Here is a 144,179-nt window from a genome sequence, read left to right as displayed (position 1 = left end):
AAGTTTATTTTACCTGATATTTATACAACCTGCTGCTACTTTTGGTTACTATTTACTTGGATAATTTTTCCTATCCTTTCACTTTCAATCTATTTGTGTTTTTGGATATAAAGTGAGTCTCTTGTAGACAGTATGTAGTTAGACCCTGTTTTTTAACCACTTCATCAGTCTTGCCTTTTTATTAGTTTAATTCACTTAACATTTTAAAAAAATTACTGATAAGTAAGGACTTACTTTACCCTTCTGCTGTTTTTTTTGTGTGTGTGTGTGTGTTCTTTTTTTGTCCCTAATTTTTTCCTGAATTACTGCCTACTTTTATGTTTAGTTTTTTCCCAAGAAGGAACCATTTTTAGTGTCTTCTCTTTTCCTTATGGGTATATTCTTTAGATTGTTTTGTGGTTACCATATGGATTATGTTTAATATATTAAATTTATAACAATAAAGTTTAATTATTACAAACTTAACTTCAATAGCATACAAAGACTCTTCTACTATACAGCTCAGTCCCTTTGTGCTATTGTTTTCAGAAATTACAACTTTATATGTTGTGTGCCCAATAACATAGATTTATAATTACTTTCATGCACACGTTTTGAAAATAATGTATAAAATAAAAACTGGAGTTAAAAAACAAAAATACATTAATATTGGCTTGTATGTTTACCCATCTATGGATCTTTCTTAGAGATCTTTATTTCTTCACATGGTTTCTATTTACTGTCCTTTCATTTCAGCCTAAAAGACTTGCTTTAGCATTTCTTGTGAGGCAGGCCTAGTGTTAACAAATTACCTCAGCTATTGTTTATCTGGGAATGCTTCAATTTCTCCCTTATTTTTGAAGAAGAGTTTTGCTGTATACAGAATTCTTGGTTAACAGTTTTCTTCTTTCAGCACTTTCTTCTGGCTTCAGTGGTTTCTGATGACAAATTGGCTGTTAATCTTCTTCTGAATCCCTTGTATGAGATGAATCACTTTTCTCTCTTGCTGTTTTCAAGATTCTTTGTCCTTTGACACTTTGATCATGTGTCTCTGTGTGGATATCTCTGAATTTACTCTAGTTGGAATTTGTTGAGGTTCTTGAATTTGTAAATTCACATCTTTTATTAGATTTGAGAAGTTTCTGATCATTATTTCTTCCAATATTCTGCCTTCTCCCTTGTCTCTCTTTTCTCCCTCTGAGGTTCCCATAATGTCTATGTTTGTCAACTTGATGATTTACCTCAGTTCCCTTAGGATCTGTTCACTTTACATTATCCTTTGTTCCTTCTGCTTCTTACACTTGATAATTTCAATTGGCCTATCTTCAAGTTCACTGATTCTTATTTCTCTCTGATTAAATGTGTTGTTAAATCCCTGTTGATTTTTTTTTCAGTTATACTTTTTACCTCTAGAATTTCCATTTGGTTTTTTTAAATAAATTCTCTCTTTATTGATAATTTAAAACTTTTTGATACATATTCTTTCTGATTTTCTTTAGTTTTTCCCTCCATGTTTTCCTTCAGCACTTTAGGCATAGTTACTATAGTTGTTTTGAAGTCATTTCCTAGTAAGTCTCATGTTTGAACTTCATCAGGGATAGTTCGTCTCCATTAATTTTATTCCTTTGAATGAGCCATGCTTTACCATTTCTTTGTATATCTTGTGATTTTTTTGTTGCTGTTGAAAACGGATGTCTGAATATTATAATGTGGTAACTCTGGGAATCAGATTCTCCTCCTTCCCCATGGTTTTCTGTTTTTTTAATTGTTGAACACTGGTGTAGTCTGTATGTTTAGTGAGTATTCCAAACTATTTTTGCAGAGAATGTATTCCTTACCATGAATGGCCTCTGAAGTCTCTATTTCTTTAGCTGATGTTTGGCTAGTGTTTGGACAGAGATTTCCTTGAATGCCAGGAGCTAAGAAATGAAAACAAACAACAACAATAAAAGAAAAGCATCTGCCCCCACAAACCACCCAACACATCTCCCAGCCTTTGAAGACTGGCTCTGTGCTAGGGCAATCCAACATTTAGTCAGGCTTGCCCTGAGCCTGAGGTACAAGTTAGTGTGGTCTGAGTTCTAAGTTAGGCATGATAGGGACAAGCACCTTGCATAAGTTTTTCAGGTATACCTCAGAGAACTTAAAACAGACATACACAATACTTTGCAAATAAGGTCTTCTCTTTTCCCTCTGGGACCAGGGATCAAGGTCCCACACGGGAAACATGGGATTTTACCACTTTAAGACTGCTACAATACCCAGGAAGAGGTGGAGCAAGGGCATGTAAATGCACTACAAAGCTCTCCTACTATTTCCAATTGCCTTCTTTCTTGATTTAGTGTCAACTTGATGCTGGAAACGTTTGACTGCTTTGCAGAGTTCTGAAAACGTTGGTTCTGACAGTTTCTGTTTGCTTTTTGATCATTCTGTGGAGGGATGAGAGCTTGGAATTGCCTACTCTGCCATTTTTCTACATGATCTATCATTTTAAAAACAATAGCTTTATAGAGATATAATTCACATACTATAAACTTCACCCTTTTAAAGTATACAATTCAGTGGGTTTTAGTATATCACAGAGCTTTGCAAACATCACAATTATCTTAATTTTGAACACTTTCATCACCGTAAGCAGAAACCCTGTACACTTTATCAGTTACTTCCCATTTGCCCCCGCCCTAGCCCTAGGCAACCACTAGTTTAATTTCTGTCTCTATGGATTTGTCTTTTCTGAATATTTCATATGAATAGAACCATGGATTATGTGGTCTCTTGTTACTGAGTTCTTTCACTTGTATAATTTTTACATGGTTCATCCATGTCATAACATGTATCAGGACTTTATTCCTTTTTATTTTAAATGAGGTCTTAATTTGAGATAACGGTAGATTCACATGCAGTTGTAGGAAATAAGACAGGGCGGATCCTCGGCAATTTTTCCCAGTTACCTATAGCTATAGAACAATATCACAGAGTATTGACATTGCTATGGTCAAAATACAGAACATTTCCATTACTACAAGGATCCTTCATGTTCTATTATAGCCACACTCACCACTATCCCACCTCCACTCCTTCTTAATCTGTGGTAACCTATAATCTGTTTTCCATATATATAATTTTGTCATTTCAAGAGTGTTATGTGAATGTAATTTTACAACATGTAGCTTTGACGATTGACTTTTTTCACTCAGCATAATTCTTTTGAGATCCATACAAAAATTGTTGTGTGTCTTAATGATTTATTCCCTTTTATTGCTGACTGGCAGTCCATGGTATGGATGCACTAGAGTTTGTTTAACCATTCACCCACTGAAAGACATTTGGGTAGTTTCCAATTTTTTGGCTAGTATGAATAAAGCTGTTATGAACATTCATGTACAGGTTTTTGTGTGAACAGAAATTTTCACTTATCTGGGATAAATGCCCAAGAGTGCAATTGCTGGGTCATCTGGTAGTTGCGTTTATTAGTTTTATAAGAAACTGTCAAACTGTCTTTCAGAGGTATGTCATTTTGCCATTCCCACCAGCAATATATGAGTGATTCAGTTTCTTCATATCATTAGCATTTGGTGTTGTCACTTTTTTTTTTAACTTTAGACATTCTGATGGGCATATAGTGATATCTCATTGTATGACCTGAGCTATTTCATAGTATCTACCTCAATGGGGTTCATGTTTGTAAAGTGTCTGGCATAGATAGATACATGTTAACTATAATTATTATTACAAAGATGTCAAGGATGTAGTCCCCACCCTCAAAATAGTCATTATCTTATGGAGGACAAAGACACGGAAACAAATAATGCTAATCCAGATTGGTAAGTGGAGGAGGTCTGAACCAGAAATTATGGGATCCCAGAATGGAGATGGAGGATGATCAGGGAAGATTTCATAGGAAAGGTGATTTTTAGTTAAGCTTTGAAGAATAAGTTAGTTTAGCTAAGCAAAGGGAGGAGAGGCAAGGATGCATTTCAAGCAGAGAGTACATATAGGGTATGGTGGCCAGAAGTTTAATATGGCTGTAAGTCAGGGAGAGGGGTGGAGAAGAGCCAGAGATGAGGCTGGGGAAGGATGATGATGAGATTGAGTGATGATGAGGCTGAGAAGGGATGATGAAATGAGGCTGAGTGAAGGATCAAGCAGAGACTACAAAAAAGAATTTAGAATTAACCTCATAAGTACTGGGGAGCTGTGGAATCTTTAGGAATGACACTTGGCCAGCTTGGAGACTTTCATGGAGCACCTCATCTCCTGGGGCCTCCTGCCCAGTTTCCTGCTGTCAAGGAGTTGACTACTACCTGGGTCTCCAGTGGGCTGGCCATGCTCCCTTTTCAAGGGTTTATGTTATAAAAAAACTCTTTAAATACTAGACATATTTATAATTCCTCCCTAACCCATCACTAAACAAAGGCCAAACATGGCCATAAACAATTAATCACATCTCAGTTCTTATTAAGACATTAAACTCAGATTTCCATTTTTTAACACTCTTCTCCAGTTTCCCCTGTTTTTCCCCAGGCCTCTTTCAGGTTTCTTGCTTTCTCCTCCTATTCCTGCCCTAGAGAAATTCAGAAAGCTTTGATTGCCTCATATGTACCAGGAGGTGTGTTTGCCTTAATGATCTGACATTCCCTAAAGCTATTTATAATAATTGGAACTCTTCTCACACTTCTAGTTTCTAATAGCTTATTCTTCTGTAAACCTTGTGAAAACTCTGACATGATGGGTTCTATTTTATTAAGAAGGAGGCTGAATTTCAGAAGGATGATGTCATATGCCCAGAGTCACATAGTATTTCTGAGGCAGAATTGAGCCATAAACCTGTGTGGTCCAATGTCTTACTAGTAGACCAGATATTCCTTCTTTACCTTATCAGTTAAATCTGTTTGATTTCTCCCCACTGGTCCCCACAAACCCCCCTCCAAAGGACAGGTTTCAGTTTGAAAGTTTCTATTTCTTTTCCAGGGACCCTGACAAAGATGACTGAGGAGGGGAAGTCAGAGAGGCATGCAAACAGATCCAGAAAAGAAACATGTCCTTCCATCACTCTACACTAATACCTAGAACCATGGTGGCACAGCAGGTGAAAACTTTTAAAGGCCCAAAATGATGATCAGATTGTGGTGCCCCTGCCAATATGTAATTCAAAGTAAAAACAGTAATATAGCACAGGGAACTATATTCAATTTCTCGTAATAACATATAATGGAAAAGAATCTGAAAAGAAAATATATACATATGTACATATATGTATAACTGAATCACTTTGCTGTACACCTGAAACTAACATTGTAAGTCAACTACACTTCAATAAAAAAAAAGCTTATTAAAAAAAACAAATTAAAAACAGTAAGCCATTGAAATCAGTGTGAAGAAGTTCATTAATATTCCCAATATCTCTTATATGATGACTAATTTGAAGTGTTTTTAAATACCAAATAGAAAAGTGTTCTCATTTTAGAGGTCAGTTTTTTTTGTGCACTGGCTTTGAAGGTGACTATTTATCGGCCCATCTGCAGTACATGGTGGGTGTGAGTAAATGATGACAGACTTGTGTGACTCTGTGGGCTGATTACCACACTGGCCTTGGTCTCCCTGTCTGTCATGGCCTCTTGGGGGCCCTGTCAGCTTCCACCGCTGAGAAGTTGCATTCTGTAAGGATTACCTCTCAGGCCTCAGTTCAGGCCTCTAGCCACAAGTTGTTGGCTTGATGCAGGAGTTGGCTTGAGATAGGACAAGGAACTGAAGCTCCTTCTTTTCTCTGGCTTCCACTCTCCCTTTTCTTCTGCCTGTCTCTGACTCTATATATCTTGTTCCCTCTTTCTCTTTGCTTTTTTCTTGCCCTCTCTATTCATTTTTATCTCTGAGTCTTTCTCCTCCTTTGTTCCAGTCTCTCACTCTGTTTCTCCTTTTATCTTCTGATTTCTGTTTCTCTCCTTGTCATTCTGTCTTTCTTTCTCTATTTTCTTCATATCCCAGTGCTTCTTCCTTTGCTTCTTGACCTCTATGGATGTGTGTCTTGGTCTCAACAGCTCCCTGTCTTTGTCTTATTTTCTTTCCCATCCCAGAGCCTACAGGGACTTTCAGAGAGGATAAGTTGCAATATCTTAGGCTTTCTCTCCAGAGAAGTTAAGGATGGAGACTTAGGGCTAAATTTGAACTTTTAAGGCTTGGGTGGGGCCTTTCAAGGAGAAAACTAAAGAAGGAGGGAAAATTGGCTTATTCAGTAATAGGATGGAGGCTGGGGTGGGAACTTGGCAAAGACTGTGAGTTCCAATGTTCAGTCAGTGTCCTGGCCCTGAGCTCTCTGACTGAGGCCTTGAGGCTATTTTTGGAAGCTTTCAAAATATCCCAGAAGGCTCCCACCCCCTCCATTCAGCCTGGGTTTTCAGCAGATTCAATGAAGATAGAAGAACTAAGGCCTGCTCTCTATTCTTCCTCAACTCTCACCAGCCCTGAGGAAATGATAATAGCATTGTCCCAGAGTAGGGCATCATGGAGGGGGAGGAGAGTAGTGGCAATACAAAATGAGATAACCAGAGAGCACGATGAAGTTGAATAAAGCACCTCAAATCTCAAGACTCCAAAGTGTCCCATCTGGAAGGGGTCAGCTGGTCTTTCTCCTTCAATATGTATATATGAGGAAGACTGGAATACTAGAGAGGGCACTATTAATATTTCCCAAAAAGAAAGGGAGAAAAATCTCTTAGATCCATCTCCTTCACTTCTGCCCTAGTTTACTATCTCTGTCATGGATTGTTGCAATAGCTTGGGTTTTCTGCTTCTAGACTCTCTCTGGGCAATCTAACCCCCATACTTGCCAGAGAAACCTATCATATTTTGGGGTTGGCGTATAGGAGTGTGTCACACCTGCTTAAAATCTTTACTAGCTCCCTAGTACCTATTGGATAAAATTCAAAAACCCTCAACTTGACATACAAGCCTAAGCCTGTTTATTAGCCCCCACTTACCTTTCTAAATTCTTTTCTTTTGGGGGGTGGAGGAGATTTAGTTAGTTAGTTAGTTAGTTAGTTAGTTTGTTTGTTTGTTTGTTTGTTTGTTTATTTATTTATTTATTTATTTATTTATTTATTTATTTATTTATTTAATGGAGGTACCCAAGATTGAACCCAGAACCTCGTGCATGTTACGCATGTGCTTTACCACTGAGCTATACTCTCTCTTTAATTTTTTTTTTTTTTGAAACATTTCCCTTTGGAACTTTCAAAACTCCCTGCCACTCTCCACATTCTCCTAACCTGATATTCTCTTTTCCTTCCTCTAAAACCCTCCCTCAAAAAAAAAAAAGTTAACACATGCCCACAGGTAGAAATTCAAACAGCTTACTGAGCACCTACTATCTGTCAGGTGCTGTACTGGATGCTGGGAGTGCATCAGTGAAGGAGACCAGGGGGAGAGGACACAGATGGCCAACAGGTGATAAACATAAAGGACACATGGTAGTCTTCTCATTTTATGGATGAGGAAATTGGATCTCAACGAGGGAATATGAATTGGCTACAACACACAGCTAGTGCTGAGATCCCCAATAAAGATTTGTTTAACTTTAAGCCTGGTACTATTTCCACTGTTTCCATTCCTACCTCCCTGAACCTGCTGCCTCCAAATCATTTCTTTCACCTACCTGTCTTAGCTCTCCAAATTACTCCATTAGAAAAGTAGTCCTAGCTTTCCAGGGATAGCAATTACTTCCAAGAATTCCCTATCAATATGTCAGGACAGCATACCTGGGAACCTGAGAACATATAGGCAGCTATTAGCATATCTCAGTTAATGAATTTTAATCTAGCAGTCACCTAGCAGGAAGCAGAAGAAAGTGGGTGTCAGTTGCGGATTTCTGATGGGAGGCAGAGGAGGAAATAGGAAATGTACAGTATCCAGAATGAGGGCCTAAAAGTATTAAAAGTAAATATGGATTAATATTATAACCTTGGCAGAACAAGTCAGAAATAACAAAACAAATATTGATAAGGTTAACAACAGAAAAATTTAAAAAATTGTGTTGAGAAAGTTAAAGTCAAAAGACAAAGGACAAACTGGTGATATATTTGCAAGATATTTGACATACAGAAGTCTAATGTCCTTAAAATATAAAGAAAATTTCTAAATCAATAATAAAAAGAGAACACCTCAGGAAAAATTGAGCATAGGATATGAATCAGTTTATAAAAGAAGAAATATAAATGACTAACTTAACATGAAAAGATGCTCAACCTCACTAGTAATTATATAAATGAAATAAAGACAAAGGGAATTTTTTTTGTCTAGCAATTGGCAAAGATTAAAATGACTGATACCCAGTACTGGTGGGCGTGTGAAGATAAAAGTGCTTGCATGCACTGCTTATGGAAATGGAAATGAGAACAATCTCTTTGAAGATTGGTGACATGTATCAAAATTTTAAATTTGCTTACCCTTTGACTCACTGAATAATAAATGTGGACCAGTGAGTAGAGATACATGCATAAGGTTATTCATTACAATGTTTGATAGTACAAAATTTAAAACAACCTAAGTGTTCTTTGATAGCAGAATGCTTAAATAAACTATGGTTTATTTACAACGATGCAATGAAACACTATGCAGCCTCTTAAAATGGTGAAATAGACTTATATTAGTTGACATACAAAGATGCTCACAAAATACTTTTGTGTGAAAAAAGCAGATTATAAATCAGCACGTAGAGAGTGTAAATTATGATTGATATGTGTGGGGTGGGGTGTATATGAGGGGGAGAGAAAGAGAGAGACAGAGGGAGAAATCTTGGACTATATTAGTGAAAATGTCATTTCTAGAAGAAGTTCATCTATACATTGGGCAGAGTCTTCCAGGGTTCAGCTTTGGACATGGTGTGTTAACAGGCACAAAGACAAATGACAAATTGGGGTCTGTCCAGAGGAGAGGGAAGTAAGTAGGCAAAAAAGGAGTGGACCCAACTCAGGGAAAGAGGTAAATGTGCTGGAGCCAAGGAAGATTAAAAAAAAAATTCCAGGGAAGAAATGGGAAGTGAACTTCTCACCACTGAAGGTACATAAAAAGAGGGTCAGGGAGTCAGATAGCCTCCAAGTCAGTCCCTTCTAGGTTTTGAGAGTCTCAGACTCCACAAATGTTGTGGACCAGCTCTGCCTGCCTGGGGTTGATGGGAAAGGCAAGGGCAGGAGCCCCTGGGTATAAAGCCTGGTGGGACCACAGTCAGCCTGGCTTCCTACTGCCAGCCCCTCCGAGAGATCTCTCCTTACATCTCTTGGTCTCTCTACCCCACCAGCCCCTCCCTCTCCCATAGCCTCTGACCTGTGGGAACTGCAGCACTTCCAGCAAGGAGATTGGAACTCCCACAGCTCCCCCCTCCTTCTGGGTCAGAGAGTTTAAATTGGCTGCATTGTTAGGCTGAATAGGTAGGTGGTTACCTAGGTGGGTGTGATTCCAAGGGCAGTAGACCAATCCCCTTGTTTTAAGAGACCTCCCCAATGTCTGATTTTTCACCATTAGTGATTTGTCCTCTGAATCTTGAATGCATTCCAAAGTTCCTTTGCAAAAATGCCAATAACTCCGGGAAGGGGATCACCTTAAGCTGCCAGGAAAAGGGGAGGGGTGGGGAAGGGCTTCTGCATCTGCAGAGGGCCTCTTCTGAGTGTCTAGAGAAGTTATGTGTTCTGGGAAGCTAGGCAAGGCAGAGAGGGGAGGAGGTCTCTGGGGAGGAATTTTTCTATCCAGGGGCTCAATCTACTGTGTGGTTAAAGCTTAGAACAGCTAAACTCAGTAGTTCCTAGGCCTGGCTACACATTTGAATTACCTAGAGAGCTTTTAAAAAAACTGATGCTAGACTTCACTCAAGCCAGAAGATTCTGACTTAATTGGTCTAGGGTGGGGTCCAGACATAGTTATTTTTGCAAATCTTCCCAAATGATTCTAATGTGCAATCAGGGCTGTGAACCACCAACTTAAGAGAAGCCCAGTCATATATAATCCAGTTTGGGAGAGAACAAACAGGGCTAAATCAGCTTCCTCATTCTCAGTAGCACAGAACCATGGGGAAGGGATGGTACCATCCCTCTATCTCCAGCTACAACCCCTTACCTCAAGGCTGATTAGGGGCAGGAGGGCTAGTTACTTGTGTAGATGACCAAACTTTCTGGTTTTCCTGGGACTTTTCTAGTTTTAAAACTGTAAGTCCCACGTCCCCAGCAAACTGGAAAGTTTGGTCACCCGGCACAGGATGACTCCCAGTATTTAAACCTTAAGTCATTTATTGGAGCACAGATTGGGACAAACACTTCTTTTTCTCCCTCAGTTTTCTCTTCTGTAAAGCAGGGATAGCCTTTCAATGCTTGTTCTGCCTCTCCCACTGGCCACTGTAAAATGGAATAATATTAGTGAAAGGGCTCAGTGATCTGTAAAGCATTGCACACACTACTGGATGAAATGTTATAAATAATAAGCAGTACCTGCCAGGCTGTAAAGGTCACAGGATTCTTGCCAGTTAAATCTGCAATGTCCATTGTGGTGGTGGGCTGGCTCTCATTTATCCTTTTCTTCTCTCCCCTGGATTCCTTTACCTCTTCCTCTAACATTTAAAAAATCCCAGGATATCAGAGCTAGAAAGGACTACTGACACCTTTCAGTCTTATCCCACCATTGAACAGATGGAGAGAAATAGGTCTAGGGGGTAAAATAACTGATCCAAGGTCATACAGCTCATTAATGCCATAGCCTGGACTCAAACTCAACATACCTTGATGCCCAGCCCTTTTGTTCCAGAGTTATATAACATTGCTCAACCACCTCCCTGACTACTGTCAACCCATATGTCCTTTTTGAGGACACTATATTTAATTTCTCCCATAAACATTGTCTGAGAACAAAGAGAAAAGGAAACTCAAAGGACTGTGGGAGTTCAGGGCAGGGTAACCGAATTCAGCTTGGGAAAGTGGCTATGGTCCGGAAGGACCTTGCAGATGAGATAAGCTGAGACTGAATGAAAAGTAATAGTTCTTCAGGTAAACAGGAGTGTTAAGGGGGACACCAGCAGGGGAAGGGCATTTTAGGCAATGGGAACAGCATGCCCAATGGCCCAGAGGAGCCAGAAAACATGGTTCTTTAGCCTAGTCCAGTGATAGGTACGACTGGAGAGCAGGTAGATGGACATATGAGGCTGGTTATATGTACCCTGGTAAGGAGTTTGAACTTTAGCCTATAGATGTCAGAACACCACTGAAGGGTTTTAAACTTAGGTCAGATAGATACCTAACCTCTTTAACCACTTTTAACTCCAGGGCAAATAGAGAGGGATTAACAAAAACAATGAGAAAGTTAGAGTTATCCTCAAGTTATCCTCAGAACAAGACACTCACTTGCCTGGCTCAAGCTGCTGAGTAATGGAGCTGATGCTTAGCTCTGACTCATACCTGGGATACTGGGTTGGGTGGAGGCCCAACTCCTGTGTAAAGGTTCAGCTCCACCCTCCCCTGTCTGGGCCAAGTCTAGGCTGAGCCAGGTAGACTCTGGGCTCAGGATGGCTGGCCTTCAGGCTCTCCCTCAAAGAGTGTGTTCCCAGGTTGATCTGGGGCTAGGGATCCAGGGACCCTGAGCCCCTCTAACCCCAGCAGGTACTGCCCCCTGGCAATGAGTCCTTCAAGATCTCTGCTCTGGTTCTTGTTCCCATCTGCATTGGGGGAATGCTCCCCATCCATCTTTAAGGATTCATTACCTTTCAACTCTCAGGTCCCCAGAGTTCTCTTTCTTTCTCTCCCATGGAGTTTCTCTGAAGCATGCTCATCCACTGAGTCAGATGAGGAAGGCAATTATAGAACAGTAAGAGAGTTGGGTGTCCAAAGCATAGTGAAGGAAGGGATATTTTTTTTGGTGGGGAGCAGCTTCCTAGAGAAAGTGACATTTGGTTTGGAATGTGAAGCTGGGTAGGGATTGGTTAGGGGGAGAAGGATTATAAAACTGAAGGAACAATAGGCTCAAAGAAACAGATTTTTGACCCTACCTGGGGATGATTAGATGTGGTTCCCACATAGAGGAAATGCATGGTAGGGTGAAGTCAGGCAGGGAATGGAGGAGTGAATGTTGAGATGAGACTGATCAACTGCCTCCTGGGCCTCTCCACCTGGATGGTTCATGGGTATCTCAAATTTACCATGTCCCCAAACTTCGTCATTCTCTTGCACCACAAACTGGTCCTCTTCTATGGCTTCTAATCACTGAGTTCTAGCAATTCTACCTCTTTAGTCTCTCTGTAATTTATCCTCTTCTTTCATTCCTAATACTACCATCCTCATCCAGTACTGAAGAATGAGTATGCCTTTTCCTTTTTTACAAAGAGAACTGTGTGACTGATCATGTGTCCCTTTTCATATGGACTACAGGATGATCAGAGCCAAATTCATAGCTCAACTATGTGAGCCTTCGTGGCCTCTATATCTGTCCTCTATTCTTACCAATTTAACCTCCTGTCTCACCATCATCAACAGGGTTCCTCAGTTTTGATTTCCTGATTCTAATGTCTGTCATCTTGATTTACAAATTGTATTTATTTATTTTTATAACTTTATTGCATTTCTGTGGTGAGTTACCTCAGATCATTTATGGAATGAGTTGAAAACTGAATGACTTGAGAGATGGTTGGCCCACAGGAGATAAAGTAATTCAGATCTTCATTATTTTCACCTGAACTATTACAATGGCTTCCAAAGTGAGTTCTATATCCCACACCCTATCTCATCCCTTCTAATCTGGCCTGCAACATTATTCTTTATAAAAGCAAATCCTGATCAAGTCATTCCTCTGCTTTAAAATTATTAGCAGTTCTTCATTGCCCTGAGGATAATATTAAAGACTCATTGTGTGACGTGCAACTCCATTTGGGAACTTACCACCTCTCATTTATTTGTACTTATTGAATACCAACTATATTATATGCTAAATACTGTGCTAGGCACTGGCATTCAATAGTGATAAAAAATATGCACTGCTCCTGCCCTCACAGAACTTACAGTCTACTTGGGGAGACAAACATTAATCAACTAAAGACTCAAATAAATGTATACTTACAAGCTGTGGTAAGTTTTCTGGAAGAAGGGTGGTTAGTTCTCTGAGGACATAATGGCAGGGGGCCTGACTAAGTTTTAGAAAGTTCCACAAGAAGTGGTATTTGACTTAAAAGAAGTAACGTGTTGGGGTTAACTAGGTAAATTGTAGGAGTGGAGAAGTATGTGCCCCCTGCAGAATAAATAGTATGCAAAGACCTTTGTAGAGGTTGGATTGGAGGAAGCATGATCCATTTTAGGAACAGAAAGAACGCCAGTGTGACTGGGATACATATAGCAACAGAGAGTTGTTTGAGAGGTTGGAGAGGTAGGCAGGAACCAGACCATAAAGGGCTTTTAAGGCCCATGACAAAGATTGTGTTCTCCATCATAAGAGCTAAGCGGAGTAGCCACTGACGCCTTTTAAACTGGAGAGTGACAGGATCAGTTTTAGATGTTGAAAAGATTCCTCTGGCTGTTTAGTGGGGAATAGATTGGAGGACAGCCAGAAAGGATGTGGGGAGATCAGTTTAGAACCTGCTGCAGTTGTCCATTTGACTCAGCTGGGACCAGGGTAGTAACAGTGGAAATGGGAAAAAGTGGGTAGATTTGGTAGCTATTTATGAGGCCCATTGACAGGACTTGGCAATGGACTAAAGTGGTAGGGGTGAGAAAGAAGGAGATGTTAAAAATGAATCTTAGGTTTCTGGAGGAGGACATGTTTGAGAGGGAAGATCAGAAGGGATCCAACTTTGGGAACTGTTGAGTTAGAGGCATCTGTGAGGTGGAACCTCTTTGCCACATGGCCTAATGTTCCAGCCTCATCAATCTGCTGGCAGATCTCTAAATTTCTGTGATTTCTCTTGCTTCCTTGACTTTATAGATCCTGTTCCTTCTGTCTGGTGCACCACTTTCTTTACTCCCTAGCCCTTACCCCATCTTTCCAGAAGGAAAGAGTAGCTAGAAGAAAGTCTCTAAGGTGTGAATGTGCAGGATGTGTGTGTGTGTGTGTGTGTGTGTGTGTGAATATAGAAAAACACAGTGAGTGTAATAGTTAAAAGCATAGGTCTTGTGTCAGTGCATCTGGGCTCATATTCTGTCATCTTCCAGCACCAGTGACCTTAAACAAGTTACTTAATCTCTCTCAGCTTCAGCTTCCACATCTACAGCACAAAGATAATAATACCTATGATATGAGGTTGTTATGAGGATTAAATAAGATAATAATGCATATCTAGTACTGAGCAAAATGTCTGATACATAATAAACATTCAATAAATATTGACTGTAGTTATTTTTGTTGGACATGTGTGTGTGTGTGTGTGTGTGGTAGGGGATTGGAGTGGACATGGACAAAGGAGACACTAGCTTGACTAGAGAAATTCAGCTGCATTTGAAAGGGAGAGATGAGTCTGGAAATGAAAGGTAGGGCCTGGCTGTGGACTGGGAGAGAGTGCCAAAGATCACACTGTTAATGTGTCCCCAAGTGAGCACTCAAACCTAGGCCAGGATGCCATATCCTAAGACCTTTCTACTCAACTTACTGTTTTCTTTCACTAGAAGGAAAATGAAGAAAAAGGGGTTGCTAAAAGGTAGGGTGTATCACTTCAGGAGGGAGATGATAGAATGTTTAGGATGTGGTCTAAGGGAGAAAATAATATAGGTCCAGTGTATGGAATATTGTATACAAGGGAATAGTGGAGGTAGGTGGTAGTTAAAAAATAAAATTATTACTAGGTTTGGTGTCTGGTAAGCTGGATTCTAATTTCAGCTCTTATACTAACTGGCTGTGTGGTTTTGGGCAGGGCTCATACCTTCTCTAAGCTCTTTCATAGTAGGGCTGGGAATCTTTACCTTGTCAAAACCAGGAGTAAAAGAGATAATAAGATCAACATGTGGGAAAACAGAACATCACCACCACCATGTACAAATAATATATGAGCAAGTTCTTAACAATGCACATGGCACATAGCAGTTGCTCCAGAAAAGGTTCTTGTATGAAAATCAGCATTTGTATATATGAAAGTGTAAAACAGAACAGCTGTACATTCCTGTGTGGACAGACAGGTGGCTGATATAGAGTCCACAGGCCTCCTTTTCTGAGAAATAAAAAATATAAATGTTCCCAGGCTTCTAGTTTCTTTCTCCTACCAAGTACTGGCTGGGGATGTATTGGCCTCCTTTGGACTCAGCTCCTTGGGTGGAAGGCCACCCCACTTGGAGGGAAGGTGTATAAGGCATGCCCAGGCTCCATTCATTAATCTAAACCAACCAATATTAACTGAGATCCTACTATGTTCCAGACACTTTACTGCACGCTGGGGTTATGATGATAAGCAGAGCATAGTTCCTGCCGTCATCAAAATTATACTCTAATGGGGAGTATAATAGTTTTCTAAGGCTACTATAACAAATTAGTACAAGATTAGTGGCTTAAAGCAACATTAATTTATTGTCTTACAGGCTGGAGGTCAGAAGTCTAAAATGGCTCAGCAGGACTACATTCCTTCTGGAGGCTCTAGGGCAGAATCCATTTCTTTGCCTTTTCCAGTTTTTGAGACTGCCTTCATTCCTTGGCTTGTGATCCCTTCCTCCATCTTCAAAGCCAGTAATGGCAGGTTGAATCCTCATCACATCACTCTGACCTCCTCTCATGCCTTCCTCTTCCACTCTTCCACTTATAAGTACCCTTGTGATGACACTAGGCTCAGTTGAATAGTCAAGGTAATCTCCCCATCTCAATATCAGCAGAGTAGCAACCTTAATTCTATCTGCAACATTTATTCCTCTTTCTCATGAAATATATTCATAGGTTCTAGTGATTAGAATGTGAACATCTTTGAGGGGGTCATTATTTTGTTATTCTGCCTACTGCAGGGAGGTGTATGTTAAACAAGTAAATACATAGATAAAATACATTATTACAAACTATAGTAAGTGCTGAGAAAGAAACAAACCTCTGAGATTGAGAATAAAAGGGTTTTTGTTGGGGATGGGGGTGGGGGTGGGGGGCTTCGTATTTTAGAAAGAATGGGCAAGGAAAAGAATTATATTTAAGCTGAGACCTAAAGGAAGGGAAGGAGTCAGCTATGTAAATAGAGGAAGAGTGTTCCAGGAACAGTGTATCAGGCAGAAGGAACAGCATCTGGAAAGCCCTAAAGTGGGAAAATGTATCTGGAAGGAGCCCAAGTCCAGCCTTGCCTAGAAAGTGGGAAAGCTGAAGTAGGAGCAGAATACCTTGTGGGAGTAAATGAGATGATATATGCATAAATGCTAGGAAATGATGGAGTTTCATTACCTTTAACTCCATTACCCATGTAGTCTATGAAGTTAGAGCCTTAGGGATGAGAAGCAGCATACCCTCCCCCCCAGATCAGCAGGCAACCCGATGAACCCTGGGGTATACTGTGCTGATTCAGCTCCCTCGAAGATGGGGACACTCAGAATGTGGAGCACCAAAGGGTTGGTGGACTTCCAGCTTAAGGACACAGTCAGCCAGTGGGTAGATCCAGACAGAGGCCTTTGCCCAGGAACCCAGAATGATCTCATCTCTATGGCAAACATCATCAATCAGGAGGCTTGGAGCTGGGCAAGTTTCTGTGAGGTGAGGAGAGAATAAAAGCCACAATCCTTGACTTCAGGAGCTTTGGCTGGAGATCTGGGAATCATGTCATAGGAGGAATAAGACCTACCCAATTTCCAGATCAGCGAGTGGACAAGAGAAGCCCACATTTTCCCTGGGTCTCAGATACTGCCCTGAGCCATGGTAGGTACTTTGTTTAGGCTTGCTTTCAGAAGAGAGACTCACCAGTTAGCTTCTGTACTTCATTCTCCACCCTAAGAACCACTAAGGTCTTATTTCCAGATGTCCCCAAAGCAACAGAGCTATAGGACCATTCCTCCTTTTTTTTTTAACTAACTTGTTTGATACCTATTGCCCTTGATTCTAGAGACCCAGAAGCCTGGGAGTCAGGAGAGGTAGGTTTTTCCCTGAGCAAGTTCATTTGCTTCTCTTGGCCTTCATTTCCTCACATATAAAATAGGGACATGTAGCCAAAATGATGTTAGAAGTCTGATATTTCAGGATTCTGATTTCTGTCTTCATCCTTTCACAAGAATATGAGAGGGGAGGGATTAGGCAGTGGTGAAGGACCAGGCCAGCTCTAAGACACAGGGCTCTCTATCTTCTCCCAAACATTCTGACACTCAGAATAATTGTCTGAATGTCTTGGGACCCAGTCATCTGGTAGCATATTTGAAACTTTGTTGATCTGAGGAAAGTAGAGCCAGACTTCTCGGGCCCCGAATCCCAAAGCATTGGAGAAGGGGAGGCTGAAGGGGTTGGAGAGTGGTATGTACTTGAGGGGAAGTGGAGAACAGCTGCTCTCTTTCCCTTGAGGCATTACACCCACCAGCACACTTCTTCTGGAGCCACTGGGGAGGTCTGGGAACACATGATGTGGCTGGTCCTGAGAGGCACATCCAACCCAGTGGAGGACCCTGCATTTTCCCCACTGAGAGATATTTACATGTGGGCTCTCATCTGCATGTACACACATGGCTGGGTTGAACATAAGCAAAGCGCCAGGGGAGGGGGATGGCGGTGGGAAGAAAGGGAAGAAGGCCTCAAAATATAGTTAGAAGCTGTGGTATATTTATACAATGGAATACTACTCAGCCATAAAAATAATTTAAAAATACCATTTGTAGCAACATGGATAGACCTGAAGATTGTCATTCTAAGTGAAGTAAGCCAGAAAGGGAAAGAAAAATACCATATGATATCACTTATATGTGGAATCTAAAAAAAAGACACAAATGAAGTTATTTACAAAACAGAAACAGACTCACAGACATAGAAAACAAATTTATGATTACCACGTGCGGGGGAAGGGATAATTTGGGAGTTCAAGATTTGCAGACACTAACTACTATATATGTATACATACATACATATATATATATATATATACACATACACATACATATATACATATATATAATATATAACAGAAAAACAAGTTTATACTGTATAGCACAGGGAACTATATTCAATATCTTGTAGTAACTTATTGTGAAAAAAATGAAAACAAATATATGTATGTTCATGCATGACTGACACATTGTAAACTGACTATACTTCAATTATATATATATATGTATATATATTTTATATATATATATATACACACACACATAACTATGACCATCCTTTTCCCACATGCAAGCACCTTATGGTTTGCAAAAACACTTCTCATGTTCGGCTTTATATATCTTTCTGACAACAATCTTGGGAAGTATCAATTATTACTACCTCCATTTTTACAGATAAGGAAACTGAGGCTTGGGGTTATTCAATTGATGTGCCTAAATTTATCGAACTAATAAATGGCAAAACTGAGACTAAAACCAGGTCTTCTGGTTCCAGACTCAGTGCTGTTTATACTATCTCATGCTGCATTCCAAGTGGCACTTCCTTTCTCTCCCATACACATAGAAAAAATCATGCTGCTGTCTTGCTGCATATACGTACATTTTTATATGCTGTATATGTGTGCTCACATTTTCTGAATGAATGAAATGAATGGATGGATGAATAATAAAGTCAATGTCTATACACACAACACACACACACACACACACACACACATATATATAAATACATGAAACATATACATCTCTAGTCACCAGCAGAAGGTATTGAGCAGCACTCTTAAGGAGGCCTCAGTAATGGGGAGAAGAGACTGCTCAAACCCCTGGGTCGTCCTCCCTTCTGTTCCTTCTCCATTCGCCTATGAGCTTCTTTTTCAGAACATGAGTGCTTTCTATGCCAGGTCAATGATTTCAATTGGCCCTGTTGAGATGAATCCTTTGATCCCCTTCCCTCAAACCTAGGATGTGGGGAGTAGTAGAAAGAACACATGATTTCCATGATATGTTTCTTGTCTGTCTCTCCCATCAGACAATGAGCTCTGTGAGAGTAGGGACTTCCATCTTTTCATGTCTATAAACCTGGGGCCTAGTACAGTGCCTTGTGTATAGTAAGCACACACACATACACACACACACACATTTTCTGAATGAATAAAATGAATAGATGGGTGAATAATAAAGTCAAATGGCTTAATTTCAAGTTCTTACTTGTAGTGTGATTATGGCCAAGTAACATAACTTCTTTGAACCTCAGTTACCTTATCTGTCAAATAAGGATTAATACCTACTCTGTCTACCTAAGTTTTTCTTAGGAGTGAATGAGATAATGATTTCAAAGTAGCCCTGTTTTCACTTGAGTGTTTTTAACATACTGGTTTCATAGACTCTCAGAGTTTGGGAATCTCATCCTCAACCCCACAGAGTATGGGATCATCTATCCTTTGCTCATACACCTCCAATTATGACTTCAGTACTCATTGAGTGAATCTCTCCAGTTTTAGACATATATGCCTATAAGAACCTTCCTCCTTACATCCTATTATAGCTTTCTCCCAGCTCTGCCCTTTGGGGACATATAGAGCCTATCTGTTCCCTCTTTCTTAAGGTGATCATTTAGCAGTCCAAAGACCCGGAGAACAAGCCCCTGAATTTTCCTAAGGTCTGACAACCTCAGATCCTTCAACTATTCTTCATGTGTTCTGAGTTCCAGCTCCTTCCCCAGCTAGCTCACACTCCTATAGATACACATTCCCCAGTGTGTGTGTCTCCCCCTTAAAGAGGGAGGCACAGCAGGATATGGATATAGTCCTTCAAATGGGGTCTGACCAGGGAAGCAAAAGGCAGGACTGTCCCCTTCCTCCTAGACATTAATTAGCCTTCTGAGTTTGAATTAACTCTCCTGGCAGCCACAGCTCACTGCCAACATTTATGTAGTTTATTAACAAGAAAACCTCAGAGGTCTTTTTAACCATACCGCTGCTAAGTCTCATCTTTTCCGTCTTTTCCTCAGGAAGTTGACATTTGGACCCAAGCACAATCTTTACATCTGTTCTCCTTTTAAGCTTCCCATCACTGAGGCTTGTTATAAACTTTTTGAACCCTGACTCTGTTGCTCAACCTACCTACATTCTCTCCCAGATATTCTTTTCCTTTTCTTCTTCCTCCTATTCATCTTTTTTTTAAAAAAATCATTTTAAATAATTACAAAGCAATTCAGGCTCATTGAAAAAAATCAAATAATATAGAAATATATACATTAAGAAGTAAAAATTCTCCCTTTACTCTCCTCTCTAATCCCAGTCCTCTCTCCAGAGGCAACAACTGGTATTAGTTCGCTGTACAAATTTTCCCCTTTTCTAGGGACTTACAAACATATTTATAAACACATAGATGTTTTAATTCATAAAAGGTATCATACTATTCATATTGTTCTGTGATTTCATAGAAGATTTTTATAAAAACCTCCTTTCATGGTAGTTCATGCTTTTAAAAGGTTGAATAATATCCTGTTGTACTAATATACCAAGCATGTAATCAGTCCCCTAGTGATGGCCATTTAGTTTCCCTTAATTATTACAGTATTGCAGTAAATGTCCTTGTAAATGTCTCTTTGTGCACAACAGAGTGTTTCCCTAAGTGTTTTCACACACACACACAGAGTTGTGAATGGGGGGGGGAGAAGTAATGAGAAGAATAGGAGGCTCTGTTCCATTAGTTTTGTCTCCTAATGGGAGAACATGAAGCATGTAAGGGGGAACTTGGGCCTTTAGACAATCTAGACACAATACAAATTGATAGGCCTGCAGGGCTGGACATAAGAATAGTGGATCCCGCTCTTTAGCTGAGCAATCTGTTCTGAGCTCCAAAGATATGCCTGGAAATGTGCTGTGCTCCTTCTGCATGGAACACAAAGTGGGATCCCTTTCTGGGAGCAACTACAGCCCAGCCTGGAATGGAGGAAAAGAAAAAAAAAGCAGCAGTTGACAAGACAAAGCAGGATGTGGGACAGAGGCCAGATGAGCACTGCAGACCTGGGCACCACAGGAGCTTGGGGAGGCAGAGAGCACAAGGAGGGCAGGAGAGATCAAGGGAGGGCTTCGTGCAGAACCCAGAGTGAGCACACCGTGCTGTGTGCATGCGGTGACAGGAGCCTGGCTCGAGGGGAAGGGCTGTGCTCAGGAGCTGTGGGAGAATGAGAAGCCTGCAAAGGTTAAGTGTGTGTGTTGGGTGGATGGGGGTCACCTGACGTCTCTGAGCACAGGTGAAGGCTGCATTTCTGAAGATCACTGTGGGGCCCACGTGGAGGATGGCCTGGATGGGGCAGCCTGGAGCATGGGTGACCAGGGAGAGTCAGTGAGGGCTGACCTAGGGCACTGGCAGTGGAGATGGGAGGGGGAGAAGCTGTGAAGGACGGACAGACAGACAAAGGCAGGGCTTCGTGACCAGATGGTAGGGGTCAGGGAGAGAAGTTAAAGATGACAACATCATGCACACAAAGGGCGGCATTAACAACAAAACCACCAACAGATACAGAGCCGTGGGGAAGGAGAGATCCTGGGGAGGAAGAGGGTGAGCTCTCCATGCAGAGCCTCATGTAGAACTGGGCACCTAGCAGGCACCTAGTCACTGCTGGAGGCCTATAGGGAGGACAGATAGATAGTTCCTTTCTAGGTGTATTGAGTTTGAGCTGCGGGCTCTCCATGGAAGGGCCATACTGTTTCCAGCAGGCTGTTTTCTCTCTAGGCCCCAGAGGCAGTCTGGCCACAAATGGGTGGTCGCTGGTCACTGGCTGCTGAGGACAGGGCTAGGAGCTAGAGATGCCACTCGGACACTGGGAGACCCTCTCTGCAAGGCTAATTTCATATTCCAAGAGGGCACTGGCTCAAATTGAATTGATATTGGTTGGCTGGGAGAAGCTCTCAAAAAGCTTCCAGCCTTATTAATAAGAGGAAAAGCCAGAGAGAAACTCTTCCCTCTCACCGTGGTCCATTAGTATGATTAATAATAAATATTCCCAGGCACTCGATATTGGCAAGATGCCACGTTACCACTGTTTATTCTTACCCATTGGCTATCACGAGCTGTCTAGTCTGACAACTGAGGTGCAGGAGTGATAAGAATCTTAAAAGCCACCTACTTTCTCAGGTTTGTCTGGTCCCAGCTTGGGACTGAGAAGGTCACGGGTCAGGCTAGTGGTAAGAAGGTGGACTCACAAGACCCGGGCCCAAATTCCTGTCCCACCATCAACAAATAGACTTTCAGATAACTTTTTAGAGACTCATTTCTTTTTTAAAAATTTTTTTATTTAGTTTTTATTAAAGTATAGTCAATTTATAATCTTGTGTCAATTTCTGATATACAATATAATGTTTCAGGCATACATACACATACATATATTCATTTTCATACTTTTTCCTTTTTATTTTTGTTTTTTGTTTTTGTTTTCTTTTCTTATATTCTTTTTTATTATAGGTTACTACAAGATATTGAATATAGTTCCCTGTGCTATAAGTAGGTCCTTGTTGTTTATCTATTTTATTTTATTATTTTTTAAATATATTTTTATTGAAGTACAGTCAGTTTACAATGTTGTGTCAGTTTCTGGTGCATAGCAGAATACTTCAGTCGCATAGGAACATACATACATTCGTTCTCATATTCTTCTTCACCATAGGTTACTACAAGATATTGAATATGGTTCCCTGTGCCATACAGTAGAAATTTGTTTATCTATTTTATATATAATTGTTAGTATTTGCAAATCTCGAACTCCCAATTTATCCCTTCCCGTCCACTGGTAACCATATGTTTGTTTTCTATGTCTGTGAGTCTGTTTCTGTTTTGTAAATAATTTCCTCATTTCTACCCCTGAAGTTTCTTTTTATATATTGAAATGGCCTCCCTACTGCTCAGCATATGATAAGTTTCTCATTAATGTTATCTTCTCACATTTTACCCAAACTCTAACTTTTGTTTCCCAAAAGTGGATGGAAGATTGAGGATGGTTAAAAGCAAGATTTCTTTACTGCTGCAGTTTGTGCTCTTAGCCATATTATACCAAGAGGACTTCTTCCTTTTGGAGAGACAACAATATATTCTTCTGATTATTCTCTTGTTTGTATAAAGGGAACAGCTAGATTAGTGCTTGAGCTACTGACCCAGGGAAAGGAAAAGAGAGAGAGAAAGACTATGAGTGTGTAGCCTTACACTTATGTTTGTACTCCTCTCTCTGCCACATTTCTTTTCTGTGAATGGAGAAGAGCAAATCTGAGGCTTAGGTAATTCCTTACCCAAGCATCAGCCAAGAGCAATTGTGTTGAGTGAAGCAGAAGAGATTTAATTTAGATGTAAAGAAGGATTTTCCAACACTGATAAAAATGAAAAGCAGCCCTCAGAAAGTTCTCAGTGGTGGGGAACTTTCAAATGCCAACATCCAATGGATTGGGGAGGAGTGCTTCTTTATTCAAAGTATTCCTGGGATTCAGGACTGCTCCCTACCCAGTTCCCCTCTGATATTGCCTCTCCTGTACTCTTGTGTCCTCTGAAAGAGGAATGCCATTTAGAATGCAGAAGCTTCTTTACTACAGTGAGCTTATATCTTAAGTGGGAGGTGATTACAAGTCCAGTCTCATTTCTCTCTTGAGTTTGGCATAGGCTTTCACATAAATCAGCCTTATGCAGTTCCTGCTTGGCATTTCCTTGATTCTGAGATCCAGGCTTGCTGCAGCTCTGAAACAGTCCCAGCCCCCTCTAGGAATCCTGAGCCTTTCCACTAAGACCCCATGGCTGGTCCTAAAGCTCAGGTCAAATCTTTTCCTTTTGTATCTCCTACCATCTAATTCAGATCCCCCCAGCTTCCTTGGACTCCAGCTCCAGAATGTCCTTATGTCACCCTGTTTTCATACTGGCCCTCACCTACCTTTCATGCTTGAAAAAAAAAAAAAACTTGCCTGTTCCTCCCTTCAGTTCTTCTAAAAACCCAAGTGTCTTCATACTTCTTACTTCCTTTACCTAGGGTAGCCAAAATACATAAGGATGTTTAGCCCTTATTCCCATGTCTTCCCTCCACAAACACTGATATAAACTTCATCAGATCTAAACCTAATTGTCAGGATTAATCTGATCCCAAGAAGACTGAGGTAACTCAATTCACAGGAGATCAAGGTAGGGTTTGGGGTGGGTGAGGGAGATCTGAAGTTCTGGCCATATAGGCATGAAGTATTTCACAAAGAGGTAAGAAACAAAGGTGTGTTTCCCTGGCCATTTTGAAGAACAAGACAGCACCTTAGCTTCCTCCACTCTGCTTTGGAGACAGGGAGATACCAAATATGGGTTCCTCCTAGCCAGAGGGTTTCAAGTATAACCTTCAAGCCATGTCCAGCTGCTTGACCATAATCACCATAACCAGCTTCTGTCTGGCAAAGTGGGGGTGGGGGCGGCCTTACCCTCCTGATTCTAGCCTTCAGAAATTCTTGCTTGTGTTATGGCAACAGCTTAATTGAGCTCTTTGTCTTTTCTGTTACCCCTGAATCCATCCTCCACACTTGGGTAGGTTCTTTCCTCTTTCAGATCCTCAGTTCCTTTGGCCTGAATGTGGGCTAGACTAAACAGTCTCTGAGTATGCTTTCCATTCATTTCCCACCCTTCTCCTTCCGAGGGAGCCAACCACTTCCTTCTCTCTCAGTCCCTCTTTCCATCAACCTTCTTAGCTTCCCTACCCTTTGACCTTCCTTCCCACACTCAGACTCCTGTGTCTCCTTTCCCTTTTAATACTGTATTCAAATGCTTGACACTCCCTAACCAGCTTTCTTGTGTGTGTGTGTTTGGTGGGGAGGGGGGATGTTGGCATGGGATGTGGGGAAAGACACACAGGGGATTTCCATTTTCCAGGATGGATAACAAAAATTGGCATTTCCAATCAACTTCCCCTCCCCCTTTAGGCACCTAGCCTAGTTCCAGGCCCCTGTGGGCTCTAGGAGAATATGAATGAGGGAATTAGTGAGTTCCTTGAACTTCTGGGAGAAAAGGGCCATGGCAATGTCAAGGAATGTGATTGGATGCCATTGCTACCCATGCTGCTGGGGCTTTATGGGGAATTCTTCTCTTCCTCGGGTCAATGGTCAGCTCAGGAAGATAGTGGGCAGGGAACTTTGTCTACCCTAGCGTACATCGATGAATCTCAGCAGCAGTGAGAGAAACTGAGGCACATTGGCACACAGACACTGTTGAGCTGGGAAAGCAGAGGAGTAGAGAATAGGACTGCTGATTCCTGAGAGCAAATGCGAGGCCAGTCTTTATGGAATCCTGATAGACTCATCTATTGTCCTAGGGAGTCTACTTCCATTCTTATTCTTTTTTAATGTTATAGTGGGAAAGGACCTTGGAAGCCCAGGAGTCCAGCCCTTTCTTGTTACAGAAGGGGAAACTCAAGCCCAGAAAAGGGAAAAGGGACTTACCCAAGGCTATGTAGTGGTCACAGAGTGAGTTAATAGCAAAGCTATGACTAAAAGCCAGGTGTCCTGACCATTTCTCTCAAATATCCTTTTCACTGCCCCAGGCTGGCTCATCATCCCTGAGGTATGTGTTGCCCTGCTGCACAGAGGATACTCAGACCATGCCTCTGCATAATTGCCAGTGGATAGGAGAGAAAAAAAAGGACTATGGCTGATCACTTTCAAACTAAAACTCAACCACATAATTGCTACAGTCTAGAACACCTCTGTCTTGGGATTCTGTGACCTTGACAAGAAATAGAAAGGAGGTTGGCAGACACATCACAAAGGAGTGGACTGGGGGTGCAACCAACCTGAAGGAATTATAGCCTAATCAGAAAGTGAATCTGGTAGATCTGTGAATGTGGTGGAGGAGGGGTCTAAAGGATCAGGGCGTTGATTTGAAGAAGGTAGAGACCGGGATTTGAAGGAAGGAAAATGAATAGAGAACAGATATGGGGGAAGTGAGTCCAATTCTGACAAAAACGAGACTTGAGCAAGGATGGGGACAAAATATGGTGGGGAAAGGGATGTAGTGTCCTACGGAAGAGAACTGATGAAGTGTTGGAGGAGCTGAGGCAGTTTAGCCAAGAGAAGTTTCACGGGGATATGGGATCTTCAAATCTCTGAGGAGTTGTTAGGGAGAGCAGGGGATTCGCGTGACCTCAAGGAGCAGAACTTAGATCCACAGGCGAAACCACAGAGAAGTGGAGTTCAAATACACACGGGAAGAACTTTCTGAGAGTCAGAGCCATCTTGAGAGGGAATGGGTAGTTTTTATAGGTAGTGAGCTCCCCATTAGTGGAAAGTTGCAGTCAAGGGCTGTAAGCTTCTTTGCAGGGTGCGGCCTAGGGCCCGGCCCTACTTGGGGGTGGGGCCGGGTGGCGCGGATGCGGAGGGCCAGGGGCTGTGAAGGGGGTGGGAGGGGGTCATGGTGGGCCGGGGTGAGGGGATGACCCCCCTATTGGGGTCCCCAAGCCCAGCCTGGACCCCAAGTTGCTGGTGTGGCCCGGCTGGACAGGGCTGGGCTGGGCGGGGCAAGGCCGGCGGCCGGCAAGAAGGCGGGCGCGAGGGCGGGGAGCGGCGCGGAAGCCCCGCCACATAAAGGAGCGGGCGGCGCGACGGGGGCGGCTCTTTCCTGGGTGGGGTTTGTGAAGTCGTGGCCCGTTAGCAGGAAGCGCAGCAGTCGCCCCAGCGCTAGCGAGAGACCCAATCCGAGCCCCCAGTCCCTGGAGTTCGAGCCGTGTGTACTGCTTGCTCAGCGCTGCCCGACAGCTTCCAGCCAAACTTCGCCAACTCCGCCGCCACCATGCCCAAGACCGTGAGTGCAGGGGGTGGGCGCTGCGGGCCCCAGGGGCTCTAGTGGACCCTCGTAGCCCCTTACTGATGGCTGGGGGCTTGGCCAGCCACCCGCCCGCTCGCAGTGCCGCGCCCTCTGCTGAGGCCTGGCGTGGAGAGGGGTGGGGGTGGAGTCCGGGTCTCGCGCGCCCTCGCGGGTTGAGGGGGTCCGGGGGGTAAAAGTGTGGCCCGGGCGGGGGCAGCCTCATTCTCAGATTCCAGTTCCTTGTGGCTGGAATGCGACAGTAGGGAAGGCTTCCTGGGGGCCCAAGGTCTCTTGGCCCAGACGGGCCATCGGCGCTGGGGAGAGGACTCTGGTCCAGAGGAGAACACTTAGCCCAGTCCAGGAGTTGGCGCCTTTATGGGGCAATGCTGCCACTGTCCAGGAGGGGCCATGGGACTCGAGAAGCAAGGGGGAGGGTGGGAGCTGCTCAGGGCGGATCCCGCACCCCCGCTTACCTTTCCCACAGCCACCCCAGGTGCCTTCAGCTGTTTCCCTCTAGGAGGGAAGGAGAGAGTTGTGGAGGGAACTCATCGAGGCTGCTTGTTTTTACCCGGAGTGGCTAACACTTCGCTAGGCACCAGTCTAAAGAAAGAGACCGTCTGCCCTACCTCCCAGGGGAGAAGACTGGTTTCTTCCTCCTCTCCACTCCCTGCTTTTCCCATTACTTACTGAGGTTGGCTCTCTATTTCCTCTTAGCCCCTCTGGACTGTTCTGTGAGATGTGGATTCTCTCCTTGTGGGGCCACACCTTTCTAGAGTGGTGGTAGCTTCTAGGATCTGGTCTCTCTACCCCACTGGCTGTTATGAGAAGTACAGAAGCCTCCCGGGAGCGGGGCCTAGGGGGCCGGATGCCCAGGAGGGAGGGGGGAGGGGTGTGTCTGAATAATGAGCCCTGCTTGCTTTTGTGCAAGTCATGCCAAATGGCTGCTGAGGCCCTTCCCTTGCTCAGGAAGGCCGGGTGACCACCCTGGCTTGAGTCCCTTAGGCCAAGCAGCTTGTTGCACTGGCCTAGGCTGTGCATTTCTCCTGGACTCTTCTCCCTAGGCCTGCCTGAGCTTTGTAGATCTGAGATAGTGAGGAGGGCTGAGGGTTTCTGAAAGAGAGGAGTGGGGAGCCCAGTTCTTTGGGTGTGTGCTGAGCTTTGGTTGCCACGTTGCTGTGTTCCTGCCTTACTGCTAAGTCATTCTTGCCTTTCCAGAACCCTGTCCTTCAGAAACACCAAGTTTTCAACAAGTATATACTTCTACCATCTCTCTCTTTACAACTGCTCATGGTTTTATGACATAGAGCTTTTCCACACTCCCTCCACCCCACATACACACAAACTGAAAGAATGGTTTTGAAAAGAGAGGGCAAAAAACCCACTATTTCTGCCTTCACAGAGGATTATAAAGATACTTCTAGGAGCCTCTCTTTGGGTTTATATCTCTGTGATTGACTCCTTGACTCCGTTTCAGATGTGGCTTTGCATAATTAAGTGGCTAGATCTCTGGGAATAAACTGTGCCCCACAACCTCTCTTCTCTAGTGGCATCTCTTATCCTTGATTCTGAAATAGCTCTCATTTAAACATAACTTGATGGTCCTGGAAATCGTCTCAAAGTCATTTTAACCATCCCACTTCAGTTGGAAGTAGTACAAAAGATAGCATGGTGATCTTTGCGGGCTATGTAGAGAGACTGGAGTATGACCTGTTTGAGATCAGGCCTAGGGTACTGAAAGTACCTAAATATTTACTGGAAGTATTTTTATGCAGATTGACTGAAAACTGAATCAAGTTGGAAAGAGAGGGCTGAATTTTCATAGCCTGGAAGCTTTGGAGGGTTTTCCATGATGTTTAGCTCAAGGACTGATCAATTTTTAGGGAAAACAACTATAACATGCCTATTAAGACTATTGAATCTTAACTTGAAAGGGACCTCAGACACTATCTATCTAGTACATTTCTCTGTCTCTCAACTAATGAGAATATTTAGGCCTATAGGATAGGACCTATTACCTAAGGGCGGATGGTGACAGAACCAAGATGGGGGGGGTCTATGCTTTTTGATGTTCATTGACCCATTTACCCTCTATGCTGAATCAGTGAAGGACTCTTGAAGTTGAGTCCCCTCTCTTGCTCAAAGCAAATTGCCTCCTATTCTCAGGACTTTCTGGTCCTCAGATAAAAGGAAGTGGATGATTTGGGCAAAGTAACCAATGTTGGAATTTGTGTGGTCTTCCTGGTGAGAGCTGGAAGTGTCACAAGGTGCCTCCTGTTACTTTTCTCATTTCTTATTCCAATGCTGAGGTGTTCAGGGGCACACTCTAGTTCACTGCATACCAGCTAGTACCTTTAATGAAGGAAGGCAATTCCTTATTCTCCATTCTTTCTTCACAAGTGTGCTTTAGGTTATTTTTGGAGTATGACAGACAGGGAAGGGTAGTGGAAAAATCAAATTCATTCATTCATATGAAACATGTCTACAGTATCTCCAGTGTTGTTTCACTCTTACAGCCAATTGTCTCCCTTAGTTACTCAGTTCCCTTTAAATACATTAAAACATGCCCCTCTGCACTACAATTCTTGGATTCTACTTCAAGTTCCCAGTTTTCTGAGTCTCTTTTAGTAGCTAGAATGAAGAAACTTATTAACTGACATCTATACTTTCTGGTGATAAGACAGTTGTGTTAAAAAAAAAAAAAGGTTTCTTCCTTTCTCCTCTCAACCCTCTTTTTTCTTTTTAAGATCACAAAGTCTTTGGGACTTTTCTTGGATTCCCTAAAAAGTGATTGTTTTGAATTTTCAAGGTGTTCTTGAGTTTTTGGTTTATTAGAATTGAAAAGGCTCTTCACAACTGTCAAGTCCAGTTGTTCTCATTGTATAGATGAGGAAACTGAGACCCACATATAGAGAGAGACTGACCTAGATGATGCAGCAAGTCAGTAGCAAAGCTAGGATTTTAATCTGGGCCTTAGTTAAATGATCAGTCTTGGTAAAACCTCTTTAATTTGCTGGGTTATTAGCCCTAGCTCAACAGGTTGGGGGAAGGGTGATCAAATGGTCATTGATGGGGCCAAACTTATGAGCAGATGGAAGGAGCCCAGCTCCTTAAACTCTCTGAAGGCTTCTGGGTCTGTATCCAGCTAAATTTTAACAGGGGCTGTGTGGACTGTTTATTCTCCTGCCATTCCTAGCATTGCTTGAGCCACTCGAGTGGCACTAAAGTTATACTTGGTGAATAGGAGGCAGAATCTAAAGTGATACTTGGTGAATAGGAGACAGAATCTCAGTCTTTTAACCCTTGAATCAGCTCTGCCTGCAGACTTCAAGGGTGGACAAAGGAGCAGGAATGGAGGTTATGTAAGAGGGATTGACTCTTTAGATCCTGCATCTGTCCACTTCTTTGGTTCTCCAGTTCACTTCGCCCTTTTAAAAGTTTAGATGATAGAGCAGGAACCATCTTGGAGATTTCCTTTAGGCTTCTCTTTGAATAGTTCTCTGAGCAGAGAGGGTTTAGTGGCGCAGGAGAGCCTTTGTGGGACCCTTGAAGGTACTAACTAATCTATACTCTATTATATTAGACTTGGAGAAGGAAAAGTTGCTCTGTGTGGGTGACAGAGATGGTATTGATCACTAGTCTACTAACTCTTCATTATTATCCAGCTGCCTATAACAATAACTTGTTTTAAAGTTCTTCTTACTTTTCTCTTTCTTCTTCCTCTCAGGAGATTGCTTAACTGAATGGTGGAGCTGGAAGGGACATTTAGAGGTCATCTGGTTTATTTTCTGACTCTAATTCCAATTTTCTCTGGATAAGATGAGATGTCAGCTACATTTATTCTGAATTCTGTTCTAGTAGTGTTACTTGGCAACAGTATATCTAGGTTCATTTGTATCTTCCTGGGAGTCCCCTTTACTGAAATTTCAAGACTCAAGGTCCTCAGAGGGGAGGCTATCTGGCTATCATTACTACTAGGACTGGGCCTTTCACAGCTAGAGTTGCTGAAAATTGGCATCATTACAGGTTTGATACAGTCTGTTTCTGATCTTTCAAAGATAGAACTGAGTTTATCATGTGTATCTTTCCTAAGACATAATATTTTCTCCCTGCTGTCCCATTTCATTCTTTTACACCCCCAAAAAAGCCATTACAAAGGTGGTCTCCTTTGGGGCAGTCTATTGGCCAAATGAAGGAGGTGATCTTGTCATGATTGACTAGTTTTGCTGTTCTTCCCTCCTCCTATTTCATCCTTGATAGAGCTGAAAAGCTTTTCAGTTCCAGGTTCTGATTTGTGGTACAGTAGCAATCAGTTGTAGGGTTAGCTCAGGACTCCATTGATTTGGAAGGTGGATGTTGGAAAATGACAGGTAACACTGACCTGATAATTTTTCTTCTTTTCTTTCCATGTAAGAAGAACATCTTCCTTGTACTCAGTAAAATGATCCAAATGAAGTGGACCTTTAGGCAAGTTCTTTCTTCAGGCCCTCAGTCTTTCCTGCTTGTCATGAATGGACTATACTAGCAATGGATACACTCTAGGGACCCTTCCAGTACTGATGTTCTTGAAAGCCTTGATGGTACAGCCTCAAGCCTCCCATTTGTATTTCTATCCCTTCAGATATTTTTTCCTTTAAATTTGAATGCCTTCTGTGTACCAGTGTGCTAGGCTCTGCTGGGAATACAAAGCTGAACAGCACTTGCTAAAGTGTCTTCTTATCCCATATACCTCTGGAGTGCTGTTTCTTCCTGGGTACTAAGATCAGAATAGAGAGTTTCTAGCTTGGGAGTCAGTTTGTCTCACTAGTAGTTCTGAAAAGAACACTGGCATGAGTATTCTTGGCCGTTTCTTCTTAAGTCTATGGAGGAGAAAGGGCTACATCTTTCCTTACTGTGGAATAAGAAGAAAGCCAGCTGAGACTATATTGTGAAGGCTGTAGTTTGACTGAAGAGCTGAAGAGCCTCAGTCAAACATTGAAGACCTCATGCCCCCCATTCTTCTCACTGCTTGCCTGTAGCATAACCCCCTTCTCCCTGAGTTGTGCTTCAAATAACCTCTTGAGTGTGGTAGTTAGATACAGTGGTAGACAGTGAGGAGCTGGTAGGCATAAACCAACCTCTTAAGGTATTTACCACCAGTGAGCTGAGGGTTAGCTGTTGTGGGATGCAACATTTCAAACGCATCTGCATTTATGAAGACCCAGAGGTTCCTCAGCCTTAAGCTTCCCATTTAGCTGATTGTTCTGGATGGTCTAGGTTTCTCACAGGAGTGTTTTGAATCACAGAGCAACTGAGCTGGCCTTAAACTTTTTAGTTCATTTAGTTTATGTTTTAGATTAGGGATACCAAAGCCCAGGAAAGAGAAATGATTTGAATGAACTGGTGATAAGGCTGGGAGTAAAATCCAGCTTGCCTGGTCCCCAGATTAGGGGAAGAATTTTGAATGTCTGCCTTTTTAAATGGCATTCACTGCAGGGTGCTCAGTGTTTTTATTCCCTCTGTACTGTGGGTGACTTAACCATAGTGTTAATATGGTCCTGGGAAGAGCAAGTCCTGAGTATGTAGAGCTGATCTCAGAGATTACTTTTTATGGAGATAATGGAGATGGTTTCGACTTACTGTTGGGATTCTTTATAGCACCTCCCAGGAGTTAAGTATTTTGCTTTGGCTTTGAAGGGTGGTAGAAAGCAGATGCGTGCACTGAGTAGGTAAGGAGAGGAGACTAGCCATGTTTCCTGCTTGAGGCCTCGTTGTCATAAGAATTTTTATGAAGTTCTTTCTTTTCCATATTCATACTTAGAAAGGTTAGCTACCTTGTTCAGGATTACAGAAAGTTAGTAATAGTATTGAAAGGAGAACTTTGCTTTCCCGATTCCCAAGTTAGTGGCCTCTCACTGGACTTGCCTGCCTTGGAAGGATGACTCTTTTCACCCAGGGGACGTAGACTTCCAGAGAACTGGCCCTGTGGTGATTACATTAAGAATATAGCCACAGTGGAGTTCCCCTAAATAGGTTCTGCTATAGCAGGTTTCAGTCAGTGGGTGACTCAGTTCTTCTGGGGCCTCAGAATGACTTTTTTCTCTTCCTGCCTGCCCCTTACCTAAATTCCCCGCTTTCTCTTTGCCATTTACAGTTTTGAGCTCTGACTTCTTTGTATTCTGACTCAGTGCCCCAGCTTGACCTGCTCCTTGAGTTAGAAGGACATTATGGTACTTTATTCCCCTGTAGTGACCATATTTGCTGCTGTTGCAACCATTTGGATCCAGGCTAGAGTCACCTGGTCTTAACTCTCACTATTCACCTGTAGGTTTTGTAGGCCAAGCCCAGTGAAGGTAGCTAGCCAAAAAGGACTTTTCAGGTCTTTACAGAAAGGGAGCATACAGTATTGGTGAAAAGCACAGACTCTGAAACTGCTTGGATTCAAATCCCAGCTCTATGACCAACTAGTTTTGTAGCATTGGGCAAGTTACTTAACTTCTGTCCGTCATTTTCTTCAACTGCAAAGTGAAGATAATAGTAGTGCCTATCTCGTTGGGTTGTTGTAAGGATTAAATGAAGCAGTTATTATAAAGTGCTTAGAACTGTGCCTCACATCCAATAAGTGCTATGCAAATGTTAGTTATTATTAGTTATTTAGGGAACTACTATATGCCCAACCACGTGCTGGGTAGGAGGGGGTGAGAAAGAAGGCAGGCAGCTGCATTCTCACCATTTATTGAGTGGTTGCTATTTACTATGACTGGGACACAAATAAATTAATGGAGGATACAATTGCTGCCTTCATAGAATTCATATTTAGCTGGAGATTTAGGGCTAACTCACTTAAAAACAGTTTGAGAAAAATATATACTTTAGGCGGAATTTTCTGTAGATTTTTAGAAGAAGAGAGTTTATTGGGACATGAAACGGGTCTTGAAGGATGTGTACACTTGGGGGCAGTGGCTATTCTGGGTGAAGCAGTGATGTGGTTTTGGTGCGTGGTTGTAAACCAGGTGGCCCTAGGCCAGCGCTCTCTTGAAAGTTGAGTTTGTCTGAAATGAAGGAAGGCTTGATGTGCCGATTGTTTAAAGGGGAGCCACAGACTACATGCGAGCATAGACCAAGTTGCTCTTTCTAGGGTCATTTGGAGCCAACAGTCCTGTCTTAATTGGCAAACCCCTTCTGAAGGGGTGTGTTAGGGTAGACTGTACCTTGGGTTTTCCAGAAATGGATGAATTAACTAAAACAAATTTTTTTGTGTCTCTGTTGCCCAAGTGTGTATCTGAGAGGCTCTTTCCTTCGTGTTTCCATGTGAACTAAACCAAGGAGTAGAGCTTAGTGCATACTCTCTTTAGGCCAGCAACCTAAAAACAGCTTTCAGTTCTCTCGGTGGCTTTGCTATGAGATAGGTCTTTGAGAAAGGATGGAAATAAGGGGAGGATTTCTTTAGCGTGTGATTGTGATAGGTTGAGGAGTGTGGCATTTTCCGGCCAGGACCCAGCTGCAGTATCTGGGCCTTAAACTCAGAGAAAGGGCCTTTTGGGTGACTTTAAAAGCACAGCTCTTTGTCTGTGCCTGATGATAGAACTAGATTTGATGCTCCTTTCAGTGGGCTTGTTGTGATATAAGGTAAGGGTTAACACAGCTCCTAGGCCATTGGTATGGTGACCTACCCCTGTGTTTGTTTAGTAGTAAGGTTTTGCCAGGTAGCTCCTGTGATGGGTGACTTCGAAGGTTGAAATATCTTCCTGTCTCTGGTGACTCTTCCACTTTGTGAGAGTTTGATAGCTATTTTATGTGGCCAGGGTATCAATCAGGGCCTAATGAGAGAAAAGTTTAGATGTGGGCATTTGGTCATACATAATAAAGTATAATTTTGAAAAATCCTTTCCTGAATATATATCTGGGAGGTGATGGGGCCAGGGCCTAGGAGGGGGAATAAGGCTTACCTGTCAAGCTTGGTCAGCATTTCCTTCCCTCTCTTTAGTCCTGGCCTCCCTTAAATACCTGGGAAAGATCAAGGTTTGCTTTTCTCCAGTGAAGTACGTTTAGATAAGGCTCCTGATCTTACTGTCTTGGTCTAATCTGTGCATCTCCCCTCCCACCCCTCTGTGTTTTTCAGAAAGCCTGTAGGTTAGATGAAGTATACCAAGAGGCCCTTACCTATTGTAATCTTTAACTGGGGTTGACAGTTATGTGGTATAGAGTTGGAAGGTGGAGGTCAAGATAATTGGCAATTTAGGTGTCATTAATTAAGTTGTACAAATCTTTGCTATCTCCAAGTGTTTTAAGTGAGCTAAAACTTCTCTCCAAACATCCTTGCAGATATTCCTGGGAGCTTGACTAACCCACAGGAATTCCCTTGTTGAGAACAAAAGTCACTTACCATTTTTGTCTTTGAATTTTTTTCTTTTAACTTGAAAATATCAACAATACCAGAAATATGTAACTGGAGTAGAGTAAAGCCCCTTTTCCCAGGTTCCTTACTCTTCTTGGCACCTGGGCCATGGTGGATCTAGCAAATGTGTGGTGAGAACATCTGCTGCTTTGCTTCAGGGTTATACCACACCTCTTTGCTGGTACTTGGAGAGGTGCTCCAGTGGGACCTGAAGAGGGCCTGGGGAAAATTTAGCCTTAGTTTCCTTTCTGTCTGCCACAGCTTGGGCATTTTCCTAAGGTTAGGAGTTTGCCTCCTGGCCTTAGGCCAGTTGCCAGAGGAAACCAGTGACTAAAGGCTTCCTCCCCACGACGTCAGCTTCTGGAACCTTTCCTGATGATTCCTTACCAGTCAAGTATGCCTTATTTGGCTATTTTCTCCCCCCTCAAATGCCTTTGCTACCTCAACTTGTTCTCCTTTGGTACAGGGGATACCTTTCTCAAGTTTATATAGTGCCACCTGCAGGCTTTTCTTTCTGCTTGTTTAGGGCTTGTTTAGAGCAGGAGGTGAAGCTCTTTGATGAGGTGAAGGGGGCAATGAGAAAAGGGAGAGGAAGATGGGAGAGCTCTGGAATGACTGTGATTTCTCCACCCTGCTTTCTTATCTCCCCTTGCCCTCTTCACCCTGCCTGGTCACCTCTCTCTAGCTTCTTACCTAGATCTCTGATAGCCTAAGAGTAGTATTACTTTGCCTGAAAAGGCTCAGAGTGTTGGGGTAGGGTGGGGTGGGTGGGGCTCTCAGCATTTGAAACTATTCCTTTGGAGTAGGTTAAAGCCTTCCAGTAGGTAAGTTCTTTATGTGCACCTTTTGTACACCTAGGCTTCTCACTTGGCCTTCCTGAGTGGGCTGGTCCAGTGTCCCTCTGCCTCTTATCCCTAGTCCTGAGCCCTAGCTTAGAAGAGCTGAGCTTTTGAAACTTACAGCTTGAAGTACCTGTCTGGATTTTTTAAAAAATGCTTTTGAGTAGAAATGGTCTAGTGAAAAGACTAACAGATTGAACCAGGATATCTTGTTTTCAGTCTCTGCCCGTGCGACTTTGGGCAAGGCATTTTTATGGACTTTAGTTTTCATATCTGTAAAATGAGGGCACTAGCTTTTCTGACATTCTGATTATTTATGCCTAGTCTTTAAGAAGATAGTAAGAGGTTCTTGGAAAGAGTATAACAGAACAGAGAATAGTAACTGTTTGCAGAAGTTGTCCTTTCTTCTTTAGAATGTCATTAGGAGTGTCATCCCCCACCTCCCAGCTATCACTATGTAAGTAGCCCTCTCTATTTCAGTGAGTTCTGCTTAGACCTATTGGGTCCACCTACCACAGAGCTTGCGATGGGTATCCTGGCTTGGAGAGACAACTGTTGACTGAGTTCCTTGGGTATATGGCCTTGGAGTTCAGCCTGCAAAGAATACTTGTTGGCTGTTGGGTCATTGGTGACTCCAGGAAGAATAGAAGACCCTTGAATTGGTCATTGTTCCAGTGGGGAAGGGGAAGACCAAGAAACAAACCAAAACTGAACTGCAAATGAGATTTAACTTCCTCTACTCCCTTCCCCCACAACATCCCTCTCCTTAGGGTTATGAAATTGCTTTTGGCTGAGTCTTAAATTGCTAAGCTCCCCTTCCCCTTCTTCCGTCTGAGTCACTGATGGTCTGTGTTGCCTTTGGATGGGAGAGCTAGGTGATGTGGTCTTGGGTGGAGTGAAGGGGAGGAATTTCTAGTGAGGGAGATTGCCACAAGCCTTGTGTTCAGACTTCAACTGGTCCTGCATTTTGTGAATATGGCTTCCTTTGGTGTTAGACCTGTAGATCAAAGAGGAAGGATTTCTGAATTTCCTGTGAGGGCCTGATGGGTTATGGGGCATAAGCAAGTTCCTGGAGATGGTGTGCCCTTGGCTGGATTGTTTTTCACCCTTCTTCCTCCTTCCTGACATTTTGTACAGTCCTTGCTTGTGAATCAAGGATCCCAGGCTGTATCTCAGCCACCTGGGAGTTGGCCATCAACTTGAACTTCACCTGCACTGAGCCTCCTGGAGTAAGGGCAAGATAGAAGTCTTCTTGGCATCTGTCTTCTTTCCTGTGGGGACAAGTTCCTAGGGCAGTTTAATCAGAGAAGTCTTAGTTAGTAAAGCTGGACGATGCTTTTGGGTGGAAGATTCTTCTCTAGCATCGAGCTGGAATGGCCTCTGGACCATGTAGGAGCCTTCTGCTGGGAGCAGCCACCTTGCTGGCAGCCTTTCCTTTCTAGGGGCCTTGTTGTTAAGGATTCCAGTCACAGGTGGTAGATTAGAAAGACTGTTGGTGAGGGAAAGTAGGGAAGCAGCGGGAGGAAGGAGAAGGGGAGAAGGAAAAAGGAGTCAAATGTAAGAAGAGTGATTCTTTATTTTTGTAGTTCCCCTTTTTATAAAACTTGACATGGCATATGACAAAGTTTAGCAAATAGAGGGAGACATCTTCCATAAAGCCACCATTTTAACATAGCAATTATTATTTATGTGTATTTCTTATCATATCTCATTTAGGTTCCTTAGTTTTCTGTGGTGTAATCGCATGATACATACAAAATCTTACTTTTCTATCCCTATTTAACATATCACTACAAACTTAAGTAAATGCTATTTACTTTTGAAAAATAAACAGTTTGATGGCTTTACAAAATTCTGTCAATGACTATGTGATCATTTACTAATCATTCCCCCTTTGGGGGGGCATTTAGACTAGTCCCAGAATTTGCCACCATTTATAACACTGCAGTGAATATGAACAAGAAAAATCTAAACCCCTTAGCATGGTGTATATGGAGAGACCTTGGATACCTGGCTCCATCCTAGCCCTCTTTCCACACTTAGCTTCCACTTGTCCCCACCTGTATGCTATGTTATAGCTTTGTGGGGTCAAGTTTCCCCAAGTAAGCCATACCTCTTATATCTTTCAACTTGAGCCTATGTTTTTTTCTTTCAACTTGAAATGTCGAGTGTCTCCTCTTCACCTTCCCCCCATGTCACCTCCTCTGGAAGCTTTCTTTAATGCACCCAGTATTAGTTGCACTATCTTTTGTGGGCCCACTTGTACTATGTAAGAATTTCTGTCATTATCCTTACCACATGGTACTGCAGCCATCTGGGCTCCCATGCTTTCTCCTTTAGTGTACTTGTCATTGTGAAAGTTTCTAACTCCTTCCATCTCAAGAAGGGGCTGTTGTCTGGGTGGAGATGGTTGGGGATGGGCAAGCCTTTGAAGAGCTTATAGTCAGTGACATATGTGGAAAGGAGAAGCAGCTGTAATGTAGGTCAAGGCTCTAACAGTGTTGGATGAGCACCTGGTAGGATGTACTAGGCACCAGTAACAGAGAAAATACACCTTGGAGAAGGGAAGGGTGCATTGGAACCTATAAGGAGGAGAGGCCTGAGAGAGAGTCTTGCTGGCCTTGACCCACCAGTGCAAACTTCTCAAACCATTCCAGCTCTCAGTTTCCTATCTATACAATGGAAAGAGTAATAGCACCCTTCTTCTCAGGTTTATGGTGATGATTCAGTCAATGCATCTGCCTCTGGAAGTACTCTGTGAGGTGTGGGGCACAAGGTGGGGTAGGCTCAGGATACCCCAGAATTTGTGTTCCAGTTGGCCTCTTAAAGTTCTGTTCCTATGTGTGTTGCCCATCAAGCTTCTGAGACCAAGATGTCAGATGCTATGGTTTCCCTGAGCAAGCATTCCCACAGGTGCCCACCTACCTGATGCTTTTAGTGCGAGGTATGCAGGGGAGTCCCATCTCCCCCACTTACCTGAGCAGCATGGCTTCAACAGCCCCAGCACAGCCCTACTCAAGAATGGCCACAAGTGGCTGGGAAGGAAGGTACCGTACCACCTTCTCCCCAGTTCTTCAGCAGCACATGAGTGGTACTAGAGTAGAGGGTTTTCTAATATCCCTTCAGCTGGAGGTGGAAGTATTTACAGACACTGCAGTCAAACTGGGTACCTTCTAGGCCTTCAGGCTGCAAGCCAGCCATGTATTGTTAGAAGGACAGGACTCTGTGTCTGTCACTGACTATGTGCTCTTCAAAGGCCTGCCCATCCCACCTGTCTTGGGCAAACAGCTCATGGGGAACCATCCAAGCCTGATTCAATGTCTTTTGATAGAGATTCTCCTCCATCTAGTGTGATTTTTGTTTTCTCCACATACTACTCATGGCTTATTGCTGCTTTCCTGGCCCTTTGAAAACCCCTAATCCCACAGGATTTTATGTTTTATAAAGGAAGCAAATTACCTGAATCTATGGAAGATCTGTAGGTCAGCTATAAAACACAAGGGGAGGAGACCTGCTCAAGGTCTTGTAGTGGGAGTCAGGAGCAAAAGCAAGTCTTTAAGCCAAGACTCTCAGGAGTGTGTTCTTTTCATTCTATCAGCCTAGCCCACTAAGAATGTAAAGTTTATGAGAACAGGGACAGTTTCCCACTACCCACTGCATCTCCAGTACCTAGCATAGTGCCTGGCATAGAGGAGATACTCAGCAAATATTTGTTGAACAGATACATTAATAGCTACTGTTGTCAAGCTGGAATTGTCTTGCACAGATTCCTTTGGCTAGGTCTACTAGAAAGCCAAAGAACAATTTCAGTGGCTCACTGGAAATTACCTAACGTGGACCCACCTGGGCCCTGGCAGAATGGAGCTGAGTATTGCCAAGCAATGGGGAAGAGTTGTCCCTCTTGTACACCTTGAAAAGCCTGTTTACCTGTGAGTGACCAGCTTGTTCATAGCCAATTTCCATTCCCTTTTCCCAAGTCTTCACACAATACAGTAGTGTTCACGCCAAGGGAGAATATTCAAATCAAAGGTTTTAATGGATTCTAACAGGTAGCCATGCAAGCATTTCTATCTGCCTTTGTGAAGCAACCCAGAGTTTGGCCCTACAGTGCATATTTGAAGCATTACCTAGTTTTTGAAAATGTTTAAATTTTTGTACGTGGCATGGCCAGCAGGCAGGACTGCATTGTGTAATCTAAACCTGAGAGGTTTGTGCTCCCGCGGTTTAAGGATTGAGTTGGTTTCTTTGCTCAGAGATGGGTAGGGCCAGACACAGATCAGGGAGGACAGCAGGGAGATCCCGTAGATCATCATGTTGGGGCACCCAGCAGCCGTGTTCTGCTGTTGATGCTGTTGTCACCACCACCTCCACCACCAGGCTGTCTCAGGACCCAGAGCTGCATATCTTTGCAGATTTGGGCATGTTTTAATCAAGGTAGGCTAATTTGGGGAGCAATGGAGGTATTCTTCCTCCCACCCACTCCTGAGAAGGATGTGGCCAGCATTTGGGAGGTACAGGTTTAGGCCTACTAGATAGGGTTGGGGGCCCTAAAATAGCAAGAGCCTCTGAAGGTCATCTTGTCTTTAAAGGACTTTTTCCATCTGTTCTTACAGTGCTGAACTAGACACCATAAAAAGAATGTTGACAGACACAGTCTTTGCTTTTTGGTAGGGCAGACTTAAATACAACCAGACTTTATTTTTTTGTATTTTTTATTTCTTCCTTTTATTGACATAAAGTCAGTTTACAATGTTGTTAGCTTCTGGTGTACAGCATAGTGGTTCAGTTATTATTTTACAATTTTTGATTTGTGATTTTTCATTATGAAACTAATACATATTTGTAAGAAATAAAACAGCACTGAAAAATATAAAATCCCCTGTCTTCTGCCCCAGCGCTGTTCTCCAGAGAGAACCAACATTAACCAGTTAGTTATGTGAGCTTAGACTCTTTTTAAAATGCATTTATACACTTATAACTTTAAATATACACATAACACAAATCTATACTGTTTTGCAACTTGTTTTTTTTAACTTACTATGTAGTGGCTATCTTTTTATGTTAAATCATATTTTTAACATCTTTATGGGCTCATCAATAAGCAAATGATCAAACAAGTGGAACTGTTAAAATCTACACAAATGAAAAGGGCCCATATTCTTCGTTGAGTGGAAAATAAAGAGACCATTGTAAGGGCTTGCCTATTTGAGAGAGAAAGCTTTCTGGAGAAGGTGGGAGTTGTGGACCCTTCCGTTGGGATGAAGGATAGGATGATGAAAGCTGTCCCCATTTCCAAGCTCAGTAGACCCCACTTGTAGAGATTTCTGTGACTTCACCTGTGCCTAAGTGATCTTAGTGAAGTGATTGGTGGTAGGGTAAACCACTTTCCTGTGCTTAATGTGGCCCACTCCCTTTTCTGTGGTTTTGCCAGTTTAGGGTAGTTTGATTTTAAACAGTACCTGGCTGAGAACCATATTCCTCAGAAGACTTCTGGCTGCTGTAGCTATCTGAGGTTAAGGAAAGAAGCTTTGTGTGTATGTGTGTTGGTGGTGTGCACCTGCCTTTCCATTCTTCCCCAAAGAAGAGCAGTGAAGCTGGATTTGAATCCCCTCACCCCATACTTACCAGGGATCTTGTCCAGGTGGCAGGAAGGTGGGATTTTGCAGAGCACTCAGTCATAGGAGCCATCCAGTTGAAGAGTTGAGGAAGATAGTGATTTGTGAAATGCAAATAAATACAATTGACCCTTGAACAACATGAAAGTGAGGGGCGTGAACCCCTGTGTAGTCAAAAATCTGCATACAACTTTACAGTTGACCCTCCATATCCCTGGTTCTATATCCTTGGATTCAGTCAACCACTGATTCAGCCAACTGCACATTTTGTAGTACTGTAGTAGGTATTTATTGAAAAAAATCTGCATATAAGTAGACCAGTGCAGTTCAAACCCATGTTGTTCAAGAGTCAACTGTATGCGGTTTATTTAGGAAAAAAAAGCTAGCCAAGTGATCACTGCTGATCTTAGAAACTTGCTAGCTTGAGGTTATTGAGCATGTTGGAGGAACCAGGCCAGACAAGGAGAAGCAGGATTACCAGAAATGCAGGCTGTCTTCTGCCCACTCATGGCATGTCCTGCCCTTCTCTTGTCTTCCTGGTTCCCAGACTTTCACAGTGGGTGGAGCTGAGCTTCTGCTTGCCCAGCCTTTAATCCTGGAGCCTCTGCCACCAGAGGTTGACCTTGACTCGGCCAGGCCTACAGGCCACTGCACGCATTATTGCCTTCCCCTTTAGACAAACAGGAAGCTGCCTGCAGATTCTGAGTGACTGGAGCTTTCTGAACCCTTGTGGTGCAGGGAGAGCAAGGCTCTGAGGTCAGACTCTAAAAAGGGAAAATGAATGACATTATAAAGAATTTCTTGGGCTACTTGAGAAGGCTTGGATCTGAAGTATCCTCAGGCATTTATTATAGGCCAGGCTTGTAGGAATATCTGTGTTTCAGCATTTATTGGCTATGTGACCCTTTGGAAGTCCCTTAACCTCTCTGAGCCTCCCGTTCTTCATTGGTACAGTTGGGGATGATCATCCACAGGGTTGATGTGAAACTTCAATAACATTAGAAAGCCGTTGATTGTTGTTTCTGTAGAAAATCAGGCATATAGGATTCAGGTGCTCAGAGAAGCTTAAATCATGTTTTAACAGCCACTGTTGACAAAGGCAGTAAAGTGTGTCAGTGGATTAAAGACTTTCACCTCACCATTAACAATGGTTGTTACCCTTAAAACGGTAAGCCTCAGTTATCAGGATAACTTCACTTATGTGGAGGATCATTTATAGACCATTTGGGACCGGTGATGCATTGCCATATAATCAGCTCTCAAATATCCATAACAAAACATTCTTTTTCTAGCTATGTGTGGACTTGCTGTCCTAAGCCATGTGAGCCCAGGAAATGCAAACTCCCTTGGCTCTTCTGATAGTCCAAACAACACATAATTAGGTAAATATTTCCAAAAAATTGTTGAAGTAAAGTGGTTAGATGGCTACTACTGAATTATCCACAGGATATTATTCTTGTGGTAATGTGAATAACTGACCTTAACTGAAAGGAAAATGGTGAACTTTGGCATCTGGGCAAGGAAAGTGATGGGCTTCTACTTCCCAGGTCATTTCTGCCCTCTATGAACATCCCTCCAGGCTGTGAACTCAGGTAGGGTTGACAAATTTATAAACCTGGGATTAATCGGCAGAGAGGCACCCATTCAAAAAATGGAGCTAGGAAAGACCCATGTGTGAGATTACCCTATAGGGACTGTTATTCTAATGAGGATTTGAACAGTTCTCCCTTCCTCCCATTCTGCTGGGATTTAGCCTTTGTCAGGAAGAGGCAAGACTGAAGAAATTTTGAAAGAACTACTAGAGACCTCTCTGGGCAAGCTCCTGGAATCTCTACCTGTTGAGCAGCCCAGAGAAGGGAATACTAGGGTTAGGAAGCAGGGAGGGAGTTGTAGGTTTAGGGAGTAGCTAGCTGTCTTTCAAGTAGTTCCCTGTTTTTTAAAACAGCCCTGTCAGATGTGAATTGAAGGAGTTCCTTTATAGGTTGGCTGGCATTACCCTCCAATTATTTTCCAGTGTTCCTAGCTTTTCTCACCCCATGTCTGGACCAAAAAAAAAAAGTCCCCAACAGAATACTGATAATTCTTTACATTTGTGATATGCATTGTGGTTATCAAAATCCTCCTTATCACTATTATTATTTCATTTGATATTTATTAACTCTCTCCATTTGGCAGTTTAGGAATTATTAACCCCACTTTTTCATACGGGGAAACTGAGGCTCAAAGAGGTTAAGTGACTCTGTAGAAATTACTCAGCTAATGAATAAGGGAGCCTGGACTTGGGTGGAAAACAGAAGACTTTGGTTTTAGACTCTGCATTGGGGTGGGGTGTGGAAATGGGAGACAAGAGTTGTTTCCTAAAGGCCTGGACTGAAGCTCTAGACATGGTTAGGCCAGAGTTCTGACGCTAGAAGTTTCAGCTTTTAAACATCAGGCCCGTCCCCTGTTCTAATAGTTGCTCAACCTCCCTTTAGTCTCTTCTCAAATATCATGAGTGAAGAATAAATTTTAGAGAGAATTCTAGTAGTTGGAGTCTGTGTATGGATGTCCACCTGTCATATTGTTTGTGTCCTGCCTGCTTGGGGCCTGGCCTGACTCTTGGTTTGCAGCTGATTTCCTATGTCACCCTTCTTGCTTATGTCAGACCACTGCCTTCAAGGCTAGTTGAACTTTCCACCTGGTTGGGCCAGTAACTTACTTGGCTTTGCCTTGTTCTGGACACATAGATGTTGCTTGTTAAGAAGTGAGAATTGTTTGGAGACTGCTCAGACCTAGCTAATGTAGGGTCTTGTTTTTACTTTGGTGGGAACATGAACATTGGTCCAACTTGTCATCGAGTGGAAGGGGTATCAGGGAATTGTGGAAAGAGTGTTTTTCTGGAGTTGAAGAGCTGTAGTTTATAGTCTGAGCTCTGCTGCTAGCTTCCCAAGGCAATATTGGTCAGGCCGCTGCTCCTTTTGGGGTCATAGTCTGTTCTACAAGGATTTGATTTGGCTAATCTCCGAGGCCCATTCCTGCTCTGAAAGTCTATGATTTATTCAGAGATATTATATTGTGCCAACAATGGAGGCTGGTCTGCCCCACTTTGGGTAGGGGGATGGTGGCAAACATCTCAGAAATATTCCCATTCTGTGGGAAACTGGGCCAAGACAACTCTATCAACTCTGAGAGGTTGGGGTTGGTCAGCTACATCTGGCTTTTAAAGGAAGAACCTTCATAAAAGGGCCTTGGAAATGTTGTGGGGCATAAGTGGGTGGAGGGGTAGGCAGGCAAGGGTGGCAATAGTCAGACCTTGCCTGATCTAGGTGAGGAGGGAAGAGGTGTCTGGAAAGGCAGTTCCTGGGGAACCCACCAGAAACAGGAAATAGGATGACATCATGAGGTAGATACTTTAGTGTAGTCCCTGGCCAGATAGTCCCTGGTCACAAGTAGTTGGTAAGCACTCAGGAATATGACGCTGTCACTAGGGAATGTGACACAAGAGCATTCAAAGGTTATGGAAGCAGGAAGAACAGCTCTTCCTTGTCACCATCCCTTTGTGTAGAGTGTGAGGTCCTTAAAGTTGGGCCATGGAGACCAATGCGGCAAATGGAAAAACCCAGTTCAATAATGGCAGATAGACCTCGTCCTTTAGAGGAAGGAAAAGTCATAATGCTTGCTTGATGTCAAAGCATGTGAGGTTGAATTTACTAGTGCTGATACATTTTAACATTTATCCTTGTGGATTTGAAGCAAAGTTGGGTAAAGGGGGACTTTTTTTAACACCTTTATTGTGGTATGGTTCCTGTCCAGTAAACTACACATATTTCAGATGTACAATTTGATGAATTTTGGTATATGTATACACCCATAAAACCACCACCACAATCAAGATAGCTAACATTTCCATCACTCCCCAAGAGGTGCAACTTTCAAATTCCCAATTTATGAAAGGGGGACATTTGAACTCATGACCCTACTGGCCCTGAGGGCTAGAATGAAGGTGGAGTTTAACTGTTAGAGCTGCCCTTCTTATAGTCAGGTGTTGAGTTCTGCATGGGACCAGCTAGGCTCCTTGACTTTTATTCACTGGGGAAGTCCAGCTTGCCTGTACAGTTGGTCTTGGCCAGCTTGGGGAAGCATGTTGTAGACTCTGATTAATGTATTGGCTTAGGGCTTTGAGCATCAGTATTTTTTAAGAGTTCCCCTAGGATATTCTAATTTGGGGCCAGCGTTGATAACTACATCCCTAACTGAAGCCTCTTCATATTACATCCAAGAAAACAGAGCCTGAGCAAAGGAGGCCTATGCTGCTCATGCCCACACAGCATGTATACAACTGAGCTGAGCCAACACTTTGTCTAGGGCTCTTTCCATTCCACTTGTAGCTTGATGGTAAAGGTAGCTGTGACAGCCCAATTGGCCTCTAAACTTGGTTATTGGGTCTGGATGAGGTGGGAGTTATACACTGCCCTCTCCAAGTGCTAGAAGAAAGGGTGAGGTTCAGAGTAACTAACTGGATCCCAGAGAGGTAAGCAGCTCTCTTTAGAGCACGAGTTCACTGTCTGGGCATGTGCATGCCAGTAGTGGTGGGGGAGAAAGAATAGGAAAGGATGGAAAGTGAGTAATGCTGTGGGCACCATGGCATTCAGTTAGTGGGAACGTCACAGGGAGTTGGTGAGTTAAGAGTCCAAGGACTTGGTGGTGACTTATTCCTCAGCTGCATATAGAAGTGCTGGACTGGGACCCTGCCCTGTGTCCAAGGCAAGGTGTTTTGGAACCAAAGGCTGCTGATTCTCCACTTCCTGCTTCAGCTGGATGGCCTTTACACCTGACTAGGCTCCTGCCACTGTTGCCCCTATACTTTCTGAGTGCACCATTCTCTGACATAAGCCCTGGCACCATGTCACAGTATGGTCTTTGATTCTTCCACTGTTTTGTATGTGGCACCACAATTAGAGAGTAAGTTCCTTTCATGATAGGAAAGAGGACTTTGTTCCCAGTCCTCCCAGGAGCACGAAAAGGTGCTTAATGTGGAGAACTGGGCAGCACCAGGAAGACATCTTGTTTTCTTTTCTCCCACCAGACTCCAAGGGAACTTTTTATTTGGAGAGAAAGGTGACTAGGTACTGTAGGGTGGATATAGCACACACTGCATTCCGTGGGATCCAGTAATTACATCTTTTCACTACTAGGTGGGAAACACCTTGACGTAAGGATTTGTCATAATCTCTGTATTCTTGGTGCCCAGTACCCTGCCCTGTACTTTGCAGGTGCTCAATAGCTGCTGATAGCTTTTGAAGGCATTTCTTCTTTTGTTCCCTCCCTTGAACCAGGCTAGATTCCCTAGCAGCCCATCTCCTGGGGGAAGAGTCTGGAGGATAAGGAGGAGGAAAGGGCTGCATCTGAGCATTGGCTATTGGTGACATTCCTTGTATCCAGAAGCCTACAGTTTTTAGGAGTAGTTGACTTTTAGGGTACACATGCTTTACACATATATGTTTTTCTTTCCTTTCCTTTCCTTTCCTTTCCTTTCCTTTCCTTTCCTTTCCTTTCCTTTCCTTTCCTTTCCTTTCCTCTTTCTTTCCTCTTTCTTTCTTTCTTTCTTTCTTTCTTTCTTTCTTTCTTTCTTTCTTTCTTTCTTTCTTTCTTTCTTTCTTTCTTTCTTTCTTTCTTTCTTTCTTTCTTTCTCTCTCTCTCTTTCTCTCTTTCTCTCTTTCTCTCTTTCTTTCTCTCTCTCTCTCTTTTTTTTTTCCTACAGGAGGGGAAAGTGTGAGGAGCCAAGGCATGGAGTGGGAGGTTGGAAGGTGGCCATTCCTTAATGCTTGTTTCTACTCACCACTTCCTGGTGAGAGAAGTGCTAACTGGACCCTGAAGATCCTTGACCTAGTCCAGAGGGGAAAGGCTTGTGTGCAGTGTTGGCTACTAAGGGAGGTTATAGCCTTGGAGCTTTGAGGTTGGTGTTAGCTTTATTCTTAGCTCTCCCTCCCACTGAGTTTGGCGTCTCCAACTTGATGTCCTTTTATTCTCCAAATGTTTTCTAAGAGGATAGGGAGGGAAGCAAGCCACATATGTCCCTTTGTTTCTTGAGCCCTTAATAGGCTGGCTGGGAAGGTCCCCTTCTTCTTTCTTCTCCATGCATGCCTCTTTCTCTTCAAGGCCAGAAGTTTGAGCTAGAGGCCTAGGGGCCAGGCACTCCATGACTCAGCACCTGGTCTGGGGCCTGCTCTTGAGGGGGATTAGCGTGGCCCAGGGCCTTTCTAGTATATGAATGAGCCTTTGGGGAAGATGGTTAGTGGTCTAAGCTTATTACCTTTTTCTTCCCCAGTGCCTTTACTTAAGAAGGGAGTAGGCTACTGTATATGATTGTCTGGTCCAGTTTTCTTTGGTTAACTTTCAGATAGATTCTTGTTGCCCATCTTCTATGGACAGAATGTGAAGAGAGCTGTTAGTACAGGTTTGAGGCCTTGCAAATAGTGAGAGGAGTTACTAGCCAGCCAACATTTGGTCTAGTTTAGCAATTAGCAAACTTGCCCATGAGTACTGATTTTGTATGTATTGTAAGAATAAGTTTCACATTTTAAAAAGGATTGTTAAAAAGAAAAAAGAGGAATGTGCAACAGAGACCATACATGGCCCACAGAAACAGTTTGTCAACCCCTGGTAGTCTATGGTTTGCACTACCAATTTATTATACACCAGTTTCTTACAAACTCATGATTCCTTAATAGTCACTTCTTTCCTGAGCCAAGCACATGGTAGGCCTTTGAATCCTAGTTTATGATTGGGCTGCTTATAGCCAGTCCCTTCCCTGTTGGTTACTAAATAATCAAACTACTCTGTCTCCTTCTGGTATACGCCTGGGGTCACAGTCACTGGGAGAGTTAGAATTGTATCCTTGGAGTGAAACGAACCCAGTAGATGATGCTTTCCTCCAGCTCACTGTTACTGTGTAAGACTTAGCTTTTCATCCCAGATGGACCGCAATCTGATAAGTAAATAGCTCCTGTTGATGGTAATTAAGGAGATTTGAAAACAAAAATACAGAAGTCCAAAGCAGAGGATTCTGGAGCTGGGGTTAACTCTTCCTGCTCTTCTTCTCACACTTTATCCCTGGCTTTGCTGAGCCTCCTGCAGTCAAGCCTGGCTTTTTGAGAAGGTACTTCCTTTGTGTTCTTTTGATAGCATGCCTGGACAGAAGGAATCATGGGACTTTTGGAGTAAGACACTGAGATCATTTGTTGTGGAGGGTGATATTAGAGTGTAGCTCATACCTAGACATGGAGGCCTTCCCAGCTCCATCTGTAGCCCTTATACCCAGTGTTCTGGGGGTTTGCACTTTGTTAGCTGTTTTGTGTTTATGTGGGGACACACATATTTGTGCACCCATGCCCATTCTTGCCAAGGCTCTGGGAATCCTGGAATGGATAGAGTATGTTGCCAAGGCTGAGTCATTTTGGAAAAGCCAGGGTTCTAAGAGGAGTTGCACTGGATCTTCTCTGGAATGCCTTCTCTTCTCTCCTCAGCTGTGCCTACCCTTCCCCAGCACACCTAGGATGGCAGTTGTCCACCCAACTCTAGGCTACTAGGCCTGGGAAACTCAACTACTGAGCTTCCTGACCAGGGGTAACCAGGGCACAAGGGAGTGGACAACACTCACCAGGGCTGGTCCTCCTGTTCCCTTCCCTACTGCCCCCAAAGCCCTACATCTCTACCCACAACAGCATAGAAGACCTATGGAATGTGCAAAGATGTTTCTGACCCTTAGGGACTGAAGCATATATGTGGATAGTGAGTGAGTGAGGGTAGTTTTTATGGTTTTAAGGTGACAGTTAATGGTGAGCATTCCAAGTAGAGTTGCCTCAGGTTTTCTTGTGACTTCTTTGGGCGGGTGTCTGGTCAGCATTGTTCAGGTGACTTTAGAGAAAGGAGGATGGTAGCCATAAGATAAGTGAAGTGGCCCAATTATGTAGAATTATTTTCAACCATTATTTATAGCTGCATGACCTTGGGCAAGGTATTTAACCTTTCTGAAACTTAGTTTTCCATCTTTTAAATGGAGATAAAAATGATACCCACTTCCTTGGGATTTATGAGAGAGAAAAGAGCTCATAAGGGTGAAGGTACACCTAGAAGGGTGCCTGGCATATTGAAGGTGCTTGATAAATGCCCTATTTCTCGTAATTTCTTTCATTGTATTGTTCCCTCTTTAAGTAGTTGAGATCAAAGAATTTTAGGATCCTAGTTAAGCTTTGCCTCTAATTTGTGAATGTGCTCCCTGTACTGCACTATCTTCCATTGCAGCCTGTTGGCGGAAAATAGTCTGAGGATTAGTAGGGGAAGGGTATAGTTCAAGTAGTAGAGGGCCTGCTTAGTATGCACAAGGTCCTGGGTTCAATCCACACTACCTCCATTAAAAGTAAATGAATAAATAAATAAACCTAATTACCTCTTCCTCCACAAAAGTCTGAGGATTTGTGTGGGTGTGTCTGTTGCTTTGTGAAGAGGAACCCCAGCTCTGGGGAGCCTCAAAAGTCCCAGGGAGTGAGGTAAAGGAGAAGAGATATCATGAGATATCCAGGTTAGACAGGAGGGTTATGGGATGGGAAGAATAGAGAATGTGCAGAAGAGAAAATGGTTAGAGGAACCCTTACTCAAGAGGGCAAAACAGTTTGTGAAATCAGTGGGTCCCCGCCCCTTTGCAAAAGCCAGGCAGCTGAGGCTCACCCCAGGCTCTTGCTGTGCTGGTAGCTTTCACTTCCTCTTTGTGTGTGTGTGTGTGTGTGTGTGTGTGTGTGTGTGTGTGTGTGTCTGTGTGTCTGTGTGTGTGTGTCTGTGTGTGTGTGTGTGTGGTAGGGTGCAGCGGGGATCTTTGGTCCCTCAAGATCTGGACCTCAAGATCTGTAGAGTGGTTCCCCTGAAGTTTGTGGGAGCTAGGGTAAGGAATGCTCATCAATCTAAGCTGGTACCTTGGTGGGGCTATGCGGAACAGAGCCAGCTTCCTAACCGTATCTTGTATATTAGGCTACCTTGTCTGGCTTTGTCATCAGGGACTTCTGTCTCTGCCTGTGGCACACTTCTCCCCCAGATCTGATGAGCTGATGTTTAATCCTGTGGTGGTGGAAAGATCTCTAATGTATTCTCTTCTGACAGTTTCTGGGAAGACGGTCAGGGAGCTGGGAAAGGAGGCCTTGATCCTTAACTTCATACTTTTGGGAGCGTTTTCACATATTGTGTATTTTCCTGTGGCATTTGGAGGGTATACACTGTGTTTCTTTCCTCTGTGTCCTTAAACAAGCTATTTGTCTACCTGGAATACCATGATCATCCCTTTTACTTTAACATCTTTTTTCTGCAAAAATAATATTTATCATTCAGGACAGGTCTGCTTTTTCTCTAGAAACCTGCCCTCCTGTCTTCTCCATTATGGTTTGGGTGGCCCTCTAGGTTTCCACAATTCTAATTCCCTCTACCGCTGCCCTCACTGTACAACATGGTAATTCCCCATTTACTTGCATCCCCTCTCCAACAAAAAAATACTCTCACACCCTTGCTCACTCGCTTTCACACATACACATGTGCAAACATTAGAATCGTCTCAAGGCCTGATCCATATTGGGTGTCTAACTTGGTGGTATATGGAACCAGCATGTGTGTATATGTTACTGTGTCAGGGGTGGAGGTCATTTTCTAAAACCCCTGAGGTAGGTAAAAGGTGGCCATACTTACTTTTCTAGGTCTTAGACTGTATGTAAAATTTTAGGGCTCATTTTTGGATTATGGAACAATGCCTATTGCCTGGACCATTAGAAAGGCTGCTGCCTAATTTCTGTAGAGATTCTGGTGGGCCTCTTTCCTGCTGCCATCTAAAGAAACTGGACCAGAGTTAGGGTAGGGGTGCTTCTTGTTCTACCCTAAGAACTCTGATGTGTGTATGTGTTGGGGGTGAGTGGTTTCATGCATGTTCACCTTAGCATTAGGGGTACAAAGATTGTATGTTTCTGGTGGTAGGGGTGCTAAAAACCCTGGCATTGTTGGTTGGATAGGTTAAACAGTTTTTACTAGTCTCAGTAAAATAGTAGCTGAGCTTGTGGTTTGGATGGCAAGATGTGGCTTTACAAAGCGTTTTTAGAGAAGTTAGGTCAATCTACATAGGGACCAAAAGTAATAAACTGGATATCATGTCCCTGTTTTAGTGACCACCTCCCTCGCTGCGCCCCAGGACTTTTCCAAAATAATCACAGATCTACAGAGCTCCAGGGCATTATCTGGGCTCTCTAAACCTCTTCTCCCAGGAAGGTAATCATGACAAAAATGAAGACTGTGAGCTAGTGGCTACAAACAGTGATACCTAGGGCAGGTGTGACACCTCTCTTCAGCCTTCAGCACGTCCACTGGAAGCAGGTGCTGAGAGTCAGTATTTTCTTAAGGCCTATGTGATAAGCCTTGATGGGAGCAAGAGTTAGATTGGGCTGCAAGATTAGGTGTGGGAGAACAGCAGGCTGGGTGGGACTGGGGACATCTTGTTCAGTTGGCCAAGGTCTCCTATACAAGCCTAGCCCAGGATTATGCTGCACTAAAGGTCTGCAATTAGTGAGGCAGTGCTGTGGAATGGCATCTGCCTTCTGATTTCTCACCCTGGATAAATGAGGAGGCTCTCCCTGAATGTTCACATGGAATGTTCAGCCACATTCTTTGCTACTTATAGTCTGGGAAAGAAAGACAAGGGTGAGCCAGGGAGTCAGCTGGTCAAAGAGGAGTGAAGGGAAATTGAACAATGAGTGGGTTCAGACTGTGGTACCCCATTGCCACCCATTCCTCTGAGCTTTTTTGGGAGCTGTTCCTTTTGGTCTGAAGTTGTTTTCTTTTACCCAGTAGCCAAAGCTACTCTAGGCCCACTAAGCCTGTGTGCAAATCATGTTGCTTTAGTGGAAATGCTGATACTGACATCTAAAATCTATGTGTAGTGAGACTTAGTGATGTTTGGGAGCCTTTATAAAAATGTGTTTATTGGGTTTTTGCATCTCCTGCTTCATTAATCAAGGAAGGAAGAGCACTGGCATGTTGTCTTTCAGTTTCCAAATGTTGGAGTAGTTGTCAGTTTGTGTTTTCCCAGAAAATTCATTTTTCTAGAAGGATTTTGGACCATTACCATCATTCTCTAGGCATGAATCCTCCAAGTGTGGAAGGTGCTCCCATTGGTAGCTGGTCACCCTTCTTGTCTCTGCCTGTGAAACTAGGAGATTACTGCAGATTTTTCGGCTTGATCAAGCAGAGAACTCCAACTCCTTCCCCACTCAACCAACGCCTCCTCCAGAGAGGGGAAGTGTGGTAATGACATTATCTTTCCCCAGGCAACCACGTGTTCTCTGAGAACAGGATGTGGGGAGGGCTGGGCCCCAGTCACAGGGTATGGGGGTGGGCACGGGAAAGTAGGCTGGTAGTATGGCCATGAGGGTTGATGCCTGCCTCCTTGCTTTGACAGGCATAAAAAGCCCCTCTATTCTTGAGTGTTAACTCCTGTGTGCACCCACTCACCCACGGCATGTCTGTGCTTTTACTCTAAGAAAGAACTGTAAACACCTGTGAATGAGGCCAGCTCTTCAGGCTGGAGAAACTCAGTGGCAAGAAGTGGGTTGGCTCACTGTACCAGCCCATTCCTTGTGACTCTTGTAGCCATAGTCCATTTTGCCAAGGCTCTGTTAGGGCAGCTGGGCCCAGGTAGAGACTAGGGTTGCTCTGTTGCTCGTTCCCAGGCCCTAGTTACTCCCCTCCCCACAGATGGCTCCCTAGCACACTGAGGTGATTTGCATGTTCAGTTTCCTTTCAGGCCCCATCCTCTTCTTTTCCCTGCCCCCACTACTGCTGGGGACCTTTGGAGATGTGCTGCCTGGGGTGGGGAAAAGAGGATGTAGCTAGCTTCCTGTGCAAGGGAGGGTGGGGCCCCGCCTTCCTGCCTGTCTGCCCACCCGCCCAGCTGCCGTTTACCCAGTGCTTGAAGAACTGCCTGAAGAGTTGAGTTCAGAGTACCTAGAGACTGAGGGGCTCTGTGGGGCATAGGGATGAGGCTTTGCTCTTGTTGGTCTCTCTTCACACTTCCCTACCATAAGGATTGTCAGGCTCCCTTTTCCTAGAATCACAATGCAAAAAAGGGTCATTAGAGGCCAGCTGGTCCAACCACCTCATAGTGTAGATGGGGAAACTGAGGCCTAGAGAGTCTTTGAGTCCTATGAGGAATTAGTGGCAGAGTTAAGAGGAGTCGAATTTTACAAGGTTAGAACTGCTGCTCTCTCCCTTGCCCCAAGCTGCTAGTCCACTGGTTTGCAAACTGTGTTTGGCTGAGCTGCCTGGGGAACTGTAGCTCTCCTTCAACCAGAACAGTTCTACTTTTAGATACTTTATATCTCGGAAGTTTCATGTGATTTTCTGTTTGGGAGAGTGAAGAGGCAGAAAGCTGCTAAAAAAAAAAAATAATAAAATTGAAAACCACTGAGCAAGACCTACCCAGTACAGTTGGGGACACTCAGATCTAGAGGTAGAAGGGACTATCTCAAGGTTACTGGCCCACTATTCCTGGCTGGTTGCTCCCAGCTAAAGGTGTGGCTCCCTCCATGACAAGAAAGACTGTTCCCACCCCATGCTGCCTTGATATTCTCCCATTCCAAGGAGAGCCCCTCTTGTAGCATCCTGAGACAGAGCTAGAGGCCAGAGGCCACTAGATTTCTTGGATGAAATAAATAATAAGTAAGCCTTTGGAAAGACCTTTTTGCAACCTTAAATATGAGAAACTTGGAAGGGCAAAGAACAGTGTCCTAATAGTAGTTGGGGAGACCTAGGTTCTAGTACTGTCTCCTTCACATTTGAGCAAATTACTGTTCACCTCACTGAGCCTCTGTTTTTCCCATCTATAAAATGGTGCTTGTCTCTGCCCTCCCTGCCTTTCCTAGAGTTGAATTCAGTAAGAGGGTGCATCTAGACAAGTGTCTTACATTGTAAAGCACTGTGCACATGGGGTTCGGATTATTATTGTATAAGGGTGAGCCAGAGGTCCTGGATTGGATAATGAGGTTGCAGGAGAAAGGAACTAAAATGTATCAAACATCTAATACTTGCTAGGTGCCAAGCCAGGTCCTTTCCTGTAAGTAAAGGAGATAATGTCCTTATGACATTCCTGTGAGGTAGACATTATTTCTCCCATTTTACTTCTAGGGAAACTGATGCTTCAAGATGCCTAGGGCTGCCCTCCAGAGCCCACACGCTGTCATATATTTGTGAAGAGACCTTAAGAAATTGCTGTGGTTTCCATTGGGGCTTTCCAACCCATTCTCTGCCCTACTCTAGTCTCTTTCCTCTGGTGGGAATGAGACTATCTTTTGTTGCCTTCATGACTCAGTCTTGGGCTCTTTACCCCTTGCTTTCCTTGGTGGTACACTGGACACATTTAGGTGCCCTTGTTTGGCCATTAGTTGATAGAAGAGTCCTTTGAGTCAGCTACCTTTTTGTTGATGAGGGGCTTCCTACTCCCCTAGGGTGCTGGTAGGGAGAGCCAGGGATTTGTTGCTAGTTAGACAGACCTGGCTGTTGGCCAGGGTCATGCAACTAAAAAATGGCAGTTGCTTCTCTTCACTGAGTCTCAGTTTCCTCATTTGTAAAATGGGCTTAAGGATGCTTACCTCATATGTGTTTCATGTTCTGGTAAGTGTTTAACAACAGACTCTCTAGTTAAGCCGTGATTTGTACTGTTTACCAATCCCTATGGTGTAAATACTCTCACCATTGCTAATTTCAAACTACCACATGAGATCCTTGAAGGAGGAGTTGAGCAGAGAGGCTCACCATCAACTCTAGTGCAAGCTGGTTTCAGTGCACCATTATTAATCACTTTTCTTAACCTCCCACCCCCAACCTGTTCACATCTGTATGCAAATGCAAGACCCTCTCACCATGTTTTCTGTTTCACAAGTTCCCAAAGCATCCAGGAAAGGGAGAGTCATTTAAAGTCTGCTCCTTGCCTGAAAATTCTAAGAGAGATTGTTTAAGGGACAGAGAACTCAAGAAGATTTTGATCTGGGTCCTAATTAGATCATTTTGATCAATGTGTTTTAGCTGCTGAGGTATTTGCACCAGTTGTTTCCTCCCACTGCCTAATTCTTAACTAGATGGGAGAATAGTGGAAGGCCCTGGACAATTGCCTGAGGGTTTGGTCATTCTAGAAAGCACTTAGCTTTCCAATTGGAATTCCAAAGTCTTCTCCTCCCTCTCTTGCCTGCAAAGCCTGCTCTGCTGGGTCCTAACCTAAAGGTCCCTGCCATGAGGATCTCTGAGCCAGAAAGCATTTTGGAGAACCGGAGCTCTGGTCCAATCTCTTATCTTATCTCAACAGCATCTGTGCCAGGTGACTTTTCTTTTTTTTTTTTTTTAACATTTTTTATTGATTTATAATCATTTTACAATGTTGTGTCAAATTCCAGTGTTCAGCACAATTTTTCAGTCATTCATGGACATATACACACTCATTGTCACATTTTTTTCTCTGTGAGTTATCATAACATTTTGTGTATATTTCCCTGTGCTATACAGTGTAATCTTGTTTATCTATTCTACAATTTTGAAATCCCAGTCTATCCCTTCCCACCCTCCACCCCCCTGGTAACCACAAGTCTGTATTCTCTGTCTGTGAGTCTATTTCTGTCCTGTATTTATGCTTTGTTTTTGTCTGTTTGTTTGTTTTTGTTTTTGTTTTTTAGATTCCACATATGAGCGATCTCATATGGTATTTTTCTTTCTCTTTCTGGCTTACTTCACTTAGAATGACATTCTCCGGGAGCATCCACGTTGCTGCAAATGGCATTATGTTGTCGGTTGTTATGGCTGAGTAGTATTCCATTGTATAAATATACCACATCTTCTTTATCCAGTCACCTGTTGATGGACATTTAGGCTGTTTCCAGGAATCCCACTCCTGGGCTTGTATCCAGAAGGAAATCTACTTCAGGATGACACGTGCACCCCAGGTGACTTTTCTTTAAATGTCCCAGAGGATATGAATCACCTGGGACAAAACTACTAATCCCCAAGCACCACCTCTGGAGAGTCTGTTTCAGTAAACTTGGAGTGGGGTCCAGGAATCTGGATTTTTAAACTAGTGCCCCAAATTATTCCCAGTTAAGTTTGGGAAACACTGCATTAACACTGCACAACATTCTGCCAAGTGAGTGTCATTATGCCCATTTTACAGGTGGGAAGATTAAGAAGCCATGGCTTGTTATTGGTAGAGTTGGAACCTGCACTCAGGTTCTTAGAGTACAAAGCTATGTTCCTTCTACAATAGAGAAATTCCTTTAGTGCACAATAGTGTCTGTGGTAGTGGGAAGTGATGATACTAGGTAGGGAGGAGCAAGAATAATCCCTGCCCTACTTTACAAATAAGGAGACCAGGTCACAGAGGGCTTTGGGGCCAGTAGCCAGACGGATTGCATCCTTGATCTTTCATGGTGGTGGGCTGCATTCAACTCTGGAGAGCCTTTCACTAGGCCAGTGGCCTAGATGTCCTCGAAGTTACTGTTCTTTACTTGCTTAACTTGTGTTTCCCTTCCATCAAACATCCCTCTGGCCATATTAATACCAGTCCATGAGAAACTGGTTGGTTCAGGGAGCTGTAATCCATGCCAGAAATTCCCAAATTTGACTGGGCCATAGAATTACCTGAAGCTCTTAATTTCTGATACCTAGGCCCTGCTTCTTATGTAATAAACCATGATCTCTATGGGTGAGGCCAGGGAGTCTGTATTTTAAAAATTTTCCCAGTTGATGATGATGAAACAGTTTGAAGACTCAGTTTGTGATTTCTCTGGATACCAACTGAGTTTGGCCATCTTGGTGGGTTGTGTTAAGGGGGTGGAGACTTGTGTATACTGATGGGACATGATTGGAGAAAGTGGCAAGGCAGACCCCAGAACAAGGAAAGAAGATCAGACAGCCTTTGAAAGGACAAGGTCACATAAGCACTCTGTTGTGTTCTGTCTCCCCTCAGGGCTCTGCTTCTTGGGGGAAGTTCCCATCCCTCCCAAGAGAGAAAACATTTAAAATAATGCAAGGGTATGTGTGTGTCTACCTGATGTGCATGGCTTCAAATTGTCTAACCAAATAGAAATCTAATTACATTTTAGAGTTTGCACCCAATGTGAAAGAGTCCTTTATGCTAGAAGGGCTCTCTGGAGGTCTTCTTGGGAAGACCCTAGCCCTCAGGTGCAGTTGAATAAATTTGTATTTTAAATTATTCCTGAGAGGTAGAATATTTGTAATAATATGGCTAAAAAAGGAGGGGTTAGTAATCGTCACATTGTACTTTGATGTGCCAGATTCTTTCATGTCTGTTATTTTACCTTAAATCTCCCAATAACGCTGTTGTGAGGGTGATATTATTAGACCCATTTTATAGATTAGAAAACTGAGTTTCATAAGGTCAGAGATACTCCAGAGCCTCTTTCTCCTATACCATGATTCGTTCCTCAAATAATTGAGACCATTATTTCTGGCGGACGGCTCCAATTTTGTGAGTTCCCCAGACACCAGGTTTGGCTGTTAGCTTACCAGCAAGGTTGGCAGGAAGTCAGCCTTAGCTTAGCTGTGGGGTTGAAAAGAGAGCTTTTTGATTTAGTCTCAAAGCCTCCCCCTTCCCTTGCATAGTTGACCGGTCCTAGCTTCAGCGATTTTAACACCCAGGAGCACAAGACAGGGCAGAAATCCCATGAATAATGGATGGAACCCAAGCTGAGGCTAAGGTCAGCTCCAGTGTGCTTCAGAGCTGTGATGCTGGAGGTTGCTGTGGTGTGTTCCTAAGCAGAGAGTAGAGCCCTCTTCTGGTGCTCTGGGTAGAACTGGCGTCTCCAGGCAGCTGCAAGTGGTCTGTGTTTCCATCCTACAAATACTTCCTGTGAAACTTGTAGGCAGGAAGCTGGGTCAAGCAGGAAACTGATGCTAGAGACTGAAACCTAGCTGGGTGTGGCCCCAGAAAGGGGGCTTCTCTCATTTGCGAGACTTATTTTATTACTGATGAGCCCTCTCCTTTTATTTCAGCAACTTCAGAGTTTTATAAGAATTGAAAATCTGTTGTTCTTGGCTACCTAGATATAAATCCGTTCCTCAAATTCTACCTCTTTCCCTGCTGTGTCGTCACCAGTCCCCCATCCTGTCCCATCCCAACCTCCAGCTTGGGTCTTGGCTGTGCCTGCTGCCAATCAGTTGCTATCCAAGTTTTTGCAAAAGAAGCTATCCTAGAAACAAGAGATCTTTGCATTTCCTTCCATGTTGTTATAAAAGGTTTAGTCTCCGTAGAATAGGTGATGGTGAATGTATCAGAGCCTGAAAGTTAGACTTGCCCTCTGTCATAAGCTAGACTCCCAAGCAGTGCCAGCCTGGAGTTTTTTGTGGAAGCAAAACTGGTCCTACCTCCTCCACATAGTCGTTCCATAGTTGTTCCAGATCAACAGTAGTTCACCTAAAGTGTCTACTGGTTTCTAAGTGCTAGGGTGTTTCTCTGGCTTATTAGGGCCAGTGGATCAAGAGCTAGTTTTTTTTAAATTTTAATTTAATTTAATTAGTTTATTTTTTGGGGGGGTAATTAGTTTCTTTTACTTATTTATTTATTTTAACGGAGGTACCAGGGATTGAACCCAGGACCTTGTGTATGCTAGGCATGTGCTCTACCACTTAAGCTATCTCTCTACCCCAAGAGCCAGGTTTTTAATCCTTACTCTCACACTGTCCAGCAGCTCGGTGACCCTGGGCCAGTGCCTCCCCTTCTCTGGACCTCAGTTTCCCTAGCTGTATATTGCAGAGTTTGAATCAAGTGACCTCTGAGGTCCCTTTAAGGTTGATAGTTTGGGATTCTGGATTGTTAATTCTCTTGGAGAACAAGGATGGGAAGTCCTAGAAAGGTGTTATTCTGGAGTAGCCAGATGAGATCCTAGGATGGGTGGATTGAAATCTTTAGGAAATTTAAAGAGGAGGAGTGGCCATGATAAGGAGCTTGTGGGGGAGGCCCTGTGCCTAGGAATGAGAGATGAGCTGGGTGGTGGGTAGGGGAGTGGGTGTTGTTTGCTTCTGGAATATGGTTTGGCTGAGCTGATTTTGAAAATAAGTCCTGGAGTTAGGTGTAAATGGTGAGGAGCTAGTTTCCTTCCTGACCTTCATGTATTGCGAGGAAGAGGGGGACTCTGTCTCAGCCTGAGGTTTAGCAAAAGGCTGTGCAATTAAGGCTGGATTAATGGGGAAGCTGTAGTTTTCTAAGGTAACCTCACTGTTTCTGACCTTTTCAGCTTTGGTCTCTGTCCTGAGCTCTCCTCCCATAGTGACAATATAGTTACATTCTCATTGCTAAGAGGGGTTAGTTTTGTTTGGGGTTACTCCCTGAAATATATAACTGGGGGAGTAACATCCAGTTTCCAATATGCCCTTGTCTCCCAGTTGAAATGCTTCTCAGGGAGCTTTTGGAAGGCAGGATTGAGCCAAAGCAAGTGAAAGGGGACCCTGCCTTATCCCCCATGCCTTTTGCAGTGGTTGGAGTGATTGAAGAATTACTACTGACTCATTAAAGGTATGGGTCATGTGGCATTGGGTGTGGTTGTCATTTCTAGAAACTGCAGGGAAAAAGCACAGGCAGAGGAAGGGTTAACCCTCAGCAGGTCTTGCCAGTGGTGTTAAGGGTCTGGAAATGGTCAGGAAGAGCTCAGAATGGATAGCTGTACCAGGTACCACTTCTAAGTCAACAGGGAAGAGGCTGAGTTGCTGGGAAGTGAGTGAGTCAGTGGAGGAGGAACGGAGGCGGGGGGAGGGGGAGAATGCCTCCTAGGCTAAAGTTTCAAAGCAACCCTTGTTTTTCCCCTTATGGAAAACAGCTGCTTGAGGCAGCACTGTCATCCCAAGAGGCAGGACAAACCAGGCCCTACCCTGCACTGCCCTGCCCTCACCCTACTTCTGGCAGCAGGAAAATGGTGGGTGCTAGAGCCTAAATAATGGGGCTAGGCAGTTTCAGTGACACTGTGGTCACTGCTCTCTGTTCAGGGAAGAGAATGAAGTTCTGAGGTTGCCCTGGTAGGGCTTGTCCTGCCTCTGGCCACCCTCCAATGCTTACCGTTGCCTTCTCCATACCAGCCGTGCCACTGATAGCCCAGAGGAGTTGGGCCCTTGAAGAGAATGGGGAGGTGGCAGGTGAGGGGTGAGGTCATTGAGCTTAGACTCAACTAGGCTGACTCACAAGCTCTGCCCTGGCAAGGAGGCCTTCCCAAGCAGTGCTTCCCAGATGTGCCCAGGCTTCCTATGCCAGAGTGTTTGGGCCAAAATAGTTGCCAAGGCAGTTTCTGAAGTCAGTAGTGAAAACAGTGTGACTAGATGACTGAAGAAGTAGGTGGAGTCATGGGTGATGCTCCAGGAATGTCCAGAAGACTCGTCTTCACCAATTGCTGGCTGAGTAAATGTGGCTTCAATGATGTTAAGTGAGACTGCAGGTGGCGGGGCTTGGCACATAGTTGCTATTAAGTAAGAGTTCATTTCCATCATTCTGTTACCTGCCTTTATGCTCTTCAGTTTCCTCAACCATAATGTTGGGCTAGTAATGCCAGTTCCTTCCAGCTTACAGTTCTGTGCTTCAAGCAAATTACTTGTGATTATGACTCTCTCTCTGCTTTCTCCTTTGTCTTCCCCAAATTTCTCTCCAGGAAAGAGCCATCTTGTAATTCAGTGACACAGGGCAAGTGAGAGGAAACATTGCCTTGATCTCACTGTGGCCTGGCCACTGTTCATTTGGGAGCTCCTGGCCCTAAGGAAAGAGAAGGTCCCTTATTTGAAGCTGGTCAGGTCCAGGGACCAAAGCACCCCAGCTGTTGCATCCAAGGCAGAAGTAGCATCTAACCTCGTTATTTTTGTTTCTTGGGCAAGCCGGCTGGGGACACAGGAGAGATCCCAGTTTGTTGAGGGCTTTGCACAGCAGACCACTGAGATGGGCTTATTAGTGTCCAGTGAAGGGCTTGGTGTGGGAAGTGTCTGTGTTCACTTGTTCAATAAATAACAGTGGACTTATTGTTCTTGGCCTAGGGGTGGGAAGGCTAGTGTGTATGAGAGGGTGATACTGCCTCCCTCCCCCCACCACCACACCCAGACATTTTTTGTTCTTTAAACCCTAAATATTCTCCAGCGATACAGTCTTCAGGGACAGGCTCAGACAGGGATTTAGTTCTCTGATGGGGACCACATCTTGAAATGCTTTCCCACCCAGGCCAGCTCCTCCACTCCTGCCAAGCTGAGGGGCTGCCTAGGAACTTTCTGCTAACTCTGGAGGCTTTAGTTTTATGTTCTTGCCTCCCAACCTACATTGCCTTCTTCTCCTCATTGAGATTAAAGAGACCAGGCCCAAAAGGAAGGCAGTGGGCCCTGTGTGGCAGTGGGCCTGGGCCTGCAGCTCATCTTACACATTTGGGTCCCAGATTACTCCTAAGGAAAACAAGGGATCTTCTTTGATCAAAACTCCTGCCTCTACCTATAACTTTCAGCCCCAGTTATGCCATTACCCTTACTCTCCCCTACCTCTGACACATAGAAAAAAGGAGAACACAGACCCATGACCCTGTCTTCATGACTCACATTTTCTTCTGAGTTAAGTGGTGGCAAGAATAGAAGTACCTTTGTATTTGCTTTTCTAATTTTTTTAAACCTAAGATTATTTGTCTCAACAGTGAAGTTCAGGAAACCATAGGCTGCTTTCCCTGGAGAAGCAGCCACAGTGGAATGGCAGAAACCCTGAACAGGGATTCTGAAGAAGTAGGTTTCAGTTTGGTTTCAGCTGGACATCTTCAGAGTTTAGGCGAGCCCTTGTTCTGCGATGATGCTCTATCTGTAGGAGGGAGGAAGCATGGACAGCACTAGCTTCTCTGACATGCTTATTCCTAACCAAGCTGAGTCCTTGTCTACCTATTTATTTATTTAAGAAACATTTATTTAGCAAATGTTTGAGTTAAATATTTGGACTCGCAGGCCAGCGCCTGAAGATGCTAGATTGACATGACCTATGATTAACACAATCTGCAAGAGACACTGAATTTCCTTTGAAAATGATTCCCAGTAGGGTGAATTAAAAAGAACTCCTGGGCTGTGGAATGTTTCCCTCAAATCCCACTCCTTTCCTCAGTTTCCTCCCTCGGTGCTTTCTTCCCAAAAGCCGTATTCTGATTCTGCCCCACCCTGCTTGGAACCTTCAGGCTGGCTGGCCAGTGTCAACAGGATTAGGGCCCAGCTTTATAGCATATTCTTCAAGGCTCTCCACCTACTGTCTGGGCCACTCTGCTGACTCTTCATTCAGTCTGCAGGCCTCATTTACCTTGTAGTAGGCCTACATGCTTACATCTCTGTCTCCTTTGGGCCATCACACATATTGCTTTCTCTACCTGGGAAAGTCAGGTGCTCTTCCCCCGACTCACACATTCTCCCTTTTTCAAAATCCAGGTTATCTTTAGAGACCAGTGCAAATACCACTTTGAACTGTGGCTCTGTAGTTCCACAAAAGGTTTCTTCTGTTCTGCTATGGTACTTCTCAGGGTCCCCCTTGTCTATTATACTTTTCCTGTTATTCAGTAAGTACCTTGGAGTCACAGACTGGTCCTACAGCTGTACTGCAGCCATAGTTCCTTAAACATTGAATTCCATTAATGTTGAGTAAACTGAAATAAATTCATAGGAAGCTCCTTAACCTGGAGTCCTTGGGCCTCCATGAAGTCCATGGGTATCATTTGAATTGGGAAGGATCTATGGATTTGGATGGAGGAAAATTACATATTTGTTTTCACTAGCCTCTCACTGAAAATTAGCCCCTCTTTCAACTATGAATGTAGCCCCCCTCCCCCAAAAAGGCAATAGTAATGGCAGTGCCTGTGACTTTGTAAACAGTAGAAATCTAGGATACTTTTATACTACAGTTTAGTTGTTATAGATTTCTCAAAATATCATTTATGCTGAAGATGAAATTAGAGTAGTAATAACTAGTAAGACCCAGTGTTAGGTAATTATGTAATATGATAACAAAGAAGTACGTATTAAATTTTGATAACTATTTCAATATAATTTGTCTCTTTGTATCTACTTTATTTCATGCATTTTCAAATATTCTGAGAAGGGGGTCCATAGAATTCATCCAACTTCCCAGAAGGGTCCATGGACCAAGAAAAGTCATGGTGTTAGATGTTCCCACCTCTGAGTCTGTATATTATGCTATATCTATCTCTTATATCGACTTGCTTAGGTTAGTACTGTTCATTTAGCCAATATCTTGTGAATACCCATTGAGTCTTAGATAATAGAGAGGTAACTCTAATTAAGACTAATTAAGACTCTAATTAAGGTGAGAATGAAATCTCTCAATGTACTAAAAAGCCCACTATCCCTTTTCTACTCTTTCCTATCCTGTCAAGTCACTGGTGTTTTTGAGGTCTCCCCTGACTCAGCTCAAGGGTGATTTAAGGCTGAGGTTGAGGCCAAATTCCAGCCCATTGGACCTCATTCTCCCTACCTTATAAGAGCCCATTCTATGGAGGTCAGTAGATTGCCAGGAAGCCTAGGTAACACTGAGTCAGCTGGACTAACCTTGCCCACTGTCTCCCACTGGGGTACTTGCCTTACTTGTTCCTGCCTTCCGGGCCTTTCCTGTCCCATTGTCAATCCTGAAATAGATTTCCTCCTTGGCTCCCTGGTGAGATTTATTTACAAAATTGTTCCCCAGGCCTGGTCCTCATCAGAATTGTTTAGCTGGCAAAATTGCTGTCTGGCTCCCTCTTCCCCGCTAGCTGACCCCTGTGCTCAGGAAAGGCCCAGAGGTGTCAAAAGACTGATAAGGTTTAATGTCTCACCTACTCCATGGGGATTTTCATCTTTGATAATTCTATTTTTAGTCCCTCCCAATAGTATAAGTAATATGTGAGCACCCTAGAAAATGTAGATTAGTTCTTTTTAATTTAAAGAAGAAAAAATGCACTCACAAGATCACTACCAAGACTAACACTCGAGTATGGTTTCAGTAACCTCTCTATGTATACATTTTACAAAATTGAGCTCTTGAAATCTTGTTAGTTACTCTTCCTTAATATTACTGAAATATTTTCCATGGGCATGAAATAGTCTTTATGAATATTTTATATGACCATATAACAAGTCATCCTCTGAGTGTACCATATAGGTTACTTAAGCAAAGTGTCCAACAACTAAAAAATTAACATTTCATTTCTCTTAATGGAGACATTTTGCACTTTGATGTAAGAAGGCTCTAGAATATTGGTTTAAATTGTGAGATTTGGTCTTAGATCTGAATTCAAACCCTGTCTTCGTGACTTACTAATGATGTGACTTTAGACAAATATCTATTTCTTCATCTCCAACGTGGAGATAAGACTCTCTACTTCACAGGGTGATTCTTACTAAATGAAGTAGTGTATACGAAGTGCCTAGTGAGTAATAATTGTTCATATATGAAAGCTGGTGCTTATTGTTGCTATTAATACTACTACCATCACTACCAAATTTTCAGCCAAAGGAACAAATCTCTACTGATGAAATTTCAGCTATCATTGACCTTGGCTAGGAGATATCTTCTTAAAGGTAGAGGGTACTTTTTTAGAGCCTATGAAATCCTGTGTGTGGCTACCTGTTATTTTTATCTGGGCCTGTCCCTGTCCCTTTTCCCTCTGCTGATTTGGCTTTGGTAGCACCTCTGTGCTGCCTACATCTACCTCTGTTGAAGCCCCTTTCCTCTCTTGTTCTTAGGGTGGCCAATGAGACATGAATACAGAATGTGTTAACAATGCAAGTCAGCATATAGAACCATAGACGTCAGCACTGAAATGGCCATTGGAGATCACCTAGTGTTGTAATTGACAACCCCCATCCCCTGCTTTCCTGCCGTTGCACAGATGAGGGGAACTAAGGCCCAGGGAGGGGATAAAACTTATCCAATGTTATAGATTGAGCCAGTTACTGTGCTAGGCTTGGAACCCAGTGTTCTTTATCCTGCCTTTAACTTGCTTCTGCAAAGACCAGTGCTATAGGAAACCCAGGCTATATATCAGAATTAGGGTAACAAAACTGTGGGCTTAGAGCTGACTAGTGTAGGTGGGGAAGGCTTGGAAGAAGTACAGTCAACACTTGTTCCCTCCTGATAGTATATTGATTTGCATTCATTTGTTTGCCCCTTGGTAAGCATTGCCCTGTAGCTGTGTTATTTTTTTTGTTATTGTTGTTGTTGTTGTTTTCTTCAGAAAACTAGTTGGGAGCAGGGGCTGGGTTACTGTTTGCTTCAATAGTCTTCCTTCCTTCCCACCAATATCTAAATTGCTTAGGTTCTTGCATCTTAGTTCTCTCTTCTGTGGTTGAAGAGAGACTTGTCCCAGGCTCTGCTGAGCACAGAGCCAGACAATTAACTTTTCTCCTTTGATCTCATCCTAGATCAATGTGCGTGTGACCACCATGGATGCAGAGCTGGAATTTGCCATACAGCCCAACACCACTGGCAAGCAGCTGTTTGACCAGGTAAGGGAGGGACCTGTTGCTCCTTAGCCTCTTTCACTTCTCCCAATGATTTCCACCATAATGCCCACTTCTTGGGAATCTCCTCTATTCACTTCTCCAGTTTAGGTCAAAACAAAGGCTGACTTTCAGCCTTAATAACAAAGGAGACAAAGTTTAAGTTTGGCAGCCTGCACCTTGGATGGCCCCAATTACTCCTATCCTTGGTGCTGAACATGGGAGAAAAAAGAGGCAAGTGGAATATGACTGTGCTAGATGCTTTAAAAATGTCAGCACACAGAGCTTTTCTGTCAACTCTGAAAGATGTAAATGATCTCGTCTCCATTTTAATGATAAGCCTCAGAAATTAAATAACTTAATTGCACTCACTGGTATCTGGCTGGGATTTGAACGCCATATTCTTGTCACTGAACAACATGGCCTCTGTCACATTTTTTTTCTTCTTAGTAGAAGGAAATCAGCATATTCTCCCTGAGGTAGTGTGATCTCTGTACATTTCCCTGGAAGGAATATTGAGGCTTAGGACACCACTGTGGGGGATGAATGCAATAACAGGGTACTGCGTGTCCTGCAACCATGCCATGGAAATAATGATGAAGTGGTCATTTCCATCTCTAATCCAAGGGGTATCCCTTCACTGTGAATCACCATTATCAGAAGGGGTGTGCTCTATAATATAATAGCCAGGTCAGGGCCACAGAATCTTTCAGAATTCAAAACCTCTTCAGGGTCCAAAGAATTGTGCAATCTGTGACCAGACTTCCAGGAGTAAAAATGGGGCTCCCATTTCCAGAGACTGGGATCTCTCCAAATGGGCCATTATCCCATTTCCCCACCAGCCTCTGTTGAGGTCAGGGTCTGACATTGTCCAGTAGGTTAGGACCACATGTCTCCTTAATAGATTTTATAGGCCCTCTTGCTTCCCTTTCTCCTTTGCCCTCTGAGTAGAGTACCTCTACTGTCTGAGAACTTCCCTAGAGATGGGAAGAGGAAGGAAGAAAGAAGTTATATTCAAATAAGATCATTCTATTCCTGTAAATATGCCTGACTGGTGAGGGGAGAGAATGGGGATGGTACAGGGCTGTTTTCCATTCAGCTGTTTATGTAAAAGGAAGAAAGGTAGGGCTAGAAATGTGAAGACAGCTTGGGCTTGCCTCCGAGTCCCTGATGTCACGTGGTAGAGTGGGAAAATTGTTTTCTGTGGCTAATACAAATGAAAGTCAACATTTGGCCAGGGCTTACTATATGCCAGGTACTGTGGCAGGCATTTTGTGTACCATTTCATTTGATTATCACAAGGCCCTATGAATGGCCTCATTTTACAGATGAAAACAAAATCTTCATTTTTCTTAGCTAGGCTTTGGGAAAATTATTGAACCTTTCTGAGCTGGTAGTCTCATCCAAAAAAAAAAAAAAAGTGGGTCTAGTACCTACCTCACAGACTTTTTGTGAGATTATGAAAGAGTATACTATTTATATCTCACTTGCTGCCCAGAAAACTTGTTGTGGTGCCTTATAAGGATACACAAAATCCAAAAATATAAATTAGAAATAGGTGAGAAAGACAATATGAAAATACAAATAGAGAAGTGAATGTTTTGTGAAGCATGTGGCATGTAGTAGAGATATCATAAGTGATAGCTCCCAAATGTGATGATAGTTCTTGTCTCATAAATCAGCTCGAGTTGGGAGATAAACTTGAAGATCCTCAGAGTACCTAAGTTTGGATTTAGTTAGAACTTACTTCTTCTCTGAAGTTTGTTTTGTATTGAATGGTGAAAGGTAGTCATTGATATTTAATTTGTAACAGTACAAATTAATCAGGGGAACATTTAAACACACATTTACTACAATTAAAGTAATGTGCTGACATTCACATAGTTCACAAGTGATTACAATGCTAGTCTGGAATGACTGAATGCATTTTGATTACATTAAGGTTTTGCATTCTCTGTTTGCATGCAGGTTTTATATTGGAAAGCTTTTAAAGGGACAGCCTGGTGAAGTTGAAAAGGCACTGAGTAGAAAGTTAGAAATCTTGCACCTTAGGGCTGGCTCTACCATTAAGTTTCCTGATACCTTACACAAACCTTCTTGTCTTTGGACCTCCATTTCCCTATCTGTACAGTGTCTAACTGATCTCTCAAATCTGGTTATCTCTCAAAAATTATCTGTGGCATTTATTTCTGTATTCCATATCTTTTTCTTTCCCATTTCTAGCTCCACTATTTGAATTTCAATGACCCCTTTCTGTAAAAGGGAGGGAAATGCTTCACTTGAGTATGATTTGCAGTTGGCATATGCCAGGAAGTGGGGAGGGAAAAGCTACCTGGCAGGGGGGACAGGCTTCTTACTGTCTCTGGGACAAAAGGAAGAAGGTGTCTGTATGATAGGTAGGCTGTTGGGCCCTTTGCTTCAGACAATATCATTCAGGGCAACAACGATAGAGGAGAGAGTACTAGCCAATGTGGATTTTATAGTCCAGCTGGGAACCGGAGGCTCCCTCAGCCTTTTCCCAGAGCCCTGGTTCTATACCCCACCTCTCTCAAGCCAAATGACACCATTCCCTGCCTTCAACACTGGGGGCTTTGTCCGCTTGCATTGGAGGGGGTAGCTGTGGAGGGTGAGGAAGGCATAATTTAGAGCCTAGGGCAGAAAAATCCTTGAACAAAGAGGTTTATTAACTTTGAAAAGCCACAAGGCCTGATAATTCTTTGTTAGTGTTGGTTTGCTTTGCGTACTGTGGGTGTGGTTCTGAGGGAAACCCAGACGATGGATCAGGAGCCCGGGCCAGATTGGTATGCTGGTTCTGAAAGCTACTGCTTCCCTAAAAAAAACCCTTGAGAGACTTGAATCTTTCATACTGGTTGGGGAGAAGAAAGGGAGAAAACTAGGAAATTCATGATTTCCCTTCTGGGAGATCAGGGTTGTTTTGAAAAAATAGCACTTAGTGAGCACCTACTATGGACTAGCCTTAGCTTGGTACTTTAATCCTCAGTGATCCCATCTATTAGAGATGAAAGTGTGTTCTAGATTATGTAGTTAGTAAATTGCAAAATGGAGTTTCAGATATAACTCAGAGTATAAAACTATACTTTTCCCCACCGCACTACCCTTATTTGGGGTGAATGAGCCTGCTTGGCTTGGAGAAGACGCAAGAGAAGATGTATTCTCTGTCTTGAGATCACTGAGGGGCTGCTGTACGAAGGAGGGGGCAGTTATGTTCTGTGAAGTCAGAGGAGCAGAACTGAAACCTCATAGGTGAAAACTACAGGAAAAAAGATTTGAACTCTTACACAATTGAGCATCTGGCACTCTCAGGGCCAAGGCAGGTATGGATGGGAATCTTCAGAGGTCCGTGTTTATAGGCCACTGGGGGATTTGATCTCTTCCCTCTCTCTAACTCAGTGAGGCATAAGGGAGGAAGTCCATTCTGTCTGGCCTTTGAGACCCATCATTCAAGGAGATTGGGGGCCTAGAAGGAAGGAGCTGGACTCCTTGGGAAGAATTGACAAAGCTCTGGGGCCATCCTGGAATCCAGCAGTTGTCTGGCTAATGACCAGAGAGGAAGCCGACTGGAGAGGAAGCACCCTCCTTGGCACCAGCGGTAAATAGCAGGCAACAATGTGAAGCCATAGCTTGAGGAGGCCCAAGATCTGGTAGGAAAGGGAAGTGAAGCCATAGTTCTTCCCTTCTACCTTTGTTTCTTCTTGTGAGTGTCCTTGTAGCTAGCTATGGAGGAGAGAGAACAGATTTTGCTACTGTGATTGTGTCACTTAGCCCCACTTCTAAAGCCTGAGGTTCTTCTCAGCGCTCTTGATTACCTAGGTCCCACTAGGGGGCAGTGCTATCATTCTAAATTCCAGTTTAAGAATTCTTTGCCTGGCTCCTCCTCAGCCAGGAGCTCTAGCTCTAGCTCTCAGTCTAGCTCTACCTGCCCCCTCCGCTTAACGTTTTGGGCTCTAGAAAAGAGGTGAAATTTCAGAGCATGCATCCATTCATTCTTCTATTTATTGACTGATTCAATATTGACTGAAGGTCTACTGTATCTCAAGGATAGTCTCTTAATCTCTCAAATACCATCTCTATCCTTAAGGAACTTGGAGTTACTTACCTGTGGAAGCAGAGAAAAGTACAACTCTCCTCTCACACAGAATGAAACAAACACCCTTGAGGCTCGGATTGTGTATAGAGGTGGTATATAGAGCATGGGATTCAGTGTCAGCCTTGGGTTCAAACTGTGTCCTGCTATTTAGCTGTGTGACCTTGGATGGCTCGTTTAGCCTCTTAGGACTTCACTTTTCTCAGTAAAATGGTAATCACACTAATCTTAGAGATTTTGTGGTCTTATTTAATCCTCAAATAAGTGAAGTGCCGGGTGCATAGCAGACGTTCTAATGTTGCTTGTTCTTGTTAAGGGCTAAATAAGTGGGTGAAAATTCCTCTGGGAGTTCAGATAAGGGAGCCATGAAATCAGGAAGCTTTTCTGGCTCAGTGAAGGCCTTAGATTTGTGGACTCTGCATTAAAGGCAACAATCCTTTCTTTTTTTTTTCCATTTTTATTTTATAAAATAACTAACATCTATTATTATAATAATAGTATCCCCATCTTATAGATGAGGAACTCAGCTGTGGAGAGGGGAAAAGCCCTGATTAAGGTCAGATAGTTAGGAAGTAGTATAGTGGCTTGAACCAAGGCATATAGCATTTCCAGTTTTCCCAGTTCCTTTTGTCAGCTGTGTCCTTTGTGACCTCCCCTTTCTTTGCCTATTTCCATTCGAAGAGCAAAGTTTGGTCCCTAAGCTTAGAACCCTAGCTGAATGTGTTCTGTGCTACAGAGCAGGTGGCCACAGGCATTATGGGTTAGCAGAAGCCTCGATGGTGGCAGCCCCTCCTGGAACATTCCAGTTGTGCATTGATTTGCTTTCAGGTGGGTGGCTGATGCAGTTGCTGCCAAGCCTGTAGTGGGATCTCAGTGGGCCTCAGGTGTTTGGGCATTGATGCAGTTTTGCACATAATTTCTCATGCAGTTTTCCTCTTGAGGCTCAAGCCTTGCTTCCCAGTCTTGCTCTGGGCTTCTGAAGTGACTGATTATGTCACTAGTTTATTTACTCAGATAAATGCATAGGGGATACGGGGAGGAGGACTCTGGGCTCTGGAATTGACCTAATCTCCCCTCCTCTCCCTAGAAATCAGACATAAGCAAGCTTCACACGCAAAAGAGAGGCAAATGGAAGTTCTTTCTTACATCCAGATGCTCTTGATAATTAGTGGGGATTTTCTCAGAGGCCAGTCTCTTTCCCTTACTGGACCCCAGTTTTCTAGTTTATGCTGCTTCAACCCTATAATGCTCCACAGTCTGTTTTGGGAGTTTGTATTGTGTGGCTGAATAGAATCTACAGCGAGTGTCTTACAAACTAAAGTCCTAGTCCCTCTAGGAGGTGCACAGAGCTGTGGGATTGGAACTTCAGTTTTACTTGTAGATGTTAATTATTTTATTATTAGAACATAGATATTTAAGGAGTGGAAAATAAAATTTACACAAATGATTAAGATTAAAATAAACCTGAGGCTTCAAAGAAATTCCTCTTGGAGCCATCTCCTTGTGTCTCACGCCGCCACCCCCCCACCCGACCCCCTATCCCCTGGGTATATGCATTCATTATTTTCTGCTGCTTAAGAATTTCTTCTATGGCAGCTTTGAGAAATACTAGTTCAGGCCAGCGATCTGGCTGTTTGGGATCAAAGGCAGAAAAGAAAGAATTTTTTTCTCAGGGATGTAGCCATTTCTCAGAGTGGAATGGTAAGGACCCTAGTCATTGGAGCCACAGATGTTGTTCCTGGAACCAGAACCTAGATACTCTTTGCCACTAGAAAATGAGATTTCTCTTTCCTCTGGAGTGATTTCTCAACTGGAAGTGAGCAAAGCTTGGCCTCATTTCCACATTTCAGGACTTGGAAGTGGGGCCAAGACTTGCCTGATCAAATGATTCCCAGCACCCTGTGGACCTTAATTGGAGATTTCCTTATAGCCTGGGTTCCAAGGGTCATTTGTTTTATCCTTTGTTCTTTTTCTATCTCAATTCTGACTTCAGACCATATTTCCTTCCCCTCATACCCTCACTTCCTCACTTTGGGACTTCAGTGGAGGCTGAGAGACATTGCTCATCTCTCCAAGATCTACAGCCTAAGGAAGTGGAAAATTTACATGCATCTGAGGGCTCTGTATTCATAAGGGGAGGCAGTGGTCAGAGAAATTTAAATGCCCTACTGATCCTGAAATCTTTTTTTTTTTATATCATTTTAGCTATTACTTTGTCCAACTTCTCCTCAGAGATACTCCAGATCCTAGAACTATTTTGGCTCCCATGATCCTCTTCTCATCACACTCCTACTCATCCCACTAGTGAAACAGACAGTATCGTGCAAAAAGAGGCCAATGATCTCACTCCTAGGGCCTCTGGGACTGGCTGTGTAGTCCATACCTGCCTTACTCCCTTTTAGTTTTGTGGTCTCTGGGCCTCTACAGCTGGGCTCTTGGTACAGGCAAAAGTCAGTTGCTGCTCTACAAGTTCTATTCCCAGTCTGCCTGCTATGACCTAGCGTCCTGGCCCCAGTGGTCCATTTTCAGCGTCTTCAGTGGGTCCCTTTCTCTCCTGGGGATGAATTGCTTCTTGGAACTTATTTCTTCCCACCGATTGTACCTGGACACTGTTCTTCTGCAGCCCTGTGAAAAACCATTAGAACTATTAATTAGGCCCTGTCTTAGATGTAGGATGAGTAAGAGGTGCTTTAAAGATCTTACCTGTCCATCCTCTCCCTCTATCCTCTACAAAAAAGCCAGTATCACTTTTTAACATGACTACTTTGTATGCCCCATCTAAAACCTGCTGGCAATCCCTACTGCCTATTAACTTAGAATCAAGGACACACCTTGCCATTGAATCCTGGAAATCTCTTGATCTTTCCTCATACCTCACACCTTCCCTCATTTATCTTTTCTAAACATGTTCCTAATTACCCAAGTTGACAAGGTTTAGGTGGGAAATGGGGTTATATTTCTTAGTCATTTATAAATAACCTAATTAGTAAAATGATAGAACTTGAGAGAAGAAAGAGGCCATCTAAGCCACACCACCCGTGGTAGATGGGGAAGCTGGATAGATGAGAAAGCTGAGGCCCAGAGAGGGAAATGTGCTGCCTTAAGATCACACAGCAAGTTGGAGCCAGAAGTGAGACTTTCAGTCAGGTTTACTAATACCTGATTCAAGCTATGAAAGGGAAGGGTGACCACCATGCATACCCTAGTGAGCAATGAAAGTGAGTGACTTGGGGATATGGCTTCTCTCCAAAGTTGTTGTCGACTGAGCCTAGTGGGAAAGCCAGGAACTATATCTCGATGCAGAGGTGGTCAAAGTCCATTGTCTGGATGGGGTACCTGGGCCAAAAGAGAGACAAGCTGGTTAGTCACTTGAGAACCCCAGGGCTTCTAAAATCCTATGAGCCACTGGCATTAGGAAATAGATAGCATACTAGAGAAAAAAAGGGTACAGGCTTTGGAGTCATACATATTAGGATTCTAGCCTAGGCTCTACAGTTTTAGACAGGTTGCCTCCCTTAAGACTTATTTTCCTCATTTATGAAATGGACATAATAGCTATCTCATGGTTGTTCAGCATTTGGTACTTGGCACATAATAGGTACTTAATAAACATGATCTACTTTTTCCTCGGGGCCTCTCTGAAGCTCTAGATTGTAAGCTCTGGGAGTGACCATGGGGCCTGGCTTTAGATGTGTAGTAGAAACTTTGTGGATAAAGTGCAATATGTGAGCGTGGGTGTCTTGAGAAGAGATAACGATTTATTCACAAGGAAGGACATAAGCAACACTGGATCCTTGTTATCTGTTTCTAACTCTAGGTAAATTTCTTCACCTCACTGCCCCTCTCCCACCTCAGTATATACCACCCTCCCCTCAATAAGAGAAAAGATAAAGAAGACTCCCTGATGCCGGCATTACCTCATTAGGATGTGGCTCAGCTTCACTGCCACCATCTGCAGTGGTGGGCATGCTGGGGTTAAGCCACCAGCCAGAACTATTTACATGCTAATGTCAGGGACTGGAAAACAGACCCCATCTGTCTTCTCCTGGCTGTCTCATTTTCCTGCCCACTGCTCAGCCAAGATGCCCAGAACACCAGGGGGCCCCTCAGCTACTACACTGAGGTACTTACCCTGTTTCCACTCTCATTCCCACTGTCAACCTGTGTGAGTGGTAAAGGGGAATCATGACTAACCTGTAATCAGGGCTAGAAAGAAGCATATCAGCCCCTAGGCACAGCACAGCTTTAGGATGTGTAGGTACCACAGTCCATGATTTACCTCCTCAAACATTCCTTCTTGGGGCATTGTAAATGGGACTCAGTCTGAAGGGCGTAGGCATTATTCCTAGTTTCTAAAGATAAAGGAGCAATCCAGGAGAACAAGATGCAGGAGTTAAGCCAACAGTCTCTACCTTTAGACTTTAATCCATCCTGGGAGTGTAAAGCTGCATGGCATAAGAGAGAGAAGGAGGTGGCAGAAAGCCCTGGGTTTGAATGGTTTAGGAATCAAATAGACCTGACTCTGTTTGTTACTCACTAACTGAACCTTCATTTCTCTGAACCTTACTTTACCATCTGTACAATGAGCCTAATTGTAATTGTACAATAGGGCTATTGTGAAAAGTCAAGGAAATAATCAATATTAAGTTATTGGTGTGTGGTAGTGCTCATAAATAATAGATCCAGCCCCTACCTCAGCAGAAGTACCTTGGGCAGAGAGATGTTGACATCACTTCTTAACTGCTGCCCAAGTGTATTTTCTTGCCAGACACTGGGTGCCTTATATCCTTTCAGGTCAGAGACCATGTGGGCTCCATGTTTGTGTCCTCTGTGCCTGGCACAGGGTTGTCATTCAATCAGTGGTGGTTTTGTGTTTTTTCTTCTAGGTGGTGAAAACTATTGGCCTGAGGGAAGTTTGGTTTTTTGGTCTGCAGTACCAGGACACTAAGGGTTTCTCTACCTGGCTGAAACTCAATAAGAAGGTAATTGCTCATACACTAATAATAATAATAATAGTAATAATAATAATAACGAGGTTGGAAGGAAACTTTTGGAAGTGATGGATATATTTATGCATAGATTGTGATGGTGATTTCATGGATATATACTTATTTCCAAATGCATCAAGTTGATTATATTTACAGCTTTTTGTATGTCAGTGATATCTCAATAAAGTGGTTTAAAAAACAAACAACTCCCCCCAAAAAACAAAAAAAAATCAAAAGCAACAACAACAACAACAACAAAGGTAATTGCTTACCCCACTGCTGGGTTTGAAATTTGCTCCTCTGCAAGATCTTGCTCAGGGGTATAACATGTGCTAGCTGGTAAATCCAGGGCATCTGGGGCTGTATTTTTCACTCTTGGTGGTCTGTCGACCACTGGATCAGAATAAGGGCAGAGCTCTTGCTCTGTCTCCACTTGGATTTCTAACAGTGAGAATGGCCAGTGTCCACAGAGGAGAGTACCCATTAATAGACCACAGCCATTAGTAGTTCTTCAAAAGGGGATTGGTATCCTTTTTTTCTTTCAAAACTCAAGGGCTTTATGAAATTTGTTAAACAGAGTCATAGACTCTTGAACTGGAAAGAATCTTGAAAGTCTCATAATCTTATCTTGTCCCTTTCCCTGCCTGTCAACTGATACCTGAACCCCATACAGATGTTTCCCCCTTTCTGGATATTCTATTTCAGTAGAACTCCAAATGGGATGATTTTGGTTTTTTGGTTTTTTGTTTGTTTGTTTGTTTTTTGCACTTTATTGGTTCTATACTCTTCACAAAATTGCTTTTTCAATTCGTGCGTCACAGGATTTAAAATTTCATTTGTATATTGGCATTTGTAGAATGCTACCCAGAAGGATATTTACTGATTATAACATACTTTGTTTGGCTCCAACAGATTTAAAGTGCTGCTCCTTATAGAAACTGAATTGTACTTCAAATTCAATATTTATTTCATTGAGCTTCAGGATCATTGCAATGAGTACAGTGAAAAACTGATAAAAAAACAAAGGACAGAAATCAGTATCAAAAAGAAAAACACTACTTTCCTCTTTAATGACAAATACAGATGGGATGATTTAAGTATAGGTTCATTCAAGCTCTCCACCTCCAAGCAGCACCTCTGTAAAAGCACAGCAATTCTCCATCTCATTATCCTCAAACTGGCTGACTTTGTCCTTGGAAGTCTCCATACTGTCCTGGGGCTTATTTTCCTGATTGTGTCTAGGGGATGGGTACCCCACCTTCTGCTGGCAGTCTTGTTTTCCCAAAGAGTGGAGGTGACTTTTGCTGGGAAAATATGGAGCCGTTAGGAGCCAATTTCAGGCTTTAAAAGACAATGTGATTTATGCTCTCGCCTAGCCAATTCCCAAGCCTCAGTCATATATCCTAGTCTTTACTTTGCTAATTTACGGAGTTGAGGGAGTCTTAAAAGAGGAGATTCTAAAGCTTACCCTCAGAATGTGGTGGCAGTTGAATATATTGTCAGATGATGATGGTTTAAGGGCTTATAACTTCAGTGGGTGTTAGGTTATTTCAGGAAGAAATTCCCAACAGAAAGCAGTTATGGATGTGGGATTGGGTTCCCAATAAAACACCTCACTCTTTGGGATTAGCTAAATTGATGACTTTTCAGTGTCTTCTCCCCACCCTACAGCCACTCCCCTACCCTCCAAAGTCTTATTTTGTTTTCAAAGTCTAGTTTTTAAGAGTCCATAACCCCTTGTTGCTCCTAGGTGACTGCTCAGGATGTGCGGAAGGAAAGCCCCTTGCTTTTCAAGTTCCGGGCCAAGTTCTACCCTGAGGATGTATCTGAGGAATTGATCCAGGACATCACACAGCGCCTGTTCTTCCTGCAAGTGAAAGAAGGCATTCTCAATGATGATATTTACTGCCCACCTGAGACTGCCGTGTTGCTGGCCTCCTATGCTGTCCAGTCCAAGTATGGTGACTTCAATAAGGAAGTCCACAAATCTGGCTACTTGGCTGGGGACAAGTTGCTGCCACAGAGGTGAGGTGATGTCCTGGCCATTTACTCTGGCCAGAGTGGGCTGCAGCCCAAAGCTGATTGATTCCTATTACACAGGGGCTGCCAGACCTATCCCTTTCCACTAGAGTCTGTCTGAAGACCATGTTATGCTGCTCAGAGAGACATATTTGCGTATGACACCATACCCTGTTGTTATTACTCTGGTTCATAAAATAAAAAGCTTTTTTTCTCCCTCTTCTGTTTACTTGATTACAGAACTTCATTACCCTGGAAACTGGTGCTTATATAGAGAATGAGAGATGGACTGATTCTCCTTGTTCTGATTCCGTTTTATAGATCCTTTTCACTGATTTAGACCTCTTATATCAGAGGCTTGTAGGAGTAAGAGAGAAATACTCAAGCCACGAATATGGGGAGCTCAGTCTTTTAATATTAACAACCAGTGTACAGAGCTTTCTTCTTGTGTAAACTTCAAAGTTGAACTTTCTCAAACACTCATTATTTTTGTTTTAGCATCACAACAACACACAAAATGATTAAGGCAGGCATTATCCTTATTTGCTGGCTAAGGAAATAGAGGTATAGAGGTGCTCACTCTGACTTGCTCATCTCCCACAGCTCATTTGAGGCACAGCTAGACCTGGAACCCTAGTCTCTTGATTTTTTTAACCATGGATTCCCACCCCTCTACTGCATCCAATGGCTGTCTTCATAAGCTTTTGGATTGGAAGGAAGAGTTCTGCTTCATTTTGGTAACCTCAGTCCCAGTGGAGCTGTGCAAATGTACAACTCACCTGAAGGAATTAGGGATAGTGGTTGTGCCCTGGGACTCTATCTGAGTCACTGCCATGATGTCTATGATAGCATATTTAAAGTAAGCCTTGCTTACAATCTAGTAGATCTGGGAAGCTCAGCCTGTTAGTTTCTCCCAAAGCCATTTGGGTTCAGTTCTCTGTTCTGTAATCACAGGCTGTAATCTCATCCCTGACCAATAGTGTCACAAATGCAAACTTGGCCCCACAAAGATGTAGGAGAGAGTGTACATGCCTTTGTAAGGCCCATTTATACTCTTAGCCCCACAAGTCAGCACAGACTCCTGATGCATTATTGTTCTGCTTGGGGACCATGGCACATTATTGGATTTTCTGGTTAAAGGTACAAAGGAAGGTGTTCCCACTGTCTTCTTGGTCACCCATTCTGTATCTCTCCTACCTCTCAGGCAGTTCCCTATGTCTAATTCATACCTCCTGCTGTAATTTCAGTCCACTTCCACTGTAATGACCCCACACCCTTTTTGCATCAACCCCCTAGAGAGCTAAGTAGACCTCTTTTTACCACTGCATTTGGACTTTGTGCTTTAAACTAATCACCACCAATTTGTCTTTCCAGGGTCCTGGAGCAGCACAAACTTAACAAGGACCAGTGGGAGGAGCGGATCCAGGTGTGGCATGAGGAGCACCGGGGCATGCTCAGGTAAGCCCGCTTTAACAACTGTGGGGTCTGCTGCCCTGACAGGGAGAATAAGAGTTGGTTCTGGTGGGGAGAAGAGGCAGAGAGCTAGGAACACTGGAGGATGTTGGAGAGGGAGAGACAGGAATGCAGTTTATAGGGGAAATTAGAGATGGAAGGCAAATCAGGACCATTATAAAGCTGTACTTTTTGTGAATGATGACAACTGATAGCCCAGACAGTTTTGACCATAATGAAATGGAAGGGACCTCAGGATCCCTAGGGATCTTCTGGGCCACCAGGGGCTCCTCCTCAAGAATGAAATGAGGAAGGAATTCTATAACCATGGCAAATCATTTGGGCGTTGTCTAGTTGAGGAGCAAATCTTGCCATTTCACCATCACCACCTCATCTAGGCTCTGTTAAGAACATGCCTGTATAAAGAAACTTCTATGATAGCTAACATGCCAGAGGCCAGCAAGAGTCAGTCCACCCTTACTCCCCTTGGGAACTTCAGACCTCAGGCTCCTGTCAGCATGTTTTGGCAAAAGTCATGCTGTGCTTTGTTCACCATCATCTGCTCACCTTTTCATCCCTAATGGCAAGATTCTTGTCAGAAGTGTAGAGCTAGTAGGCTTTCTACCTCCCTGGGTCTGATTCATAGGCTTCCCTTTATAACCACCCCCAACTCTGTTGTTTAGGGAGGATGCTGTCTTGGAGTATCTGAAGATTGCCCAGGATCTGGAGATGTATGGTGTGAACTACTTCAACATCAAGAACAAGAAAGGCTCAGAGTTGTGGCTAGGGGTGGATGCCCTGGGTCTCAACATCTATGAGCAGAATGACAGGTATAGTTCAGAGCTCTCTTAGTTTTTTTGGGCCACTTTGACACCTAGGGCTCACCACAGAGTAGGATTGTACCCTGTATATTTCTTTTTTTTAACCTAGTTTAGGCCAGCCCAGATGATTGCATAACCTCCCTCAGGCCTCTAAATCTTGCACTGACTAGACTTGCACTGTCCACTAAGGTGGCTTCTGGCCATATGTGGCTACTGAGCACTTGAAATGTGGCTGCTCCAAACTGAGTTGTGCTATAACTGTAAACTGCACACTGGACTTTGAAGACGATGTGAAAAACAGAATGTAAAATGTCTCATTCATATTTTTAAAAATATTGATTTACATGTTCAAATGATAGTATTTTGGATATACTGGGTTATATGAACTGTAATTGTAGTTAATTCCACCTATTTCTTTTTACTTATTTTCATGTGGCTACTAGAAAATTTTAAATTACATGTGTGGCTGTCATTATATTTCTGTTGAATAACACTGGCCTAAAACCTACCTTGTTAGAGTTTACAGTTAATCTCGGGGGAAGAGTATAACTCAAGTGGTAGAGCGCATGTTCAGCACCCAAGAGGTCAGGGGTTCAATGCCCAGTACCTCCTCCAAGCAGAAATAAATGAAGAAACTTAATTACCTCCCCTCATAGAGTTTACAGTTAATCTCATTTCCATATGATGATTAAGTGCTTTTTGGCCTATAATCCCTCTCACTATACTTTATCTCACTTGCTTATTTTTTCCCCTTGGTCTTCTATAGGTGGGAATGGGGATCACTAGATTATTGTTCCACGTAACTTCTGAATCTTGGAACTCATTATTTACATTTTCCCCAACTTTTACAACTTCAAGTTGGAGAATTCCAGTTAAGTAGGGCTGGGGATTCTCATGAGACATTGTTACAAGGTCCATGCCTCAACAAGAAATACAGTAAAACAAATCTCAAATTTTGGGACAAGGGATATGTTGATTGTAGTACCCTCAATGCTGGCAACTGATCTGGTGGCATGTGATGACACTGGATGAGTTGGCAATGAAGCTACCTCCTTAAGGGAGAAGTTGGTGGTAGGGAGGGCAAGATGCCAACCTGCTATGTCTTGTCCCTTCTTATCTTGTCCTTGACCTGATGTTCTTGGTCTCCATTTCTACAGACTGACTCCTAAGATAGGCTTCCCCTGGAGTGAAATCAGGAACATCTCTTTCAATGACAAGAAATTTGTCATCAAGCCCATTGACAAAAAAGCCCCGGTAAGTGACTCCTCCCACTGGCCAAGGCAGGTGCTTGCCAAGTCCTGGAAGATGCTAGGAGCAATCATGTCATTCTGTTTTCTCTTCCTTTTCTATCTTTTTTTGTGTATGTGGGTGGGAATAGGAAGCACAAAAGGTGATTGGTGATGAAAGGGGATGTTGATGCCAAGAAATGGTCAGGAGGCATCCTGTAACTGGTGCCATCCTGTTACCTGTGTCTCAGGAGAAGCGTGAATGAGGGAGAGCCTAGGCAGTCTAAGTACTGCCTCTTAGCCACTGTCTTTTAATGCCCTGAGGCTCTGGGGTACAAAGAGAGTACATCTTATCTATTAAAGCCTCTAGGCCCCAGAAAGTGGAAACTGTTCATATACTTGATTTATCTTTAATTGTGGTGAAAGGACAGAGTGAGAAGATGTCCAGATCCAAAGATGATCCTCCAAACTTGCTTTTTGTTATAACTTTGCTGCTGTGCTCTCAAGACTTCTTTCCAGAGCCATCCAAGAACTAGAAAGTGCCTTAGGTCCAGTCACACCTCTCACCTACTCAGCTGCCTGAGACTGGCAAGACTGGAAAACTGGTGATTGGGAATAGGGTAGAAAACTGAGAGGAGGGTCTCCTCTTTTGGTGTACCTTGTATCCAACAAGGTCTAATGGCCATGCTGAGCCAGACCCTTCTCATGAGGCCTCAACTATTCTTCTCCAGCTTTGAGGTCTCTGAACATCCCCTACTAGGGACTTTGTATATGTTGTCTCCTTAAACCCTCAATGACATTGTCAAGGTTAGCAGTAGAATACCCATTTTATGAGTGATAAAACTGAGTTTCAGAGGGATGGAGTGATTTGCCCAAGATCACACAGCCAAAAATAATAGAGCTGGGATTTATACCAAGGACATTTGACCTCTAGAGCTTGTGCTTCTTCCACTGTACCCCAAGATATATGAGATGGTAGCAGTTTGGGTTCAGTGGCAGAGGAGCTGGTGGTTAGCCCATCAGCTGGTGACCTTGGTCCAGTGGTATTTGTAGTAAACTCAAACTCACTGGATTTTCTTGTGTGTGTGTGTGTTTTTGTTTTTTTTTTTTACTGCTGCTATGCTCAACTTTCATCAGAAAAAGGTAAGTAACAAAGCCAGCTAAATCAAGGGCTTATTTAAAAGACAACAACCAGGATAATTGATGTTCAGGAGATTTATATATTTATGTATGTATTTACAACCTGTCTCATTCCAAAAAGGATTTAAGGAATTGAGTCTAGGATATGCTTTTAGGAGATTATAGAAACAGTCCAGGCCACCCATACTGTACTCACCAGGATATTATGCAGGGATTATTGGGCCTCTATGAGAAGCCCCTGAGAACCAGCAGGATACCTAGTTAGCGGATAAAGTCAGTTTCTATCTTTCAATTGGATTGAGGGTATTTTAGGATGCTTTTCATAAGCAAAGGTTGAAAGAAACTGTGGCTTGGTGGAAAGAACACTGGTTTCAGAATCAAAAAGCCTGGGTTCTAGTCCTGGGTCTGCCACTAGCCTGCCGTCTGACTCTGGGCAAGTCACTTCACTACTCTGATAAATAGTCTTCACATCTGGAGCATGATCTTTCCATGTTTTTGGACTTAGCTTTTCAGAAGGCAGAAGCCCACCTTCATCTGTCCCTCTAAACACTTTCTGATTGCTGGTTTTCCACCAGGACTTTGTCTTCTATGCTCCCCGGCTACGGATTAACAAGCGGATCTTGGCTCTGTGCATGGGGAACCATGAGCTATACATGCGCCGCCGCAAGCCTGACACCATTGAGGTGCAGCAGATGAAGGCACAGGCCCGGGAGGAAAAGCACCAGAAGCAGATGGAGCGGTAGGTGCGGGGGAACTGAAGTGGGGTCGAGGGCTGGGGCAAGGAAGCTTCTCAAAGGTGCCAAGCCTGCTAGAGGCCGAGCGTGAAACCATCCTTCACTGGGGAGAGAGATTGCTGTACAGGGATGACACTCCCTCCACTAAGTCTCAGGCATCCCTATCCCCAGGAAGCAGGCATTAGAACTGTCGGATTTCAGGATTAGGTTGTTTGTTTTTTTCTTATTAAGTCGTATGAGCTGCTTATATATTCTGGAGATCAAGCCTTTGTCGGTTTCATCTTTTGTAAAAATTTTCTCCCATTCTGTAGGTTGTCATTTTGCTTTACTTATGGTTTCCTTTGCTGTGCAGATGCTTGTAAGTTTAATTACGTCCCATTTGTTTACTCTTGCTTTTATTTCTATTGCTTGGGTAGACTGCCCTAGGAGAACATTTTTGAGATATATGTCAGATAATGTTTTGCCTATATTTTCTTCTAGGAGGTTTATTGTATCTTGTCTTATGTTTAAGTCTTTGATCCATTTTGAGTTTCTTTTGTGTATGGTGTAAGGGAGTGTTCTAGCTTCATTGATTTACATGCTGCTATACAGTTTTCTCAATACCATTTGCTGAAGAGACTGTCTTTATTCCATTGTATATTCTTGCCTCCTTTGTCGAAGATAAATTGACCAGAAGTTAGTGGGTTCATTTCTAGGCTTTGTATTCTGTTCCATTGGTCCATATGTCTGTTTTTGTACCAATACCATGCTGTTTTGATTACTGTAGCTCTATAGTATTGTCTGAAGTCTGGGAGGGTTATTCCTCCAGCCTCTTTCTTTTTCTTCAGTAATGCTTTGGCAATTCTGGGCCTTTTGTGGTTCCATATAAATTTTGTTATGATTTGTTCTAGTTCTGTGCAATATGTCTTGGGTAATTTGATAGGGATTGCATTAAATGTGTAGATTGCCTTGGGCAATATGACCATTTTAACAACATTGATTCTTCCAGTCCAGGAGCATGGGCTATCTTTCCATTTTTATAAGTCTTCTTTAATTTTCTTAATGAATGTTTTGTAGTTCTCCATGTATAAGTCTTTCACCTCCTTGGTTAGATTTATTCCTAGGTAATTTATTACTTTGGGTGCTATTTTAAAGGGGATTGTTTAGACCTAAACAAGCAATTCTCCAAGGAAGACATACAAATGATCAATAGGCACATGAAAAAATTCTCAATATCACTAATTATCAGAGAAATGCAAATCAAAACTACAATGAGGTATCACCTCACACCAGCAAGAATGGCCATCATTCAAAAATCCACAAATGATAAATGCTGGAGAGGCTGTGGAGAAAAGGGAACCCTCCTGCATTGCTGGTGGGAATGAATGTTGGTGCAGCCACTGTGGAAAACAGTATGGAGATTCCTCAAAAGACTAGGAATAGACTTACCATATGACCCAGGAATGCTGCTCCTGGGCATATATCCAGAAGGAACCCTACTTCAAAATGACACCTGCACCCTAGTGTTCATAGCAGCACTATTTACAATAGCCAAGACATGGAAACAGCCTAAATGTCCATCAACAGATGACTGGATAAAGAAGAAGTGGTATATTTATACAATGGAATACTATTCAGCCATAAAAAATGACAACATAATGCCATTTGCAGCAACATGGATGCTTCTGGAGAATGTCATTCTAAGTGAAGTAAGCCAGAAAGAGAAAGAAAAATACCATATGAGATTGCTCACATGTGGAATATAAAAAAAATGAACATAAGTACAAAACAGAAACAGACTCATAGACATAGAATACAAACTTGTGTTTGCCAAGGAGAAGGGGGGTGGGAAAGGACAGACTGGGAGTTCAAAATTTGTAGACAGTGACAGGTACATGCAGAATAGGTAAACAAGATTATACTACTATATAGCACAGGGAAATATATACAAGATCTCGTGGTAGCTCACAGGGAAAAGAATGTGGCAATGAATAGAAATATGTTCATGTATAACTGAAAAATTGTGCCCTACACTGGAGATTGACACAACGTTGTAAACTGACTATAACTCAACTAAAAAAAAGTACTCTCGGATTTCAGAGGCTTATAGGAGGGAGGGACATTTCATAGTTCCTCATTAGCTATGACCCTCATGCTACTGTTCTTCTAGGTGGACTCTGGGTTGCTGTGGGCTGCCTGAGCAGTAGAGTGGCAGTGGCAGGAGGTTCCCTTCATTTAAATCTGGACTCTGTAGGGTTTTTTGAGTAGAATTGGACAGAGCCACCAGAATTTTCCCTACAAAGCCTTTATGCAACTGTAGCCCCTTGTTACTCAAAGTGCATCAAGGCTCAGCAGCATCAGCATCAACTTTGGAATTTTTTAGAAAGGCAGTACCTGAGACTTACCCAAACCTCCTGAATCAAAATCTGCATGTTAAGATCCTAGTTGACCATTTCTCCAAAGAAGATATGCAAATGGCCAGCAGGCACATGAAAATACCCTTAGTCATCAGGGGAATGCAAATCAAAACCACAGTAAGGTACTACTTCATACTCACTAATATGGATATAATAAATGAAAACAGAAAATAACAGTCTTGGCAAGAGTATGGAGCAGTTGAAACTCATGTTCATTGCTAGTGGGAATGTAAAATGGTTCAGCTGCTGTAGAAAACAATTTGGTGGTTCATCAAAAAGTTAAACATAGAATTACCATATAAATCTACAATTCCACTCCTAGGTGTATACTGAAAAGAATTAAAAACAGTACACACATGTTCATAGTGGTGCAACATACAAAATCCAAAAGTTGGAAATAGCCCAAATGTCCATCAGTGAATGAATGGATAAACAAATTGTGTAGCCATACAATGGAATATTATACAGGCATTAAAAACATGACATATTGATACATACTTCAATGTGGATTAATCTCTAAAACATTATGCTAAGTGAAATAAACTAGACACAAAAGGTCACAGGTCAAATGCTATATGAGTCTATTTATATGAAATATCCAAAATAGATAAATCTGTAGAGATAGAAGGCAGATTGTTGATTCAGGGGCTACAGAGAGGGAAGATGTGGAGAAACTTATAATGGGTATGGGGTTTTACTTTGGAGTGATGAAAATGTTTTGGAACTAATAGAGGTAGTGGTAGCACAACATTATGACTGTATTAAGTGCCACAGCATTATTCACTTTAAAATGGTTAAATTTATATTATGTGAATTTCACCTCAATAAGTTATTTAAAAAATAAGATCCTAGGTGATTCCTGTGCATGGTAAGGTCTGAGAGGACTGTTCTAGTAGGTACTTTGTCATTAAAAGTTTGGAACTTCAGGAAACTTCTAGTAGGCTGGAAAATGACTCCACTTATGAGAGGTTAGACACCCAAGTTTCACATTTGTTCAGAAAAAAATGAGATTGAGGGCAGATTACAGACCTGGATCTGGTGGGAACCTGCCCTGAGGGACCTCATAGTCTGGAAGGAGTAAAAGGAGCAACAGTATATACACAACTGTTCAGGGTACAAATACTGTGTCATTCATTCACAATATACATTTATTGAGCAGTGAAAAAAAACAGACAAAAATCTCTACTCTCATGAAACTGTCATTCTAGTGGGAAGAGACAGAACAAATAAGCATATTATGCAGTATGTGACATGATAAGAAGCACTATAGAGAAAAATAACAGGGAGGAGGAATGTGGAAAAGGATAGGCCAAGTATTCTGAGAGCTCAGAAAGATAAAGGACATCTAGTCAAGGGAGAAAAGAAGGCCTCCTGGAAAAAGCAAATACTTATTCTAGATTTGCAATAAATTCTGGGAAAGAGGCTCTTAGAACTGGGCTTCAGAGGGCAGGCAGAGGGCTGATGCCCTAGCCATAGAGATCAGCAGACTTGAAGCACAGTATACCAGCACAGAGCTGAAGCTTATCTCCCTATAACTCCATGAGGTAGACAGGGAAGGACTTATTAGGCCATTTTACAGATAGGTGTACTGGGAACAAGAGCAAAGAAGTGACATAGCTAAGGTCACCCACTGCTTACCAACCGGTTAGTGGCAGAGCAGAAAGTCCAGGTTGGATCTCCTGATTCTGGGGCAAGCTGACAGGGCCCTGAGCATACCAGACTATGTGGGGCTATGATGTGAAGACAAGGGTGTAGAGATAAGGTGGGGACTGAAGATCCAGGGCCAGGGAGCCCTGGGGGACCCAAGGCTTCCATGCGGTCTTGCTATCCTGTTCCATCCCTTCTTTTTTCTTTCCTAGTGCTCTGCTGGAAAATGAGAAGAAGAAACGTGAGATGGCAGAAAAGGAGAAGGAGAAGATTGAACGGGAAAAGGAGGAACTGATGGAGAGGCTGAAGCAGATTGAGGAACAGACTAAGAAGGCTCAGCAAGGTGAGGCTTGGAGTCATCTTGGAGACTGACTCTTTGGGCTGGAAACCCTTCTGTCTGAGCTGCAGACTCAAGCCATATGTTCCAGTTGTGGCTATAGGATAGATGTAGGATGGGGCAAGAGGAAGAGTGCCTAGAGCTTTCTGTCAGCTGTGCCCTGGGGTGAAGCATTTCCAGGAAGGAAGCTAAGTGTCCCTTCTTTATCTCTGCACTCTTCACCATCTTTCTAACCCTTTCTCTTCCCAGAACTGGAAGAACAGACCCGCAGGGCTCTGGAACTTGAACAGGAGCGGAAGCGCGCCCAGAGTGAGGCTGAGAAACTGGCCAAAGAGCGTCAAGAAGCTGAAGAGGCCAAGGAGGCCCTGTTGCAGGCCTCCCGGGACCAGAAGAAGACCCAGGAACAGCTGGTAAAGCTAAAAAATGGGCTGAGATTATGTGACCTGAGTTTTCTCTTGTCTTCCCTAACTGTGAGGTAGGCAATGCCAAAAAGAGAGAGAGAGGGAGGTAAGTAGAGTGAGAGAGGGGGAGAGAGAGAAGAGGGAGAAGGAGGAGGAGGAGGAGGAAAAGGAGGAAAAAGACAGAGATAACATGTTTGTCTTCAGGTCTATAGTGTAAGTGGGGAGCTCTGACTTATAAGGAAATGGTTTGGAGTTAATAGGGTGCTGTAGTAAATCTGAGAATAGGAGTGTTCCTCTGGGCTTCCTAGAGGAGTTATGGTAAAAAGAGCCTCTAGAACAGCAAGCAAGTGGAGCAGCAGGTTCTCTGTTAGTTGCCAGAAAATCTGGAGTTGAGGACACCTGGGCCCTGAAGACTCATAAGCTTCTGATTTATCCATAGGCCTTGGAAATGGCAGAGCTGACAGCTCGGATCTCCCAGCTGGAGATGGCCCGAAAGAAAAAGGAGAGTGAGGCTGCAGAATGGCAGCAGAAGGTAAGACACAGTGTCCAGGGCAAAGCAGTGTGGGATGGGGTTCTACATGCATAGGTTCCAGTTCCTTAGATTCCTTAGGTTTGGTTTCCTTCACCCTTACATCCTCTCTTGATAGTGAGCAATATGGCAGAAGGGCCTCAAGTCTTTCTCAAATACTTCCCAGAATTCCCCAATACCCCAAGGAAATTGGTACAATTAATCCTATTATACAGCTGAGGAAACTAAGGATCAGGCAGACAAAGAGACTTGGCCTACCTGGTGCCTGCTTCCTGCTAGGCTATTCTAGGCATACGTTGGGATGCCACAAGTTGGCCTGGTCTGACTGCCAGCTCTTCTGTTACTGGACAGGCTCAGATGGTACAAGAAGACCTGGAGAAGACCCGTGCGGAGCTGAAGACTGCCATGAGCACTCCTCATGTGGCAGAGCCTGCTGAGAATGAGCAGGATGAGCAGGATGAGAATGGGGCAGAGGCCAGCGCTGACCTGCAGGCTGATGCCATGGCCAAGGACCGCAGTGAGGAAGAACGTACCACTGAGGCAGAGAAGAATGAGCGTGTCCAGAAGCACCTGAAGGTACCCAGGCAGAGGCAATGGGTCATGGAGACCATGGGTAGCCTATGACCTTCACTAGGTCATCGGTGGGGCATGACCTTCCTAGGTCATCATGAGGGGATAGGTAGAGGAGCCTGTCTCAGTGCTGTATGGAAGCTTGAGCCTTTCTTAAGTGAGTGTTTTAGGGGAAGGCACCTCTCACTTCTTAATCAGATCCTGGACCACCTCTTCCCTTGCCTTTTTTTTAAACTCCATCCTCCATCCATACTCCATTTATACTTGATTGACTAAATCCGTACCTGAATCTTTGGTACATTGTTCTGCTCTCAGGGAATACCTGTCATCAGTTGATCTGCTAAGTTTGTGATGTTTTTATTTTATTCTTGCCTCACTGCAGTTCTAACAGGGCTGGAAATGGTTCTTAAAAATGTGTGTGTGTGTGTGTGTGTGTATAAAAAGGGGGTGGAGGGAGAGAGAGAGAGAGGTGGGAGGGGAGGGGGGAGGGAGGGAGGGACGAAGGAAAGAAGGAAGAAAGGAAATAAATCTAGTTAATAAGGGGAGTAAAATAAGAGGAAGCCATTAACCCCTCATCCCCTTGTCTCCTCACAGGCTCTCACTTCAGAGCTGGCCAATGCCCGCGATGAGTCCAAGAAGACTGCTAATGACATGATCCATGCTGAGAACATGCGACTGGGTCGAGACAAATACAAGACCCTGCGCCAGATCCGGCAGGGCAATACCAAGCAGCGCATTGATGAGTTTGAGTCCATGTAATGGGCACTCAGCCTCTAGGGACCCCTCCTCCCTTCTTCCTTGCCCAGACACTCCTACACCCTTGCCTAACACACACTGTGCTGGAGCCACTAACTACAGCAGCCCTGGAGTCATGCCAAGCATTTGGTGCAGCCATGTGACCAAACCTAGCCCCTCACCCCTTACTCACATCCCTAGGCAGAGAGATGGCCCACTATGGTGCCAATGGGACCTTCTTTTTCCTCTGGCCCTTTTGATCTAGCTTGCTAGAAGAAATCACTTTCCCAGTTCAGAGGCACTTCCTACTTGATTTGAGAAATACACCCACATTGACTGTTGTTCTGCAGAAGTCAAGTGTGGAGTAGGTTGAAAACTAGCCCCTACCCTTACCCCACCACTGCCTTCCTCTTCATGGTTCTGTGATTTGCAGAATTGGAATATCACAGGGTTTAGGAAAAGAGGCAGGACCCTGGCTATATGCTCTAGAATGTCAACTGCCCAAGAATTAGGCCTCCCAATGTCTATTCCTTCTCGAGTCATTTAGGCTTTGTAATGATTGGAGGCTAAAAAGATGTTCAATCATTCTACTCTCTACCTCCCAGATTGGGCCTGTTACAAACTTGGTCCCAATAAACTTGGTCCCTGAGTTCAGGGACTCAGTTTCTCCTCAGGGTGAGATGGGGGAGACAGTGCCTTCAAGAGGCTTCACCAACATCCTCAAAGACCATTGGCCCTTCTGTTCAGGCAAGACTGGGTAGAAGTTCTGTCCCAAAGCCTTAAGGGAGCATAGGCTTGTTAAAAGTGAGCTCTACGGGCAGAGATATCTCTTACTTCTTATTCTGGCTTCCTCTTCCCTTCTTGGGATCTGCTCATCACTCCAGTCCCCAAATCCCCTCCAGGTAGAAGAGTAGGAATGGTGACACCAAAACCTAGCCAATATCATCCAGGACTCTTACTGAAGGGAGGAAATATTCACACCTGGCTTCAGTATTTTCCCTGCTAGGTATCCCAGACCACCTCTCCCTTCACAGCTACTTGGGCCATAGCTCCTGCTTCAGGGCCATCAAGGCCTTGGTGTGGTGAGCCCTGGATCTTGATGCCAGTTGGCTCAACTGGCGAGAGGGTGGAAGAAGCTGAGTGTGATGAGAGAAGCCCGTGGCCCAGATCCTGCAGTTTACTTGACCCCCTTCAGGTGCCTAATAGCCCCTTCCTATCACCTCTCTCCAAGGTGGTAATTGGGTCCTGCTTCTGTTAGACAAACCTCTAACCCAGGTCTTGCCACCAGCTGAGCTGTCACTTGGAGCTGTAAACCAGAGAGCTGTTAGGGGCTCTGGCCTGGTCCCTTTCACACCCCCACCCCTTTTTCTCAACCCAGGAGCAGCCTTCTCCTCCTCTTCATCTCTGTCTCATGTGTGCTCTTTTTCTTTCTACCAGTATTATATATTTTAGTGGCATCTAACTCAATATTGATTTCTGCATTTCTTGCTAATGCACCCTAAGAAGATACTAGTCTTGGGACAGGATCATTTTGGCCTCATTCCCTTACCACCCCTTCACTTGGGAAGCTTATACTACATTATAAGAGAATATTTTGCCAGAAACATTAATGTAAGAAGCTTTCAGTATTAGTGATATCACCTGTCACTATAGGTCATACAATCAATTTTTAAAGTACTTGGTATTTGGTTTTATTGTTCCTTTTTTTGCCGTCTCCCCAGAGTTTGGTCCCCAAGGGCGATACTGTCCTTCCATGCAGTGCCCTGAGCCCAGAGCCCATGGTTTTGATCCCCTTGCCTCCTGCTTGACCTTGGGAAGTCTTATGTGCATTGCTGTGAATTATATTAACACTTTCTTGGTGATACAACCTACATTGGCTAAATTCAAACCTGGAATTGTGGGGCAATCTAGCTACCTTTAGGGCAGTTCCCCTCCTCCCGCATCCCTCCCAGGAAAGCTGGGGAGAAAGGTTAGATTTTGTATTCAGGTTTTTTTGTGTGTATTTTTTTGGGTTTTAAAATTTGTTTTTGGAGGGGTTTATGCTTAACCCATGTTCTATCTCAGTGCCAATAAAATTTAGGAAGACATCACTGTGACTTGATCTTTCTTTGTGGAATGAGCAAGTGGCTGCAAGATACTTCACTGTAATTTCCACTCTCTGGACCACCTACCCATCCCTGGTCTCATTCCATTCTCACTTCAGTCGTATGGGGCGTAGATCTGACTCTCTTCATTTTATAGAGGAAGGAATGGACTTGAAAAAGAATAACTGCCCAAGGGCACAGGACTGTATGACTTAATAGCCTATGCCCTTTAATAGCCCCAGGCCAACTTTTCCAGTGTAGGTGGGCCCTGCATTGACCATGTGGTGCTTATGGGCTTGCTTGGCATTGGGGCTTTGGGGCTGCTTGTGAGGGGTGATTTTTATCTCTGGACTTCTCCTGGGGTGGTCAGACCCTTTCCTGCCTCCTTGTCAGGAAGGCCTCCAGGCTTGTTCACCTCCTACTACCCTCATTTATTGCAGTGCAAATGAACGTCAGAGAAATTATCTTGAGCTTTGTTGCAAAAGGTGGTGGGGAGTGGAGTGTCAAGTAAGAATGGAGATTGTATATCTGTACAAAAGCTGTTGGGCAGTACTTCGTGTCAATTTTATAGCCTACATTGGTTATCCCAATTTTACTGTTGAGGAAACTGAGACCTAGATAAGCCTTCCAGGCTGTCTTGGACATGGCATACTCTCATTTAAGCTTCCTTCTTGGTGAGCCAATACTTGCAAGGAAAAGTAAGTTGTGTGTTCTGTGAGCTCTGAATCCTTATAATAGCCCTTTCAGGCAGTGGCTCCCAAACTTGTTTGCATATTAAAATCTTAAAGATTCCAAAACCTAGACCACATCCTCAGATAAAATTATAATCTCTAGCAGGGGGACACAAGCATCACAGCATATTTGTTAATTCCAATGTGTAGACAAACTTGGGAACCACTGCTCTGAGGACTTACTATGTTACCTCATTTTGCAGATAAAGAAACTGAGGCCCAACAAGATGAATTAATTTGTCTAAGGTCACAGACATTAGAAGTAGTAAAGCCAGGACATGAACACAGGCAATCTAGTTCATGAGCCTGTGCTCTTAACCACTACACTAGATCTTTTCCCTACCATTCCCACCAGGGGTCTAGGGGAAGACAGATACCTACTGGGAACAGGAGATGCAGTCAGCCTTCTGTATCCATGGATTCCACATTCGCGGAGTCAATCAACTGTAGACTGAAAATATTTGAAAAAAAAATTCCAGAAATTTCCAAAAAGCAAAACGTGAATTTGCTGCATGCCAGTTACTATTTACATAGCATTTACATCATATTAAGTATTATAAATAATCTAGAGATGACTTAAAATATATGGGAGGATATGCATAGGTTATATGCAAATATTACACCATTTTATAAAAGGGACTTGAGCATTTGCAGATTTTGTTATCTGCAAGGTTCCTGAAACCAATCCCCTGTGGATACCGAGGGATGACTACTTGCACAGCTTCAATTCTAAGGTAACAAATAGAATTCTAGGACTTCAGAACATCAGTGTAGGAAGGAGACTTAGGAATATCTGCTAATGATAATCCCAACTGTTGTTGCCTTAGAAAGTGAAGAAGTCCTAGGTCCCTTCCAATTTCAACCAGAGGATGTTTGCTTTTCTCTGCTTTGTATGTTGGGCTGAATATGTGTAAATAACTATTTTTTTAAAGTGGGAGACATGTGAACTTATGCGTCTAGGAAGATGGATATGGTAGACAGGGTAATGGTGCCTCCCTGCCCCCTAAAGATGTCCATATTCTAATCCATAGAATTTGTGACTATATTACCTTATGTGGCAAAAGAGACTTGGGCATGTTATTAAAGAGTTTAAGATAGCGAGGTGATACTGGATAATCCAGGTGGGCCCAATATAATTACAATGGTCATTAAAAGATGGAAGAAGATCAGAGTCAGAGAGTTGAAGATGCTGTGTCGCTGCTTTGAAGATGGAGAAAGAGGCCACAAGTCAAGGAATGCAGGTGGTTGCTAAAAACTGGGAAAGACAAGGAAACATATTATTTCCCAGAACACAGCCGTGCTAACACTTTGGTTTAAGCTCAGTGAAACCCATTTAGGACTTCTGTCTGACCTCCAAAAAGTGTAACATAATAAATTTGCATTGTTTTAAGCCATTATAACATTGTTACCCATTTCTCAACATCCCCCATTCTTGAAATGACAATGTTATAGAAATGGAGAACAGACAGGTTGTCAATGATTAAGGAAGTAGGGGGAAGCCATGTGAGAAGTAGATCTGGCTATAAGAAGGCAACATGAGGGATTCTTGCAGTGATACTCTGTCTTGACTGTATCAATGTCAATATTTTGGTTGTTTGCAAGATATTACTATTGGAGAAATCAAGTAAAGAGTACATGAGATCTCTTTGTATTATTCTTATAACTGCATTTGAATCTACAAAGGATCTCAAAAGAATTAATTTTTAAAAAGGGGGCAGTGTTGCTAATGTGTATATATACAACAGCAATGGTGCTTTTGTTCACCAAAAGACATAGCAGTACTATTTGCAATAGCTGCAAATCTGAAAACAACACAAATATCCATCAACTAGAGAATGGACAAAACTATAGTATATTCATGTAATACTCAGCAATAGAAATTAAAAAAAAACTACTGATGCATACAAAAATATGGATGAATCTCACAGACATTATATTGTACAAAAAAGGCAGACACAAAAGAGAACATACATAATTCTATATATATCAAGCTCTAGGGCAGTCATGGTTGTCTGGAGCTGGGGTGGGAAAAACTGACTGGAAAGAGGCACAAGGAAACCATCTGGGATCATGGAAATATTATTGGTTTGGGTGGTGGTTACAGGGTACAAACATGTAAAAATTCATCAAGGTGTATGTAAATTACAACTCAATAAAAAAAGAAAAGAAAGAGGGGGCCCTCCATTGCTGTAAAAGTTTGAATATATCTAGAACAATGTTTCTCAAATTTTACTGTATATGAGAATCACTTTGTGGGCTTCTTAAAACAGATTACTAGACTCCACCCACAAAGTCTCCAGTTCAGTGGGTCTGAAGCAGAGCCTGAGAATTTGCATTTCTAACAAGTTCCCAGCAGGTGCTGATGCTGCTATTCCAGGGGCCAGACTTCTGGAGAGCCACTGCTCTAGAATCTAAAGTAGACCAATACTTTTCTGAGAGATGAGGAGATGAGGCTTGTCTAAGTTCCCACAAGCAGTCCAGCAGATATGGGTCTGGAACTTGCTTTCTGACCCTTTTTGATGGAACTTCAAGACCTGGATCAGGCTTTCTCTGCCATCCAAGAGTAGTGCACTATTGCCTGTCTTCCTGTATCTCTTAATTAAAATGTCTGAGCAGGAAGGGGCCAGAGAGATTCCTGAATTTGATTACTCTTCATATAGAGTAGGAAACTGAGGCCCAAGAATCAAAGGCACTTGTCCACAGTCACAATGGCAGGACTTAGCCTTGAACTATCTCCTGTATCTGCCCCAGACCTGGACAAATATCTACCATGGGGCACCCTTACCATCTTGGCTACTTTGCTTCCAATCCTCTTCCTAAAGAAAGCTCCTCCTCCCACATTTACATATCTGTACACAGGTGATGTTTCTTAAAGTTTTTAGTCAAGATCTTAAAGAGTCCATGCTACTTCTACATCACTTTCTAGAGTTAAAATGGAGGGCTTTGAACCTATTTCTCTCTGAGAACATCAATTCCCTTCCTTAGCTTAAGGAGCATTCATGGCTCTTCACAACTTGACTTGTCTTATCTTTCACTATTCATCATTACCTATTTCCCCTCAACATTTTACAATCTAGACATAGTAGAAAATCACAACAAATGACAGTCTAGGACTAGAGGGCTTCACTGGTGAATTTGATCTAACATTTAAAGAAGAATTAACACCTATCCTCAAAATATTCCAAAAATTACAAAGGAAGGAGAGCTTCTGAACTCATTCTAGGAGGCCCGTATCATCTTGATACCAAAACCAGACAAAGATATTATTAAAAAAAAGAAAATTACAGGCCAATATCAAGATGAACATAGATATAAAAATCCTCATCAAAATATTACCAAATTAATTCAATAATACATTAAAGGGATCATTCACCACGATTAAGTGGGATTTATCCCAGGGATGCAAGGATGGTTCTATATCTGCAAATCAATCAATATGATATACCACACTAATAAGTTGAAAAATAAAAATCATGTTATTATCCTAACAGATGCAGAAAAATCTTTTAACAAAATTCAACATCCATGCTGATAAAAAACTCTTAACAAAATATATATAGAGAGAACATACTTCAACATAATAAAGGCCACATATGACAAGCCCATAGCTAACATCATACTCAATGATGAAAAGCTGAAATCCTTTTCTCTAAGGTCAGGAACAAGACAAGGAAGCTCACTCACTCTCACCACTTTTAATAAACATAGTATTAGAAGTCCTAGCCACAGCAATCAGACAATAAAAGGAAATAAAAGGAATCCAAGTAGGAAAGGAAGAAGTAAAACTGTCACTGTTTGCAGATGACATGATAATATACATTTAAGACCCCAAAGGCATCACCAAAAAACAACTAGAGCTCATCACTGAATTCAGCAAAGTTTCAGGATATGAAATTAATATACAGAAATCTGTTGCATTTCTATGCACTAACAATGAACTCTCAGAAAGAGAAATTAAGAAAACAATTCCATCTGCAATCACATCAAAAAGGAATAAATCTGAGGAGGTAAAAGGCTAATACTCAGAAAACAGTAAGATACTGAATGAAAGTAATTGAAGATGATACAAACAGATGGAAAGATATACTGTGTTTATGGATTGGAAGGTTTAATATTGTTAAAACGAACTTATTATCCAAGGCAATCAACAGATTCAATGCATTCTCTGTCAAAGTACTAATGCCATTCTTCGCAGAACTAGAACAAAATAATCTCAAATTTGTATAGAAACACAAAAGGCCCCGAATAGACAAAATGATCTTGAGAAAGAAGAAAGCTGGAGGTATCAAGACCCCTGATTTCAAACTATGTTAACAAAGCTACAGTAATGAATAGAGAACTCAGAAATGAGACCACACTTATATAGGCAGTTAATGTACAACAAAGGAAGCAAGAATGTAAGTGGAGAAAAGACAGCCTCTTCAATAAACAGTTTTGGGAACACTGAACACAACTACATGCAAAAGAATCAATCTGCACTACTCTCTCATACTATACACAAAAATAAATTCAAAATTGATTAAAGACTTAAATGTAAGCCCTTAAACCACAAAACTTCTTGAAGAAAACATAGACAGTATCTCTTTGACATCAGTCTAAGTAATATTTTTTTGGATATGTCTCGTCAGACAAGGGAAACAAAAGCAAAAATTTGAAAATGGGACTACATCAAGCTATAAAGCTTTTGCACAGCTAAGGAAACTATCAAGAAAATGAAAAGGCAACCTATGGAATGGTAGAAGATATTTTCAAATGATATGTAGGATAAGGGCTTAATATTCAAAATATATAAAGAACTCATACAACTCAGTAACAAAAAAACTCCAATCTGTTTGAAAAATAGGCAGAGGACTTGAATAGACATTTTTCCAAAGAAGACATAGAAATGGCCAACAGACATATGAAAAGATGCTCAACATCACTAACCATTAGGGAAATGCAAATTAAAACCACGATGTGATACCACTTCACATCTGTAAGAATGGCTATCATCAAAAAGACAATAAATAACAATTGTTGGCAAGGAGGTGGAGATAAGGAAACCCTTGTGCACTGTTGGTGTGAATGTGAATTGTACAACCACTATGGAAAACAGTACAGAGGTTCCTCAAAAAAATTAAGATGAACTACCATTTTATCCAGCAACTCCACTCTGGGTATTTATCCAAAGACCACAAAAACATCAATTCAGAAAGATATATGCACCCCTATGTTCATTGCACATTATTTACAATATCCAAGAAATGGAAACACTTCAAGTGTTCATAAATAGACAAATGGATAAAGATGTGTGTACACATACACATACATATACAATGGAATATTACTCAATTATATAAAAAGAAAATCTTGCTGTTTGGGACAACATGAATAGACCTAGAGGGTATCATGCTATGTGAAATAACAAAGAGAGAAAGGCAAATACCATATGATCTCAGTTATACATGGAATCTAAAAAACAAGACAGATGGATGAACATAACAAATCAAAAACAGACTTATAGAGAGCAAACTGGTGGTTCCCGGGGTCGGGGGTGGGTGAGGGTTTAGGTGAAATAGGTGAAGGGGATTAAGAGGTTCAAACTTACAGTTATAAAATAAATAAGCCAAGGGGATATAATCTACAACATAAGGAATATGGTCATTAATACTGGATTGATTTTGTATGGTGATGGTTACTAGACTTATTGTGGTGATCATTTTGAAGGTATTTAGGTATTGAATTACTGTTTTACGATTAAAACTAACATAAATCTGTACACCAACTGTATTTCAATTTAAAAAGTTTAACGACTTTCCTAAAGTTGCACTGCTAATAAGAAGTTGAGCCATGATTTGAATCCATTCTCTATCTCATTATCCTGTTTTAAATTTTGTTCATAACATTTCTTACTAGTTGAAATGGCCTAATCTATTTATTGATGTCTAGTTTATTACCTGTATTGCCTAACTGAAATGTAAGCTTCACAAAGGCAGAGACTCTTCTAAAAAATTTATTGAAGTGTAGTTGATTTATAATATTAGTTTCAGGTGTACAGCAAAGTGATTCAGTTATACATTTACACACACACACACATATATATATTTTAATTTTCAGATTCTTTTCCATTATACATTATTAAATATAGTTAAGGTAGAGAATCTTTTTTTTACATTTTTTATTGATTTATAATCATTTTACAATGTTGTGTCAAATTCCAGTGTAGAGCACAATTTTTCAGTTATACATGAACATATATATATTCATTGTCACACATTTTTCTCTGTGAGCTACCATAAGATCTTGTGTATATTTCCCTGTGCTATACAGTATATCTTGTTCACTTGCTGTATCCTGTGATACATACTCGATGTTTGTTGAATGAGTGGATGGTTACTCCCTGGGACCGTGTGGATTTCTCTACTTGGAATGATCGTCCCCTTTGCTTTCTGAATATTGTAGGAGAAGAAAAAGTTTTCTTTGACCCTCTTAGGTTTCCTGACTGGTTCTGAAAATTAAACTGAAAGATTGACAGGAGAAAAGCATACCAACTTTATTAAATTTTTACATGTACACGGGAGACTTCACAAGAGAACAAAGACCTGAAGAGGTGACCAGGCAGGAAGCTTTTGTCTTTTAGATAAAGAAACAATAAATTTGTGAAGAATTGACCAGATAAAGGGCTTTGGGCTAGGGGTAGTAAATGGTGAAGAAGTAACCAGGAACATAGGGATGGTTTAACAAGGTTTATTTATATAGATTTCTGGGCCCCTAATTCTCTGTCTCTGGTAATAAGAATGTCTTCTTTCCTCCTGGTACTGGGAGGGTATGTTTCACATAGGAATTTTATTATTTGTTTCATGGGGAAAGAGCGGGGTGAGAGAGAGTTTAGAGTGACCTTTCTCTATGTGCCATTTTAAAAAGTTCCTTCAGTTTAAGGTATTTAACATGCCAAGGTGCCATAATTTGGGGTAGCAAGTTTTGAACTCCATCAATTCTAACATCTAATCTTCAAGAACCAGCTTCAGCCTCGCTTTCCCTCAGAAGCCTCTGGCCTGCCCTCCTCTCTTAACTTCTATACAATATTGTCTGCTCCTTCCCTGACTCCAGGACATGACTGATTTTACCCTGAGTGGCCCTCGTTCATATGTGCATCTGTGTTGTGTCTCCTCAACCTGACTGTATAATCCATCCAGGCGAGGGCCATGTCTTTCTCGTCCTGGAATCTCCCATTGCCAGACTAAGCTTGGTACATAGGTTCTACATAAACACTTGCTGTATGAATTAGCAACTCATTTTCACTAAATCTATTACCTAGTTCTTCAGAGCATTTATAACCATGTAAAATTAAACCAGTAGCATTTACTGTCAAGAGACATTATTCTGACCTTTTGTTTTCTGTCTCCCACCTAGTTGTTTACTCATCCATAGCAGAAAGTTTTCTAATCCCAGGATAACTTAATTTTTCTTACAGCCCTTGATTTGGTCAGAGGTGTTAAGAAAGTGTCAGTTCTACCCACTCTTTTTCCTTGTCTGTTGACCACTCCAGGGAAACTTGTAGCTTAACTTGAACCCCTTGCCTTGTCTCTGTCAGCCTAAGATTCTTACCCTCTTTGGTCTAAGGGTATCTTTGGTGGGTTGGGGGTCTGTGTAAATAGAAAAACCAGGCAGAAATCTGGTTAAGCTGCCACTTAACTTGCTGTTCTTAGGCAAGTGAAAACTGTTCAAAGTAGGTCTATATTCCTGTTGGGCAGGGAGGCTAGGAGACCCTCTAACAATGACAGAATTCAGTCTCTCCCAAATAGAAATAGGCTTGTGACAAATTATCTAAAATTTAGACAGCTCCATAAATTGTTCATTTATTTATATGCATTCAAGTTACCATTTGGTTGTTTTTTTCTTTAATACAACTTTGCTTCTATCCACTTCCTTTGGGTTGACAATATATTGTCAACTATATTACATTTCTACATATTATAGGCCCAAGAATAAAGTTTTATACATATTGTTTTATACACATGCATTTTAAATCAATTAAGAGGAGAAAGGAGAAGAAATATGCATTTATACTATCTTTAATTACATTATTAACTTTACTAGTGCTCTTTTTCTATGTGTGGATTCAAATTACTGTCTAGAGTAACTGTGTTTTCAGCATGAAGAAATTTCTTTAGTATTTCTTGTAAGATGAGCCCATCTAGCAAAAATTCTCTTTTTGTTTATATGGGAATATCTTTATTTCCCTTTTCTAAAAGCCTTATATTTTTAGAGCAGTTTTAGGCTTATGACAAAATTGACAGGAATATGTAAAGTTTTCTCATATATCCCCCTGCCCCTACAAATGTATAGCCTTTCCCTTTATAAACATCAGTCACCAGAATAGTACATTTTTTTTTTACCAAGGATGAACTACATTGGCACAATCACCCAAAGTCCATAGTTTACCTTAAAGTTTCCTCTTGGTGCTGTATGCTGTATGGTTTTGGACAAAAGTAAAGTATAATAAATTATATCCATCCTTATACTATCATATACAGTATTTTCCCTGCCTCCAAAATTCTCTGTGCTGTGCTTATCTGTCTCTTCCATATCCCACTTCTGGCAACCACTGATCTCTTTATTGTCTCCACAGTTTTGCCTTTTTGAGAATGTCATATAATTGGAATTATACAATATCTAGCCTTTTCAGATTGGCTTCTTACACTTAGTAATATGCACTTAAGTTTCTTCTATGTCTTTTCATGGCTTGATAGCTCATTTATTTTTAGTGCTGAATAATATTTCATTGTCTGGATGTACCACAGTTTACCCATTAACTTACTGAAGGACATCTTGCTTATGTCCAAGATTTGGCAATTATGAATAAAACTGCTATAAACATCTGTGTGCGGGTTTTTATGTAGACATAAGTTTTCAACTCCTTTGGGTAAATATCAAAGAGTGTAATATGGTGAGATTATGTTTAGTTTTATAAGAAACTGCCAAACTGTCTTCCAAAGTGGCTGTATCATTTTGCATTCCCAACTACAGTGTGTGAGAGTTCTTGTTGCTTCACATTCTTACCAGAATATAGGATTCTTGGTTGACAGATCTTTTTTTAAATTTCTTCCAACACTTTAAATATATTATCCTATTACCTTCTATCATCCATTATTTCTGATGAGAAGTCAGCTGTTAATTGTATTGTTTCCCTTGTATGTTACAAGTAGTTTTCTCTTTGCTGCTTTAAAGATTTTCTTTGCCTTTCAGCATTTGTACAGTGCTCTGTGTGTGTGTGTGTGTGTGTGTGTGTGTGTGTCTTCATTTATCCTACCTGGAGTTGGTTGAGATTGTTGGATTTATAGATTAATGCTATATCACCAAATTTGGCAAGTTACAATAATTATTTCTTCAAATTCTTTTCTTTCTCTTTTCTCTCCTTTCATTTTGCTCCTCTCATCATGTATAGTTTGGTGGCTTAATGGTGTCCCAAATTTTTCCCAGACTATGTTTTTCTTCATTCTTTATTTCTCTCTGTTCTTTGGACTGCATAATATCTATCAGTCTATTTTCAAGTTTACTTACTCTTTCATTACTAGCTTGCATCCAGTGTTATGTATCTCTAGTGAAATTTTCATTTCAGTTATATACCTTTTAAATTTTGGTAAAATGTGCATAACATAAGACTTAACCATTTTAAGACTTTTTAAGCATATAGTACAGTTGTACTAAATACATTCACATTGTGGTAAAGCCATTACTGCTATCTATCTTCAGAATTTTTTCATCATTTCAAACTGAAACCCTGTACCCATTAAATAATAACTATACATTATAACTTCCTCTCAACCCTAGTAATCAGTATTCTACTCTATATTTCTATGAGTTTGACTATTCTAGGTACCTTGTACAAGTGGAATCATATAATATGTCTTTGTGTTGGCTTATTTCTCTTAACACAATGTCTTCAAGGTTCATCCATGTTGTACCATGTATCAGAATTTCATTCCTCTTAAGGTTGAATAATATTCCAGTGTATGTATATAGCACATTTTGTTTATACATTTACATGTTGATAAACATTTGTATTATTTCCACCTTTTGGCTATTGTGAATAATGTTGCTGTGAAAACAGGTGTATAAATATCTGTTCAAGTCTCTGCTTTCAACTCTTGAGTACACACCCAGAAATGAAACTGGAAGAATCACTTCACAAAAGTTTTCACAGAAGCTGCAAGTTTCTATTTTTTAAACTTAAAATTGCCATTTTAAAAATAATTTATACCTCTTTACTGATATTCTCTATCTGATGAGACTGTCATCATTATCTTTTTTACTACATTTTATTGTAGCTTTTTCATATTGAAATAAAATTCACATATTACTAACTTCACCCTTTTAAAGTGAATAATTCAATGGATTTTATTATATTCACAAGGTTGTACAAACACCATCACTATCTAATTCCAGAACATTTTCATCATCTCTGAAAGAAACCTCAGGCCCATTAGCAATCACTCTCCACTTCTTTCCTCCTGCTCCCACAAGCCCCTGTGACCACTAATCTATTTTCTGTCTTTATTGATTTGCCTAGCCTGGAAATTTCACATAAATGAAATCATATAATATGTGATCTTTTGTATCTGGTTTCATGCACTTAGGAGAATCTTTTTAAGGCTCATACATATTTAGTATTGATACATATTTAATATTTAGTATAACTGGTATTTCATTCTTTTTGGAAGGGGGGAGTAATTAAGTTTGCTTTATTTATTTATTTATTTATTTATTTATTTATTTATTTATTTATTTATTTATTTATTTATTTATAAATGGAGGCACTGGGGATTAAACCCAGGACCTCGTGCATGCTAAGCACACACTCTACCACTGAGCTATACCCACCCACATTTCACTATTTTCTGACTGAATAATCCATTTTATTGATATACCACAAATTATTTATCCAATCATTAGTTGATGGAAATTTGAGTTGTTTCTATTTTGTTGGCTGTTATAAATAATCCTACTATCATTATGTGTGTACAGAGTTTTGTATGGACATATGTTTTTATTTCTCTTGTAGGAGGATTGCTGTATCATATGGTAATTCTATGTTTAAGTTTTGAGGGGGATTCCTCAGAAACAGGTAATTTGCAGATAGACTTTTAGTTTTTACTATTTAAGCTGGATAACCTTTATTAATTTTACTTGTATAATTTCCCTGGCTAGAACCTCCAGCACAATGTTAAACTGAAGTAGCAAAAGCTGACTTCCTTGTTTTGTTACTAATTTTAGGGTGAAGGCTTTCAGTTTCACCATGAAGTATGATGTTAGCTGTGGGTTTTTTTGTAAATGCCTGAAGAAGTCCCCTTCCATTCTTAGTTTGTTGCATGTTTTTAATCACGAAAGGGTGTTTGATTCTGGCAAATGTTTTGTCTGAATCTATTGAGATTATCATGTGGTTTGTTTCTTTGTTCTATTAATATTGTGCATTATATTGATTGATTTTCATGTGATGAATGAATCTCACATTTTTGAGATAAATCTCACTTGTTTGTTGTATATAAATTCTCTTTATATGTTGATGCTTCAGTTTGTCGGTATTTTTTTCAGAAATTTTGCATCTATGTTTAGAAAAGACATTGATCCATAGCATTTTTTTCTCATGATGTCTTTATCACATTTTGTTTTCATGGTAATGCTGACCTCATAGCTGGAGACTGTGCTCTCCTCTACTTTTTGGAAGAACTTGTGAATGGTACCAAGCTGGCGATCTGAGGGCTTAGTATGGACAATCCCAGGACCTATATTTAGGCACAATTTACTAGTACAGCTGTATCAGCTGTTTAAATTTTAAAACAGTTCAATGTCAGTAGGTAAATGGCCATGGTCCTTAGTCTTTCTTCCTACCATTGTCCTGGCCACTCTAGTCCCTCTTTCAGGACTCCTTAGACTTTTTACACTGCCTAGCAACTAAAAGATCTACACCTAGCCTAGCAGGAGGGCTTTCACTACCCTTCTACAGTTTGATGATCAGCTTTCTTTCTGATACATCAGTGCCCTTGGCGTTTACAATTTCTAATTATTTGTAACATCAACACCCTAAACTTGAACATGTCAAGCAGGGACAATAATATAGGAAACCACTGTGGGCCAATGGAGGGAAGATAGCTGTGATTCAGACACTTCAAAACTGCTCAGAATTCACTCTAATAACACACTAAGTCATAGTCCTAATACCTGAGGTCATTGATCCACCACCTTCAGTTCAGGTTGGGATTTGTTTAAGAATGGGATGAGTACACCAATGTTCATAGCAACATCATTCACAATATTGAAAAGGTGAAAACAGGCCAGACTCCAACAGATGAATGGATAAGTAAAATGTAGTATATACATATAATGGAATATTATTCAGTGACAAAAAAGAATGAAGTTCTTATAGGTGCTACAACATGGATGAATCTTGAAAATATGGCAATATAAACTAGACACAAAAAGGAGCACATTGTATGTTTCCACTTATATGAAATATATAGAACTTGTAAATTAATACTGATAAAAACTAGAATAGAGATTATTAGAGGCTGGTGGTAGGGGAGAATGGAGAGTTATTGCTTAATTGTTACAGAGTTTCTATTTAGGGTGATGGAGAGCAGTGGTGGTTACACACACTGTGAATGTACTTAGTGTCACTGAATTGAACACTTAAAAATGGTCACAATATAAATTTTGTATGATGCATAATTTACCACAGTAAAAAATGCTTTTTAAAAGAAGAATGAGACAGTAGCCAAGATGGTGGAGTAGGAAAATGCTGAGCTCACCTCATCCCATGAGTACATCAAAATCACAACTGTTTACAAAGCAAGTAATGATGAAAAAAAAACAGACAGAGGAGCCAAAAAGATTTTATACAAATCATAAAAAAATTTATATAGAACCACAAAAGACCCAGAATTGCCAAAGCATTACTGAAGAAAAAGAAAGAGGCTGGAGGAATAACTCTCCCAGAATTAAGACAATATTATAGAGCTACAGTCATCAAGACAGCATGGTATTGGTACAAAAACAGACATATAGACCAATGGAGCAGAATAGAGAGTCCAGAAATGAACCCACAAACTTTAGGTCAACTCATCTTCGACAAAGGAGGGAAGAATATACAATGGAATAAAGACAATCTCAGAAAATGGTGTTGGGAAAACTGGACAGCAGCATGTAAGCAATGAAGCTAGAACAATCCCTTACACCATACACAAAAAGAAACTCAAAATGGATCAAAGAATTAAACATAAGAAAAGATAGAATAAACCTACTAGAAGAAAATATAGGCAAACCATTATCTGACATACATCTCAAAAATGTCCTCCTAGGGCAGTCTACCCAAGCAATAGAAATAAAAGCAAGAATAAACAAATGGGACCTAATAAAACTTACAAGCTTCTGCACAGCAAAGGAAACCATAAGTAAAACAAAAGAAAAACCTACGGAATGGGAGAAAATTTTTGCAAAAGATGGAACTGACAAAGGCTTGATCTCCAGAATATATAAACAGCTCATATGACTTAATAAGAAAAAAACAAACAACCCAATCCAAAAATGGGCAGAAGATCTAAACAAGCAATTCTCCAAGGAAGAAATACAAATGATTGATAGGCACATGAAAAAATGCAAAATATCACTAATTATCAGAGAAATGCAAATCAAAACTACAATGAGATATCACCTCACACCAGTTAGAATGGCCATCATTCAAAAATCCACAAATGACAAATGCTGGAGAGGCTGTGGAGAAAGGGGAACCCTCCTGCATTGCTGGTGGGAATGAATGTTGGTGCAGCCACTGTGGAAAACAGTATGGAGATTCCTCAAAAGACTAGGAATAGACTTACCATATGACCCAGGTATCCCACTCCTGGGCATATACCCAGAAGGAACCCTACTCCAAAATGACACCTGCACTCCAATGTTCATAAGAGCACTATTCACAATAGCCAAGACATGGAAACAGCCTAAATGTCCATCGACAAATGACTGGATAAAGAAGAAGTGGTATATTTATACAATGGAATACTATTCAGCCATAAAAAGACACCATTTACAGCAACATGGATGTCCCTGGAGAATGTCATTCTAAGTGAAATAAGCCAGAAAGAGAAAGAAAAATACCATATGAGATCATTCATATGTGAAATCAAAAAAAAAAAAAAAGAACATAAATACAAAACAGAAACAGACTCATAGACCTAGAATAGAATACAAACTTGTGGTTCCCAAGGGTGGGGGTGGGAAAGGACAGATTGGGAAGTCAAAATTTGTAGAAACTGACAGGCATATGTGGAATAGATAAACAAGATTATACTGTATAGCACAGGGAAATATATACAAGTTCTTGTGGCAGCTCACAGCAAAAAAAAAAAAAAAAATGAGACAATGAATATATATATGTTGATGTATAACTGAAAAATTCTGCTCTACATTAGAATTTGACACAACATTGTAAAACGACTATAAGTCAATAAAAATGTTAACATACATACACACAAACATAAATAAATAAATAAATAAATAAATAAGTAAGTAAATTAAGTAAGTAAGTAAGTAGATAGGTTTGGGGCCTTCCCCAGCTCAAAGCTGCCTTGAAGGAAAAAAAAAAAAGAGTGCATAGTCTCCACGAGAACACATTTCCCTTTTTAAAAAAATCTTTTTTTATCTGTTCTACTTTCTATTACATTTTTAATTTTTACTTTTTAAACAAATGTATATGTCTTCAGTTTTAACCCCTTTAAAATTTTTCTTTTAAAATATTTTTATTATTATTATTTTAAAAATCCATCTCATTTCATTACAATTTCTCTTGGTTTTGATCTCCTGTTATTGATTATACACAGGTTTCAAATATTGTTTTTTGCACTTTTCTTCTTTTTTTTAAGGTTTTAAAAAGACATATTGACTCGATTGTTATTCTGCTTTAACTTGCTCTTCTATTATTGATTCTACAGTGTTTTCAAACTTTTTTCTCCCTTCTTTTACAATTCTCTCTCTTTTTAAAAAAATTTTATTCCTGAAGAGGTTTTAGATAGATAAACTTCTTAAGAACCACAATAAATAACTGATACTTCATAAGCCACAGTGCCAGAGAAATATGAGCAAAATGAAGAGGAACCACTACCAATTAGAAGAGCAAAAGAAATCACCTGAAAGAATAATCAATGAAATAGACATTGATGGCCTACTAGATAAAGATTTCAAAAAAGAAGTGATCAAAGTACTTAAGGAACTAAATGAGATAGTGTTTAGAGATACAAAATATGTCAACAAAGAAACTGAAGCTATAAAGAAGAGCCAAGTACAACTGGTAAACACATTTGCTGATATGAAAGCTGACCTAAAGTCTGTACAAAGCAGACTAGATAATGCAGAGGAATGAATAAGTGACCTAGAAGACAGGACAACAGAAAGAACCCAATCAGAACACCTGAGAGAAAAACAAATTAAAAAATGAAAACAATGTAAGGGACTTATGGGATAATATAAAGCATGCCAATCTCTGCATAATATGAGTTCCAGAAGGGGAAGAAAGAACAAAGGGGACTGAAAAGGTATTTGAAGAAATCATAGCTGAAAACTTCCCAAACCTAAAGAAGGAATATCCAAGTACAGGAAGTTCAGAGGGTCCCAAACAGGAAGAACCCAAATAGACCCACCAAGACATATTATAATCAAGATGGCCAGAGTCAAGGATAAAGAAATGATCCTAAAGGCAGCAAGAGAAAAGCAAAGAGTGAGTTACAAGGGACCCCACAAAAGTCTCTCAGATGATTTCTCTACACAAACACTTCAGGCCACAAGGGAGTGGCAAGACATATTCAAAGTCCTGAATGAAAAAAAGATGCAGCCTAGAATACTATATCCAGCAAGGCTATCATTTAGAATAGAAGGAGAAATAAAGAACTTCACAGACAGTCAAAAACTAGGAGAGTTTAGCAACACTAAACCCATGCTAAAAGAAATATTAAATGATCTACTCTAAATAGAAAAGTAGTAGGATGCTATAGAAATGAGAAACTCATAACTGGAAAGGTGATAACTATCATGAATTACAAATAGAATAAACACAAAATTGTAAAAAAAAGACATCTAAATCATTAAGAGTGGGAGAGGGAGGCAAGAAAATTTGGAGTATTTTCTTTCCTTTTTAAAACATTTTTTGTTCTTCATTATGGGTTTGAGCTTATATTTCTCTCTGTTTAATACAAACAGTTATAGTAATGGGTTAATAGACTTATAAAAAAGAGTAACCACAAGCCAAAAACTTACAAGTGAGTCACAAAAACTAAATAAAATTGAAGATAATACAAAGGAAAATTACCACATCACAAAAGGAAGAAGAAAGAAACAAAGAGGAAATATCAAATCAACTGCAAAAATAACTTAAAAATGGCAATAAACACACATCTATCATTAAATACTGTAAATGTTAATGGACTAAATGCTCCAATCAAAAGACATAGAGTGGCAGACTGGATAATAAAACAAGAACTTTTAATATGCTCCATACAAGAGACCCACTTTACGGAGAAGGACACATATAGATTGAGAGTGAAAGGATGGAAAAGAATATTCCATGCAAGTGGAAAAGCCAGAAAAGCAGGTGTAGCAGTACTGATTTCAGACAAAATAGACTTTAAAACAAAGGCCATAAAGAAAGATAAACAAGGACATTTTATAATGAATAAAGGAGTAACACAAGATGAGGATATTACACTTGTTAATATATATGCACTCAATACAGGAGCACCTAAGTACATAAAACAGTTACTAACAGAGATAAAGGGGGAAACTGATGGGAATACAATCACTGTTGGGGATTTTTAGCATCATAGTAATATCAGTAGACAGATCTTCCAGACAGAAAATAAATGAGGCAACAGAGAAATTAAATGATACAATAGAAAAATTAGACTTGGTGGATATTTTCAGAGCATTACAACCCCAAAATAGGATATACATTATTTTCAAGTGCACATGGAACATTTTCTAGGATTGATCATGTACTTGAGCACAGAAGGAGCCTCAACAATTTTAAGAAGATAGAATATCTCAAGCATCTTTACTGACCACAATGCCATGAAACTAGAAATCAACTACAGAGAAACAAAGAAGAAAATAAAGAAAGCACGGATATTAACATACTACTAAAAATCCAGTGGGTCAATGAGGAAATCAAAGTTCAAATTAAAGAATATCTTGAGACAAATGAAAATGAAAACACAACCACACAAAATTAACGGGATGCAGCAAAGGCTGTACTAAGAGGGAAGATTATAGTGATACAGGCCTTCCTCAGAAAAGAAGAACAATCTGAAACAAACAATCTAACCCACCAGCTAAAAGAATTAGAAAAAGAAGAGCAAAATATCCCAAAATTCAGTAGAAGGAAGGAAATAAATAAAATAGGGATTAAAAAAAGAATAGAAAAATTCAATCAAACCAAACACTGCTTTTTTCAAAACGTAAATAAAATAGACAAACCTCTGGCCAAACTCACAAAGAAGAAAAAAGAGAGAGCACAAATTAACAAAATAGGAAAGGAAAATGGAGAAATTACAACAAATAATATAGAAACACAGAATATCATACGAGAATATTATGAAACAATATGGAAACAAACTAGATAGCCTAGAGGAGATGGACAAATTTCTGGAAACATACAGTACACCAAGACTGAATCAAGAAGAAACTGACCACTTGAACAAGCCGATCACTGGAAATGAAATCGAATTAGCAATAAAAAACCTCCCTACAAATAGAAGTCCAGGACCGGACGGCTTCACCTGGGAATTCTACCAAACATACAAGGAATAACTCATACCAGTCCTTCTCAAACTCTTCCAGAAGTTTGAAAAGAAGGGAATACTCCTAAACTCATTCTATGAAGCCACAATCACTGTGATACCAAAACCAGGCAAAAACACCACCATAAAAGAGAATTACAGAACAAGACTAAAATCATGGATGGACATAAATGCAAAAATCCTTACCAAAATATTAACAAATAGAATCCAACAGCACATAAAAAAAGATTATACATCATGACCAAGTGGGATTCATCCCAGGGACACAAGGGTGGTTCAACATACACAAATCAATCAATGTAATACATCACATCAACAAGAGAAAGGACAAAAACCACATGATCATCTCAATAGATGCAGAAAAGCATTTGATAAAATTCAACATCCTTTTATGATAAAAACTCTTAGCAAAGTGGGTATAGAGGGAACATATCTCAACATAATAAAAGCTATATATGAAAAACCTACAGCCAGCATACTACTCAATGGTGAAAAATTCAAAAGCTTCCCACTAAAATCTGGGACAAGACAAGGATGCCCACTATCACCACTCCTATTCAACATAGTCTTAGAAGTCCTAGCCACAGCAATCAGGAAAGAGAGAGAAGTAAAAGAGATCTGATTGGAAAAGAATAGGCAAAAGTGTCACTATATGCAGATGACATGATATTATATATAGAAAATCCTATAAGTTCCACACAAAATGTACTAGAAATAATTGAAGAATTCAGCAAGGTAGCAGGTACAAGATTAACGTACAAAAATCAGTGGCATTTCTTTACCCTAACAATGAATCAACAGAAAAGGAAATTAAAGAAACAATCCCCTTTACAATAGCACCTAAAATAATGAAATACCTAGGAATAAATCTAACCAAGGAGGTGAAAGACTTATACACGGAAAACTATAAAACACTGGTTAAGGAAATTAAAGAAGACTTTAAAAAATGGGAAGATATCCCATGCTCTTGGATTGGAAGAATCAGTATTATTTAAATGTTCATACTGCCCAAGGCAATCTACACATTTAATGCAATCCCTATCAAATTACCCAGGACATATTGCACAGAACTAGAACAAATCATAACAAAATTTATATGGAACCACAAAAGGACCAGAATTGCCAAAGCATTACTGAAAAGAAAGAAAGAGGCTGGAGGAATAACCCTCCCAGACTTCAGACAATCTATAGAGCTACAGTAATCAAGACAGCATCCTACTGGTACAAAAACTGACATATGGACCAGTGGAACAGAATAGAGAGCTCAGAAATGAACCCACAAACTTTTGGTCAACTAATCTTCGACAAAGGAAGCAAGAATAATGTAAATCAATGAAGCTAGAACACTCCCTTACACCATACACGAAAATAAACTCAAAATGGATCAAAGACTTAAACATAAGACAAATACAATAAGCCTCCTAGAAGAAAATATAGGCAAAACATTATCTAACATACATCTCAAAAATGTTCTAGAGCAGTCTACCCAAGCAATAGAAAGAAATGAGAATATTTTGATAGGCCTTAGGGACAAAATAAAGCATACTAATGTTCACAAAAAGGGTCCCAGAAGAAGAGAGGGAGAAAAATGTTCAGATAACGTATTTGAAGATGTAATTGCTGAAAACTTCCTTAACCTGGGAAAGGAAACACACATCCAGGTCCAGGAAGCACAAAGTGTCCCAAACAGGACCAACTCATAGAGGGCCACAACAAGACACAACGTAATTAAAATAGCCAAAATTAAAGATAAAGAGACAATATTAAAAGCAGCAAGAGAAAAGCAACAAGTTACATCAAGGGAAGTAGTTTAACTCCTGTAAGTCTGTCAGTTGACTTTTCAGCAGAAACTCTGTAGGCCAGAAGGGAGTGGCATGATATATTTAATGTGATGAAAGGGAAAAACCTACAGCCAAGAATACTCTACTTGGCAAAGCTTTCATTTAGATTTGATAGAAGATTAAATGTTGTACAAACAAGCAAAAGCTAAGAGTTGAGCATCATGGAACCAGCTTTATGAGTAGTGTTACAGGGACTTCTGTAAGCTGAAAAAAAGCCACAGCAGATTATGAAAGAAAACAAACAAGTTATGAAAGAAAAAGTTTTCATTGATAAAGGCTGATGAAATAAAATTTATATTTTAAGGGCGGGCAAGAAAAAGTTAAACATAAAATTTTCTCTGTGTGTTTATTTGCGATTCCTCCCTTCCTCCCTAATGTGCAGCATGCATCTGCATTACCCAGAGTTCTTCAAAGATGGGAGTGCCTGCTCAATTGTGAAGATTTTTTTTTCTCTTCCTTCTGAGGCTAGCAATGTAACTTCTTAAAAGATTACTGTTCTTTCCCAGCTCTGTAGTGGGTCATGATGATGTTCTGCTTGCTTTGTACATGCTCACCTGGACTAATAAAGCTTGGTGAACTTTATGCAAACTCTTAGTATGTCATTTTGATGTATAATCATTTGTCTCCAAAATGTATATGACTGTGCTTCCAACTTTTAGCGAGCAGAACACTTCTCAGAGTTTTCTGAGAATCTGCTTCCTGGGTCAGTTTAGCTTGAATAAATTTCCCTTTTTTTCTTCTTAACTTGATAGTTAATTAAATTTTTATTGACAAGGCAAATATACAGTAAAGGTAGTAAATAAGCCATTTATAAAACTAGTAGGAAGTTTAAAAGACAAAAGTCATAAAATTATCTATATCTGCAAAGTTTAAGGGATACACAAAACAAAAAATGTAAAATACTATGTCAAAAACAGTAACTGTGGGGTGAGTGGGAGTAAAAATGCAGGGTTGTTAAAATGTTATTGATCTTAAGAGATCAGAAACTTAAAATAATCGTGTGTGTGTGTGTGTGTGTGTGTGTATAAAACATAACTATATAATGTGGGGAATATAGTCAATAACTAAGTAATCCTTTGGTATGGTGACATATCATAACTAAACTTATCATGGTGATCATTTTGAAATGTATAGAAATACCAAATCACTATGTTGTGTAACAAGAAATAACATAGTATTGTAGGTCAATTATGTTTCAAAAACAAACAAACTTATAGAAAAATAAATCAAATTCATGGTTATCAGAGGTGAGCGGGGGGAGAGAGGAAAATGTTGAAGGTGGTCAAAGGTATAAATTTCCAGTTATAAGATAAATAAGCACTAAGAATGTAATGTATAACAGGATAATAAATTAATGCTGTATGTTATATATGGAAGTTAAGAGAGTGAATCCTTTGAGTTCTCATCACAGGAAAAATTTTTGTCCATTTCTTTAATTCCATGTGTGTATGAGATGATGGATACTCAATAAATTAATTGTAGTAATCATTTCATAATACATGTAAGCCAAGTCATTATGTTGTACACCTTAAACTTATAGAGTATTGTCTGTCAATTATATCTCAATAAAGCTGGAAGAAGAAGAAAAGAATGGACAGCAGATTGGGAAGGTGTGTGAACACTGGTAACTATATCTGGGAGAAAGAAAACAGAAGCTGGCATCAGGTAGATATGAAATAGATCTGGAGACCTAGAATTTCCAATCTTAAGAGATACAAGAGGACTTCACTATGTCTTAAATATCCCCCTATTACACTACCATGGTGCTTGAACATTCCTTCATTAAATTCTCCTTTTAAATTAAGGCATTACCTCCAAAGGATCCCTTATTAACATACATGTTTCCTGAAATAAGTTACACAATCTGCCACTATCCATTAATATATTAGATAAGCTTCTGAGTTTGAGGTCTGAGTTATAGATAGAAATTTAGGCATTATCAATATATAAAGATATATAAAGCCACAGGACTGTGAGATTTCTGTAACATAGGAAACATTCACATTTAGAGAAAAGGGGCTAGCACCTACCTCCAGATAACTTCATTTAAAGATTATTTAAAGTAGGAGGAGTCAGAAAATGAGAATGAAGTGGGAAACAGCTTTCAAGTAAAGACAGTATATTGAACAAATACATCTATTCTTTCCTCCCTCCTCAAACCCACTGTATCTATAATAAATAGATTTTTAAAGGCATACTCTCACTAGGATTAGGAGAACAAAAGGTTTGGTAGGCTGGAAACCAGATGAATGAATGGCAACTAGAATATCTGAGAGAGATGAATTCCAAGCCTGCAGTGGGGAAAGATAAAAATCAACCCCATTTACACTGCTGAAACAGAAACTGGATAATCTAGATGTCTTTAAAAGTAGGGGTGGGGCAAAAATGAGAAACATTAAGGGAAAACTAAGAAGCACTCAGATCCTTAGATTCCTCTCCCCAAATCCATATCCCTGGGATAACTGTCCACAACCTATTCAAGAAGAAATGTGGAGAGTGATTCTTTAGAGAGGACAAAACAGAGAGTCTCTGTGTTGAAGCATGACTGACCCAGTTGAGGATGAGTGTGCTTTACTGAAAACAAGGGGATTAAGTGAACCTACATGTACTAAATACTGAGACCTGTGAAATGGTACCTAGTTTTGATTTTCGTTTGTAATACTCTGATAAAAAATAACATTGAGCATCATTCAAGTGCTTATTGGCCATCTGAATATTTTCTTTAAAGAAGTGTGTATTCAGATTCTTCACCTATTTTTTTTTTTTTTGCTTTCTCTTTTCTTTAAATTGAAGTATAGTCAATTACAATGTATCAATTTCTGGTGCACAGCACAATGTCCCAGTCATGCATATACTCATTTTCATATTTTTTCCATTAAAGGCTCTTATAAGATATTGAGCATAGTTCCTTGTGCTATACAAAGGAAATATTTTAAAAATCTAATATTTGTAAATATCAAGCTCCCAAATTTATCCCCTTCCAGCCCCTTTTCCCAGTAACCATAAGATTGTTAACTAAGTCTGAGAGTTTGTTTCTGTATTGTAGGTGAGTTCATAGTGTCCTTTTTTTTTTTTTTTAAGATTCCACATATAAGTGATATCATGGTATTTTTCTTTCTCTTTTGGGATTGTTTCACTTAGAATGATGATTTCTAGGTCCATCCATATCACTGCAAATGCATTATTTTATTTTTTATGGCAGAATAGTATTCCATTGTATAAATATACCACAACTCCTTAATCCAGTCATCTGTCAATGGACATTTAGGCTGTTTCCTTGTCCTGGCTATTGTATATAGTGCTGCGATGAACATTGGGATGCAGGTGTCCTTTTGCATTAGAACTCCCTCTGGATTATAGATCACATCTTAGGCTGCTACCATGTTTTGGCTATTGTATACGGTGCTGCAATAAACATTGGTGTGCATGTATCATTCTTCACCAGAATTCCCTCCAAATATATACTTAGAAGTGGGATTGCTGGATCATATGGTAAGTCTGCTTTTGGCTTTTTGATAAATCCTCATGCTGGTTTCCATAATGGTTGTACCAAACTACACTTCATTCAGCAGAGTAGGAGTGTTTCCGTTTCCTTCTCCAGCATTTATCATTTGTGGGCTTTTGAAAGATGGCCATTCTAACTGGGTGAGGTGATACTTCATTATAGTTTTGATTTGCATTTCTCTGACAACTAGTGATACTGGGCATTTTTTCATATGTCTATTGGCCTTTCATACATCTTCACTGGAGAAATGCTCCTTTAGGTCTTCTGCCCATTTTTGGATTGGACTGTTTGTTTGCTACTAAGTTGTATGAGCTGTTTATATATTCTGGAAATTAAGCCACTTTGCCTATTTTTTCACTGGTATAATTATTCTTATATTATTAAGATTAAACTTTCCTTTATATATACTAGATACAAGCCCATTACCAGATACATGATTTTAAAATATTTTCTTCTGCTCTGTGGGTTGCCTTTTCACTTTATTGATAATGTCCTTTGATATGTAAAAGTTTTAAATTTTGATGATGTCTAGTTTATCTAGTTTTTTCTGTTTTGCAAAGGATGTCATATATAGGAAATCAATGTCTAATCCAAGTACACAAAGATTTACCCCTATGTTTTCCTTTAAGATGCTTGTAGTTTTTTTTAAGATGTTTTACTGATTTAAAATAATTTTACAATATTGTGTCAAATTCCAGTGTAGACCACAATTTTTCATTTATACATGAACATATATATATATATATATTCATTGTCACATTGTTGTCTCTGTGAGCTACCATAAGATCTTGTATATATTTCCCTGTGCTATACAGTATAATCTTGTTTATCTATTCTACATTTTGAAATCCCAGTCTATCTCTTCCCACACCCTGCCCCCTTGGCAACCACAAGTTTGTATTCTTTGCCTATGAGCCTGTTTCTGTTTTGTATTTATGTTTTGTTTGTTTGTTTTAGACTTTTTTTTTAGATTACACAAATGAGCGATCTCATATGGTATTTTTCTTTCTCTTTCTGGCTTATTTCACTTAGAATGACATTCTCCAGGGACATCCATGTTGCTGCAAATGGCGTTATGTTGTTGGTTTTTATGGCTGAGAAGTAATCCATTGTATAAATATACCACTTTTTCTTTATCCAGCCATTCGTTGATGGACATTTAGGCTGCTTCCACGTCTTGGCTACTGTAAACACTGCTGCTATGAACATTGGGGTGCAGGCATCATTTTGGAGTAGGGTTCCTTCTGGATGTATGCCCAGGAGCGGGATTCCTGGTTCATATGGTAAGTCTAACCCTAGTCTTTTGAGGAATCTCTATACTGTTTTCCACAGTGGCTGCACCAAACTGCATTCCCACCAGCAGTGTAGGAGGGTTCCTTTTTCTCCACAGCCTCTCCAGCATTTGTCATTTGTGGATTTTCATATGATGGCCATTCTTGCTGGTGTGAGGTGATACCTCGTTGTAGTTTTGATTTGCATTTCTCTGATAAATAGTGATATTGAGCATTATTTCATTTGCCTCTTGAACATTTGTATGACTTCCGGGGGAATTGCTTGTTTAGATCTTCTGCCCATTTTTGGGTTGGGTTGTTTGTTTTTTCCTTACTAAGTCATATGAGCTGCTTATATATTCTGGGGATCAAGCCTTTGTTTGTTTCATAAGTTGCAAAAATTTTCTCCCATTCTGTAGGTTGTCAATTTGTTTTACTTATGGTTTTCTTTGCTGTGCAGGCGATTGTAAGTTTCATTAGGTCCCATTTGTTTATTCTTGCTTTTATTTCTATTGCTTGGGTAGACTGCCCTAGGAGAACATTTTTGAGATATATGTCAGATAATGTTTTGCCTATATTTTCTTCTAGGAGGTTTATTGTATCTTGTCTTATGTTTAAATCTTTGATCCAGTTTGAGTTTCTTTTGTGTATAGTGTAAGGGATTGTTCTAGCTTCATTGCTTTACATGCTGCTGTCCAGTTATCCCAACACCATTTTCTGAAGAGATTGTCTTTATTCCATTGTATATTCTTGCCTCCTTTGTTGAAGGTGAGTTGACCAAAAGTTTGTGGGTTCATTTCAGGGATCTCTATTCTGTTCCATTTGTCTATATGTCTGTTTTTGTACCAATACCATGCTGTCTTGATGACTGTAGCTGTATAGAATTGCCTGAAGTCTAGGAGAGTTATTCCTCCAGCCTCTTTCTTTTTCTTCAGTAATGCTTTGGCAATTCTAGGCCTTTTGTTGTTCCATATAAATTTTGTTATGATTTGTTCTAGTTCTGTGCAATATATCCTGGGTAATTTTATAGGGATTGCATTAAATCTGCAGATTACCTTGGGAAGTGTGACCATTTAAACAATATTGATTCTTTTAATACAAGAGCATGGGATATCTTCCCATTTTTTAAAGTCTTCTTTAATTTCCTTCATCAATGGTTTATAGTTTTTTTGTGTGTAATTCTTTCACCTCCTTGGTTAGATTCATTCCTAGGTATTTTATTACTTTTGGTGCTATTTTAAAGGGGATTGTTTCTTTACTTTATATTTCTGTTGATTCATCGTTAGTGTAAAGAAATGCAGCTGATTTTTGAACATTAATCTTGTAACCTGCTCCCTTGCTGAATTCTTCGATCAGCTGTAATAGTTTTTGTGTGGACCTTTTCGGGTTTTCTATATATAATAACATGTTATTGGTATATAGTGACATTTTTATCTCTTCTTTTTCAATTTGGATCCATTTTATTTCTCTCTCTTGTCTGATTGCTGTGGCTAGGACTTTCAAGACTATGTTGAATAGGAGTGGTGATAGTGGGCATCCTTGTCCTAGATTTTAGTGGGGAGCTTTTGAGTTTTTCACCGTTGAGTACTATTCTGGTTGTAGGTTGGTCATATATAGGTTTTATTATGTTGAGATGTGTTCCTTGTATACCCACTTTGTGAGAGTTTTTATTATAAGTGAGTGTTTAATTTTATCAAATGCTTTTTCTGCATGTATTGAGATGATCATGTGGTTTTTGTCCTTTCTCTTGTTGATATGATGTGTTATATTGATTGATTTGTGTATGTTGAACCACCGTTGTGTCCCTGGGATGAACTCCACTTGGGCATGATGTATAATCTTTTTTATGTGTTGTTGGATTCTATTTGCTAATATTTTGGTGAGGATTTTGGCATTTATTTTTATCAGTGATATTGGCGTATAATTCTCTTTTTTGGTAGTGTCTTTGCCTTCTTATTGTATCAGGGTGTTGGTGGCTTCATAGAATGAGTTTGGGAGTATTCCCTTCTTTTCAAACTTCTGGAAGAGTTTGAGAAGGACTGTTATGAATTCTTCTTTGTATGTTTGGTAGAATTCCAAGGTGAAGCCGTCTGGTCCTGGACTTTTACTTGTAGGGAGGTTTTTTATTGCTATTTCAATTTCATTTCTAGTGATCGGGTTTTTCAAGTGGTCAGTTTCTTCTTGATTCAGTTTTGGTGGACCGTATGTTTCCAGTAACTTATCCATCTCCTGTAGGTTATCCAGTTTTGTTCCAAATAGTTTTTCATAATATTCTCATATGATATTCTGTATTTGTATTTTATTTGTTGTAATTTCTCCATTTTCCTTTCTTATTTTGTTAATTTGTGCTCTCTCCTTTTTTTTTCTTTGTGAGTTTGCCCAGAGGTTTGTAGATTTTATTTACTTTTTCAAAAAACAAGCTTTTATTTTGATTAATTTTTTCTATCATTTTTTAAATCTCTATTGTATTTATTTCCTCCTTGATCTTTATAATTACCTTCCTTCTGCTGCCTTTTGGGTTTTTTTGTTCTTCTTTTTCTAGTTCTTTTATTTGTTGGGTTAAATTGTGTATTTGAGATTGTTCTTCTTTTTTGAGGAAGGCCTGCATTGCTATAAACTTCCCTCTTAGCATTGCCTTTGCTGTGTCCCATAAATTTTGTGTGGTTGTGCTTTCATTGTCATTTGTTTCAAGGTATTTTTTAACTTCAGCTTTGATTCCCTCATTGACCTTTTGGTTTTTTAATAGCATATTGTTCAATCTCCATGCTTTCTTTTTTTTCTCCTTTATTTCTCTGTTGTTGATTTCTAGTTTCATGGCATTGTGGTCAGTAAATATGCTTGAGATAATTTCTATCTCCTTAAAATTGTTTAGGATTCTTTTGTGCCCAATGAAATGGTCAATACTAGAAAATATTCATTTTGTACTTGAAAAGAATGTATATCCTAACTTTGGGGGCTGTAATGCTCTGAAAATATCCACCAAGTCTAATTATTCTATTGTATTATTTAGTTTCTTGCTGTCTTATTTATTTTCTGTCTGGAAGATCTGTCTAGTGATGTTAATGCAGTGTTAAAATCTCCAACTATGATTGTATTCCCAGCAATATCCCCCTTTATCTCTGTTAGTAATTGTTCTATGTACTTAGGTGCTCCTATATTGGGTGCATATATATTAATGTGTGTAATATCCTTATCTTGTATTATTCCTTTAATCATTATAAAATGTCCTTCTTTATCTTTATGGCCTTTGTTTTAAAGTCTATTTTGTCTGAAATCAGTACTGCAACACCTGCCTTTTTGGCTTTTCCATTTGCATGGAATATCCTTTTCAATCCTTTCACTCTCAATCCATATGTGTCTTTCTCCCTAAAGTGGGTCTCTTGTACGGAGCATATTGAAGGTTCTTGCTTTATTATCCAGTCTGCCACTCTATGTATTTTGATTGGAGCATTTAGTCCATTAACATTTACAGTAATTAATGATAGATCTGTGTTTATTGACATTTTGAACTTATCTTTGCCTTTGATTTGGTATTTCCTCTTTGTTCCTTTCTTCTTCCTTTTCTGGTTTGGTAAGTTTCCTTTGTATTATCATGGGTTTTATTTAGTTTTTGTGACTCCCTTGTAAGTTTTTGGCTTGTGGTTACCTTTTTCTGTAAGTCTATTAGCCCATTACTATATCTCAAACCCATGCTACTGAAAACAAAAGATTTAAAAAAGAAAGGAAAAATACTCTATATTTTCTTGCTTCCCTCTTCCATTCTTAATGATTTACCTGTCTTCTTTTAGAATTTCGTGTTTATTTCATTTGTAATTTATGAGTTATCTCCTTTCCAGTTATGAGTTTCTCATTTTTGTAGCATCCTGCTACTTTTCTATTTAGAGTAGACCTTTCAATGTTTCTTTTAACATGGCTTTAGTGTTGCTAAACTCTTTTAGTATTTGCTTGTCTGTGAAATCCTTTATGTCTCCTTCTATCCTAAAGGATAGCGTTCCTGGATAAAGTATCCTAGGCTGCATCTTTTTTTCATTCAGGACTTTGAGTATATCTTGCCACTCCCTTCTGGCCTGTAGCGTTTGTGTAGAGAAATCAGCTGAGAGCCTTATGGGGGTTCCCTTGTAACTTATTCTTTGCTTTTCTCTTGCTGTGTATAGTATCATTTCTTTATCCTTGACTCTGGCCAATTTGATTATGATATGTCTTGGTGTGGGTCTATTTGGGTTCTTCCTGTTTGGGACCCTTTGAACTTCCTGTACTTGGGTATCTGATTCCTTTTTTAAGTTTGGGAAGTCTTCAGTCATGATTTCTTCAAAAACCTTTTCAACCCCCCTTCGTCTTTCTTCCCCTTCTGGGACCCCTATTATGCGAAGATTGGCACACTTTATATTATCCCATAGGTCCCTTATGTTGCTTTCATTTGTTTTTATTTGTTTATCTTGCAGTTGTTCTGATTGGGTGCTTTCTGTTGTCCTTTATTCTAGGTCACTAATTCTTTCCTCTGCGTTATTTTGTCTGCTTTGCACAGCCTTTAGATCCATTCTCATCTCAGCCAGTTTGTTTACCTATTCTACTTGGCTCTTCTTTATAGCTTTGGTTTCACTTTTGACATATTTTATATCTCTAAACACTATCTCTTTTAGTTCCTTCAGTACTTTGATCACTCCTGTTTTGAAATCTTGATATAGTAGGCTATCGATGTCTATTTCATTGATCATTCTTTCAGGGGATTTCTCTTGTTCTTTTAATTGGGAGTGGTTTTTCTGCTTCTTCATCTTGCTCATATCTCTCTGGCACTGTGGCTTATGGAGTATCAGTTATCTATTGTGGTCCTTAAAGGAGTTTATTTATTTATCTATCTAATGCCTATGTAGAAATAAAACTTAAAATAAAAAAGGAGAGAGAGAGAAAGATAATTTTAAAAGAAGGGAGAAAAAAAGTTTTGAAAACAATGTATAATGAATTATAGAAGTGCAGTTTGAATCAGACTAGCATTCAAGTTGAGACTTTTTTTTTAAAACCCCTTAAAAAAGAAAAAAGATCAAAAAACGATATTTGAAACCTATTTATAATCAATAAAAGGAGATCAAAACCAAAATAAATGAAAATGAAGTCAGGTGGATTTTTAAAAAAATAATAATAATGTAACTACTTTAAAAAAATTTAAAAAGGAATTAAAACTAGAAGCATATACAATTGTTCAGAAAGTAGAAATTAAAAAGGTAATAGAAAATAGAACATACAATAAAAAGATAAAGAGAATTTTAAGAGAAGGGAGGAAAATAAAGTTTTAAAATAGTGTATAATCAATTATAGAAAAGCAATTTGAATCAAATTAGCATTCGAGTTGAGACATCTTTTTAAAAACCCTTAAAAAAAAGAAAAAGATCAAAAAATGATATTTGAAATCTATTTATAATTAATAACAGGTGATCAAACTCGAAATAAAAATGAAACCAGGTGAATTTTTTTAAAAAAATAATAATATAACTACTTTTAAAGAAAAATTTAAAACGAATTAAAACTAGAAGCGTGTAGAACTGTTTAGAAAGAAAAATTTAAAAAGGAATTAAATCTAGAAGCATATACAATTATTTAGAAAGTAGAAATTAAAAAGGTAATAAAAAATAGAACAGATAAAAAAGATATTATAAAGAGAGAATTTTGAAAAAGGGGAGAAAAAAGTTTTGAAAACAGTGTATAATGAATAATTGAAGAGCAATTTGAAGCAGAATAGCAATCTGGTTGAGACGTCTCTTAAAAATCTTTAAAAAATGGAGAAAAGAGGAAAAAATATATTTGAAACCTGTGTATAACCAACAACAGGGGATCAAAACAAAGAGAGATAAAAATGACATGACGTGGATTTTTTAAAATAATAATAATATTATTTTAAAAGAAAAATTTAAAAGGGATTATAACTGGGAGGATACATCATTGTTTAAAAAGTAAAAATTAAAAAGGTAATAGAAAATCCAACAGGTAAAAACAGATTAAAAAAAAAAAGGGTGGGAGGGGGTGTTCTCCTGAAGACTGTGTGCTCTTAATAAGTCTTTCTGTCTTCTCCCTGTTTCGTGAACTCAGCTTGCTGCTTCCAGAGGCCCTCCGTTGGCGCCCTGGTCTGTGCTGCTCCCAGTGCCTGTCCACAAGCAGATCGTGCCCCCTCCCAGCACAGCATTCCTGCCGGAAAGGCAAGGGGCCACCTGCCGTCCCCTGGCGCTGGTCGCTCTGCAGCTCTGCGCCGCTACACGCTCTGCCCAGGGTCGGCGCTCCGCTGGTGGGCCCCAAGAACGCGGAACAGCCCCGCCCCTGCTCTGTGTCCAAACTCAGCTCCTTGTTTGTCCTGGTGGCATGAACTTTGTGAGTCACCAGGGTGGAAGGATCCTATCTGACTCGGGCTGCAAACGAGTCACTGTCTGGCCTTTGAGGCTGCGAGCCCCTAGGCGCGGATTCAGGTTTTGCCTCCACCTCCAGCTGGGTGCCAAGCGCTGGAGGATATGGCGGCCTTGCCTGAGCCCCGCCTCTCCTCACCAAAAACCTTTTGTGTGTTTTCAGAGATGGGAGTATGCACTTTTCCCCCCAGGGCACATCAGCTGTGATGTTTTATGGAGGGCCCAGTTTGTTCTGCCCTGTGCACCCACTCATCCACGTTGCGCAGCACCCTGCAGTCCCCTGGGGTTGCCTCAGTGAGGCCGTCCCCGTCCTCTGCCTTACTTGGACAACCTGTCCCGGCCCCCAGCTCCCAGCTCAGGTCTTGGGCTGGATGTCGCAGGGACCCTCTGTGCCCGTTTAAATTAGTACTGTAGGTCAAGGGCTGCTCTGTACAGATTCGAGACTCAGAGGCTCCCCCTCTGTCCTGCTGGCCTCTCCGTTGGAGGGGGGAGACCCAGCTAATGAACGCCAGTCTTCCTTTGCCGCTCCCTCCCCACAGGACCAGTCCCGCACTGTTTTGCCTTTTCATCTTTCTTTTTTTCCTTTCTCCTACCAGATTTTTGGCATCTTTGTCTTTTGAAGAAGACTATGTTCTGTCAGAGTTCCGCAGGTGCTCTGGTTGGCTGAGTGGGTCCATGGATGTGAGTCTTGGTGTATCTGTGTGAGAGGGTGAGCCATGAGTATCCTACTACTCCGCCATCTTGGCCTCATCTCCGAGAATTTTTGATAACTGCTTTAATCCCATTTTTTGTTATAGATCTATTTCTTCTTGAGTAACTTCTGGTAATTTGTATGTTTCCTAGATTTTCTTCCATCTAATCTAGGTTATACAGTTTGTTTGGCTGTAATTGTCCATAATATTTTCTTATAATCCATTTTATTTCTACAATGTTGATTGCATTGTTTTCATTTTCATATTTAATGTAACTATGTAACTCTTTTAACTTTTTTTAACTTAAAGATTATTTTGTCTGACAATGATGTAACCACTCCAGCTCTTTTTTTTTTGATTACTATTTGCATGGCATACCTTTTCTCATTTAAAAAATATTTTTTAAATCCTTGTGTCTTTTTATCTAAAGTGAGTCTCTTAGAGATATCATATAGATGGATTATGTATTTTCATCCAATCTGCTGATTACTGCTTTTTAATAGAAGTGTTTATTCAATTTATATTTAAAGTAATTACTTATGAGAGAGGATCTACATCTGCCTTTAGCTATTTTTTCTGTATCTGCGATGTGGTTTTGATTGTTCATTTCCTCCATTAGTACTTCTTTTTATATTTAGTTGAATTTTCATAGCACACATTTTTATTCCTTTTTTTTATCTCTTGAATTTTTAAGTTATTTTCTTAGTGGTTACCTTGGGAATTACAATTAACATCTTGAATGCATAACAACCTCGTCTGAATACCAACCTAGTTTCAATAATATACATATACTCCCCTCCTATACATACCCCCCCATATTTTTCAGAGGGTCACAGATTACATCTTTATACATTATATGCTCTTTCACAAAGATTTTAAATGATTGTTTTATGATTTTGCCTTTTAAGTCATACAGAAAAAAAGAAGAGTTACAAACAAAAACACAATAGTATCAACTTTTATATTTACCTATATATTTACTTTTACTAATGTTCCTTATTTATTCTTATAGCTTCATGCTACTGTGTGGTGTCTTTTCATTTTAACCTGAAGGACTTTCTTTAGTATTTCTTGGATGGAAAGCCTACTGATAATGAAATCTTTCAGCTTTTGCTCATCTGTAAACATTTTAATTTCTCCTTCATTTTTGAAGGACATTTTTGCCAGGTGTAGAATTCTTGGTTGAGTTCTTTATTTCAGGATTTTAAATGTCATTACAGTGCCTTATGGACTACATGGTTCTGATGATAAATCAGCTGTTAATGTTATTAAACTTCCAATTGCTTGTCTTTCTGGTATCAAAATTCTCCTGTTTTCGGGGGAGGGGCTTGACAATATGACTTAAAGTGTCCTGGTATGACTATCTTTGGGCTTATCTTACTTGTTTTTTGCTGATCCCCCGAATGTGTATTCTTGTCTCTCATCAGATTTAGGAACCTTTTGGCCATTATTTCTTCAAATATTTTTCTTACCCCTTTCTTTCTCTCACCCTTCAGGGACTCTCATGGTGGTGTTGTACATTTATGGTGTACATGTTGGTACACTTATGGTATTCTATATGTCGTTCAGGTGCTGTCTGGTTTTCCTTATTCCTTTTCTTCCTGCTCCTCAGACATAATGATTTCAATTTCTTTTTCCTCAAGCTCACTAATTCTGTCTTCTGCCTGCTCAGATCTGCTTTTGACAACCTCCAGTAATATTTTTCCTTCCAGTAACTACTTTTAATTCCTGGACTTTCAGTTTGGTTTCATCTTATAATTTCTATCTCTTTGTTGATACTCTTGTGTTGTTTATACACCATTTTCCTGTTTTATTCTAGCTCTTTCTCCCTGTTTTGTGTTATCTCTTTGAGTATATTTGAGATAGTTGACTTAGCATCTTTGATGAGTTCTACTCATCAAAGCTCAAGTGTTTGAGCTTCCTCAGAGATGGGTTTTTTTTTTTTTTGTCAAATTGTTTTTTTCTGCAAGTGGACCGTATTTTCCTGTTTCTTTGTATGCTTTAAAATTTGTTGTTGTTGAGAACATGATATTTCTAGAAATCTGATTCTTAATCTCTTCAGAAATTCCTCATTCTACTTGTTGAGGGCTTGAGCTGTCCACTGTGATTTTCTAAACTATTTTTGAAAAATATGTATTCCTTGCTGTGTGTAGTCACTGAATTTTCTATTTCATTATTTTTCTGGTCACCTGATGACCTGATGATTTTCTTAAATAGGGGAGATAGAGTCACATTGGCACATTGGCCCTTTAAATTTTCTGGTAGATGTTGCAGAGTAAAACTTTCTAGGAGAGGACTGTAGCCAGGGCAAGGAATTGTGCCAGTCCCTCAGGGCACTGACAGACACACATAGTACACAACCCCAAAGTTTTAGACTAGATTTCCTCACTGCCTGCCATGATACCTTCCAGTTGCTTCCAGAATACAACCTACTTTCCACATAGCCTCAGTGAAGATGAGGAATGAGGGATGGCGGGTAGTTTTTGCATTTGTTTCTTACCTAAGAGTAGCAGCCTCTCCTTTCACCCAGCATTCTTATAGTTCTTATAAAAGTCCAATTAGGTTTCAGATTTCTGAATTAGTTGATGACTAATTTTCTTTTCAGCTTATCTGTTATTGTAGTGGGAGGACCAACCTTTAGAGATTCCTACTTTGCCAACTTGTATAATGTCACTCTGGCAATGGTAATTAAAGAGATTTTCAAAATACAAAAAAAAAAATTTACTTATATATTTGCCATTACAGTGCTATTTATTCTTTTGTGTAAATAAGATTTCCATCTGTCATAATTTTTCTTCTGCCTAAATATTTCCTGTAACATTTCTTGTATTGTAGGCCTCCTAGTGTTGAATTCTTTCAGCCCTTTTATACCTGAAAAAGTCTTTATTTTGACTTCATTTTTGAATTATATTGTCACTGGGTATAGATACTTTTTTTTAATACTTTGAACATGTTGTTACATTTGGGGCATGTCTGTGGATATGCACTTTTAAATAAATGATGTTGGAGCACTTAAGTATATTTATGGAAAAATTAAATTGGACCTTTACCTTAAACCATTTATAGACATAAATTCTGCATAGATTAAATACTTGAGTGTGAAAGGTAAAATAGTAACTTTTTTTGAATATTTTATAGAAAAATATTTTGTAACTTCAGAGTAGAGAAGGTCTTTTAAAACAGGATAAAATAAGACTCAACCACATAGGGGAAAATTGTTAAATTCAGTTACATGTAAATTAAGAACTTCTCATCAACTGATCCAATAAGTGGGTAGAAATACAAGCTTCATACTGGGAGAAAATATGTTCAACACAAATAAGCAACAAAAAGCCAGTATCCATAACATATTAAGGACATCTACACATTAATCAGAAAAAGACAAATAATGTTTTATTAAAATGGGCACATCACTGAAGAGGAAACATAAATTGCTACTAAACATTCTTGACCCAATTAGTCATCAAGGAAATGTAAATTTAGAAAGTGGACAAAACATAGTGTTGACAAGTATGTGGAGCAATGAAAATTCTCATGTACTGCTGGTCAGTAGAAATATAAGTGAAAACATCACTTTGTGGAAAAAGTTTGCCATTTTCTAGTTAAGTTGAACTTGCTCATTTTCTGTAACTCAGCAATGACATGATTATGATATTACTATACCTTAGAGAAACTCTTCCATGTACCGATCAGAAGACATGTGTAAGAATTCAGCAGCTTGAATATACTAGGAAAATACTGATTCCAACTCCAATATCATAAGTAAATAAATTTATATATTCACACAGTGGAATACTATGCTTTATTGAAAATGAACAAACTATAGCTATACGCAGCATGGATGACTTTCATAAGCAAAATGTTGAGTGATGGAAGCAGATACAGAATACACTGAGGGTTATTTCATTTATGTAAAGTTCAAAAATGTTGTTTCTTAGCTTGATTACATGTATTAGCTTTATAATTATTGTTTATATATGTGTGTGTATACATATATGTTTTATACATTCTTCTGTATGTATGATAGTACCAGATTTTGTCAGTGCCCTCACCATATCCTGTGGGCATTCTCCTCTGCATGTCAAGGACTGTTTACTGAAAGCTCTTGGAACTATTTCCCTACGAGTATTTTTATATTCCCATGAGAACACACTTGGTTTACATGGAAGGCAAGCTGGCAATGTTGGAGAGTTAAAAATTCTGGAAGCCAGTCTCAACCGATGATAGATAAGCATTTAACTTTGTTAGTATAACTCTGAGACATGATATGCATTGTCTCTAAGAGTTACTCAGAAGAATTGAATCCTAGGTGGAGCACAGAACAGTAACCTGTTCAACAGCATTAATTTTATTGGCTTTCTTCCTTTCCCTGTCTCACTTTACACACTTCTCTATTAGTAATTCTTAGAATCACCACTCCAAAATAAATTACTTGCATTCAATTTTTTGTCTCAAGGTCTGCTCTGTGGAAACCTAACTTAAGACAACTTTATAATTCATAATTTTATAACCGATAAAAGGAAAGAAGGAGGCAAACAATAGCTGATTTCTTTAAAAATTAAATTTTAAACTGAAGTATAGTCAGTTTACAATATTGTGTCCATTTCTGATGTACAGCATAATGTTTTAGGCATACATATACATACATATATTAGTTCTCATATTCTTTTTCATTATAGATTACCATAAGATATTGAACATAGTTCCCTGTGCTATACAGTATAAACTTATTGTTTATTTTATAATAAATAATTTAAAATGATCTATATTCTAACTGTATTCTTACTGAGTTACAATCTCAAATGGAAGTTAATGACATTTATTGTGCACTCACTGTGGATAAAACTCTTTATCAAGCACTAGTTTTCTTAGATGGTCATAACAAAATAACTACAGACTGGAAGGCTTAAACAACAGAAATTAATTCTCTCACAGTTGTAGAGGCTAGACAAGCCCAATGTCAAGGTGTCAGTAGATTTGATTTCTCTTGAGGCCCCTCTTCTTGGCTTGCTGATGGCTGCCTTCTTGCTGTATCCTCATAGGATCTTTCCTCTGTGTGCATTCATCCCTGGTGTTTCTTTGTATTTCTAAATTTCATTTTTTTATATGGACACCAGTAAGATTAGAGTAGAATCCACACTAAAACTTATTTTAATACATTCACCTCTTTAAAGATTCTATTTCCAAAAATACAGTCACATTATGAGCTAATGGGGGCTAGGACTTCATCATGTGAATTTGGTGGGTGAGACAAGTGCAATTAGCCAATAACAAGTGTGTGTGTGTGTGTGTGTGTGTGTGTGTGTGTGTGGAACTGGCACTGGTTCTCATAAAATTTCCTAACAAGTTGATAAAGATTCAGCAGACTCTCAAAAGGTATAGTGACAAAAAATTATAAGTGAAATCTCCACTACACAAAAGAACAACTGAATATGAATAAAGTTGAGTCTACATTAAATAGAAATTTGGGTTAGAGATATGCAGATCATAATCGGACACTGGCTTGTAATTTTTATACTTATAAAAATATCAAGAGTTTTTCACACTCAGAAACATTGTTATTGTATATCGTGTCAACAGCCCTGAAGGGAAATTTGAAAAAATGAAGCTTCTGAATTGTTAATAAACCTTTTAAATGGGAAATAGTTGAAGTGTTATTGTCATCACTTTAGTTATGGAAAAATTCTCAATTTTTAAATTCTCCTTCTTGTTGGAAAAGTTGCATCATTCTTTTCTTTATTTTACATAATAAATGAAATTGCAACATATTTCAGATTTATATAGCTGATGTCATTATCATTTCCTAATTGTATTGTTTTCTCTGCTCTGGAAAGCAGAACCTCCAATTCCTCTCTTTTTGGATAAACATAACCTTTATGACTCCTGCTGCTTGAAGGGGGAGGTGGTATATCAGAAGGACTAATTGACCAGCCCTGGGAGTACTTGCAACTTCAGTGTAACCCTCAATGCTGTTCAGAAGTTCTTTTAATCATCCTACATCAGACATCTTTTTATCCTTTAGAATTACTATTCCAAAATGGTAGTTTGCTCCTCAAACTTTCATCAATACAACAAAATTCCCCAAGTACAAGTGAAGATTTCAACTCCAGTTTCATGGAAAAAACACTACTAGGTTTGAGCTCTCTGAATTTCCCTTCTTTGCACTTTCGAGTTTTGTGTTCCTGGGATAATGATTTGACTTCCTAGTGCCTCAGTTTCCTTATCTCTATAATGGGGCTAGAAGATCATCCCTGATATTCTCATCTTTAGAGTGAAGATCACTAATGATAAACTTTCAGAAAGAAAAATTAATGAAAGAATCTCATTTAAAATTTCATCAAAACAATAAAATACCTAGGAATAAATTTAACCAAGGAGGTGAAAGGTCTAAAAAATGAAAACTACAAGATATTGATAAAAGAACTTGAAGAAGACACAAATAAATGGAAAGGTATTCTGTATTCATGAATTGGAATAATTAATATTGCTAAAAATTTTATACTATCTAAAGTAATCTAAATATTCAATGCAATCTCTGTAAAAAATCCACAGAAATAGAACAAACAATACTAAAATTTATATGGACCAACAAAAGACCCTGAATAGCCAAAGCAACCTTAAGAAAGAACAAAGCTGGAGACATCATTTTACCTGATATCAAACTATATTACAAAGATATAGTAATCAAAATGGTATGGTACTGGCATAAAAACAGATACTTAGATCAATAGAACAGAATAGACAGCCCAGAAATGAACCCATGCATATATGATCAGTTAATTTACAACAAATGAGCCAAGAACACATAAAGTGGAAAAGACTGTCTTTTAAATAAATGACGTTGGGAATACTGGACAGCCACATGGGAAAGAATGAAACTGGACCACTATCTTACACTACACTCAAGAATTAATTCAAAATGTCTTGAAGATTGAACCTAAGATCTCAAATCTTAAAATTCAAAGAAGAATACTTAGGCAGTAAGCTTCTTGACATTGGTCTTAGTGATGTTTTTTGGTTTTGACACCAAAAGCAAAGACAACGAAAGCAAAAATAAACAAGTGGGATTATATCAAACTAAAACACTTTTGCACAGCAAAGGAAACCACCAACAAAATGAAAAGGTAATCTACTGAATGGGAGAAAATATTTGCAAATCATGTATCTGATAAGTGGTTAGTATTCAAAATATATAACAAATTCATATAACTGGATAGCACAAAACCAAAATATTCAATTAAAAAATTGGCAGAGGATCTAAATATATATCTTTCCAAAGAATAATACAGATGGCCAACAGGTATATGAAAAGATGATCAACATTGTTCATTATCAGGGAAATGCAACTCAAAAACACAATGAGATTTGACCTCACATTTGTTAGAATGGCTGTTATCAAAAAGACAAGAAATACCAAGTATTGGTGAGGATGTGGAGAAAAGGTAACACTTGTGAACTCTTGGTGGGAATATAAACTGGTTTAGTCACTATGAAAACAGTATAGAGGTTCCTCAAAAAATTAACATTAGAACTACCATGAGATCTAGCAAGCCCACTTCTAGTCATTTAACGAAAAGACACAAAAACACTTGTGCAAAAAGACAAATACACCCCCAATTTAATTGCAGCAGTATTTATAATAGCCAAAATATGGAAACAATTTGTGTCCATGGATGGATAGTTGGATAAAGACTATATATAAATATATATGTATATATAATATATATGTATATATATATATATATATATATAAAATCTCCAATGGAATATTATTTAGTCATACAAAGAAGAAAATCTTGCCATTTGTGACAAAATGGATGGACCTTGAGGGCATTACACTAAATAAGTCAGACAGAGAAATAAAAATACCATATGATCTCACATGTAGAATCTTAAAAATAAAAAAGGAAAAAAATGAGCCCATAGATAGAGAAAAAATTAATGGTTCCAAGAGGTGGGGGATAGGGGATGGGCTAAATGGGTGAAAGAAGTCAAAAGGTGCAAATTTTCAGTTGTAAAAGAACTAAACTCTGGGGATGGAATGCATAGCATGGTTAATATGGTTAATTCTGTATTGTATATCTGAATGCTCCTAAGACAGTAAATCTTAAAAGTTCTCATCATAAGAAAACAAAAATGGGACTCAGGGCCAAGATGACGGAGTAGAAGGATGCTTATAGCTCACTTTCTCCCACAAATACACCAAAACTCACATCCACGGACCCACCCAGCCAACCAGAGCACCTGCTGAACACCAACAGAACATCGCCCTCTTCAAAAGACAAAGATGCCACAAATCTGGTAGGAGAAAAGGAAAAAAGAAAGAAGAAAAAACAAAACAGTGTGGGACCAGCCCCATGGGGAGGGAGCGGCAAAGGAAGAATAGGTCTCATTCATTGAATCTCCCCACCTCCAACAGAGAGGTCAGCAGGATGGAGGGAGAGCCTCCGAGGCTGAGATCTGTCTTGAGTACCCCTTGACTGACAGAACTAAGTTAAATGGGCACAAAGTTTCCCTGTGATACCCAGCCCAATATGCCAGCCAGCAGCTGGGGGATGGGACAGGCTGCCCAAGCCAGGCAGATGACTGGGGCAGCTGCACTGAGGCAACCCCGGGGGAATGCAAGGTGTTGCATGTCATTGCTGGGAGCGGATACAGAGCAGAACAACCTGGGTCACCCATAAATTATGGAAAAAAACGCAAAGCAACACTGCTGATGTGCCTTGGGGGGAGGGGCGCTGTAGCCTTTGTCTCCTCAGACCCACGGAGCCATTACTGGTGCTTCTCAGGAGAAGGGAGGCAGGGCACAGCCACAGCTTCCATATCCTCCTGTGGGCAGCACCCTGGTGGGGACAGGGCTGAGATCTGAATCCATACCTGGGGGCTCCTCAACCTCCTAGGCAGGACTGAGATTTGTTTACAGCTTGAGGCAGATAGGATCTTTCTGCCCTTGTACCTCAGAGAACTTGTGCTGCCAAGACAAACAAGGAGTTGAGTGTTGTCACAGAGCAGGGGCAGGGCTGTTCTGCCATCTTCTATGTGCCCGCCTATGGAGCTCAGACCCGAGGTGGAGCGGGAAACTGCACACAGCAGGGGAGCGACCAGCGCCAGGAGAGGGCAGGTGGCCACCTGCCTTCCTGGCAGGAGCACAGCACCTGACTGTGGTGCTGGGAGGGGACGCAATCCAACCACCTGCCTCGCCCGAGCTCAGTATTTGACTGTGGCATTAGGAGGGGGAGTGACCTGCCGGCCCAACCTGTAAGAGTGCAGCACCTGACCCAGTGGTGGGAGGGGGCATGATCTGCTTGCCGACAGGCATTGGGAGCAGCAAAGATGAGGGTGCCAATGGAGGACCTCTGGAAACAGCAGGCTGAGTACACAAAACAGGGCGAAGACAGAAATCTCTAGATAAAATCATTAACAGAGCACAATCTCTCAGAGAACACATCCCTTTTTTTTAATCTTTTTTAAATATGTTCTATTTTCTATTACCTTTTAAAACTTTACTTTTAAAACAATCACATATGTCTACAGTTTTCATCCATTTAAAATTTTTCTTTAAAAATATTTTTATCATTAATATTTTTAAAAATCCACCTCATTTCATTTTTATTTCTCTTGGTTTTGATCTCCTGTTATTGATTATAAACAGGTTTCAAATATTGTTTTTTGATCTTTTCTCAATTTTTGAAAGGTTTTTGAAAGACATCTTAACTTGATTGCTATTTTGCTTTAACTTGCACTTCTACTATTGATTATCCACTGTTTTCAAATCTTTTTTCTCCTTTCTTTTAAAATTCTCTATTGTTTTATCTTTTTGAAAATCTGTTCTATTTTCTATAACTTTTACCAAGAAACATCATAATCAAGATGGCCAGAGTCAAGGATAAAAAAATACTCCTAAAGGCAGCAAGAAAAAAACAAAGAGTGAGTTACAAGGGAACCCCCATAAGGCCCTCAGCTGATTTCTCTACACAAACACTACAGGCCAGAAGTGAGGTGGCAAGGTATTCAAAGACTTGAATGAAAAACAGATACAGCCTAGGATATTTTATCCAGCAAGATTATCCTTTAGAATAGAAGGAGAGATACAGAATGTCACAGACAAGCAAAAACTCGAAGAGTTTAGCAACACTAAACCCATGCTAAAAGAAACATTGAAAGTTCTAATCTAAATAGTAAAGAAGCAAGATGCTACAAAAATGAAAAACTCATAACTGGAAAGGTGATAAATATCATGAATTACAAATAGAATAAATACAAAAATGTAAAAGAAGACACCTAAATCATTAAGAGTGGGAGAGGGAAGCAAGAAAATATACTGTATATTTTTTCCTCTTTTAAATTTTTTCTTCTCAGTAGGATGGGTTTGAACTAATATTATTATCTGTTTAATACAAACAGTTATAGTAATGGGTTAGTAAACTTACAAAAAAGGGTAACCACAAGACAAAATCTTACAACTGAGTCACAAAAACTAAATACAATCCAAGATAATACAAAGGAAAATTACCAAACCAGAAAAGGAAGAAGAAAGGAACAAAGAGGAAATACCAAATAAACTGCAAAAATAAGTTCAAAATGGCAATAAACACATTAATTACTGTAAATGTTAATGGACCAAATGCTCCAGTCAAAAGACATAGAGTGGCAGACTGGATAATAAAGCAAGAACCTTCAATATGCTGCATACAAGAGACCCATTTTAGGAAGAAGGAAAACATAGATTGAGAGTGAAAGTATGGAAAAGGGTATTCCATGCAAATGGAAACCTAGAAAAGCAGGTGTAGCAGTACTGATTTCAGACAAAATAGACTTTAAAACAAAGGCCATAAAGAAAGATAAACAAGGACATTTTATAATGATTAAAGGAGTAATACAAGATGAGGATATTACACTAATTAATATATATGCACCCAATAAAGGAGCACCTAAGTACATAGAACAATTACTAACAGAGATAAAGGGGGATATTGCTGGGAATACAATCATAGTTGGAGATTTTAACACCGCATTAACATCACAAGACAGATCTTCCAGACAGAAAATAAATAAGGCAACAGAGAAATTAAATAAGACAATAGAAAAACTAGATTTGGTGGATAATTTTAGAGCATTACACCCCCCCAAAATAGGATATACATTCTTTTCAAGTGCACATGGAACATTTTCCAGGATTGATCATGTACTTGGGCACAAAAGAAGCCTCAACAATTTTAAGAAGATAGAAATTATCTCTAGCATCTTTACTGAAAACAATGTCATGAAACCAGATATTAACTACAGAGAAACAAAAGAGAAAAAAATGAAAGCATGGAGATAAACAACATGCTATTAAAAAACCCATAGGTCAATGATGAAATCAAAGTTGAAATAAAACAATATCTTGAGACAAATGAATATGAAAGTACAACCACACAAAATTTATGGGACACAGTAAAGGCAGGACTAAGAGGGAAGTTTATAGCGATACAGGCCTTCCTCAGAAAAGAAGAACACTCTCAAATAAACTATCAAACCCATCAGCTAAAAGAATTGGAAAAAGAAGAGCAAAAAAATCCCAAAATTCAGCAGAAGGAAGGAAATAATAAAGATCAGGGAGGAAATAAAAAAGAGATTAAAAAAAATCAATCAAACCAAAAGCTGTTTTTGTCAAAGAGTAAATAAAATCAACAAACCTCTGGGCAAACTCACAAAGAAGAAAAATGAGAGAGCTCAAATAAGGAAAATAAGAAACGAAAATGGAGAAATTACAACAAATTAGATAGAAATATGGAATATCATATGAGAATATTATGAAAAACTATTTGGAACCAAAATGGATAACCTGGAGGAGATGGACAAATTTCTGGAAACATACAGTCCACCAAGACTGAACCAAGAAGAAACTGACCACTTGAAAAAAATGATCACTAGAAATGAAATCGAATTAGAAATAAAAAACCTCCCTACAAATAAAAGTCCAGGACCGGACGGCTTCACCTGGGAATTCTACCAAACATACAAAGAAGAACTCATACCAGTCCTTCTCAAACTCTTCCAGAAGATTGAAAAGGAAGGGATACTCTCAAACACATCCTATGAAGTCACCATCACCCTGATACCAAAACCAGGCAAAGACACGACCAAAAAAGAGAATTATAGGCCAATATCACTGATGAACATAGATGCAAAAATCCTTACCAAAATATTAGTAAATAGAATTGAACAGCACGTGAAAAAGCTTACACATCTTGATCAAGTGGGATTCATCCCAGGGACACATAGGTGGTTCAACATATGCAAATCAATCAATGTAATACACCACATCAACAAGAGAAAGGACAAAAACCACATGATCATCTCAATAGAGGCAGAAAAAGCACTTGATAAAATTCAACACCCATTTATGATAAAAACTCTCGCCAAAGTGGGTATAGAGGGAACATATCTCAACATCATAAAAGCTATATATGACAAACCTGCAGCCAGTATAGTATTCAATGGTGAAAAACTCAAAAGATTCCCACTAAGATCTGTGACAAGACAAGTATCACCACTCCTGTTCAACATAGTCTTGGAAGTCCTAGCCACAGCAAGCAGGCAAGAGAGAGAAATAAAAGGTATTCCAATTGGAAAAGAAGAGATAAGAGTGTCACTATATGCCAATGACATGTTACTATATATAGACAACCCTAAAAGGTCCACCCAAAAACTACTAGAGCTGATCAAAGAATTCAGCAGGTAGCAGGTTACAAGATTAATGTTCAAAAATCAGTTGCATTTCCTTACACTAAAGATGAATCAACAGGAAAAGAAAGCAGAGAAACAATCCCCTTTAAAATAGCACCCAAAGTAATAAAATACCTAGGAATAAATCTAACCAAGGAGGTGAAGGACTTATACATGAAAAAGTATAAAACACTGATTAAGGAAATTAAAGAAGATTTTAAAAAATGGAAAGATATCCCATGCTCTTGGATTGGTAGAATCAATATTGTTAAAATGGTCATACTGCCCAAGGCAATCTACGGATTTAATGCAATCCCTATCAAATTACCCAGGACATATTGCACAGAACTAGAAACAAATAATAACAAAATTTAAATGGAACCACAAAAGACGTAGAATTGCCAAAGCATTACTGAAGAAAAATAAAGAGGCTGGAAGAATAACTCTCCCAGAATTCAGACAATAATATAGAGTTACAGTCATCAAGACAGCATGGTATTGGTACAAAAACAGACATATGGGCCATTGGAACAGAATAGAGAATCCAGAAATGAACCCACAAACTTTTGGTTAACTAATCTTTGAGAAAGGAGGCAAGAATACACTATGGATTGAAGACAGTCTCTTCAGCAAATGGTGTTGGGAAAACTGGACAGCAGCATGTAAATCAATGAAGCTAGAACACTCCCTTACACCATACACAAAAAGAAACTCAAAATGGATCAAAGACTTAAACATAAGACAAGATACAATAAACCTAAAAGAAAATATAGGTAAAACATTATCTTATATACATCTCAAAAATGTTCTCCTAGGGCAGTCTATGCAAGCAATAGAAATAAAAGCAAGAATAAACAAATGGGACTTAATTAAACTTACAAGCTTCTACACAGTAAATGAAACCATAAGTAAAACAAAAAGACAACCTATGGAATGGGAAAAAATTTTTTGCAAATGAAACCGACGAAGGCTTGATCTCCAGAATATATAAGCAGCTCGTATGACTTGAGAAAAAAAAAAAAAAACAACCCAATCCAAAAATGGGCAGAAGACCTAAACAAGCAATTCTCCAAGGAAGACATACAAATGATCAATAGGCACATGAAAAAATGCTCAATATCACTAATTATCAGAGAAATGCAAATCAAAACTACAATGAGTTATCACCTCATAGCAGTCAGAATGGTCATAATTCAAAAATCCACAAATGACAAATGCTGGAGAGGCTGTGGAGAAAAGGGAACCCTCCTACACTGCTGGTGGGAATGTAGTTTGGTGCAGCCACTGTGGAAAACAGTATGGAGATTCCTCAAAAGACTAGGAATAGACTTCCCATATGACCCAGGATTCCCGCTCCTGGGCATATATACAGAAGGAACTCTACTTCAAAAAGACACATTATAAATCAATAAAAAATGTTAAAAAAAAGACACCTGCACCCCAATGTTCATAGAAGCACTATTTACAATAGACAAGACATGGAAACAGCCTAAATGTCCTTTGACATATGACTGGATAAAGAAGAATTGATATATTTATACAATGGGATACTATTCAGCCATATAAACCAACAACATAATGCCATTTGCAGCAACATGGATGTTCTGGAGAATGTCATTCTAAGTGAAGTAAGCCAGAAAGATAAAGAAAAATACCATATGAGATCCCTCATATGTGGAATCTAAAAAAAATTTTAAAAAAGAACATAAATATAAAACAGAAACTGACTCATAGACATAGAATAGAATACAAACGTGATTTTCAAAGAGGAAGGTGATGTGAAGGGATAGACTGGGAGTTCAAAATTTGTAGATACTGACAAATATATGCATAATAAATAAACAAAATTATGCTGTATAGCCCAGGGAAATATGCACAAGATCTTGTGGTAGCTCACAGCAAAAATATATGTGACAATGAATATATGTATGCTCATGTATAACTGAAAAATTGTGATGTACCCTGGAATTTGACACAACATTGTAAAATAACTATAACTCAATAAAAATGTTAAGAAAAAATAAAACAAAAATGTAACTATGGGTGATAATAGTTGTTGTCTAGACTTATTGTTATCATTTTGCAATATATAGATGTTGAATCATTATGTTGTACCCCTGAAACTAACATAATGTCAATTATACCTAAATAAAAATAATATTCACACAAATGATATGTAAGTCAGAATGGACCCCTTTAAAGTCCAGCTGTATATTTGGAGAGGGTGTCCTGGGGATTTACAAATAGTCTTTGTGTGATGATGGGTTTTCAATAACGGGGGCCTAGAAGGAAAGACTGCACTTGTTTCTTTCCTAGTCTCACTCCCTGGGTCAACTTGGCCAAATCATTGAAGGTGAACTTCATTGACCACTTAAGGATCACAGTGGTAGCCAGCAAAGGTCAGAACTTGCTTTAGATAATCATGAATCATAACCTCAACTTTCCTTCTTTTGATAGGTGAAGAGTGATTAGGTAGGTGGATTAGGAATATGAATGGGGATTTAGATCGGGCAATGTGGAGGGAAGACAGTCTGGAGGGAAGAATATAAGTAAGAATCAAGGAAGAGTTGAGTGAAGACAGTTGTGACACCTCTTCTAATTTTTTTAGGCAATTGAGGTGGACTATAATGAGATTATCTCTCACCATTTGTCTTGAGGGAATAATGCACTATGAACCTCCCTAAGGGTTTTGTGGTAATTTGGGATTTTTCATTGATTAGAAGGTTATCACTGGGGAGCAGGGTGGAACAAGGCCAACCCTGCACTCAGGCTCTCTTGTGTTTAGCTCCTTGAACAAACACCTGTGAGGGTTCCCTGGCCTGTTCCATCTGCCACCTCATGTTGGAGAAGGAGGCTTTTTGGCACCTCAGACTCAAGGGGGATCCCTGAAGCCCAGAGATAGTTGCACCATAATAGGGATAGAGCTAAGTTTTGTAGTATCCATGTGTCCATATCCTCAGTTCAGTGGTCTCTCCATTCAAACCTACTGCTTTTAATCAACAAATCACACTTCAGCTGTCGACTAGAAATGACCAAGGCTATCGACAACCTGAACTTCTAGATCCTCAGTAACAGGACAAAGCTTGAACACTTAAATAATGGACCCCAGGTGTTACCTGTATCTGCTGCCTCCTCCCAACTCTCTAGCTGTGAGAGTACTTGAGGGCAAGGGAACCTACTTTCAAGCTGCTTAGGAAGCAGAATATGGAGAATAAATCTTTCTAGTGGCAGCTTCTATTCCTTTCTTTCTCTCCAGAAGTGTTCTCTCTTCAGAAGCTTTCAGAATACTTACCAACCCAACCTCTACAGTGTTCTACCTTTATGACTCTCTTTCATTTAATTCTCCAACTAAACCGTGATCTTCCTGAGGGTAGGGGAAATGTTTGTTTCATTTCTGAATCTCTGATAACTGACACATTATAGATAAGTCTTAAATTTTTCTTGGTTTGAACTTAACTCTCACTACTCATATGTGCTGGGCAGGACAGAGATGATTAATCTCAGGCTCTATATGAGCAAACTTCAATGCAGATATAGGGAAGAGATTTAAGGACACATTGAAAGTCAAGGATATTGCTGATACTCTGTTCACTAGCTAATATTGGCCTCCTTAAGATGCACTAGTGAAGCCTGAGGGCTTTCTAGGAACCAGGGGGCAGGGTTAAAGCACAGCAGGAAAAGAGAATTCTGAAGATGCAGAAGTGAGAAAGCCTTCAAGGGAAAGGCCTAGAGCTCACCTTGAGTATGGTTGTGGGTGTGAGAAATGAGTATAGGTACAGTGGGGGACGCTCTGGCCCTGGAATCTAAGGCTGTGTTTGCACTTGTTTTTTCAGAGAGTCTGGGGCTTTATCCTGAACTTCTCTTTCTCAGGGGTCAGGGAGCATGTGATATAAGTGTGGTTAATCCCTTCCTTATCTTGGATACCCATTTCAAGTAGTCCAGTTTGGATTCATTTTTCAGACATATCCAAGTGGAGTTTTCTTCTGCTTTCTGGGGACCTAGTTATAGAAGCTCCTTCTAGGGTATTCTTTAGCTTCCTAATTGCCTCTATTTAGTGGACTCTTGGGTGCTTACCATTCTCTAGTCTGCTGTAGTCTTTTCCCTGTCACCATTGCTACCATCTTCAATTTCCTCATGAAGTAGTTCCAGCTTCATAGGCAGGTAGGTCCTAGGGATGGTAGTGACCACTGATCCCTCTCAGATGGCATGCTTGGCAGTATTACAGGGATAAGGCACAAAGCCTGGTAGACATGCCCAACTCAGACAGCAGGATCAGCACAGCCAGAGGGATGAAGCAAGATAGCTCTGGTCACTGGGAAAAGGTGCTCTCCAGGGAGTTAATGCCAAAGAAGCTGAGGCATTAGAGAAGCATTTGGAGATGCTGGCAAAGAGTGCTGACACCTCTGTGTATGTCCCCAGAGACTTATCATGGGTTATTCTTGGAGAAGGTCAGGGTTAGGCAAGTTTACAAACCTATTATTAGACATGGGTCAAGTGGTCATGGGATTTAGTGGTTCAGGAAATACATATACACCCCATCCTGTGATATTTGTGCTTGCCTTAATGTGTGCCTATGTGAGAAGATGAATTCCCTAACCTGCCTTACCCCCAGTACCAGATACCCCAACCATGGGCAGCAATGAGAACCTTTCATGAGGCACCAGGGCCAAGCACTGGCTGCTAACACCTTACCTCCAATACTCCTTTAGCTACTGCCTGTGGTTCTCAATGGAAACACATAGGGCTTTTTCCATTGATGCCTTTCTGCCTCTTGGGCCAGAACCCTTTATAAAGCTGTGCCTCTGTTTACCTGGGTCATATCACTTCCCATCACTTTATTTTGAAGGAAGGAGCACAACTATTAGAAATGGGTCTAGAATGTATTCTCTGGGTCAGACATTCTCTCCACACATCTCTCCACACGTCACTGTTCAGTCCCATTTTGGATGGCAGCTGGTACGATTTTTTCTAATTGCCCAGATGTGAAAAGAAAAGTCTCAAAGAAAGGAAGGGACTTTCCAGAGATCACAGAGTGGCAGAACTGGAATTAGAACTCAGTTATGCCTTCCTGGCTTCTAGTACAACACTTTTTCCAGCATACCATACATTAAAGACAAAGTTCCCCAACCCCTGGGGGCTGGAGAGCCACCTTCTTACCTGGTATATCCTTGGCTTGGCTGGCATTTTCAGCCTGAGCACTCAGTAACAGAACAGGGCTATCTTCTCCAAAGATCCCAGGTGCACTTTCATTCAGGAGCTGAACCAGTTGGGTAACCTGAGAGCAAGGCCTGTGGTCAGAGGATGGGCCTATAGGGGACCCCCACTGTGAGGGACTGTTCAGGAATCTAGAACACCTTCCTTCCTACCAGAACAAATCCAAGTCCCTTAGCCAGGAGGACCTATCATACCAGGTAAAATAATAACCAAAGGTTTTTTTCTTTTTCAGAAAATGAGTGGTATTACAGACCCTCTTGTTATTCCTATTTGACAATTAAGGAACTGGAGACATAAAGATAAAATAACTAATCCAAAGTCATATAGACAGTCAGTGATTGGCTCATTTTGCTATACAACATTTAGTCCTTCATTTGTCAAATATTTGCTAAGAAGTGCCTGCTCTGTGTATTGTGCCAAGTGAGAGTTTGAGAAACCAAAGGAGTAAGGCAAGGTCCCTGGCTTCAGGAAATTCATAATCTGGTAGTGGAAGAAAAAAAAATCACCTATCTTTATTTGGTCAGTGCTTCAGAGTTTCAAAGTCCTTCTATTTTTTTTTTTAAATTGAAGTATAGTCAATTTACAATGTTGTGTTAATTTCTCATGTGCAGCATAGTTATTATATTACATACATATATTCTTTTTCATATTGTTTTTCATTATAGGCTATTACAAGGTATTGAATATAGATTCCCATGCTATACAGTAGGACCTTGTTTGTTATCTACTTTAAACAAAGTAGTTAGCATCTGCAAATCCCAAACTCCCAGTTTATTCTCCCACCCCCATCCACCTGGTAACCATAAATTTGTTTTCTATGTCTACGAGTTTGTCTGTATTTTGTAAATAAGTTCATTTGTGTCCTTTTCTTTAGATTCTGCATATAATTGATATATGATGTTTTAATTTTTCTCTCTGGCTTACTTTGCTTAGTATAATGATCAAAGCCCTTTTATATCTGCCATCTTTCCCCCTTCAAATAGGCTCTATTATATGTTACATTTTAGAGATGAAGAAATTACAGTCTGGCTCTCATCCTCTGGCCTTTTGGGATTGGACAACCATAGCATATTGGGTGCAACACACAGGACTGGGTTGAAGGCTGTCATCTAGTCTTCCTCAGAGTTGGCCATTATGTAGGTCAGGATGTCAAAGAAGTATTTTAGCAATAGGTGGTTGCCTTCAGGTAGCTGAACTACTAATCCTGCCAGTTAGTGGGAAATGAAGGATAATCTAGGAAAGAGGAAGATCAGTTTAATGTGTGTGTTTGTGATAGCTCTGTGGGGAGTAGGGGGAAAGATAGCCAGTTAAGGCAATTTCCCCTCTAGTGTTTGGCTAATGACAGAGCACTAATGTTGTCTGGAAACATGTAGAATCTCATTATTCTCTCCTGGTGTAAAGTAGTAGAGGATTTTGAAGCTCTGAGGAAGGAAGGCACTTGTCCAAGGGCACACAGCCAGTTTGAGGCATAGCTTGAAAAAGAACTATACTTGCTGTAAGAAGAACCTTGGTTGGAAAATATCTGAAATATTCGGAACTGACCTTCTCTCTCCTTTCCTTCCTTCTTCTTCATCCACAGAACTGTCTACAGCCCCATCTCTAAGTCTCAAGGATGAGCCTGAAATGAGGGATCTTACCTCTGTAGAGACTTGACTTTCTTCTGCACCATTCCATGGCTGTCATCCACTGGCTGTACATTTCTGAGGACAGCACATTTTCGGAAATATTGTGTAGAAATTCCTGAATGAAATTTGCATCTCCTGGGCCTAGGCCCATACACACTAGGAGACAGTTGATGGATAAATAGGTGTCCTTCTGGCCCATGCTTCTCCCTGCCTTAGGGCTGTCTAACATCCTTACCCTCTGACACCTGAGTATCTGAGGTTTGGTTCAGGCAACGATGAGCGTGGCTGTCTCCCCAGATTAGAAGCTCTGAGAACGCTATGGTTGACATGGTTCAGAGCCATGTGCCTGGAGTAAGAGTGGAGGAGGGGTCTTAGTTTCTTTCTAGCATTCCATTGAACCTTGGAGTAGATATATTCATAGATAGACTTACAGTCAAGACAGATTCAGACATAGACACTTACTCTCTAGTCATGGACACTTTGATCTCAGAATTTGGCTTCTCCTTTATCTCCTTGCATGTCTTGGCATTGGCTGAGTGGTGCAGGGCATTGGGCCATCCCTGTATAGAAGATTCAACATGTCTCAGGAAGATTGTAAGATGTCTGGGCAGGCTCCTTAGTTCCATCTAACCAAATTCCCAAGGTTTCTTGGGGCATGAGGATATACTTGCCCCTCAAGTCCCCAGGCCCCCATATATCTCATATACTTATAAGGTCTCCTAAACTAGTCTTTTACCTGCTGCAGAACTCTCCTCTAGCATCCCAGATAGGGTTCTCAGTTTCAGCTGGTCACATGACTTTAAAGGTAACAAATCAGACACTGTCATGATATAAGGGATTGTGTGATTGGCAGGGGTCACTGCCAACACCAACTTCTATCAAAGCACATCCTGCAAGCAGTTGCCTGTCACATCTAAGCATTGGTTGGATGCTATATCAGGCTGAAGAACTTTTGCCTGAGAAGATGAGTGTGTTCTACTGGGCCCAGGCCATTGGGTGGAATGTACATACATTATGGATGCCACATTAGGATGCTTTAT

At 40.6% G+C, this 144,179-nt stretch overlaps 1 protein-coding gene across 1 annotated transcript; it reads left to right on the top strand.

Moving 5' to 3' along the window:
- The first annotated feature begins 26,576 nt into the window (after window positions 1-26,576).
- On the top strand, window positions 26,577-91,341 carry MSN (moesin). Its single transcript, XM_010973655.2, has 13 exons — window positions 26,577-26,783; window positions 66,077-66,160; window positions 75,146-75,241; window positions 76,998-77,272; window positions 78,641-78,724; window positions 79,402-79,548; window positions 80,697-80,793; window positions 82,481-82,644; window positions 86,895-87,025; window positions 87,269-87,429; window positions 87,860-87,952; window positions 88,301-88,525; window positions 89,114-91,341. The coding sequence occupies exons 1-13, from the start codon at window positions 26,772-26,774 to the stop codon at window positions 89,276-89,278; spliced, it is 1,734 nt and encodes a 577-aa protein (XP_010971957.1). The 5' UTR covers window positions 26,577-26,771; the 3' UTR covers window positions 89,279-91,341.
- The last annotated feature ends 52,838 nt before the right edge of the window (window positions 91,342-144,179 follow it).

This window comes from Camelus bactrianus, chromosome X (genome assembly GCF_048773025.1).
Source record: "Camelus bactrianus isolate YW-2024 breed Bactrian camel chromosome X, ASM4877302v1, whole genome shotgun sequence".
In the NCBI taxonomy this organism is placed as follows: domain Eukaryota; kingdom Metazoa; phylum Chordata; class Mammalia; order Artiodactyla; family Camelidae; genus Camelus; species Camelus bactrianus.
This window is presented reverse-complemented; position numbering and strand designations above follow the sequence as displayed.

What these genes read in the sequence shown, in the direction of transcription:
- MSN (XM_010973655.2), top strand. An exon ending in GCAAGCAGCTGTTTGACCAG is followed by an intron (nt 66,161 to 75,145) that starts GTAAGGGAGGGA and finishes TTTTTCTTCTAG; the next exon opens with GTGGTGAAAACTATTGGCCT. An exon ending in GGCTGAAACTCAATAAGAAG is followed by an intron (nt 75,242 to 76,997) that starts GTAATTGCTCAT and finishes TGTTGCTCCTAG; the next exon opens with GTGACTGCTCAGGATGTGCG.